This window comes from Gymnogyps californianus, chromosome 8 (assembly GCF_018139145.2).
Source record: "Gymnogyps californianus isolate 813 chromosome 8, ASM1813914v2, whole genome shotgun sequence".
NCBI lineage: Eukaryota > Metazoa > Chordata > Aves > Accipitriformes > Cathartidae > Gymnogyps > Gymnogyps californianus.
The window spans coordinates 35,506,870-35,633,719 of NC_059478.1; the positions used below are offsets into that span (position 1 = coordinate 35,506,870).

A 126,850-nucleotide genomic window follows, 5' to 3' on the forward strand; every position below is an offset into this window, starting at 1 on the left:
GCCAGCCACGATCGGAGTTGAATGTCTGCAGAGTGGAGCCTTTCTCTGAAATTCAATAGCACGCTCCCTCTGAGCCTTGCTTGCAGCTATTTCCTCCTGTAAGTCTTCTAATGTTGCCCCTGTTTTCCTTCCCTTCCTGCATAAGACTGTTATCACTGATTTATTAAAAGAGAGAGGCTAAATTGACTTTCTTCCTTTTTCTTTCTTTTTTCTTTCCCTACGTGGAAAGATACTTTCAGTCCACAATTGAATTTACTTTAGCAGAAATGTTGGAAAAGGAAAAAGAACAGAATCACCCACAGTCTCTCCTTTGGTTTCTCCTTAACAGCTCATAATAACTAAGAGCAAAAATGGATTTGAAGTCTCATCCTATATTCAGAAGAGTATATTCACACAAAACTGGTGGATGTTTTTGAACGTGATGGGGAAGCTGGCTGGCCAGCCAGGCCTTGGCTGTGGATGACGTGACCAACCTGTTCACCCACATTCCCTGCCCCACTCCCCGAACACTCGCTTGTCTGTATGTATGGATAAAAACATACGTGGCCGTGAAGTCAAATCCTGTTCGCCAGACATCAGTGTCATACGCTGCCATGCAGGTGTCACACAGATAGATACAGTCAGAAATGAATTGGTCTTGTTTTAGAGGTACCCAGGGCTTTTTGCCTCATACTCTCACTGAAAGCAAGGCGGCAAAAGACTCATTGCTTTGACTCTCAAGAATTTTCTAGTCTCCAGCCTTCAAGGCCAATTCAAGCACACTTGTTCTTGTGCAAGGGTCTTCCTTAGACGTATGTGGCTCTCCTTTGCTGGAGAGTATGGGGAAAGTGCTGTGCCCTTCCATAAGGGAGGCTGAATGGGACTGATGTGTCCGCAGTACGTCACTAGAGAAATCCCCAACTTGAGTTTCAGCAGCTGGATGACAGGAGCAGTCAAGGCCCAGCGAGGGCTTCAGTACGCAGAGGTGCTCAGGGCTGCAGCACGTGGTGTGGCAGCGGCTCTTGCCAGCCATGTCCTGGTGGCCCTCGCTGCCCTTTTGCAGCCTACTTGGCAGTGGGCCATGTGAATGGGCTGTCTGTTTCCTGCTGTCGTACACTCTTTATATTCATTCTAGTCCCTCCTTGTATCTCTACCAATTTAAGTTAATTTTTTCTAGACATGGATAAGCAAACTTGGGTATTTGTTTCCAATGAAGTATTGTAACGTCTTCTGCAAAGACATTAATACATCTTCCCATTTTGATATCTTCAGGGGAAAAAAGCAAATTTTATAGGTGACATACATAGAGTTTTAAGGAAGATGGATGCTGATTTTCAGGCAAAGAATAAGCAGATTACATTTCATCAGAACTTCTTTTTGAATTGGGAAATTGTGAGAATACGAAAAATAGCAGTCACTACTGATGTAAGAGCTTACATAACTTTAATTCTCATGTCACAAGTGTGGTATTATGGCTATAGACAAAAAGTCTTGACTAGAATAAAAACTACAAAGTAGAGACATTAGGAGTTATACATCTGACTAAGCAAAGAAATAAATGAGGAAAAACTCACACAGTTTCATACAAGATAGCACTAAGATGATACCCACAAAGATGCCTTTAATAGAAAGGTGAGCAGCATATTTAAACACTAAAAGCTGGATGAAGAGGGCACAGCTTGTATATGCAGATATAATCTTTCTACATTTTTAAAAAAATATCTAAATTATTAATAGTGTGTCCTGGTTTCGGCTGGGAGAGAGTTAATTTTCTTCTTAGTAGCAGGTACAGTGCTATGGTTTGGATTTAGTGTGAGAATACTGTTGATAACACGCTGATGTTTTAGTTGTTGCTAAGTAGCGCTTATCTTAAGCCAAGGATTTTTCACTTTCCCATGCTCTGCCAGCAAGCAGGTGTGCAAGGAGCTGGGAGGGAGCACGGCCAGGGCAGCTGACCCGAACTAGCCAAAGGGGTATTCCATACCATGGAACGCCATGCCCAGTATATAAACTGGGGGAGTTGGCTGGGAGGGGTGGATCGCTGCTGGGGCATCGGTCAGCGGGTGGTGAGCAATTGCATTGTGCATCACTGGTTTTTTTTCCTTTTTTTTCCTTTTTTCCCCCTCTTTTTTTTTTATATATTCCTTTTCATTACTATTATTATTATTATAATCATATTTCATTATTACTATTGTTAGTATTATATTTTACTTTAGTTATTAAACTGTTCTTATCTCAACCCACAAGTTTTACCTTCTTTCCTGATTCTCCTCCCCATCCCACTGGGAGTGCGGGGGGGAGTGAGGGAGTGGCTGCGTGGTGCTTAGCTGCTGGCTGGGGTTAAACCACCACATAGTGCTGTGTTTCTAATTGAAAAGTTGTACTGAAAATTAAGATGACTGAGGGCTTTGCAGTTCCCTAATTATTTCAGTGACCCAGACTGAAAATGGACACAATGTAAATCATCTAAACAGCACACATAATTAATTAAAAGAGAAGAAAGAAAACAAAAGTGGGCATCTGACCAGTGCTAGGAGAATATCAGTGAGGAAAAAGTTTTTGGCTGAAGGAAATGTGAGGGTTGTTTCGTGGTTGGTTTTTTATTTATTTACAACAATATGCTCAGCTTTGTTCCATTTCGTATGCATAGTCCCTATTATCAAATCTGTTTCAGCAGAGAAAATGTAACATGAAATTCTAGCCTATTGGAACGAACTGGAAAACTCCCAATGCCTTCCTAAGGTCGGAGGAGAGGAGTACCTTCTGTACCTTCAGCACTTGTAGAATCACAAATCATGCTAAGTGCTTCAGAAAAGGCTTCTGTTTCACAGAACAAGTGTTTTATGGGATTTGAAGAAAAAAGTGGTACTACCATCAACAAGATGGGGTTTGAAGGAGGGTATGGTATCAGGAAAAGAAATAGTAGCTGAAGAGTTTGGTCTCCAGCCTCCTCTTGTGATCAGTCACCTGTGCTGTGCCAGCATTCAGGCTAGCACTGTGCCCCGAGAGAGCCGGATCGCAGCAAGGGGAGTTGTCAGTGATGAGTTGCCTTGGCTGGGTCGCAGGGGCGGGTTGAGGGTGTCCGCTTCGGAGACTCCAAGTGGGATGGGCGTTTGGGCACTCTGGGGGGTGGCTGGCTGGGTCTCTCATGGAACTGCTCTCCGCTTTCGTCGCTTCTGGAGTGATGAAAGACCTCTGGGAGAACCAGAAGGGGATGATGGAAACTGTGATTGGTTTGGTGACTGATATATTTGTGATTTCTAAGCTTGATAGTACAACTCACTGCAAAGAGCCAACATATTAGCATATTATTGTTGTTGATTATGCTGATAATAAAGAAAAAAGGAACAGAAAAATCATGACTTATCTGTGATGTATGACGAAGAAATCAGTGAAGTGAATTGTCTGCTGCTTTGAATATAATTAATATTTTCTGAACCCTCTGGCAAATGTTACCATTATTACTCATTTCAGCCTTGTAATGCTCTCATTCAGACCTCTAAGTTCTTTATTTTCAGGATTTCTCAGTAACTTTCTAGCACTACCAGATCGCTTAAACTTTGCAATTTCTTGCAGTTTTCTGAATGAAATATCAAGAGTATGAACAATTTTATGTTTGATACCTTGTCAGACAACACAGGCTGGTCCTACAGTACTTACTACATGTTGCTTTTCTTCCTGTTGGAATTTTGACTCAGGCCATTGACAATGACAGTGCATCGGGGAACTAAGACCTCCCTGAAATAAGAAGTCTTAAATGAAGTGTTACATCGAAAACTTGTTTGGTAGAAAAATTAAATCCATAATTAATCTATACTGAAAAACATAAAATGAAAAGCTGATTTATACTACTAGTTATTATACAGAAGCAAATTCTGGAGTTTTTTACAGTAGCATTTTAACTACCTCTTTTCTTCATATATCTACTTGACACTTTTAGAAAAAGCTGTCAGAAAACTATTGTTTGCTTCTAAGAATTAAAGTTGCCTTCAGTGATTTAAAATTGTTTGATTTTAGTGAAGACTTTCAAGGCCTTGAAGAACATGTATATATGGGGCAGCTGCCCTGTAGTGCTAGGCATGTTAACACACAGCAGTCCTGTGGAACTTGTAACAGGAGAGCATGTTTTAAATGAAGGGTTATATAGCATTCTTTTAAAGAATGAACTGCATAGAATTCAGTAGTATCCATCATTTTAGGAGCTGGTTTCCTTATGGAAACAGAATGATTCTTGTCATGCTTGATATAAGCCAGTGAGCCTGATATAAACCAAAGCTTCTATGAATCACAAAGCTTTTTCTCATAGTCTTAGCAGTGCTTTCTACCCTGTTTTTTGGGGGTTTGGTTTTTTGGGGCTTGGTTTTTGGTTTGTTTTTTTTTTTAGCATGTGTATAGATATATGCATTTGAAGTTTTGCAGGTCCAAGATGATCAACAGAGTTGACTTCATAATTACAGTCAGATCTTTCAAATATGGTGTTTGGGAATTCTTATTTTAAATGCACTATCAACAAAAAATCGAGTGGATTCTAAAGGCCATTTGAAACTAGTTTTTATGTTATAACTCTTTCAAATCACTTGCCCGATAATTGCCACTTGCTACTTGTTCTTACTGTTTTTTTAACACTGTTAATGGAAAAGTAAAGCACATTGAAGATAATACTTGCACATTTTAGGATAAAACTAAACCGATGAGATAAAAATATTTTCAGAGAGATATGGCATTTTTTGGTTGTGTTTTTTTTAAGCATATTTTTAATTACTTTGTGAGGGTAAAAAAGGAAAGTGGCTATATCTGATCATGTGTAGGCCCATTGCAGAGGAAAAAGCTTCTGAGATGAAAAAATAAATTCTTCTATCTTGTCCTTTGAAAAAAATTGCTGCCTCTCCTATTCTTTCAAGATACTTGAATTTTTGAAGTTTGTTGAGCTATTTTGTTCCATCTTTAAATCAGAGTTTTGTGAGCCATACAGCAATTTTCTCTGCCTCTGTCTTTTAAATAGGTAAGGAGAACATCTTCTCTCGTGATGACTGAGAAACAGGGATTAGTGGTTTTACTGCGTGAAAGATCCATTAATTGAGAAGAGATTAGATTTTATTGTAATTAATTTCCGTAAAACTGCTGTTTTTCTTAGATTAAGGTTTTTCTTTATAAGAGAATAAACTGCAGATAATGATAATGAGATGCTTGCATGAAGCTGATAAATAGCAGTTTATATTTATGCTTCTTTCGTAGTTTCTTTAATCTCATTCAAGAAAGAATATATTTTTTAAAAAGCATTCAGGAAACAGGTCATAACATTCTTAAGCTTTTGTGGGGAAAAATGTGTTTGTGTTTCATTTTGTTTTTCTGAATTGTTGAAAAATGGTACATTACAGTTTATTATGAATGCAGTTGTATAGAATTAATTATTAGTTAAGACGTTAATAAATTTCCTTAAGCAGAATCGCAAAAAAAAAAAGCATGTGTATTTCATCCTAGTTCTTTTGCTTTCAAAAAAATCCACCTGTTCCCACTGCCTTTGCAGGACAGTCTTTATAGCTTTTCAAGTTGCAGAGCATTTCTATGTGTGGTCTGATGAGCTTCGAAAATTTAGTGTTCTTACATGTGAGACTGAATAGACAACCTGAAATTTCTTGATTTTTGACTGTGATATGGATCTTTTAGAGTGTATAGTCTGAATGTATAGCATGTGACATATGGTGAGCAATAACCTCTAATACTCAGCTATGGAGAATTGTATTTCTTTCACTAGTTTAAATGGGGAAAAGTACTAAACACTGGTGTTTCTATGAGGAAGTAGGACGACTTTCTATATCACTTACAGGGATTAAGGAATTTTATAAAGCGGCAATGTGTATGGTGACTCAACCTCCCAAAGTTGGGAAGTTGGCTTTCTGTTGACTCTATTTGACTTAAATTTTGTTCCCAAGGATCTCAAGTAGCAATCCTCTTATGGTAAGTAACCATCAGAACAAAAGAAAAGCTTTATGAAAATTAGGAAGGAATAAAATATAGGTAAGAAAAGTGTAATTACCAAAGCTGGAATTAGTCCAGGGTAGGAACTAATAATACTGAAATTAATAAAGGGTTTAATTACCATTAGTCCACAGGGCATGAAATTTTACTCCTTTGAATTGTGCCACAGGTCATTTAATTCTGTACTGGTGTTTTCTGAAATGATTGCAAAGAACAGTATAAATCCCAGGGGATTTTTTTTACAGGTTTTTCAGCATTTTTGTTTGTTTTCTTTTTAATTACAAAGGGTAAATAATGGAGCAGACTATGGACACATGCAAACCCACTTCTTATCAAAATACGTTTAAGTTCATACTTTCCCATGGCCATTCTTCCAGCAAATATTCTATAAGCAGCTGTTTCTGTAGTGGACTAACTTCATACTAATTTTTCTCACAAAATCTTAGCAATGCACCATAATTCAGGTTCAAGTACCTTTCTTATTCCAGTATTGATCTTTTCTTAAATACAGATTGTTCATCTATCTAAATCACATTCTAGTTTGGGTTTGAGTTTTTTTTTCCTGAAGAGGACAGTTCCAATAGATAACCAATTAATCCCACCAACCTAATTTATCATGACAATTGGGTCTTACCATAGCTTTTGAGGAAGGCAAAGTAATTAAATCACTTTGGTTTATCCTCTCCACTTTTTTCTTTCTAATTTTTAAAACAATTTTCTATTGAATAAGAAATTACAGATATTTTTGTGAACTGCAATAATGGAAACACTTTTGTTTACATAAGCAAAAGAAAAAACATTTTAAAAATGTTTTTGCTGTTGTAATTGCTATTTTGAGTACAGTTCTATCACTTCCCTATTTGTACACTTTCTAGCTGTTCTATTATACTGTTATTGTTCTGGGTTTCTATTAAAATGAAACATGGGGTTTGTTTTATGTGTATGCCTACAGTAGAGGAGAATAATGCAAAGCTAAGTGCTTTGTAATGCCTATGGGAAGAATGTTTTTCTGAGTAGTTTTTGAAGTACATGTCACTGTTCAATTGTTCATTATCTTCAAATGGCTTGAAAAGCTACAAATAATTTGCTATTCCAAGGGCATTTATTTTTATTGTGTCAAGGTTTGAAATACACAGTTGCAAATGCTGCTTCCTATGCTTGAATACAAAGATGCCGTGCAGCTTGATAGGTAATTTCATTTTTCTTGTGAAGTACGTATTCTGTGACCAATGCTCTTACAGTTTCCGTCTGTTTTGATCTTGTACACTCAAATGAGCTATTTGGGAAGGTTTCTGGATCTAAAGAGGCAGTGCAGGTTCGTGTCAACGGTCGTGCCGCATCCCTTCTCTAGCCTGTGCTTGGATTCTGGCACTACTGGCAAGGCAGAGAGGTTGGGAGGCCGTGAGGTGTTTGTGCTGCCTTCCCCGTGGCTGGTTCCTGCAGCTGGCTCATCTCCAGCAGGGACATCTGCCCTGCTGCATCCCGGGGCTGCTCCGTCAGGAGGGGAGGGACAGGACAGGCTGCCTCAGCTGGGCGTCCCAGGCAGGGGAACACAGCTGGAGGCTGCCTGCCGCTGTGTGCTTCACATCCTTTCCCCGTGGCCCCTTCAGCAGCCCTGCTGAAGTTACCGCTTTCCCTCTTGTCATTGCTCTGCCTCTTTTCCTTGCTGCTTCCCAGGTGTGAAGGTTTGCTGAAGTCAGCAGTTGCTGCAGCTGCAGATGATCCTAAAGTCAGGTAGAACATAGTGCAAGGTGACTGACTTTGAGTAGCAATGGCCGAAGCCGCTGTCAAGATCCAAGTGCAGACTTTCCGAGACCAGACAAGCTGATTGCATGTGATGTGCTATGGTGGTGGGAGCCGATACAGTCATAAAGATTTGGAGAGAGGAGATAACATGGCAATCACAAAAAAACCCTGATCTGAGAGAGAACTGGGAGCACTTCTGGTGTGATGGGCCATTCTCCTACTGGACTTGCTTTGAAGCAGAGCTTTGGGACTCTTCCCACCTTAAATAAAAAGTGACACATGCAAAATTTTTTGAAGTTGAGGAAACAATAAAAGTCATTTCCTCCCAAATTTGTTTGAAATGGACCAACAGATTTGAAGTTGAAAAGGCAGTAGCCTTATTTCCAGAGGAAAATTAGGGGCAATGTTAAAATAAACATTTGTTTATCACAGGAGATTTTGAGTGCCAATCAAGAACCCAGGTCCAGCCACGGTGTTGTGTATGAAATCTGACTGGGGATCTGTAAGGAATTTAAATGAAGACATTTAAAATCAAAGTTCACAGAGTAAATTTGAGTGGCATGTGGCATCCTTCAATTTTAGCTGTGTGGCTCTGTGTTCTGCAGTGGACTATGCTGTTGAACTGAAATAAAACTTTTAGATTTTGTGGTTTATTAGCTTGTAAATGGATTGCTTCTTTTTTCATACCTGTCGGTGTTCTGTTTTTACTTTTTCAGAAGTTTATGTACACTGTATTATGCAGATGTTTTCATTGCGTCAGCTGACTGTAATTAAGATACAACTTTTATGTTGTACCCACAAACTTGGCATCTGGTCAAGCTGAATTACAAAATTACTATACTCTTTTCTCTGTTTTAAGCTTTACCCTTAAGCCAAAATCAGCCAACAGAAAGCCTGTCATTGGCACTGCCAAATGAATAACCAGCTGCACTCTGGTTTCATTGTTGTTCATTTCAACATCTCAGTCTTGTTGAGAAGATGAAAAACCAGTATTTGTTCTGACAGTATTCGTGTGCTCATCTCATTGGGATTACTAGAGGCAGATTAGGTGCTAATAAAATTTAAACAAGAAAATAAAACATTTGAGTGTTTTATTTACCGCCAAAATATCAATGTATTACATGATAAAAAAGTCACAGAGATCCATGAATGGAGCATTATCTGACCAATTATTTTTTTTTTTATCTTACATTTCGGATAAGTAATGGCTTAAACAGTATGAATTATGTCGACTAATATTTTGCATGAATATACAGTTGCTTTTTCGCTGGCATCCTGTGAAAAAGGATCCTGACGAGCTTTATTTTGCTTTACTTGGACTAATTTTGTGCATTTTTTTCATAAATGTAGCTCAAAACCTTGTAAGTAAGTGGTTTAGAAAATGGGAGTTGAAGGTTTAGCCCTTGACTTTGTGGTAGTATGTTTTAGAACAGCCTAATTTATCTATAATCATGTTAAAATAACCTCTAAAAATGTCAATATCTGTTCCAGATTTAGAGACTGCTTGACATGTATAAAATCGGCTTATTGAGTGTTCTCTCAATTCAAGAGTAGTGAGTTGAAGTATTTTTATTCCGCTGAAAAATAGTAAGATACAATTGTGTAAACTGTTTCTTGTGTGAGTTAGAGGCACTCATACAAACTGTGTATGCAAGGAAGATCTGCAGAACTTGACATCTAGATTAGAAGAAGTTAGGGAACAGACTGTGGTGAAATTTCCCAGGCGTTTATTTTACTGCAGAAAAATTAATGGCATTTCTGCTAAGTCCCTTATCTGAGTTTTCAACAGACTAAGGTAATATAAGAGAAGCAGGAACGACAGGTAAACAAACTGTCTGGTTTTGGGTTACTTTTGTTCTAGTTTTGTAACCAATTAAGTTTACATATCCTTTTCTTTATTCATATGGTTGACAAGACAGTGAATATACTCCAGCAGTAACTGTGGAAAGCTAAGGAACTCTGTTGATTTCAGAGAAATCAGGTATAATACAACGGGGCATTTGTCAGGGAGAATCAGAACCAAATGACACTGACTGATTCACTTCAGCGACTCGCAGTCCAAACTGAGCAAGGGACCAAAACATGGAGTACAAACGTTGTCATTTTGTACTTTGTCTGATGAACACGTTCATACGTGTAGGTTATACACAGCTAATTTTCATCATTAAAGAAAGCAACAGTTGTGGATGGTCTTGGCATGTTTTCTTTTGTCCCAGTGTAGGGGAACAGATGATGTGTTGAGATTGCTTTTTGTGATTGCGCTGGCAAATCTCACTTTTTCATGTTCTGTAGAAAGCTAGAATAAGAAATGCATTCTGCAGACTGCAGATATCCCTCAGGAAAAACTGTATTTAATGGACTTCAATCTTGATAATAATTCTAAAGAAATAGTCCCCAAAATGTTGATAGTTTCAGAAAACTGTTTTTTCCCCTTTTCCTTCAGTATGCTGTTTGGAGATGACAACCAAAAGGAAAATTATCGGCCGCTTGGTGCCCTGCCGGTGTTTTCGTGGTGAAGAAGAAATCGTCTCAGTGTTAGATTACTCTCACTGTGGCCTACAGCAGGTGCCAAAGGAGGTTTTTAGCTTTGAACGGACATTAGAGGAGCTTTACCTAGATGCCAATCAAATTGAAGAGCTACCTAAGGTAATGAGTGTTCTGCCCGTAATACAGATGTCAAAGTTGTGTTCTTAAATGTGTATTCAACATGTGCTTCAACTCTGAAATAGGGCTTGCTCTTGACCAGGAGACCTGTTTGCTGTGGGAAGAGTCGTGGCTGTTAACTCGAGAGATTCAATTACATTTTTACAAATTTTTTTTCTGCCCTCTCTGAAGAGCCCAAACAGCTGAGCCACTGTTCTTGCAGATGGTACTGTGTCGGGAGGAGTAGGGCCACCTACTTCTCCTTGCTTCATAGCACAAGAACAGGGGACAGCCAATGAAGTCTTAAGTTGGGACATGAACAATTGTTCAAGAGAAGTACTTCCTGCACAAGAAGTAATTAGTATGGCATTTGATACCTTGACCAGGAGTACGCTAATATATGAGGCAGGTGATCTCACATTTGGATCCTCTGTAGCACTGCTTTTAAAAGCAAGCTCTTTGTCAGGATAAGCCATTTACCCTTGTGGGAGAAATGCCAGTGCTATCTGACTAATATTTTTGTAACTGCAAATGAGGTCCTGCAGTGAGATTACTGAAGTTATCCTTCCTGTGTAAAACTTCTTTAATAGAATCTTTAAATCTCTTCTTCTGTTGATTCGTGTTTACGCTAAGGAATTAAAAGTTACTGTAACTTAAGTGTTCTGGAAACAAGAGAGGGCAAGGTAGTGGAAAAACCAATTAATAGTAGGTGCTAGCTACATAATGAAGCATGAAGTAATGTAATCCATTCCTTAATTGAATTTTTCTCAACAATAATGAAAGATACTTGCAAGTCTTTAATTAAACATTGTTCCACTGTAATCCATTCTTCGTCATCTCTCAACATATTTCTCACTTACACTGCATAGACACTTTATATAAATTCTATTTACAAATGTAGAAAATGTACTTTTTCCATTACATGGAGTTCCTTTATTCAGATATGATGGTTCATTGCTTAAGATTGCTCACTCCATCAAGAAATTCTTTACAGATGGTAACACAGGGTAGCTACAATCTTTTAAGTGTCACAGAAAAATGATATGGAGAACTGCCTTATCTCTCCTGCTACTAGAAAGGACAGCAGAGAACCAGATATTTTTTCTGTCCCCATAAATATGAAATGGGTTGTGATGGAGGCCATTTTACTGCTAATGAATACCTTCAGGACTATTTCTCTTTTAATAATAATGTTTTGTTAACCTTGTATATTTTAATTATGCTACTGAAGAATCATACTGAAGAATATATAAAGTGTCTAATTTAGCTAGGGATTTTTGGTATATTTGTTTTGGGTCTCTTGAAAGTATGCATCACCATGGTATTAAAACTAAATTGCAGTGCATAATGGAAGACAAATATATCAGGGCATAGAACAAGAGCAATATGCCATAATTCTGTATGGAAAAACTGAGGGCCAAAGGTAAGGGGCCCAAAATTACGAAATTGGGATGAAGGTGATAGTTGTTAGTGTCAGTCACAATTGAAATGTGCGTGCTAATGAAACCTTTGCATTGTATTGTGGTATCATCTATTTTGCATTTGTTATTTGTGAAACAAAACAGCAGATAAATACATACCTTGGAGAGATTTAAATTTATAGGACTCTATTTTTGCACCTCTTTTTTCTCGTTTTTCTTTGTTATAAATAATATTTTGAAGCAAATACTATGTATTGAAGAAATCTTTTTAATCGGTCTTAAGTTTGAGTAAATGCATCATTTAACATAGTCTTGGCCTTGTGTAAGAGAAGATTAATGGCAGTGTTAATTTGCTTTCTTTATACCATTCATAATTTTTTGTCTTAAGCCTTTATTAATCGTTACTATAAATTAAACAGTCCAAATAATTTCTTTATCAAATTTTCTGCTTCAAATATTTTTTGCTGCATGTCTCCGAACTTTTTTTCACTATTGAATTAATATTCTAGGAGAGAAAATGCCATTTTTTTCTTAAAATGGCACTATAGTACTTAACATTAACTTTTGTGTTACATGTTATGATCTACCATAGGCAGAACTTTCCTCTGTCGGTAAATGTGGATTCAAATAACTACTTCCGGAGGAAATTTGTTTTGTCAGTTATCTGTTATTTACCAAATGTTATGTGCCTCTGAAGTGACAATATTCTTTTGAAATTTTCTATCATCAGAATGCATGATCATGTTTAAAAATTTAATGAAAAAAGCACAGGTAAAAACTCTGTGAAGTCCTTATCTACCGTAGTTATTTTCACTGCTACATGATACTCTAGAACCAATAAATTATTTTGCTTTAAACTAATGTATTGAACTCATTCTGCCTGGGTTTTTTTAAATTTTTTACCTTATATTTTATGTATCATAATTATGCTTTTTTCCTGCTGTCTTCATTAGAAATGGATTTCTAGTTCCTAATTTCTAATATTTTTCTTTTCTTTTAAGGATTTACAGGATTGTTATATAATTCTTATTCTCTGTTTTCCCCTAAATCTAGCCAAATCTCTTATTTTATTTGCCTTTGACTTCATTATCATGAGCTGCTGCTGCAAGTGTGTCCCTATTTGTATGAGTCTAATCAATGACTAATAAAAAAGAATATCAATTTTGATGAAGGTGGAGTCACTGGCAATCAGTATCCAGAAAAACATGAATGAGATGAAAATTCTCCCCAGCGGCTTTCCCTTATAAATATAAAGTAAAATCTGGACTAATTTGTAATGGATGAAATTAGTTTACTTGTTAATGCCTTAGGAAAAATTTGTCTGTCTCTAACAACAAATTCTAGCAATAGCCACCACTGTGTTTCACCATCTCACGTGTTGGTAAAATAGACACCAGTAATGCTAAATATGCTACTGAAGTTAGAGGCTACATCTTAATGGTTAATTGTCTCACCGAGAACAAACAATACAACCAATATATAAACGGTGTTGAGGTAATCACTAATGTATAGCTCACATAGATGGGAAGGTATTATAAATTAACTGTATTGTTCCTTTGCATTGCATTTGCTATATCAGTTATAGTTTCCGTTAAAGGCATTGAATCCTTTTTCTAAATCTGCCAATAAGAAATCATGTTTCTGTTCTGCAAAGCTAGAAAGTGTTATTTCTTTGTAATCCTGACATCAAATTCCCCCAATACGTTAGCCAATCTATTTCACAGTTATGCCTATTGAAAGTAAAGAGCAGAAATTTCATATTGTTCTCTAGTGGCCCTGGAAGCCAACCACCTCTATTGCTGCGTAGGCAAGAACTTGAGATACGCAGAATAATAGCCCATTGTTATAACTCAAATCACAGCACTATTAGCACCCCTTGGTTTCCAGTCTGAAAGGAATAAAAGTAGTATATGGACATACAGTATGATGATTACAACAAAATCATGATGGCAAGGCCATAAAGCACTAGAAATTGAGAAAGACACCTTTTGAAAATCCAGTGGATAAAAAAAAGTGGGCAATTTTCGGCCTACATATACCTGTATTCACACTCATATATCATAGAATATCATCATAAAATAACTCCAGAGGGAATATTTTTTATTATGCTTCTTCATTCACCAGTTCAAAAGCCTTGTATCTGTTCAGATATTGTCAGAACATTAAGTTCCAAGCCTTCCTTGGCTTTTAAAATAAGAAATCTCCAGGGGAATGGCTGGGAGCATGCACTGGGAATTTAATTTTCCAGGTACGATAGCATGGTATAGTTTGTATATGTACCAAAATTCTGCAGGTTCCTTATGCTGAACATTACTATGGTCTACAGCTGTTGTCACGCAGCGACGTGGCTAGGAATTTCAAGAGCAAACCCTAGAGCCTATTAGTTACATTGCTTTCCAGTCTCGTCCAAAATGATGTGCTTCCTTAAAAAAGAGAAAAAGTAGGTGCTCTCAGATGCATTGCAAAGGAATTCCTCATTCTCTGGAGAGATATTTCCCTTTATTAACATTGTCTGCAAGCAGAAATGTGTAATCCAGTTTGGCTTCCAGGGTGTACAGTAATTGTTCCGGCTGTTTCAATAGATTAGATGATTGGGAAGCGCAGGCCCCAGCATGGACATGGTTTTCCTTGTTGCTCCTGCGGGGCTGCTGGGCTGTAGTGGTGCATTGTGCTTCTCTGCCTACCGTTGGCGTTAGCTGGTGAGCGGTGGGGAGGGGGCTGTTGTACAATCTTGAGAATTAACAAGTACGTGTCACGTAAGAGGAAATCTGAAAAAACTGTGAACACAAAGGCGTTTTGAAAAGTGTCTTTCAGTAAAAAGACCCTTTTGTATTTGGTGCCAATTGATAGTGATTGTGGTGTGGTGCTTCTCATTCTGGGCATTTTTTATTCATGGGATACCCTCTCAGTTTTCTGAGAATAGATTATGTTGAAGGAAAAGTGGGATTTTTCTAAAGCATTATGATAGAAAGTTACAGCAGAAAAATGCGGTTTCAAAATGATCTAAAATTTACTTCACGTGAAGTACCAGGTTGGCATTTGCACGCCATTTGTCTGTTAATTTTCTCCTCTCTGGATACTTGGCTGAGTTTTTTATCTAGGCGATCAAATTATTATGCCTTCTCAAATAGCCTGTAGATGAGTATATAGACTTTATTCTGATACAGAATTCTGAAAGAAAGACTAAATCTGGTGTAAACATAGCACTAATATTTGAAGAACCCTTGTGAGATGCCTGCAAAGAGAAGTTCTTCTCTGGAACCCACTGAATTTTCTGGTGCCATTTGATGAATTCATATTTGCAGAAAGTCCTACGGGGTTTGGTAACTTTTAACTCTTGAAAAGAGTGATGTTTTTAGAGCCTGCAGCCACAAAGTGGGTAATGTGAAGCGGGTCTTTCCTGCACCCTGATGTGATGGGTAATGCAGGAGTGGCTGGTACCGGGGGTTGGAGGCCGGCTGCCATGATGCTGTGGAGCCTGGCAATAAATAAGCCAAGCAATTATATTGCATTCTCCTCTTATACCTGCTAAGATGCTGGGCTTGAAGAAGTTACGAGCTACTCAATCTAAAAAATGTACCTGTTTGTTCTTCATATACAGCACCTCTGACCTTGCAGTGCCGTGTACCTAAATGTGAAATCGTTTTTCATGACTGCTTTCTCCTAGTATGGTTGTTCTATTAATTTTTACATGTGTAAGGTGTTGTATGAGATAGTGATATTTCGTGAAGAAAGCAACCATGTTAAATGGGTTCTTTCAACATGATGTATTGACTACTTCAGGTTGAAAGGAGGATTTGTTTTTGCAATGGAAATTCTGACATTTTATAAAATTTGAATTTTAATTAAAAATTAGAATTGAGTCCTGAATTTGGGGGGGATTTGAAGAACATATCATTTTGATAATGTCAAAGCATTTTGTTTCTTGATATTTTAAATATTCTAAATATTTTAAAATCTATCATGAAATTAAATTGTAAAATCAAACATTTTAATTTACCACAAGCCACAAAATATTTCAATTGATATGACACATATGAAATGTCATGTACCTACAAAATGTTGATTGCAATGAGTATGCAGTTTTTGACAGAAGGCTCTTTTTGAACATTCCTGCTACCAATCAACTGTTTTGGTTATTCCTGTCAACTGTGTATAAGCTGTGTTTATGATACTGAGCAGCCTGTAAGAATGTCTTCTCAAATAATGGCTTTTCAAAATATTTTTTGATTATTGAATTCTTATTTAGCAAATGTAGTTTTGTGGTATTTGTTGCTTCTGTGTATAAATAATGATCCCAAACTGATCTTTTTCCTGAAACACTGTAAAGTATCTTTTTATGTTACAGCAACTGTTCAACTGTCAAGCTTTACGCAAACTGAGTATACCAGACAATGACCTTTCAAGTCTGCCAACCACTATTGCTAGCTTAGTTAATCTCAAAGAACTTGATATCAGTAAAAATGGTAAGAGATCAAAAGTATAAGTATTTTAAAGAATTGTAATGAATATGCACAATAATGAAGTTTTAATTCCTAATGATTAACAAACTCGTGTTCTAGAAAACTTGCTCTTTTTCTAGATTATGTACTGTTCTCCTGTCTGGCACTTTTGAGAAGTCTGGGTAGATATCTACTTCATTTGCTTTTCTCTAAAAAAAAAAAATAGGGTTTGCTTTAGCATAGTATACCATGATAACTTGTAACCAATAAACATTGGAAATAGGAGTGGGAGACCATTTTTCAGTGCACTTATGAACCATTCCACTTTCCAAAGTGGCTTAGTACTTACGGGGCTCTTGTGTGATGTATTTAAGCATATAAGGCTGCAGGTAAACAACTACTGGGATTTATATAGCCAGTGACTAATTTGCTGATGTGCCTTTCCAAGTTACGCAATTACATATTTATGTGCCTAAAAACCTCTGAATGTCTGAACTTAAGTGTCTTTGTATTGAAAATGAGGCTTAGGCACTCTTGAAAATTTTGAAAAATTTCTTATCAGTATAGGCCTAGAGACTCTCAGGATTATATGTGTGTTCTCCCAAGAAGAGAGGGAGGCAAAGAAGAAAAAGATAAGCAGTTCGGAAAGAAATGAAAGGCACGAATATCAGTACAAATGATGTCACTATTTAACTCTAGAAGATTATATAAATCAAGCATTAGCATAATAGTTTTAGTACAAGGCATATTATCTATTCTGGTGTATTTGTTTAGTGCTTAAGTATCACCTTTTAGACTATAATACTAAAATGTATGTATTCTTCCTGTTATAGCTTAAGTCTGATCTGAAAATGCCGAATGAACTCATTTATGAACAAAACAAGTTATCAGTTTTTTATGTGTGTATAATAGTTCTTTCAATATTTTTTTAGGAATTCAAGATTTTCCAGAAAACATTAAATGTTGTAAGTGTTTAACAATTATTGAAGCCAGTGTCAATCCAGTCTCTAAGTAAGTATCAGTAGCTTGTGTTTGTATACTGCAAGTGCAAAAAAATTACACAAAGTGAACTAAAATTTAAAGGCATTGTATCAAGTTCATTTGCAGGATTAATCTAAATTTCTTTTTAATTGTTTTAAATCCAGGGTTGATGTATCTATGAAAAGATCTGTGTACTATGTAACAAATGTGGTATCTTTCCACATAGTAAAGAAAGTGTTGGCAAAGCAGTCCATATGATGCAGACTTTTAAACACAGGGGCTGGTGCTTTATGTGTTTGGGAAGTAAGCCATGCTGCATCCTCACATACCGTAATCTCTTGGTTGGGACTTTGGCAACCCTTATTCCTTCCAAAAACTTGCAATAATAGTAACAAAAAATCTGTGTTGTAATCCCATGATTTATAAAATGGAGTGAAGGAGATGAAAGGATGAAATTTTACTATTTCAGTTTTAATTAAAAAAAAAAAAAAGAGATAGAAAGAAAGAAAGAAAGAAAACACCTTTGGCTTAAAACCCTCAACTAGGAAGGGAGAAAAGGCTGATGTAACTTAAACGTGCCAGGCATTTGCATTACATGTGGTTATAGCAACGTGGAGAAGATGAGAATGGGCAACAATGTTGTCTGTGACAATGAAGTTCTTGAGAATTTGGGTAGAAAAAGAAGGTGAGAGAGAAAGTCATCTTTCTCTTTCTAAATATACATTGTTATTATTTCCATAGCAACTTCGGTGTGAGCATTAAGCTTTTAACTGTTTTTTTAGGCTGCCAGATGGCTTCACACAACTTCTAAATTTGACCCAGCTCTATCTAAATGATGCCTTTTTGGAGTTTCTTCCAGCTAACTTTGGAAGGTAAGAGTTAGTCATCGAAGCACATTGCTCTTTCATATGAACCCAGCCGAGGCTTTAAGAGACCATTTTAAAGCTGTATTCCTTTTAAAAACAAAGAAAAACAAAAAACCAAAGAGATTTTGGCTTTTCAGCCCTATTTTGATGAATGATTGTTGTTAGAGAGAATGTTGTGTCAGCAAGAATTTTATGATGAAGTGATGCAGTTTGGTGGTTTAGAGAAAAGGTGAGAAGAAATAGAAACTGAAGAAGAGCCTGTCCTTGATCAAATGTGTTATTAAATTGTGGCAAGGGCAGAAAATAACAATATGGTCTACACCTATTGAAAAATGAACAGAAAGAAAAAGTGGTATGAGTCAGAAGGGAAGAAAGAAATGACTAAGTGTGGTGGAGTAACCAAAGGAAAAATGTGAAAGCCAGAACAAGAGAGAAGATTGAAAAGACAGCAGACCAGAAAGAATATAGAATGAGAGTAAAAATAAATGCAGCAGAAACTGAGCCAACAAGTGTTAGATAAGGACAAAGCAGGGGGGGTGGAAATCAAAGTTAGCACAATTTGCCATGGCCATTTAAGAGGGCAGTAGAAGCCAGTGGATCCTTACACTGTGCAGGTCTGGCAGAAATGTCAAGTTTATTCCACCTCGGTTACACTGGTGAGGGAGTAGTCAGCCTTTCTGCCCTCGGATTGTCCAGTTGGGCAAATAGCTCAGAAGAGAAAGGATTAACAGAGAAAATATATAGTGGTATTACAGAATTCACCTAGTATTAGTTTTTTCCTGGTCCATCCAGCGACCCGTATGTGTGTTTTATTGTTCAACTGTGAACACCAACTCAGCACTCCAAAATTAATACTGAGGTGACATAATTTGTGTTGGAAATGACTTTGGTATGCTCAGGCATTGAGAAATAGAAAGTGCTGCTTTATCAGCATTCACTTGATGGGCCTGTCACTGACCCAGAGCTGAGTCTGGGCTTTATGCTAGAATACCTTTTAGAAAATCCTAGTGGAAGGAGGAGGAAGAAAAATTGTCATTGTTTGCATTTGATGAGTGTTTGGAATATCAGAGTAAATCCTAAGACAGCCTGCTTCTGCAGTTTGGAATCAGACATTATGTTCAAATGTCAAGGAAAAATAAATATATGAAATACCCTGCAATTTATCAGTTGTGTAGTGTTTATATTCATTATGCTCTTCTAAAGCCTTGCTGGTACTTTGTCTAATAATCTCTGTCGCCTAAGGACATGTCTAGTATTCGAAGTCTTTTAGCAGAAAGCACTAACTTTTTTTTTTTTTTACAAATGCATATTTTATCTAAATGAAATGATGCTAGTTCCTTTATTATTATTCTGCTCCTATATTATCTATTTGGTATCTTGCGTTTACAAATCCTGGTCATGTTTCTGAAGCTTCCCATATTAGCATACAGACATTACTCTTTTTTTTTAACTAGCCACACATAGCTCTTTACCTGTATCTCCCTTATTGCTCTTCTCCAAATTTTAGTGCTTTCTTTACATCTTCTGGTACAGTAATATTCAGTTAGTCTGTTATACTCTCGTTTAGCCATGTGAATAAAGCCAGGATCGGAGTCTACCTGAGCATCATGTAAACATCTCTCCACATTTCTCATATAAAGTTGTTCTTTTTAGTCCTGGTTAAGCACAACTGTGGGACTTGAAATGTTTTCTGCTTTATTTGGTAGGAAAAAGATAAAATCATAGTTTTCTAGAAGAGCATAATATTGAGAAGCCTGAGGTTCCATGAAACATGAAACTGGTGGTGTGCTGGACAGAGAACTATTGAAAGCTTTGTTTTATTTTTTTTTTAAACTTTTCTCAGAGACACATGTTTACACTTGTGGCACTAAAGGACCCGGACTGTAGAGATAGAGTAATATGACAAGCAGTATTAATGAAATCGTTGAAACTCACCATAAAGTTCCTCAATAAACTTTCTTGACATTTAGAAACTATGTTATCAGCCTAAAAGCTTTAATAGTATGACATCTCCGTTTAGAAATGATACAATTACAAATGAGTTATGCAGAACCGCTCGGTTTCACATAGGCCTTGAGCAATCCTGGGCATGGTCAGCTCATGCATTGAATGTACCTCCAAAAAATAGTTGATTTGATACTCCAGATTTTCTGTGAGTGGGGTTGTGCAATTTGAGATGAAGAGGAAAGGACCTTATTCATCCTTCTGGTTTTATATCCTCTTCCTTTTCCTCACCACACTGATTGTAATTTGGGATTAAAGAACCAGTAAAAGGGTGATGTGAATCAAAATCCTTTCATGTTTATCAAATTATCTTCCTGTTGGTAATGAGACAATACTGCCCCAAATTCTGGAACTCTAATACATTAGTTTCTTCATCTCTTATCTGACGTGTCCTCCTTCCTTCCTTCCCATTATTCTACTTCATGAAATATATTGCTGTGGCTTAAATAATATTGCCAGTTAGAGTTTGCACACTGATATGGAATGATACGGAATTGTGAAGTACTGTTGTGTATACGTTCTAATTCATGCCAACACTTAAGCACATGTCCTACTTCTGTTTAAAATACAGTAAGTTAAATGGAGATCTGTTCTGTAGTATTGGTCTGCTTGTGTGGAGTTGTAGAATTCAGTGCTCAAAAAATGCAAAAGAAAATTGTGAACTAAATAGCAGTTGCTTTTTATCCTTTAATAGATCTGGAAATGTTTGAGAGCAATTAACTTTTACTATGTTTGCCTTGTTTGAATAATTAATAAAAGTAGTTTAGAATTACTGTGAAAACCTGATATATGTCGAAGTTTTTCAGAAGAGTTCAGATAAGGCCAGATATGTCCTTATCTGAAGCTGTCTGTCCTTACATGAAGCTATTTCGTTCTGAATACATTTTGTGCCATATTCAGCCCCACAATAACTGGACATCTTACTATTGTGCATTAAGCAGACTCTTTTTTTGTTGAAATAAGTAGTTTCAAATCATTCTTATGGATTCCTGAACTAATTAATTGAATGAACTAATTATTTTCTATCATATTTCTAGACTTGTCAAATTGAGAATTTTGGAGTTAAGAGAAAATCACTTGAAAACTCTACCAAAGTAAGTGATTGAATATTTACATAAGTGTCTTTCACCTGAAATTTCCAAAAGTGCAAAATATTTTTATTGTTAGCAATACCATGGTGTCATTTCTGTTAAGAGTTATTTTTTCCATGGTTTAAAGAAATTCTGCTGAAGGTTTTTAGCAAAAAGTGAACATACAATGGAAGATGGAGACTGGTACATTAGCTGACTGTAACTCAATATCCAAAATCTATAACATGACATTTTAAAATATGAGATGTAAACAAAATTGGAAAGCAACTTATGAGATAACCCTTGTCAGTGAGTACGTGACAGTATTTTCCTCATCAAGAAGTAATCTGATGTATTGAACACATACTCAATGTAACCTCAGTAGAACAATCTCCCCATATGATCTGTACAGAAGTTAAATGTATTTGGTGGTTTACAATACTATTTAGAAACCCGTATCATCAGAATATTGAAGAAATGTCAATTTGGTAGTGTTTCTCGGTACTATTCATGAAAAAAGTAGGTTGCTATAATTTGACCAACATTTAAATGATGTTTTGAAAGGGAAACAGTAAAGAAATGAAAAATAAATCTACACACTTCCCATGCTAAATATAGGACATTGCACTGCGTGAAGCAAGGAATATGTTTTTGTATTCAGACCAGCAGTATATAATTGTTTTCTGTAACAGAGATTCTAACCAATGAAAAAATATCCATGGATTTGGGGATTGTTAGAAACAGGGGTTGTATGTCCCCATATAAGTGAGACTTACAGTGGTGGCAATAGACTGTATCTATTAAACGTTGCTAATACTGAATTGCGTATTATTTAGCTCATTTAAAAAGGGCACCCTTTTCAGCCAGCATGCATTTATCAAAATCTCCTATAATGGGATATAGTGACATATTCACTTCTTCCTGTGGGCTTTTATCCACAGCACTTTCCTTTTTTAAAGGAAAGCTATTTTTTGTGTTAAAGGCAATATTCTTTCTATCAGTTGAAAACACTTTTTTGTATAAACTTTCTACTTCCTCTGTTCTGAGTTACATTTACTATTTTGAAAAACAAAAACAAGCTTCAATCTGCTACCAAAGTGTTTATCTGCATTTAAAAATGAGACCTGTTCAGGACAGCAGATTTGCAGCCTTTGAGGTCTTAATCATCTGAAAGGCTATATACATGCTGAAGTATAGAGATGTTATCTGGACTACCTCTTAAACAGTCTCTTTTAGAAGGGATTGCATAGTCCTTGCATGCAGAAGGTGCTTGTTGAAATAAATGGATGTGTGTGTGCAAGGATTGAAGAATCAGAATTCCACAGAATAATTTTGATCAAACAGAATATTTTTATATTTCCGGTCTAAATCTAATCCCACTAAAGATGATAACAAATTTGTTACTGAATTCAGTGGGAGCAAAATTGGTTTTGTGTGTCATTGTTACTAATAATTTTTTTTTTTTTTTTCCTGTGATACATGGTGTTTAACAGGCAAATTTTGTCAAGTTTGGCAAGTGTTGGGAAGATTCATACCTAAGCGTGGTAGCCTGTGGTTTCAGTAGCGCTTAAGTTTGTTAAGGTGGCTGAGTGTGACTTTTCCCACTGTATGATTCTGAAAGTAAGGAGGTTCTTTGATTCTTGTAACCAAGGGAAACTTTATTTGTAGGCGTGTTTGTTCTCTGCTCTTTGCTATGGCAGAAGGCTTTGCTATATACTACTGAGAGGAACTGGAAATAAAAGGTTTTGCTTATGCAAATGCTATCTTTAAAGCTGCTAGATGAAAGGGACAGCTGTGTTTTATCAAGTAAAGTAAGAGGAAGAAAGTTGACAAGGTCATTTTTGCATCAACTGGGACAAAAATGGAAGATCTGTGCATTTCTGGGCTTCTTCTGTCCTCTAGAGCAGTTTTCTCTGCAAACAAAAAAGGGTGCACAGTGTGATGGACAGACAGGAGTTAACCCATATTACGGAGTGTTAATTTAGAGGATATATGTCCTGCTTCCTAGTTAGGGTGAATTTGACCTCTTTTATAAAAAGACAGTAACCAGTAGTCTAAAGCAGCACCTCTTTGCATACTGGAGTGGGCCTGGGAAGATCCGGGCTGAGTGTGGGAGGTTGGAGGAGGAGAGTAGTGAGGCCATGGGCAAATGCAGACACAGTAATGTGGCAGGTAGAGCTAAAGCAGTATCGGTATGTCAATATGTCGTTTAGGCTTTACAGGGAAACAGGAAAACATTAAATACCAGAGTGTTTTATTTTCTCAGCCAATAAGAGAAGGAAAATTGTGACAAGAAAACTGTGTCTACAATAGAACCATCTGCAGTTAGGAAAACAAATGCAGTAATATAAATCAGAATATATTTTACAATCTAGTTGCAAAACAGATGATGCAGATCTTTCGGATATATACTTAAAGGCTTTCTTTCTTATCCTACGATTTATTAGATATATCGTGAATAAGATAACCTGATTATGTTGGTAGTTTGTCCAGTAGTTCTAATGTAAGAAAAGACATGAAAAGGAAGGCAAATAAATAATTTTAATGTTGTCATTTGGCTTTTAAATAGATGTGAAATGTACTGTAAGACTATTTTAAGCAACTTCTGCTCAGTACTATTACCATGTTAAGTGCAACTTAAATGATGTTATCAAAAAGCAGATCATATTCTTTCATCTGTTCTGTGCTGTAAAATATATGTATAAAGAATTTTTAAAGGAAACATTTAGCATTTTGACATAAACAGGAATTAAATGTGCTTTGTGTTTACCATAGCTCTAATTTTGCTATATTTCATACTAAATCAAGTCAAGATTGCTGTAAAATGTATCCATAGTAACTGAATGCAAAATGTTCTAAAATCATTTACAAAAATATCAGATTAAGTAAATACTAACTATAGTTGGCTGAAAGGTAGCTCTCTAACCAGAGCCTAGCACTCCAAAGTATCCCTCTTTAATACATCTTGCATTAAAAAATGAGAGCTTCCCTTTGTTGAATTTGTTGACATCATTTTAAGGCATCTAAAAAATGTCCAAACATATCACTGTATTCCCAGACGCTTTCCTGATAGAAAATTAGTGAAGCATTGTTCATAAAATATTTTGAAGATTATTCTGATTTCTTTTGACAAGCATACCAAACATTTAAAATAACACTGTCTTGCTGTATCACACTGGGCTGGAGACATACGTTGCTGTTCAAATGAAAATGTTGCAGGATGTTCCTATTTTCTGTCAGCAGTACTTTCTCTTCAGAAAATCCTACTAGACTTACAAGTATTTTTAACATACTGAAAATATTTGTATGTTTAGTCTATAGATCTTCACAATACTGTTTTATAAAATCAGTAATTTATTTTCTCTCTTATATGGTTTGATTAAAGATTATTATTGATACTGGTTTCCAGGATCTTTTAAGCATTTAGAAATATTTGGAAATCTCTGGCTAATATTGCAAATAATTTCTAATATTTTATTAAAGCTTTAATTTATGCAACAAAAATAGAAAAATCTGGTTTTTTTCTCTTGAATTTCTGTTAAATGTTTCAGAGCATTTGTGAGATTCTGACCAAGTTTCTTACGTTTGAACAATGTTACCACCTAGATCAGGTTGTCTTTTGGCTTGAAGAACCAACTAAGATAATTTTTATTATTCTGTTTGGGTAAAAGTGTACTTGATCTTTACTCACTGTAATAACATGTCATATTACTGTGTAATAGCTCAGGATGGTGTTTTATAGACCACGGCTCCCGATAGCTCCATAGCGTTCTGTAATACTGGCCTTCTAAATATGTATTCGAAGCCACAGGCAAAGCTTTCCAATTGCCAGTGATGTTTTCAGTCATTTTGCACCCAAACTGAAGCAATTAAAATCAGTGGACAGATTCCCGTTAGCTTCAATGGGTTTTGAATGAGGCACTTTGTGCTTCAGTGTTTAATTATTCTGTGTTTGAGTAATTTCTCAGAGTGGAGACATGTAATTCCCAGTTTTCTATCCTGCTGAATAAGGCTGCAGTTCAACCTGGATGGGAAGATACGGGAAAAGAGGAGGCTGCCAAGGGAGGAACCACTTAGAGAACTGCAGTAGGAGACTGACAAGTCCCACAGGTCCCACCAAGGGCCCGTCTTACCCTCAGTCCTGTTTCTGGCAGTGATCAACACTTACCTGGCAGGATCTGAGTAACTTGGTATCTGTAAACCTGTTTTCATTAACATCCTTTTCTGTGTCGTTATAAACAAACTAACCAGCATGTGCCCCAGCCCAGAGCCTGGCTTTTGGCAGCTCCTCCTCCTCCACCCACTCTTGAAAAATTGGTATTTTTTCCAATCTTTGGTCATTTATTTATCCATGTGAAGACCCTCTCTGATCACATAGCTGCTTAGGTTAAGAACTTCCAGTGAAGGATCTTTGCACGTATCTCTTGGAAAGGAGGATAGACTTTATTGTCCAGCTCTTTTGTAGTCTTGACTCTTTCAAAAGACTCCAGAAGTATTTTGAGTCATCCCTACTCATCACAAAAACTGTGTCAAATTTCCCCAGTGTGATATATTTGTCTGCATATCCCCTTATTCTATTCTTTAAAAGAGTTTCTGTTAATTTGTCTGGTACAGTTGTCAAAGTCACTGGTCTGTAGTTTCCTAGGCTTATCCTGGAATGATATAAAATTGTTGGGACATTAGTTACACACTTCCCAGTCATCTAGCACTGAAGCACTCTGTGAGAGGTTTTGTGTGTCATACATGCACGTTGTCTGAGCTCTTAACTGTGGGTAAGCTTTACAGCATGGGAGCCTGCCCAAACTCTGAAGACAAATGCAGAAAATTAATTTACTTTTTCTGCTCTGACCTTTTTTTCCAAGCATCCCTTTTATATCTTTTCCATAGACTCTGACAGGCTTCCTGCTCCTGAGGGGCCTGAAGAAAGATTTATTATTATTTTTTATGCCTTTTTTCAATTATTTCTGAAGATATTTTCTGGCCTTTTATAGTTAACCATTCTGTTCTATTTTCCTTAGACATATTTTCATCGTTTTTAAAGGATGTCTTCTAAGTCTCCTATATTTTCTTCTTTGCCATGTTGGCTTTGGATTTTCTCGAGTCCTTTTGACAGGTGATTTTGTATTGCTTTAAGTGTCTTGATCTCCCAGCAGCGATTTTGCTTGCTTAGCTGATGTGGAGGACTTCTCACTGTGATTATTTTCCTCATACCTGTCCAGAGCCATCCTGAGAAAGGCTGGAGCTACTAAACTCAGAGGCCAGACATTACTCCTGAAGGTCTCCTCATGTGGGTCCCGACCTTTCCCCCGAAGTGGGTCCATTACTCGCTGTTTGATGATGAGAGGGACAGACTGGCAGACTGTCTGCCATAGCATATTGCAGTCCTGGGGCTGGACATCCACATTGCATCTTTAATGACAGTGAAGTCCATGCTGGTCAGTGGCCTCGACGTGTGCCGAGCACATGTAGGAGGCTGACTGCTGAGGAGCACCGTGCAACTCCTGTCGTGGCTTCACCAGATAGGAAACAGCTGGGAGAGCACCGGTGACACGCTTAAGTGTGCACATGTATAGATGGCACAAGGCAAACTTGAACCAAAAAGAAATCATCCTGAGCATAAAATCAGGAATGTAGATGTACCCAGTGAGCACCTCCACCTTTCCTTCCTCTTCCTCAACAGTACCAGGTCTGCTTGTTTGTCAGAGTTGTTCAGTATTATCCATGTGGGTTGTTTAGTATTATCTGTGTGGGTGTTGTCAATGAATGTCAGTGAATGTGTCAGCATCTCTGGGTTCGGTGCTATAACAACCTGTGATTACAGCTGCACTTCTCATCTGTTGTGTCTAGTGAAACAGAAAACACTCTGCTTAAAGTTTTTTCTCAAGTTTATAAGAAGAAAATACATTTAAGTTAGTTGCACATTTCAGTTATGTATCAGAGCACATATATATTTACATACATATATAGGTATGTATACATACAAATGGTTAGTGAAGAGATGTAATAACACACCCGGTTTCTGGTGGTGCTGTGTCTATACCAGCTCACAGTACAAGGATTAGCATGCATACCTCCCCCTGCAACAATCCTTTACTGTCCCCCACCGATTTGGAGGCACCCACCCCGATCAGGGCAGCGGTAGCTGTGTGGAAGTGCTTCTGCTGTTCCCCGGCGCCACGTGGGGATGGTGTGGTGGGTGCACCCCTCCTCCCCCAAAATGCCTCTGCCTAGCACATGGCTGCTGTCAGGAGCTAGCGTTTCTGCCTGCACTGTTCTGGTTCCTCAAGCTGTCACAGGCCTAAAATTTAAGAAGAGGGAGGAGGCTGTTATTGAGAGCATAGCTACTTACCAAATATATTTGGCTATTTTAAAATCAAGATGGTGAACCAGGAGTTAATGAGTTTTCTGATAAATGTTATGAGGTGTATAAGTGTGTGTGCACGTGTGTGTGTATGCACCTGGCTTGGTCAATTAGGTGTTCACATTATTGTCTCAGTATTCCCATTTCAGTCCAGATAGATAAACAGTTTTCATACCACTGTTACCCTCTTCTCTGTTTCCCACTCTCTTAATTATAGCTTCAGCTTATATGGCTTTGTCTCACCTCTGATACAAACAAATTGGAGTGCTGTTTTCCTGTACGATTGCACAATGAGGCATTTTTTTACCTAGTGGTTAAATCATTATTAGGCTAGCAGTGTCTGTGTTGATGTTTTTGAAGCCATTTACCAAATACCTTTTGTGTTGGAGCTGCGAACTCCAAGGCCTATAATTCATTATAAGGCTACCCTTTATGAATGGCTATAAATATTGGACACTCCTGTAAGAACCACAAAATGGTCTGACAGAGACTTTCTAATTTGTATGATTAATCCAACCACTCTGATGCACAGGATATTTAATAATTTTCTTTGAGGAGTTATGTAAATGATACAAAGTACCACTATGTTTTCCCACTGTTTGGTAAGTGGATTTTACTGAATGTGTGAGAGTTCAGGCACTAAGCACTTCTGTTTGTGTTAACATATACTGGTATAGAGAGTAAACTTTTTCCAACCATTAGTAGTTTCTGGAAAGTTATTTCAAACTAGTTGAATGGAAGTTCACAGTGGATACAAATACAGAAGTCATGTTTGTTCCGCCTACACTGTAGGAAACAACTTTTACATTATGATGAGTCAACCTTAAATCGTGCAGCAGCATCTGTGTTCTGCAGTCAGCCTTTGGGTTTGATTGCTTCAGTTCTGACTGCAGTTCGAGGCCTGGTGCCCTTTTTCTGGATGTTTAGTTGTAATAAATGTACTGTTAGATAGTGGATCTTCCAAATACAGTCTGATATTCTCCCACAATAAGTGAAAACCAAAAGTTGGTGTTTAAATTGGATGTAAATCCAGAATATTGAAAAGGATATAATTGCTATTGCCCTTCTACCAAAGGGCAGATGGTTAAATCCTAGCATTGTTTTCCCAGGGGTTTTTTTTTTCCCCTTCTAAGTGATAAGGCAATTGTATCAGGCAGACTTCACATTAGTACAGGCTGTATTTTCATTTCCATCTTGACTGTTTTCCAGGAGTTTGAGTATAACTTGGTTTGTGTATTAGTAATAAAGAGCCATCAAAGACCCGTGCCGTTGCATTGGTGTTCAAAGGGACCAGGATGTTCAGGCTGATGAAAGATCCTCATAGGAGAGAAGAGGGAATCAGTAAAGCCAAAAATATCTTATAGCATAATTACACCAGCATATTTAGGAAGCAGAGATATGTAGAGGCTATATATAACTATGCATTTTATGTGTGTGTATATTTATGTACACAGGCAGATAGAGATATATAATACATATGTGTGTATATATATACACTTATATGTACATACACATATATATGCTATATACACATACATGATATATCTGTATCTGTAGTCAGCCCTTTCATAGTCTGGGAACCAACCTTGCAAAAACAAACCAAAAAAGGAGCAGTAGGTAGGAGGACAGCCCGCGTGCCAGTGCTGGAAGAGGGGATGGGGAATGTGCAGCGTATCAGGGGTCAAGGAAGTGAGGGGGGCATGAGGATCAAGGTTTAGATTATATTGGCTGCTGAGGACTGACACCCCATGAGTGATGTGACTGCTGGTGTCAGAGAGCCTTCCTTGGCCTGCCCTAGGAAAAGTGCATTCTGACTTTCTGCTCTTAAAAACTAGTCTGGCCTAGAAGAGCTAGTCCACAATGTAACCCGACCCCAGATCTAAATTACCAATTTTCCTAATTTTTTTGGCCAAGCATTCTAGGAACCGTGGTACATACACAAAGCTCAGAGATGGTTCCCCTCGCTGATGTTCATCACCTTGCTTGTTTGCATGCTGAGGATCTGTGGTTGTGTCAGGACAGCGCAGAGTTATTACAGTAATTGAAGTAAATCACCAATTCTTCAAACAAATCTAGTAGCTAAATTTACAATTTAGTTGGGAAAGGAATGTTCTGAGCACATTTCAAATGTAACAACAAAAGCTTTTAATCTAACAATTGTATTTAAGCCTGGTCTGGTTACTACTCCTATGGAAGCTCGTTCATTTGCATTGAATTTTATATTTTCTGAGATTAGGCTCTGTCATAAATATTCATTGCTCTTCATAGCAACAAATGTCAGCAGACCTGCCACTCCTAAACTGAATGTTTTGGGACATTAACATCCTGTTGAATTCCTGAGAGCAATCAAGAATATTTCATGTCTCAGGAAAGAATCTGGAAACTACCCCTGTGCTGTTGCTTGCACCAGGCAACCAGGCAACCTGCCTATATTTTTTCAAAAATCTTTGAATAAATTAAAGTAGTTAATATGATCTTTGCTCTTAGAGCTGTTTGGGCTGAGGAAAACACCTTTTCAGGCTTTTGTGGGATTTCTTTCAGTAGAGATTTGCAAAATTGAAAAATTGTAGAAACCACATTTGTAAATGGTGAGTCACTAGTGCCCGAGAAACTGTAGGTGCTGGTAATTGATGAGAAAATACTTGTATTTGTTATACTCATCCTAATGACTCACTGTTTCCCAACTGAAGCTGTGGCTTCTCATCTCTTCTTTGGTTTTCTTGACAGTAGGTATTACAGCTATTGTTTTTCTGCAATACCATGCTGTTAGGAAATAATGTACAATGGAGACATTACCAAAGGGGTGGGTCCCTAGCAGCTAATTTAGGGAAAAACAGGATTTCTCTTGGTCTTCAGCTATTGCTCAGAATGAATCTGCTTTGTGAAGAGTAAAAATTGTAGATCAAGTTCTCAAGTACAGCCTCTAAAATTGGAAGAAGTATGTAATTCTGAAGATGAGAGCAGTTACAAACTGGGTGAAATTTAATAGTACAGTGTGCAAGGTCATGTACTGAGGGACTAATAGGAATTTATATTATAAATTAGGAGTTCTTCAATCAGAAATCATATTGGGAAAAAAAGACAAGAGTGTATTAGTAGGATGTAAAATGTCTATGAGTCATCGATCTAACAGAGCCATGACAATGCCAAATGTTCTTTGTCAAAGTATTTTCACTAGAGGCAAAGAAGTGTTTGTGACATTGTATAAAAAAATGAGGGAGACCTCATTTGGAAAAGCTCCAAATGAAACGAGGATGGGGAAGAGCTAAAGAAGGTCCTAATCTGATAGGAAAAATAATGAATGTAGAGTGTATTATAAGGAAGGGCCCTAAAAATAACGTCTTACTTAATCTAAGAAAACAGAAGTTGAGGGGAGATACATTAGTGTTTGTCTCTACACACACAGTCAAGGTAGGCAACTTGGAAGAGAACTATTTCTTCTGCCTGGACAAGGGACAGAGTTGTGTGTGCTTAGCAGAGTAACAAATAAGGATAAGCTGGCCATGAGAGGTAGGAATGAGAAGTTTCCAAAGTATCAGTCTCATCAGCACCTTCTCCCCCTTCCTTTTAAGATTGCAAAACATCGCTCCACATTTTGCTGAAAGACCAAAGCAGCACTTTTGGCTTGGGGGTGGGTCTCCTCCGTGCAGACTAGCGGAGGTAGGAGGTGGGGGAAGCGCCTGGGCTGGTCCCTGTCCCACAGCTGCCGGAGGAACTGGCTGTGGGTGTCCTGACAGGCAGGACGCGCTGGGATGTGCATTCGGTCTGCCCTGGCTGGCCAGTCTGACCTCCTCCTGTCACAAACTTTTAGTTTTCACCAGAAAATTGTGGAAAGATTAAACTTAAATGTCACATGTTGCAGTCCTGACAGTTCGAACTTGTTGGTGTATTGCAACATCAAATCTGCTCTCTGCATAAGGCAAATTTTAGTGGTTATTAGGTAAACTGGCTGAAATCAACCAGAAATGGTAAGTTTTTATCACAAATTATGTAACTACATTGTAAGATTCTTTGTGTTGATCAGCACTTTGATATTCCTTTGAAGATGTTTGCATGCATTGTTCTATTGTTCTTTATTGTTTTAAATCAGTACATTTCTGAAAGATACTTATTTTCCAATTATCTCTGTCCCCTCAGTTTACGATTGTTTTAGTGCAATCTTCCTGCATTGCCAAAGTATTACATACCTGTAATTTTACTCCTGCTTTGAGTAAGGAATGAAAGGACTTTATGGATATGATGATGATGATAGGGTGTTGTTTTTTTTTTTTTCCTTTTGTTAAAATTAACCATTTTATATTGATGTGTTTTCAGTCTTAAAATGTAAACCAGTGTTTTTTATTCTTGACTGCACATTTTTAGGCTTTGATTGTAATAAAATATAACTACGTGAAAATAGAGTCAATATGTTTTAGCCACACAGTCTTATTTCTGAGAATTGCTGCTAATTATGTTTGCTGTCAAAATTCAGACTCTACTTGAAGAATCATTGTTTAGACTTACCTATTGTAGGCAATATACTGTCAAGTCGGTAATCTTCTGTTTTGCTTTTTTCTGCAAATGTCTCAAGTTGTAACAAATCTCTGGATTTTAACTGCCACTATTTACTTTACAACAGTACTTCTGTGCATTCTAGTTCCACAAAAGAGTGGTTCTCAAAAATTCTATGAAAAATAAACCTTCCTATTTTGTATAATATTTTACTATCAATGCTTGAATATCTCCCTTGATAAAGGGCAATGTATATGTTTTCTTCCAATAATTCGAAAGCACAGAAGGTCAGTCTCATCTAAAATTTTCCACGAAAAATATTTCAAAGAGAAATGGAAACAAGAAGGGTGCTATCTATTTGGTTTTTCCTTCTGGATAATGAATGAGGGTGTGAAAACAATGTTTTTGTGCATATATAATGAAAGTATCTCTTTTGGCTTCACAATTAAATATATAGTGTAACAAAAATTTGGGAGAGGACAGAGAATCCCATTTTTCACCCAGAAGAGTTTACTCTTATGAAATTTCATAAAATGGAATTTTTTCTGTCCTTTGAATTCCAAGTGTACTTTTATTTTTTCTGTAAATATAATGTGAAAAATTGACATTTTTCTCTAACATTCTTTCTTTCCATTTCTTTCTTTCCCCCAAAATTTGGAGATAGAACTGTGGAAAGTAGAAGCTCTATAATGTGGTGGTGGAGAGTATACAGGTTCCTTTTTTTTACCCCCTGGGTTATTTATTTATTTATTTATTTAATTTTACAAACTGATTAAAGAAAAAAAATTATGAGTCATGGGTTCTTATTTCTTTTATTCCTAAGCCAATCACCTACCTGAAAAATAAGCCAGAATATTAAATGCTGCACTGGGAATGCCAAACTTTTAATTACTTCCATTACCAAGCTACCATGTAGATCTGCGCCAAATTAATGTGCCAGTTATCCGCAACTACAAAATGTCTAGCAAACAAATCAGTCGGAAACGAGGCAAAGTGGTGGAGGCTGTCCTGTTCCTGTTGTAATGATCATAAATACATATTTGTTGAAATTACTTGGAACTCTTATTTATGGTGGTTATTTCTTAAAAGTGGTGAGACTGTGTATAAGGAGACTCAAAGGATCAAGGTTTCTAAGCAGCATCATAAAAACTGTATAAAAAGCACATAGTAATTTGTTTTTAAAACAATATAAAGTGAAGTCTCAGGGGTGATGAGGAGGGGGTGTTGCCCTCTATGTCAATGACCAGCTGGAGTGCATAGAGCTCCTCCTGGGGATGGATGAGGAGCCGACTGAGAGCTTATGGGTCAGGATTAAAGGGAGGGCAGGGACAGGTGACATTATAGTGGGGGTCTGCTACAGGCCCCCCGACCAGGAAGACTGAGCGGATGAGGCCCTCTATAGACAGATAGGAGCAGCCTCATGTTCACAAGCCTTGGTCCTCATGGGGGACTTCAGCCACCCCGATATCTGTTGGAGGGACAACACAGCAGGGCATAAGCAATCCAGGAGGTTCCTGGAATGTGTTGATGACAACTTCCTTCTCCAAATGATAGAGGAGCCAATGAGGAGAGGTGCTGTGCTGGACCTTGTTCTCACCAACAAGGAGGGCCTCGTGGGGAATGTGAAGCTCAAGGGCAGCCTTGGCTGCAGTGCCCGTGAAATGGTGGAGTTCAAGATCCTTAGCGCAGCGAGGAGGGCACACAGCAAGCTCACTACCCTGGACTTCAGGAGAGCAGACTTTGGCCTCTTCAGGGATATGCTTGGTAGAGTACCATGGGATACAGCCCTGGAGGGAAGAGGAGCCCAAGAAAGCTGGTTAATATTCAAGGATCACCTCCTCCAAGCTCAGGAGTGATGCATCCCAACAAAAAGGAAGTCAGGGGAAAACGCCAGGAGGCCTGCATGGATGAACAAGGAGCTCCTGGCCAAACTCAAACACAAAAAGGAAGCCTACAGAGGGTGGAAGCAAGGACAGGTAGCCTGGGAGGAATACAGAGAAATTGTCGGAGCAGCCAGGGATCAGGTTAGGAAAGCCAAAGCCCTGATGGAATTGTATCTGCCCAGGGACGTCAAGGGCAACAAGAAAAGCTTCTATAGGTACATCGGTGGTAAAAGGAAGACTAGAGAAAGTGTGGGCCCTCTCCAGAAGGAAACGGGAGACCAGGTTACCTGGGACGTGGAGAAGGCTGAGGTACTCAGCGACTTTTTTGCCTCAGTCTTCACTGGCAAGTGCTCCAGCCACAGCACCGGAGTCACAGAAGGCAAAGACAGGGACTGGGAGAATGAAGAACCACCCACTGTAGGAGAAGATCAGGTTCAAGACCATCTAAGGCACCTGAAGGAGCACAAGTCCATGGGACCTGATGAGATGCATCCACGGGTCCTGAGGGAACTGGTGGATGAAGTGGCTAAGCCACTGTCCATCATATTTGAGAAGTTGTGGCAGTCCGGGGAAGTTCCCCCTGGCTGGAAAAGGGGAAACATAACCCCCACTTTTAAAAAGGGGAAAAAGGAAGACCCGGGGAACTACAGGCCAGTCAGTCTCACCTCTGTGCCCGGCAAGATCGTGGAGTAGATCCTCCTGGAAACTATACTAAGGCACATGGAAAAGAGGTGATTGGTGACAGCCAGCATGGCTTCGCTAAGGGCAAATCGTGCCTGACAAATTTGGTGGCCTTCTATGATGGGGTTACAGCGTTGGTGGATAAGGGAAGAGCAACTGACATCATCTACCTGAACTTGTGCAAAGCATTTGACACTGTCCCGCACGACATCCTTGTCTCTAAGTTGGAGAGGCATGGATTTGACGGATGGACCACTCGGTGGATAAGGAATTGGCTGGATGGTTGCACTCAAAGAGTTGCGGTCAACAGCTCGATGTCCGAGTGGAGAGCAGTGACGAGTGGCGTTCCTCAGGGGTCGGTATTGGGACCGGCGCTGCTTAACACCTTTGTCAGCGACATGGACAGTAGGATTGAGTGCACCCTCAGCAAGTCTGCCAGTGACACCAAGGTGTGTGGTGCGGTCGACACGCTGGAGGGAAGGGATGCCATCCAGAGGGACTGTGACAGGCTTGAGAGGTGGGCCCATGAGAACCTCATGAAGTTCAGCAAGGCCAAGTGCAAGGTCCTGCACATGGGTCGGGGCAATCCCAAGCACAAATACAGGCTGGGCCATGAGTGGATTGACAGCAGCCCTGAGGAGAAGGACTTGGAGGTGTTGGTTGACGAGAAGCTCAACATGACCCAGCAACGTGCGCTCGCAGCCCAGAAAGCCAACCACATCCTGGGCTGCATCAAAAGCAGCATGGCCAGCAGGTCGAGGGAGGGGATTCTGCCTCTCTACTCCGCTCTGGTGAGAGCCCACCTGCAGTACTGCGTTCAGCTCTGGGGCCCCCAACATAAGAAGGACGTGGACCTGTTGGAGCGGGTCCAGAGGAGGCCACGAAGACGATCAGAGGGCTGGAGCACCTCTCCTATGAAGACAGGCTGAGGGAGTTGGGGTTGTTCAGCCTGGAGAAGAGGCGGCTCCGGGGAGACCTTACAGCAGCCTTCCAGTACCTAAAGGGGCCTACAGGAAAGCCGGAGAGGGACTTCTTACAAGGGCAGGTAGTGACAGGACAAGGGGTAATGGCTTTAAACTGAAAGAGGGGAGGTTTAGATTGGCTGTAAGGAAGAAGTTCTTCACTGTGAGGGCGGTGAGGCACTGGCACAGGTTGCCCAGAGAGGCTGTGGATGCCCCATCCCTGGCAGTGTTCAAGGCCGGGTTGGAGGGGGCTTTGAGCAGCCTGGTGTAGTGGAAGGTGTCCCTGCCCATGGCAGGGGGGTTGGAACCAGATGATCTTGAAGGTCCCTTCCAACCCAAACCGTTCTGTGATTCTATGAAGTAGACTAGATTCTTCCTTGGTAGAATACATACAAAATAATAGTAGATGTTTTGCAGAGGTTAAGTTTGCACATTGGAAGTATCTAAACCTGTAGATAGTTACACCTCTTATGCCCTTCTACAGCTAAGACTTTATTCCAAATTGAGAAAGTAAGCAGAATAATACAGATGAATCACTTCTTGTATAGATACAGTGTGTGTATTGAATGCTGACATTCCTCTTAAATAATCATTTTAGTATAAAAAATGGAATATCAAAATATCGTTTGAAACACTGTCAGGTAAAGTTATTTTGTCCTTGTTCCCTATTTCAATACCACTTTGCTTTGACTTTTTGAGATAAGTATAAACATTTCTCAGCTTTTGCAGTGTTGAAAGACTGTAGATATGACCTTGCTTGTTTTTTAGTTTCATCTCAGCAGGAATGAGCCAATAAAGATTCAGAAAGATATTCAGACATTGAAAACGTCACAATCCGTTACCTTTCTGCAAATGTGAAATTTACTGAATAAAAGTGATTATTATTCTATTAACCTGATAATGTAGTCGTAAAAAGCATTCTTGTGACTTCAGAACATCAGTCCCATTGACTTCCATAACATTTATATTCCTAACATCCATTCCAAAATCCTGTTTTAGGAAGTAGATTTGCAAAAATCACAGGTTGTCTTAAGTGTGTTGAAGTCAGTGGAACAGACAATTTATATCAGCTGAGAATCTGTCCAGAGGCATCTAAATATAGGTTTAAAAGCTTAGCTTTAGACTGCTATTTTTTGAAATGCTGTTCTACTTTCTTCCTAGTTTATTATAAAGTTGTAAACTGTTTCCCACACTTCGAGATTACAAATATTTTCATCATTCATGATGACCTGTTTTCTTCAAATAGTAACTCTGGCTGAGTTTAATAAATCATATTCCAGAAGACTTACTACTTTGGCACTACATTATTAAAATGTTGCCAATATTTTAATAAGCAACTACTACTATGTATCTGCCCTTTAGGCTTTTTAAACTAAATATATTTGATGCTCAGAGAAGACGGAGAAAAATGTATTGTATTGTTTTCTTATTGTAAGAATGCTTTTCCAACATATATAGTGGGTCAAACTTGTCTGAAAAATTGCCTTAATTATTCTTGTCTAAAGGCAGTAGTGGCATTTTTTTTTTGCCATATCTGCACTAAGGGACACTCTGGGAGAAGATATAGCTAGAACTCCTTGTATTGCAGTGAACATACACCAGTACTGCTTCTGCCATCTAGGATAATCCTGATATTACTTAAACTGTAATTAGTGGTTCTTATCTGGTGGTGTTCATGCTGTATAATTTTAATGTGTCAAATGGGCAAAGGGAAGACATAACAGAAATTAGAGCCTTGTATATAGGCCTGTTTCATACACCAATTTTTTTTGTATTTATTTATCAGTTATTTCCTTCTTTAAAACTTCCATTTAACAGATGCAAAAGTGATTTCTTTTTTCAGAAGAGTTTATATCTGATTGGTAGGGCTAAATTTCACCTAAAGACTTCATAGCACAAAGTGGTAGGAGGGGAGAACATTTATAACCATGGAGAATCACCCTAGCCCACCTTAAACTCATTTTGTTCTTAATTATACCAGAACCCTGAGCTCCTCCCAGAACAACTGGGAGCTAAACACACACAGAGTTCACTCTGACTGTTATTAATGAGATGTAATTTGGTTATGCTTAGACTTTGTGCTCTGCTTTCTCAGGTGTGGTTGTTTTATGGTATGCAAGGAAATTGCTCATTATACTCAGAACACCTTAAGTCAGTATCCTGTTAATTTTACTTGATTAAAAAAAAAAATTTACAGAGTAAAAACACCTGCACACAATTCAAAATGCAAGAGGAATTAGAGAGAAGATGACCGCTGGAATGCAGTGAGAACAGGATGGGTTTTTTTACCTGCCATGACCATCGGAGACCTTTTCTTTTTCCCAGCTGGAATAGGAGACTACTAGAAGCACATGTTTCTCAGCTGCAGTACTGATGCAGCGTTGACTTGCAGGTAACACACACCTCCTCCGAGTGTCTGTATGCACTGCACTGTATGTCACTCTCCTGTGTTATCTTTGAGTAATGGCTCAACCTGATGCCCTGGGACAGTGTGTTTCTGTCATTTAATAGGTTGTTGGATTAAGGATGGATGGTTCTGCGCTAAACACATGTAGAATGACATTGTTAGTTGTTGCCATCCTTAGCCGTATCAAAGTGTAGAAACTGTACCTGCAGGTGCTGTGGGCTGTGAACTTCAGCAGTGGCCATTTGTCCCTCCACATGAGAGGGAAGGGATATCCTGTGACCTGTGTTCTTGCAGCACATCGGAAGTTCCCTAAAGGCCAGCAAGCAGACAGCGCCTAACCTATGATCAGCTCTGTGGTGTGCAAAAGGTTACCTCGTGCTACCGTCTCCCTCAAGCCTTGAAAAATTCACTGTACTGCAAGGCACTTTATTTATGTAGTCAGGAAAATAAAAATAATCATGCAAAACTTGATGACTCTCAACTGCTTATATTCTTACACATATAAAATGTGATTGACAATTACTTTTGAAAAACTGCCGAATACATATGTCTGAATAAATTACAATGGTCATTAGTTCTTCATCACAGCTACATTTTCCTGTAGCTGGTCATTGAGTTCTTTTATGAACTATTACTCTTTGTATTTCCTGTTGAAATACATTTATAGATGATATTCACCAGTTACATCCAGTATTTATGCCTTGTAGCCATCTTTTTAGCACGTATGGCTTTTCCATGCTTCTCCCATTTCAGTGTCTCCAGTGGACTGGTTCTGTTAAAGCTCACAAGCTCTGTGTTGCAGCTTGCTTCCTGTCATTGGATTGTGAAACAATCTTGCCCATATTTGTCATACTTCCTAATGTAATATCATCTCTCTGCCTACCTTTAACGGTTCTCTAAGAACTGAATAAGATCGCGTTATGGCCCTGCAGTTGCTTTGTTTTTTCCTTTTAAAGCTATGTCTCTTAGATAGAAGTCCTACACTGGCCTCCTCTTTGGCACCCGTTCCCCAGAGTGCAGTGGGTATCAGTTGGGGTTAATTTGCTTGTGATGTTCTCCCTAGCCCTGTTGGCAAACAGCCACTGCAGCCAAACACATTATTAATAGTGCGGTAAAGCGACTATCTTGGAGAGCCTCTCAGTAGAGATCTTCCAGATCTTATAAACTATACTTCTACAGTTAAAACTCCTGGAGATCACCTATGAAGAAATCAACAGATTTCAGATATACAGATATTTCATGTGTGACAGCAGGGGTTGTCCTTCTGCTTTTTCATTTTCTGAGGTGCTCCTTGCCATCTCTGACTGCTTCCATCCTTCTTCCTCAATTCATATGTAGATAGTTATTGAGTCATGACATTTTTCATCTCAAATTCATCCTTGTCTTTTTCTAGCACATCCTCATTTTATTTCTCTGGCCTTCCCTTTAGAAATAATCCTGGTTTTGATATGTGTTCACGCTGTCTTTAGGCCATATTTCAGTAGCAATAGGAATCAAAAGGACTACTAAATAAGAAACCCGTATTGAGAGTAAAATTCTTTTGGTTTTGGGTTAGCTGATTCAGTTAACTTTTAGTCATCAGATATTCATTAACACTGTTTGAACTTGGTTCATCCCTGTTAATTATTCAGCATCTTAAGTTAGGTCTTCTTCCTGCTCTCTGGCAAAGTAAATGGGAAAACAGGGCCAAAACTGCATTTTCAGTCTTGCAGGCTAAAACTAGGTCTCTCTTTAGCTTACGTTCATTCATTCCATGCAAAACTAGTACATAAGAGTATAAAGCATGTGCTGAATTCTTTAGAGATTTGAATAATCTGAATAATTTGAATAATATAATATTGTATATCCTGATGAAACATAGGTTATTTTTAGTCAACTTTTAGTAGTGGGCAACTTAGAGCCTGCTTCTCCTCAGTCTTCAAGATGGTGGAGACCCAGATGCCAAATACTAGTCATTTTGTATTAATTTAATAATATAGTCAAGTTGATCAGTACTGCAGTGTTTACAAATCAGTAGTTTACTTTCCACTGTATTATTACACTGTAAACAAAATATAAGTTGTCAAATAAATTATTTACCAAATACCAAATCTTTTAAGCAAAACCAGTGAGGTGACCTGTGTGGCAGTGAATGATACAGTCGATCTTGCTCAGTTTCAGTGGTTTTAAATTTAGATAACTGCAATAGGTCCTGGGTTCATAATTGTTAGACAGGTGTATTTGTCCCAGAACGTGGAGCACTTTTTATTGTCATTATGTCACCTGTGTTACTGATACATTGTGTTTCTTTGTCCAAATGCAGACATCTTATAGCAAAATCATTGATCTCATCAGAGCCACATACAGTTTACTAGATGTGAATTTGGCTCCAAGGTTTAGTGACTATTAGGGTATATTTACCTTGTGACTCTAATGTGCCGAAGCTCATACGTCCCTCAAGGAATGTTAATTCTGAAATTCACTGACAGAATAGCTGTATGTTTGCTGTTACTTGTATTTTGAATGTTTTTAACTAGATATACTTGGAAATCTTGCAAACATTAATTTCTCATGTTCAAGTTGTCCATTGAAATCTGCGTGTTAAGATAGATACAAGGTTAAAGAACACACATTACTTTCTGGAAAAGGGACAGTAGTCTAGTTGAGGCCATTTAATCCTGCAAGTGGGCACATATTTTCTTGTATCTTCTGGATAGCATTCCTCCAGATTTTTCTGAGATAAACATCATGAAATAGAAAATACCAAATGTTAAGTGGTAATTTTCAGCTTTCTATGTCAAAGGATCCTTCAAGTAGTGATTCGTAAGCCAAATGTGACATTTCAGGGTCATGCTGTGAATGTATACATTAGGGATTATATAGCTCCAATGTTCGGGGAAACAGTCTTAAGATCCTGTATAGAAGTACCACATGTATCCTTTCCTTGTAGTCACACCGCTGACATGATCCCAGCCCATTTTCCTGCTGTTACAGAGCAGTAGGTGCTAGTTGCTTACTCTGCAAGTAAGTCCTGTTCAGCAGGCTATTCTGACAGAGTAGCTGCTGCTCCAAAATGCAGCACGTTCCCAAAGTGTGGTAAGCAAGAACCTACAAACAGGGATCCACAAAGAATATCTAATTACGTGCCATGGGGCATACCGTAAGAAAATTTGTGCACCAAGTAAGGCAGACTTTCATGTAATTAAGCTTGTTTTTAACCATGCGAAGCCAGTTATCAGGAAGAAGGTAGAGGAATCTCAGAAAGCAGATGCAAGATAAAAACAGAAAAAAAGGAGTTTAAAAAAAAAAAGGGGGATAAAAAATTTATTCGTAAACTCTTGATATTGCCAGGAGCTTTGCGCTGGCTAATGAGATTTTCTCTGCATTCTGTTTGTTTATGTAATCAGTGAAGCAGAAGTGGATCTGAACTGAAATTTAGAATGCCCTTCCCCAATGATTTGAAAGCTGTGTTGGGAAAGAAATTTGTGTGTGAACAAAGGTCAAAACTGTGAAGATTTCACCTTTCTCTACAATCGGTTGAGAAAACCTTTCCAGTTGTAGAGTGATTCATAACTGGGTCCTGAACTAAGGGATTAGTTTTGGAGATCTGATCCATTTCCACCGTAAACAAAACTGATGGGAATTTAGGATCCTATGTGGAAGGCAATAGTTTAAGTCAGTAGTGTGTTTTTAAAATCCTTACATTTTGCACGCAAACATTTTTTCCTGAAATCGGGTGTCCGTGTGTTTTTATTATGACTGAATCGTGAAAGAGCTTGATTTCCAGTTTCTGTACATAGGACTCTTGTCTTTGTGGTGCTTTTTGGTTTAGGCCCTTGATACAGAATTAGGTAAAGTCTCACAAGTCTTCAGTGCCATAGATGCATTGGTTGTGTTTAGACACCTTCTGCACCAGCAGTTCCATCTTTTGGGCATTGAAATTGATTTTTCTCATCTTAGCGTTTGAAGATGGAGAGTGCCCTTGCCAATCGCCTGAGAGTGTACAGTGGCTCGAACAGCAGAGGATGTGGAGTCAGCAGATTTTCGGGCACCAGAAATGGCAGCGTCAGGAGCATCAGCACGAGTAGACTGTGTTGAGGTAGTTCTCCCGAACTGTATTATGAAACCAAACAATTCTGGTATACACAGGCTGGTGGAGGCTGCCTCTTAGTCCAGAATGTTTAATCCAGACGAATATGTTGGGTGGTTTTCCCATATGCTTAACCCAAGTAACGTTGTGTACAGCCCTGCATTTTGCACAGCAGTATTTCTGATCGCCATGCAGCCAAGGCAGCAGTATGCCTTGTGGATTGTCTGCTCCTAACTTCTCTTTGGGTTAATAACGAGACCGTATAGAAGTAACAAAGAAGCATGCTTCCATGACTGACTGAGAGCTTCTGGAGTTATTTAGTCTTCAGAGACTTAATTGCTTTAGGCAATGGTCTCTGCTATATTCTCTGATTTGTGGATTGATACTGCAGATTGTAAAATCCTTAAGTTCTTCAATATAATTAAAAGTTGAAATGGATATTATTTTTGATAGATAAAGATGAAATAGACAAGATGTACATTATTTTAGATATTTTCTCTGTTATATTTCATTCTGTGTGTAACAACATTTTGTATCCTCAAAATCCGTTTTTAAACATACTCTGTTATTTTGAAGCCTGGATAATATATAGATTCAATACTTTATGACAGATTAATTTATACTTTTGGTCCTTTGCTTTACACCATACATTCTATATTCTAGAAATTATATAAATTATCTTGAGATTCACTGAAAACTGAGTTTTCTTTGTAATCCATTAAGTGATGTGTAAGTAAATAGCTCTTTGTGATTGTATCATGTAACGCTTTCACCCTGGTTAAGATGTAACTACTCTGCAACAGGTAAACTGTTAACATTAAGTATTAATTTTACAATGTAACTTCCGAACTGATTCATTAATGAATTTAAAGTTACATTGCAAGGTTTAAAATACTAGAACTGGAAGAGACTCCTGAATGTGACATTTTAACAACTTTGAAATAAAGGTTACTGTGTACAACAAAAGTGTGAGAAAATATTATTTGAAATTAATGCAGCAGATAATCCAGTAATGGCAACATATTTGCCTTTATTTGCTTTTTATTTCTTCAGAAAATAATGGTATCCATTTATCATAAACTCAAATAAAAATATAATTCTGTATGTTGTTGCACAAGGAAATAGAGTATGTAACTTTTAACTTTCTCAGTCCTGTCTTTGTAGACGTTTGACATACAAGAAGCATGCATTAATTGTGTAGCAGTATTACATTGCCTCTTTCATTGTGTTTATTGCTGTGTAAATGTAGTTGTGTCTCTGACACAATTGCTTTTCACTCATGAATTTTTACCTGTTAGAGATACTTTTGTTATTTATGAATACAATTCTTCATATGTGGGAGTAATTCGGATGTGATTAGAAGTTTGTGGTTGAAGGTTTGGATAAACGTTCATGTAATCACCATCTCCTATCTGTCAGAAAGCTGACCAGGATTTTGATGAGAATACTATGATTTCATTAAAATAATTTATGGCAGTTGACTCACTTGTTTTGCCAGAAACTGTAAATGCAAGGCATTTTCCTGTTTATTTGAAGTGTTTACAGTGTGTAGATAAGTATCTTCTAAATAAGGCAGCAAAAACAAACATGCAAGAACATGAAAAAGTTACATTAGGCAATATATGTGATTACCATGAATTATAATTAATACCACTGAATTGTATAATTTGAGTTGTAATTTATGGAGTGTGAATGTCTTAAAACTATTGTGAGCAATGTTAGTTTATCACCAAGTATTCAGCAATCTCTCTAAGCTACTCTCTATGTTGGTTTTCATGCATTTGTAGTTTTTGGAGAACCATGTTCCATTATTGTGTTTAAAAATAATGAAAAAGAAGATTCACCTTATTCTGAACCTACCGTGAGGGCCGCTTCCATAGCCGAGCATCAGATCTTTTCCGTGTAACTCCTGCAGTTACTTATGAATGGACGAATAGATCCAAATGCGATATGGATAAAGATTTATGTGAAAATTTTGGCTGCAAGTTTTATTAGCACATTAATTATATTACATTACATCATTTAAGCAATGAATATTTAACTGAGCATTACTCATAATTGCACCTTTCCTGTTCCACCTTTATAAAATGACCCCACATAAAAAATATAATGAATCTTTTCATAAGAAAAATATAAGTAATTACATGAAAGAGATAAAAATATCACAAGCTAATGAAAAATCTCATATAATATTCCATTGGGTACATTTGGCACTGTGCTTTATCTTTTGATATAGTACCAGCTAACTGAAATTAATCTGCCCCCATATAAATGTTACAGTCTCTGAAACTATGTATCTGACTGTAGAAATTACACAAAGTAATGTTTAAAAGTTGCCTTTTATGATGAATTTACAGTAGTACAAACCAAACCTTTTAAAGAAAACATTTTCTTCGAAGGTAGAATAGAGTATGGAAATACACAAATTTTTACCGACTCGATTGTAACTTAGATTACCATTCATTTAATCTTTGAAGAGTTTCAGAGTTTCACATTTCAAAATATATAATTCTGTATATGTATAAACAGTAATTATATATGTAAATAACAGAGAAATACTGCTGTTCCATTTCCAGTTCCAGTTAGCAGGTATTTTCAGTCTGTGGCTGGAGTTTTTTGAGCACTTTAATGTGAGCATGGGGAGTCATAATCACTAGAAGCTTTTGTCGACTTTAGTGCAGAATGATAAAGTCACAACTAATACTGCCTGTGAGAGAAAACTGTGTGCAATCTATTAAAAATGTATGTCACGTTCCCTGGTTTTTTACTTGTGAAGGCATTGCACTACGTAATGCTTGTGAGTGTGTATACAGTTAATACTGTAACTGAAAAACTTGTAACATCTGCAAGTGTAAAGAACTATAAACTTGCAATGCTCACATGCTGAAATGTGTTTCCTGTGGTGTAAAACCTGTGTGTGGTACTGAGGAGTGAGACCTGCCCTCGGGATTTGTTATGGGAACTTTGGTAGTATTTAAATGCTTTTCATGACTTCTTCGTTCAGGCTGAGAGTGTGTGCACCACCTGACTGTGTAACGAGTGGCTAGTCTTCAAAGGGGTCCAACTGGTTTGTTTTAAGCAAAAATACTTTGATTTCCAAAAGAGCAACTGGTAAATTGTGGGATAAGTAAGTGTAGTCATTTTTAGAAAACTCTTGAGTCCAGTCTTGCAAACACTTACTGGCAGGGAGTGCACACATTAGTGTAAAGAATTCTCCTAAAGTTAATGAGAGTCTGTATGGTAATAAGAGTGTCCATAGTCATCAAGTTTGCAATTACAAATGTAATTACTTACTCCATTGAGTTCAATTAATTTTGAAATTTGATATTTACAACTTGTATCTAAATGTCAGAAGTCTAAACTAGATTAATAACAAGTCAATTAAGACACAGTGGTGAAAGTTTTAGGAGGAGTAAGTTAGACAAAACATAAACATTTTTAGGGATGTGTGTGTTATTTAAAGAGAAAGGGAGTGTAAATGAGCTGACTTGAGAGTGTTGCAGCTTTGTTTATTAAACTTAGCTTTTGTCTGGATGTGTAAAATTTCAGTCAGCTTTTGCAAGACATTTCCAAAAAGAAGTACAGTGCAGTTACAGCAGCAGAGGGACTAAAAATGGTTTTCACTATTATTTTAATGGAGATTATAATGTAAAATGGAGTCATTTGGGGGAGGGTGTGAAACATTCACTTTGTCCAGGTGACTTCATTATCTTTCTTCAGCATCCTCATCTGTTGTGCTGGTGGAATGCTTATTGCTTCTTGAATGGCTCCCAGCCTTCAGATACTCTTGCAGACTAAGGACTTACTATTAAAAGATAAAATATTTTCATTATTCCTTCTGGTTTTATAGCAAGAATGATTCAAAGTAATGAATACTGTAAGAACAAAAATGCAGTAAGAAGCAGGTTGGGAATTGGGGAGCATGAGTTAAGATTTATATTACTAAAATGGGTGTCTGTGTAGCGTATATAGAAAGTCAGTTTCTGTTTAAGAATCTGTGTGCTCAGTCTGGACTGATCATGGATATATTGATAAATATTGCTTTGGAACAGTGCCAGATTCAACTCTTCCATGCTCTAGGCTTAAACTACAACATCTTGTTTTGTACCTTGTAGTCAAAAATTTGTTGCTACTTTTTCACTTAATTTTAATTTAGGTGCTAACCCCTTTGGAGCTGTGTGGGCAGCTACCATACTTTTTGCTTGTTTGCTAAAATGAATCTGTCACTTTCTTGTCTAAAAGATATCTGTGAACATTGATCAAATAGGTTGGAAAATATATTGGAAAAGAGTGGGACAGGAAAAAGAAAAGTATAAAGAAACCATGTGCAACAGTGAATTTGAGTGAGTATGAAATAGGTGAGCTATCAGAAAGCATTAAAAAGCAAAGTTATCATGAGTTAATCTGCGTTAGGGTGACTGTCAGCATAGAAAGATGAAATTATTCTGACAGTAAACTGTGGAAACTGTGTTTCTAGATATTTCAAAACCACCAAATGATCAGTAGAAATAACATATTTGCTGGGTTTCAGAGACTTGTTAAGAAACTGAGATTGGACAAAAAAAGAACAGTAATGAACAAGTAGAAAGATGAACACTCAGGAGAATGTTTTAGAAAGCCATAAAGGTTAAAACAGACATACAGTAACACAGAAGGCACTGAAGAAGTCAATAATACAGGAATATGTCCTGCAGTGCTATTACCAGTCGTTACACAGCACTGGTAACATCAGTTTCAAAGGACTTTGGGACTTGGCACTGCACTTCCCAAAACTGTTGTGTAAATTCATTGGTATTTATTACATTATCTAGCTTAAATTTTCTGTGTTTGAAAATACTGCAGATTATGTTAGATGAAAGATAACAGCCTAAATATGAAAGACAGCAGGTTCTGTTAACAGGAATTATTCATTTGGTTTAGTGGTGAACTATTTGCCTAAGAGGCGTAGATATATTTTAACAACTTCTCTGTACAGAACATTAATTTCAGTAAAGTGCAGAAGCACATCTGATGCCTGATCTTAATTTGTGATCTTAAGATTCATTCCTTGAAGGTATGCTGAAAGTGAAGAAATACAGTAGGTCGGTCAAAGTGTCTGTTTAATTGAAGAAATCTAATAAAGTATATAACTTCTTAAACTTGAGAGCGGAATATTTGTTTATCTAAATGTTTTTTGATTTTACTAACATGTCTAGCAAAAAATGCTTCACTCTTCTAAAGAATGGCATTTATATTTCTGTGAATTTCTTTTCCTATTTTAGAAAGCTAGAAGTAAAATTTGCTTGTAATAAGTATGCAGCAGTGTTCTCTATCTAGCCCCATGACAACCTCATTTTTCCATAATTTAAATGTTAAGACAGGTCTATGTTTTTTAGCCATAGCATCTTTGATAATCAGTTTTACTTCTGATACAAATTGCAGAGATAAAATGGTTGATATTTTAGATCACATCAATTAAGACCATGCTAATTTTTTTGTTAGGATCAACTCTGATTACCTTAGAAGGCCTCTGAACTGACTGTTGCAGTTAATGCCAAATTACTTAATTATTTTTATCCTCTTTTTTTACTACCACCACCATCAAAATCCAGTGTTTCGAGCATATTGGTCTACCAGGGCTTAAAGAGAAATTCTGCAGTAGAGGTAATACCCTGTTCCAGTTTTCTTCACGGAAACAAAGGCAGTAATTGATTTATTAAATTTGAACTTGATCCAGAGCAGGGTAGCCGGAGTGCCTTTTGGAAGGGGTCCTGGCTCAGGCTGTCTCCCGGATCTGCCCAGGAATTGCTTGGGGTAGAGCTAACCAGTAGGAGCCACAACCGTGTGAGGAACCGTTTCCCGTTCAGACAGCAGTCGGGATGGCGGAGGGCCAGCATCCAGGGCCACTCTCTGGCATGTTACACCACTCGCATAGCAGTAGCGCTTAGGTCCCTGGAAGGCTTACTGTCTGAAATGCCTTGTTTAGTGCAGAATTTTCATTAAAAGGCCTGGAAGAATATAATCATAGTAATTCAATTTTTTCAAGATGAATGAAATCTTTATGGAATATTTATAAAGCCATTTGGTTTAAATTTAGTAACCTTTTAAAATATAAAATAAGGGTATTGAGTGCACTATTTGAAATCATTTACTAACTTTAAAATGTCAACCATTATAAAAAATCAAGATCGATATATTCAGATGAAGAAATCGTTCTTATTCTCCAATGTCATAGTAATTTAGAATACAACTTCCTAATCTTAATTTCATACAAATATGAAATTCTAACATTTTGGAAAGGCCTGAAGTAGCAAATGGTACGCATGTATCATGTAGTAAATTAGCTTTAAAAAAATCTTTTTTTTTTCCAATATGAGCAAAGCTATACACTACACAACTGCAGAACATCCATTCCCGTTAAGGAAATCACAGCCCTGCCATCCTTCTAACATGCTCAGGCCTTCAACTCCTGTTCACAAGTTGCGCAGCAGTTTTCCTCTCATTTTGAAAAGATCTTTGCTGCTTTGGGCTTACTTCTTTGAGTCAGTGCTTCTGCTGTCATATATTCTAAGTATAGTTTTTAAAACTCTGTGTATTTCTAAAAAGTTTGCCCATAGTCAAAATTGGTAGATTTTAAATGCTTTTAACAGTCAGTCCACATATGCTGTGATCTGTGCCTTTATCAGTTTAAGCTATACTTGAGATAACCAGTTTTTCTCACAGCACAAATTCAGAGGTAAACCTGGGAGATTTATCCCATTGACTTTAGTAAATGAAGAATTTAATCACATAATTTTTAGCAATTTCTCACTTCTACTCTTATTTCACTGTTTCAGTCACCTGAGCCCAAGGAGTATAAGTGCCTTTTTTGCTGTTATATAGTGATCAGTCACAGACATAAATCCAGGTTATTCCTCATTTAAAGCCCTTTACTGCATAAAGCATGGCTGATACTAACTTTTGGTTCACTTTCGTACGATACGTTCTTATTTGACTCTTTCTTTTATACTGCTGTGAAGAAGGATAAGCTGCTTTGGTTGATTTTGCTGTCATTTGCACCCAGTCTTTTGCAGCAGAGGCCGTGTGAAGCCTTTCTTGCTCTCAGAGGAGCTGCTGCCCGAAAAGGGGCTCTCAGGGAGACGCCCACCAGCAAAGTATGACACATTGCTCCCATCCACATGCAGTGTCGTGGATCACACCATCTGCCTGCCATGCTCCTGTGCCGTGAACGGCACAGAGAGAGGAGTACTTGCCTAGATGTGCTTTGCAGCACATCAAAGGCTTGAATCTCAGGCTGGTCATTTAATGGAAAATCTCTATTCTGTTGTTTATCTGCTTACAATGATAGAGTTTTCATAAGCTACTGGCAGACAGCAAGTGTCACTAAATACCACCGCTTATTGGTGTGACAGTTTGTTTGCTTATTCCTGAAATGGAGGCCGTGTTTCAGGTCACCTGTACTACAACCCAAGGAGGAGAGGACCCCAACAGCTCAGTGCATTCTGTTAGACCAACACAAGTACTCAAAGCAAGCCTCATCTGAGCTTAACTCGTTTAGCGTGCTGATCCTTGAAACAAAAGTGCTTTTGCATCGTGACTGTAGTTAGGTACAGTTTGAGGGAGGTAACAACCACACTTTGTACTTTTGCTATGAAGAGCCAAAACACTTTCTAGTGGTTTATAAAGAAGTTGATAACAAATCTATAAATCTGTATCAAAAATGTCACAATTTGTATTACTTTCAATTGCTTATAAATATAACATGGGTCATTTTCCTTGAGCAACTGCGCAAAATTATACGAAGACTTTATGTTTATTTTTATACTAAAATAATTGTTGCTAGCTTTTTAGTTCAAGAACTTTAGCTAATGTCTTAAGGATGGAGTATATTGTTCTCATTTGCATCAGCATCAAACCGATGTAGTTCTTTTTGCAATAACAGTATCATTTGAGCTTTATTGTTATCTAAACAAAATTTGGCTAACATTTTGCAAGTGAAAATTTCATCTTAGATATTTCTTCATCTGTTACAGGTCAATGCACAAACTGACTCAACTGGAGAGACTTGATCTGGGCAATAATGAATTCTCTGAACTGGTAAGAAATGCACCATTTTTTAATAGAAAGCCTGTGTGTTTTGGATGCTCTGTGCATGGGGCATTAAACTTGTACTTGAAAGGCATTATTGTATTGTGGCCACATGCTATGGTCACATTTCCTTGTAGAATAGGAGATTTATCACAGTTCATGAGGTGAATGTTGATAATAGAATGTGCTTCATCTACATCAGGCTTCTGCAGTTCAGATCAAGGTCACAGATGATTCTTACTCTGAGCTGGTTGCTACTGCTGGAATACTTCAATGTGGGATGAATTGATGATCTCAGTATAAATACTTGTGTCAATTATGTATTAATTTCTTAATATCTATCATTATATCTTGCAAATATTAGAAGTTGCTATTAGCAGAAGTAAATTTTGGACTCCAAAAGCAGTTTCTGCCCCTAACACACCTCTAAGATGAGAATTAGGTTCCCTGAGATTTACTAGCTTTCGGGAATTTTCTCTAGTATCAGTATAGAAAATAATCAAGTTGCTGTTCCCGTTAGGTATGTTTCTACCACATCTGTAGGAATTGACACTTCTCAGAAACAGTATGAGGGTGCTTAAACTGTATTTTAAAATGTGCCTATTTTTAGGGAGCGCTCACTGACTTCATCCTGCAGGAACTGTAAATATGTTAAGAGAAGCAAAACTTAGAAAAACTGCTGCCTCATCCTTTTTGAGACCTATCACTGCCAGGGCTATTCGATAGGACAACAAATTAGTACTGTGGCACTCACTATGGCGCTCGTGGTGAAACAGATGTCTGCATGTGCCTTATCCACCAACAGCCTGTCCAGTGACCGTTAAACTCTGTGAGCTGAACCACCTTTCCTCCAGAGTCATACAAGAACAGTCTGCAAAAATAGTGCTGCTGAATCAGGGATTACCATTTTATGAGGGTGATATTTCCTGTAGCTTTAATTAAAACTAGGATAATTTCACTTTAAACAGATTTTGAAATGTCATCTCGTAGTAGAAAGCTGTAGCAAAGAGTCTACATCTGGTTTATAGACAGTGCACTATCTTCTACCATTATGGCTATAACCCTGTTAATGTTTACTAATTTATACTGCTAGGTAGGACAAAATAGATGGTTTTAACTCAGATTTTTAATTAAAACTAGAAATCTTTTGCATAGATAAATAGAATAAAATTTTCAGATGTGGTATTTGGAATTTTGATCGTAAGAAATATATATATGCTTCCTGAATTCAGAGTGTGTCTTTTTTGGGGGTGAGTTGGGGGTGCTTTACTTTTGTAGTCTTTCTTTTAAATGGCTTCAACATCATTCTACGTTTTTGCATTGTAGCATACTGTCCCCTAAGAATGATAAATCAGGAGTCTGGTGGCCCCATACTGCTATTAGGACCAGACTCCCTGAGTTGACTTGTTTTTCAGGAAGCTGGTCCAAAAATGTATGAACTAAAATCAAATGCCAGAAGCAAAATGGGCCTAGAGGCAAGGGAACAGCACGAATCTGCAGAAATGTCATAGGAAAAGTGGTACTAGTCTAAATCAAGATCACCTGGAAAAAAGGATCGAAAGGTCCTGTTTTCATGGATTCTGAAAATCTGATTTGGGTTTCAATAGAAGCTTCCTTTTTATTGGAGAAAAATACTGCCTAGAACTGTGGTGGTGTGGAAGAGCTTAATTTCTTTGACAGTCCATCCCTGGACCATTGAAGTCCCTCCCTTTGCACTGGAAGGCTCTGTGCTCTTCATACAGACAAACTGGAGTAATAGGCATGGGGTTAAGAGTAAAGGTAGTTGCACAAATGAAGTAATTCTGTTCATTCATTTTCTGGAAACAAGATTATACAAATCATGAGATAGGTATATGTTCCTAAAATAGAAATTGTCCCTTCCTAAATAGCAGCCATATTCAAGTGGCTTAATGTAATCAAGGAAGGGAATAGGTAATCTGTGTCACGGGTCTCTGGAAAAACTGAAGCATTAAATCACAAGGTATGGGTCCAGGGTTTGAAATCTCCCCATCTTTGAAGTGTCAAAAAATGGCACTGGACAAATGATAAAGAGCAATTGTAGTACCTCTGCCTGAAAGGAGGGGGAAGGCTGGTGTAGTTCTTTCCAGAGTTTCAGGAGTCTGCTGTCAGCAGCAAGGCTTTAGAAGAAATTTTGAAAGAAAGTAGTTAAAGGTAGGGAGAAAAGGAAAAGGAAAAAGGATGAAATGTAATATACTTTTATCAAAGATTAATGCCAGTCTTCAATTCAGACTTGATACCAGGAAGCATTTCTTTACCAAGAGAGTGGTCAAACACTGGAACAGGCTTCCTAGAGAGGTGGTCGGTGCCCCAAGCCTGTCAGTGTTCAAGAGGAATTTGGACAATGCCCTTAATAATATCCTTTAAGTTTTGGTCAGCCCTGAATTGGTCAGGCAGTTGGACTGGATGATCGTTGTAGGTCCCTTCCAACTGACATAGTCTAGTCTAGTCTATTCTATTCTATTCTATTCTATTCTATTCTAATTGTGGCAATCTACATGGAAAATGAAAATATTCTCCAAAAATGCATCAGCAAAAGCATTTCTAACAGAGACAAATAAGTTTTTAATACCTCTTATCAAAACATTAGCGAGATCTCGTCTGGATTATGGTATACCATAATGCTATACCATAATCCATAGTGTACCATAATAACGGTATACCATAATCCATGCTCAGGAAGTTTGAAATCAAACTGTAATATGTACAACATAGGAGTAGTCTGTTGCCTTTGAGAATGGTGTCTGTCTAATGAGAGGAATTTAAAAGAAAATTAATGTTGAGAGGGGAAATTATGATTATCTATAATAACCTTAGTCAGTGAACACTCTGGAGGAATAAAGAGACATTAATCATCACAGGAACAAATAGTATAAAATGACCATTAATTAATTTAGCCTGGAAATTAGAAGTGGTTTTAACCGTTGAAGGACAACACAATTTCAATAAAATTAGCCAAGGCAAAATAAACTATCTTTAAAATATTGACTGATCATTTTTTAATAGAAACACATTATGTGACAACACGGACAACTGGGGGATTGAGCTCTCCAGATTAGCAGGTTCTTTCTTACCTGATGATGCATCGGGAGCTTCTCCCATAAGGTGCCATGTGACCTGGGCAACTGGAAAATCATATTTCTTATGGGAATTACAACATTCCAAAGAACTTAGACCACAGGAGATAATCAGAGATCTCTCTTAAGGTCCTGTGACAGATACATTTGTTTCTAGCTGTGTTGAAATAACTCCAGTGAAATAGTGCTACCGACTTTTAAAATGCTAGAATCTGATTTAGTCAGAACCAAGTGAAATATTTAATATCAGTTTCTGGCAGACTTTGAAAAAAATCAGTACAACTTTACAGAGCTAAGGCAAATTGAAAGTCTTGTTTTACCTGTGAAAATAGTGTTTAATGAAAAAGAATAATACTGCGTAGGCTGAAACATGGAAATATTTGTGACCTGATAATTCTTGACTTTCACAGCTGTAATGAATGAGAAGTGATTTGGGGAATTGCCTTGTTCAGTTTCTCTCACTAATATCCTATAGTGTTGAAAAGAATAGAACATGTTAGATTAAAGTTTAATATTGTAATTTTAAGGATTTAGCATTGCGTACTGCTATTTTAACTACTGAATATGACAATTGCAGACATTAAATCGTACATAAATGCAGTATATCCAGGAAAGTGTTCAGCAATATGACTCTGTTAAGCTATTTTAAAGATGATAAATCATGCAAAAAGCAGAGTTTCGCATGTGCTGCAAGATGAGATTTGGTCTTTCTTTTCAGTGCATTGTTTCTGAAGCTCCACAGTTCTCATTTCTCTTATTTGCCTTGTTCATAAATTGCGTACTGCCAATAGACTGTTTAGAACAAGAACTTCTAAGAAGTTCTTCTTTGTATTCATTTCTTTTCCAAAGGGTTCTTAAATTTTACAAGTTTTGCAAAAGAGCAACAGTGGTTAAATTAAATGAAATGAGCAGATTGTTCATGTCATTAACTATCTGAAAGTCTGATGGGGGCTATAAAAAGAAAAAAAAGGAAGGTGAAGAGGGAATCTTTTTTTTTTTTAAAATATTGTTTTATATTTAACTAAAAAAAATACTGATTTATTTAACTGTCCATAATATTATATTCTTTTCCTCAGCCTGAGGTTCTCGAACAAATACAGAATCTAAAGGAATTGTGGATGGACAATAATTCTCTGCAAATACTACCTGGGGTATGAACATTTATTTTATGTAATTATTATGTGATATAGTGGACTATTTACCTTGCAGTAAATAAATGCATGTGCATTTTCTTGAATGGGTACACATTCCTAGTTCATATAGTCATTAATTATTATCAAGAGATAAAAGTCTCAGCATAGCCATTCATATGGAAAACCTTTGTGTTATTACATGATAGTGTCTAAATGGGGATGTGCCTGTTTTATTTAAGCCTTGTTGTCATGATTTAACCCCAGCCGGCAACTCAGCACCACGCAGCCACTTCCCCTCCCCTCTCCCAGTGGGGTGGGGAGGAGGAAAAAAAAGGGTAAAACTTGGGGGTTGAGATAAGAACAGTTTAATAACTGAAGTAAAATAAAATATACTACTAACTACTACTAATAATATAATTATAATAGTTGTAATGAAAAGGAATATAACAAAAAAGAAGAGAAATAGCACCCAAGAAAAGACAAGTGATGCACAATGCAATTGCTCACCACCCGCTGACCGATGCCCCAGCAGCGATCCGCCCCTCCCGGCCAACTCCCCCCAGTTTATATACTGAGCATGACATTCCATGGTATGGAATAGCCCTTTGGCTAGTTGGGGTCAGCTGCCCTGGCCGTGCTCCCTCCCAGCTCCTTGCACCCCTGCTTGCTGGCAGAGCATGGGAAACTGAAAATCCTTACCTTAAGATAAGCGCTACTTAGCAACAACTAAACCATCAGCGTGTTATCAACAGTATTCTCACACTAAATCCAAACCATAGCACTGTACCAGCTACTAAGAAGAAAATTAACTCTGTCCCAGCCAAAACCAGGACACTTGTGTAGTTTTCATTGTGAGGGGAAATTGTTTCCTATTGTCTTCTTGGTCACCATACATTAACTAGGTTTTATAAAAACCCACATGAAGTTTTAAAAAGGAAGAGGAAATATTAAGTAATCTAAATAAACTTAAAAATAACAGATGGTATGTACAGATTCAACTATACTAAAAGCAATTGTGAGGCAGTGGAATGAAGCTATGTTTCTCTAGAAAGCACTCCATTTAGAAATGGAACAAAAAATATTTTACAATCTAAACATTAGGGTCATGGCTATATCTTAGTGCTGTTTCTGAGTTGTTGCTACCCCACAGTAGAACTTTGATTTTCAATTTTTATTGCCATAAATTATTTGAGATTATCACTCTCAAATACCTACACTGATTATGACTGGAGAAAGGGATCCCGGTCATTAGCATTTTATCACACAGGTAACAGATCATCTGTTTCACACAATAATGCTCTTCATTGCTGCAGGGAAAATGTAGAACCAGATCTAGCACAAACGTGTCTAGGTGTTGGAAGAAGAAGCAGTACTTCCTCTTTCAGCTTTGAACATTTGTTAATCAAAATTCAATTTTTTGCGTTGAGCAATGACTGTTTTTTTGTCTTAAATAGATTACATTCTGTCGTGGTTTAACCCCAGCCGGCAGCTAAGCACCACGCAGCCGCTCGCCCACTGCCCCCCCACCCCTGGGATGGGGGAGAGAATCAGGAAAAAAAACCTCGTGAGCTGAGATGAAGACAGTTTAATAGGACAGAAAGGAATGAAAAACAATGATAATGATAATAATAATAATATGACAATAGCAATACTAAAAGAATTAAACTATACAAAGCAAGTGGTGCACAATGCAATTGCTCACCACTCGTTGACCGATGCCCAGTTAGTTCCCGAGCCGCGATCCCCCCTCCCAGTTAACTCCCCCCAGTTTATATACTGGGCATGATGTCATATGGTATGGAATATCCCTTTGGCCAGTTTGGGTCAGCTGTCCTGGCGGTGTCCCCTCCCAGCTTCTTGTGCCCCTCCAGCCTTCTTGCTGGCTGGGCACGAGAAGCTGAAAAATCCTTGACTTAGTATAAACACTACTTAGCAACAACTAAAAACATCAGTGTGTTATCAACATTATTTTCCTACTAAATCCAAAACACAGCACTATACCAGCTACTAGGAAGAAAATTAACTCTGTCCTAGCCGAAACCAGGACACATTCATTTTTTATTTTGTGTTAAGCAGGGTGTTTGCACAGAAAATGATCATTTTCAGTCACTGTCCAAATACCCACATTTTGAGTGCTCTGTTAGTGAAAAGAAAAGCTGATGTTGAAACCACTTCTTGATACTGAAACCAGCTGGAGATCAAGAACAGAAATATTGCAGTATTGTTGCTGCAGTGTAACTGAGTAGAAGAAATATCAGATATACAAGAGAGTGTAGGCACAAACATTTAACTATTATTCTGTTTCTTTTCTGTTGACAATGAAATTGGTTAATATATCCAGTGCTAAACTGTGTTCCCAACACAGTCCTGCTGAGCTGTCATAATCCCTGGAGAGGGTATTTAGAGTTGAAGATGTTCATTAGATCGTGGAACTGAATCCCAAGGAGCTGAATAATTCATGTTTCCTGAATCTGATCCTAGTAGGCCCCAGATGATGTTTTATGAAAGCCTTCTTCAAAACAAGAGGTTTAAAACAGTTAATATTAGCTTTAAAATTTGACTTTTAAAAATAGAAAGGAAATACTAACTGGTAATTGATTTTAAGATTTAGAGATTTGCCAGGTTTCCAATATTGATAATTCAGTTTTTAAAAAAAGTAGTTTGTGCTAGAAACAAAGATTGTATTCAATTGTTAATATGGGTAGAATGGCAAAGGTTGGGGTGAAGGGAGATTTTCCCTTTACACAACAACTCAGATGTGATTAAAGATAACGTGAAACTGCCTCCTTAGAAGCAGAGGGCAGATCTCAGCAAGGTAAGAGATGAAAAGCAAGCTATATTCATATTGTTTTGAAAGTACCTGGAGATGAAGCTGTCTGAAACTATTTGCCTTTTTCAAGCGTACAGTAAATAACCACTAATAGTATATGTAAATAACTAAAATACCCACTCCCATGAACTTTTATAGAATCCGTACACTTCACAAGCGATTCCCATGGCTTTCCCCAAATCCATAAAGGAAGTTCCCTCATAGGCCATGAATGTTTATTCATCTGGTTTGAAACAAAGTTTGATATGCCTCATTTAACTTCTTTGTAACAATGAGGTAATTCCTGTGGATCACAAAGTATTCCTGTGGATGCACACTATTGCAACCACATGGTAGCTCCCCATAATGGTGTTGTGCTGCCTTGTCTCACTCCTGCTGTGTAATCCTCCAGTCTGTGTCAGAGCTCTGCCACTGGGTCATAGATCCAGCTCGTTTACTCTAGACCCAGCTCTTCCACTTGTAGGTTTTCGTTTAAGGAAAATTGTTTGTTGATTTTCTTGGTGAAATTTCACGTCTAGAATGAAGTGACCATCTTGTGATAATGGATCAAGAAGCAGGTTGCTTCTACAGGCTTCAAACACTTAGATGCTACACAGATTTTCAAAGAAATTAGGGAAGAATTCATGTCATGTTGCTCGTTGATGTTATAGCTGCGGTTAAACACTGTATTCACAAAAGTGTACTATTGGGGTTAACCGCTCATAATTGAACTATGGATATCTGAAGTCCAATTCTAGATTTTATAAAATTCAGAGAATCAGTTTGACGCAGAAAAGCTTTACCTGCATGTCTAGCCTCAGTGATCTTAAGGACTGCCGAGTAGATGTGAATTGTGAGTAAATGTCCCTTGGATCTGTGTCCACATGAAGAAATAATACAGCTGTATGACTAAGAACTCAAACTTTCAGCAGATTTAATGAATCTGGAACACATTAATTAGTTTGGTACGTATCATTCCGTTTGGTACAGTTCCTTTTGCACTGATCTGAACAGGAAGGCTGTTAGCCCACCACTGATACTGCTTCAGTGAAACAACTCTTGTAAAAAAGGATGCTGACATAACTGAATATAAGCCTGTATTGCTATTGTTTGTCTTTAATTAAACTTAGAAACCGGCATGCAGTGTATATCTGTTCAAGTAACACTTTGTAACATGCTATTAAGTCTATAGGGAAGTTAAAACAGCTCGTGTACCTGGATGTGTCAAAAAACAGGATAGAAACTGTTGATTTGGACATATCAGGATGTGAAGGACTTGAAGATCTCCTGTTGTCATCCAATATGTTGCAGCAACTGCCAGACTCCATAGGTGAGAAAAGCTCAGGATTTCTTGTAAACTTTTACAGCTGAGGATTTCATTTATATCTTTTTTTGGTAATTATGAGACTTTATAATAGCTGGAACAAGAACTGCCATTAAATTCCAAAGGAGTTTGAAACATCTGTGTTTGGACAGTCCATGAAGACTATTTTGTGAAGTCAGGGAAAAAATCCATCGTTAGAAGGTATTGATTATTCTGATTTGCTATTTTAAAGAAAATGAGCAGAGAAAGATATAATTGATCTGATCTAAATTTGAAAGTAAGTATCATAGTGATTATGTTAACAGTGTGAAACTCTTGAAGGAAATACCTCCTTTTAGTTACAGTAGTGCAATTCCATATGAGAGCGTTAAACAAAGATATAGTTCAAATTATTAATTTTCTTTTTTACTATATTGCATGCATAGAAGTTCTGAATTATTTAGAATATATAGAAATTCTGGAAGCTAAGTGGTTGTAGGTATATCACTCTGTACATCTGGATATTTCATTTCAGTCTTGATCCCTCATATTTGCTTTGGAAACACTTGAGGTCTTTCCTGTCTTCTTTTGCTTCCAGCCAATGAGCCCACGATATCATCATCATCTTTCTCACTTTCCTAAGTGCATCCCTTTGAACATGGAACTGTTGAATTCCCCAATTTTAAATCAACTTAGTCAAGATTCCAAACTGTATTGCTAATTAATAATACTGTGCTACATGAATGTTACTAGATGTCTTTTACAGCTATTTTCTATTTTGGTCTTCTACATCTCACCATAAATTCTAGAATTTTTGCTTTATGTGGTTTTCTGATATGCATATGCAGATTGATTTTTAGAGGACATTTAGCTCCTGTACAAAAGGAATAAATGTTTACATTTTGAATTATACATTCTTGCAATTAGATATATTCAGTTCTCATTTCCAAATTCCTATTACTGAATGGTAATAGATTTAACAGAAGTAAAGCAAAAAGAGTAATTTTAATACTGCATTTTCAGATTAGAGCTTGCTGAAATTCATTTTGGTGGAACTTTTAAAAGAAAATTTTGTTGAAACCTAGATGTTTCTTGGAACATGTTGATTTTGAACAAGTTTTCAACAAAAATGTTCTGCAATTGAAATGAGTAGTGTTTCTGGTATCCCTTTTAATTATAGCTTTCTTTTGCTTCAGCTTTCATGTTATGGCACATTCGGTTTAACATTTTTCTCTATATTAGTGATTAATTTATATTATTCCCAACATTAATTACAAATAATAATTTAAAAAATGCTATTTCAGTATATCCAGAATTCTTCCAGGGAAAAAACAGATTTTGAAATGCCAATAACTTCCAGAAGGTGGAAATCTGTTTCAGGCTCTGTTTCTAGCACTGTAATGCAATATTTTTCTCACTTTTTCTGTCTTTTTTATTGTTTTCTGCTGTTACGCACTGGTAAAGCAGAAGTTTCATTCCCTTCTTGGTAAATGTTACCCAGTTATGAATTTGCTTACACTTAGATATATAATAATTCTTTTAATAATAAGAATTAACAGCATATACAAATGCATTCAGGATTGATTCTGGTTTTCAGTCTGATTCTGGTTTTCTGTCTATACCTACATATTGTGAAGCTGTATAAATGTAGCATTTACTTTAGATAATTCGCCTCATGTCCTGTTATGACCTGAGCACCTTTTAATCAAGGCAACAGGACTTGAATTCGATTGAAACATTAATAGATAAGTAGAAATAGTACTCTTCCTACACAGATAGGATACTATTCTTGGGGTTTTTTTACAGTTTTTTTCAAGACTCCAGAAATACACTTAGTATTTCACTTGCAGTTCAGCTTAACATTTAATCAGTGCTTCATTTTGATGAAACATATTTTCAATGGGACAAGAATGTGTCTGTGTACTGTCCTATATACAGATGTTTTCTAAAATCTAGATCAAAGTTATTCAGTGTTAGAAAACGTTCTTTGTTTAAGGATATGGGAGATTACAGAAAGTAAAAAAGATTAATGTGAAATATTTTTGTGTTACTTCTTCCTTACCTGTTTTGTAGGACTGTTGAAAAGGCTTACAACTTTAAAAGTAGATGACAATCAGCTTACAATTCTGCCAAATGCAATTGGAAAGTGAGTATAAGTCTTATGATTTTCAACATTAAGTAAAATGTGTTTTCCCTTCTGCTTGCGAAATGTGGGTTTTTTAAAATAAAAAATAAGACAAAGATGTACTGAATTATAAAATAATTTTGAAATGTGTGCCTAACACTCAGCTTTTAACATTTAAATTTGGAGCAACACGGTGACTTCTGTGGACTTATACTGGCGTAAGTGATAAGATGATGAAATGTATCATATTTTCCAAGAAAAAGAACAAAGGTATTTTTCGGTATGAATCACTTGCAATTTAGATGATTAGAGCAGCAAAAGTAGAAGAAATGGAAGTATTTGGGGGAATATGTCTGTTTCCATAGCAACAGCCAGTACTTGATGCTGAAAAGAAAATGGCTGTAAACCTCATATGTATGAAGATTTCTTAAAATATTGAAGTCGCATAAATGAAAAAGTTATGAAAATTTCATAGGTGTATACATCAAAATGTGAAAGTATCATATAAGTAATCTTATTATGAAAAGCACTAATGATGCTTTTTAGCTATCATTTTGTCAGATATTACATTATCACTGGTGCAAAATTCTGTCTTGTACTGCTGTGTGTCTTGAGCTTATTGCTAAATGAAATCTGCAATTTATTGTAAAATTCAAGGCAGATGCAGGCATCTCTCCAAGTATGGAAATAGGTGATTCTTTATATTGTTTCACAGTACGCATATCCCTTTCTAGCAGAACATATTTTTAACGTTGATATTTTTGTAGGATGCCTCTTCCGCTACATATTTGACTTCTGAAATGCTATATAAACTGATATTTGGAAAAAAAATCAGAATACATGGTCCCTGGCTGCCTTCTACAGCTATAGCACTAGTGTTTTCATCATCCCCCTTGCACCAGCAGTAGGATTCATGCAGCAGAAACCGAGTTCAGCCTAAGTGTAATGATCGTCTGGTGTGACTGAACACATGGTTATACCGTTCATACCAATTCTGCGCTGTCAGCATGAAACCTTGGGAATGGGGCATCTGTGAGCAGAGTTGCACCCAGACTCTGTTCCTTTGCTCTCAGTGCAAAAACCATTCTCTCTTCCGCAGGTTGTAGCTTAACAAACTATTTCATTAGAAGTAGTTTTCTTAAGCCAGGGCTGTTCTGAGGCTTCCAAAATTAAAGCCTTGAAGGCTTCATTTAGTCTTGTCCAGAAATATGATGGTACAGTGAGGTCTCTAGAATAGAAATAATCTCTAACCTGCCCAGCCAGTGCTTTACTGCTCCTGCACCCATCTTATAGTAATAATTGCACTAGTAATTTAGTTGTTGGTATGCCATTTAGGGGAAAAAAAAAATCCAAATTTGTGAACTATTACAACTGTAACAACTGAAAGCTCAGGTTTGGCTTACCATGCTGTACTTCTTGCAGTGTCTTCAGATTTATGTGATATTTGTGGAGAGTATTAAAAGTTGGTTATATGAATCACAAAAGGGCAAATCTTTGCTACACAAATCATTGTGTAGCAATAAATTCTGATAGGCAGTGAAAGCTTGTAAGGCTCAAAGCTGTACTGGACGCTCTGCAAAAAGGTTGATATGATGTCCAACATTATCTTTAACAATTTTGGGGGTCAATTTTTAAAACCTTTTAAAACCTTTCTTATTTATTGAATTGCTCAAATTGAAGGAGACCCCCTCTTCTTCTGTAACCTAATATCTGTTCAGTATTGTTTGTCATGGAGCCTTGATTACATTTTTAAAGATGCATACTGCTGCTCTAAACGGTGTATATGCAGAGCAGTAAGCTAATCACCTAATATTATCACATTATTTTTGAGTGATTGGTTGTGCTTTTTAAATGAAGTACTTTCTCTCATTTAATGAGGACAGTGTCTCCCACATCAAAATGAACTTCCTTTCTCTGACTCATCCGTTTGGATAGTTTCCTACTGGGTCTCTTTCTCCTGAATGATAGTCGTAGTACCCACTGCAGAGTGTATTACTGTCACACAAAGATTAGCAATGTGGAGGAGGGAACTCTCCCTCCAGCAACCAATTTCATGATGAGACACAGAGCACTTCAGCACTGTCTGAGTCGATGTTGCTAATAGTGAACCACCACCCTCATTTTTGGCAGTCTTGTTCAAAGGGCAAGCCTGCAAGTGGCATTTCGAGTTTGACCCTGCAAGATACTATGCACAGTAGACCCAGCTTAATGAGTCATTCCACATAAAATCAGTGGATTCACGTTGATTAAGTACTTTACCACATTGGACCCAAAGACTGGAGTTTTTGTCTGTAGGACCTGAGTGAATGCCCATGCTTCCCCTTTGTGGGTAGGAAGGTGTCACGAGGGAAGTCATGACCATAGGTAATGGTGCAGTAGGTCAAGAGCCGGGGTATTGTGTTAGATGAGTGTTTGGTGTATTGTGTTAGATGAGTGTTTGGTGTATGTGTCTAGTCTATCCCATATCTGACAGTACCAGGTGCTGCAAATGAAAGTGTAAACTTGTATTCCTGGGTCTGCAAAATTCCTTTTGCTGGATGTTGGACAAATAGCGGGTGTAGCTAACTCTTAGGGTTTAGGCTGCTTTGGCAGTTATCTGGGTGCTGTGGCTGTTGGGAGAAAAGGGCTGTGACTGTATGAAATGGGGCTGAGATGGGTTGGGACTACTCTTTTATTCATGGCAGTCTTCATTCTCCATGAATCTCTCTCTACTAATCTGTCTAAAAATATTCCTCATCTACCTTAGGACATGTACTGTGAACTGCCTCATTTCAATGGGTGCCAAACTGAACAGCAGGTGCATATCTGATTTTTGTCTGCCTTTCTTTAAACCTATCAAGAATGATCTGAATTTAGCCCAAGAAGACAGTAAGGTTAATGATATTGTAGCTAAATTAGCATTGTCAGAATTATAGCTGTTATTGTCAATTTACTTTCATGCACAGTCCATCATGAAGGAAAAATCACTTTCTGAAGTGCATATTTTTTTAACCATGGTAGTTACAGAGATAAAATATAGTTTCACACTGACTTTGTTGTTTTTATTGTGGCCATCTTCATTTATATGCTGATGATGTCATCAGGAAGGAAGGAAGCTGAGAAAGTCTGTGCCAGACAATACCTTTCAAATAAAATTCTATTGTCTGATAAAGTCATTCTTCACTGTCAGGGAAACTTCCACAGTTACAGTTCAGAGTATCAGATTTTCTGATTGCCAGTGGAAACAGTAGTTCTCAATTAGCTTATCTATTTTCAAGCTTTTCTGGTTGTGTTATCATCAATAAAAGGAAGAATGTGTGCATCTTGCAATTTAACAAGCTTTCCAGTTGGACTTCCCTCTGTCAAGCACATATTCTGTATGAAGTAGGTAAACATGACTGAATTTTGCCTTTACTGAAATTGTTTTGTATCTAGTTTGAAATAAATTGTGGTGGATACAAAGCTTGTATTAAAGAAAAGCTATAACCAAAACTTGCAGAGCTTTTGGATATATTCCATGCATCTCTTTCACTGATCACTGTATGACTCACTTTGGCTTTTCAGTCTACTGAAATACAGCAATTAGAGGAAAGTTCTGAGAACTCCATGTTAGGAATAGCTATTTCTGGTTTCATGTTGCATAAAATTTGAAGGCTGAAAGACCTTTTTTTAATTAAGAAACTGGAATAAAGTGAAGTTACAATGAAGGTCCAGTCCTGCAGCTGTGACTCATATAAATACTAAGGAGCAAAGTTTGTAGCAGAGGTAAACTTTTTATCAGATCTAGCAAAACATTTGGAAAAAAAACAGACAATCTTCTGGGCACCTAGTCCCTTTATCAGCGGACAGGGAGATGACAAACATTGAGGAAGAAGTAATTGCTTGCCATTTAACCTTACTCTTAATTAAAGCACTTGAGAGAAAAAGGTAATATGTGTGGAGCAGAAAAGGGGCAGCAGAGGCAGGGAATGATGGCATTTGTAATGGGTCACAAAACTTTTATTCTTTGAGCTGAATGAGCAGTGCAGTACAGCATTCATTTTAAGAATTTTTATATCCAGCCTGATTTTTTAAGAGATTCAGTAGATATTTCTTCAGAATATTTTTATATATATGTGTGTGTGTGTGCATAATATATATGTAATATGTACATATTTTCCTATATCTATATATATAACATGCATTACACATATATATTCCTGTTTGTAAGTGTTATTTGCATTAGCAAAGGTCAAATTATTGATTCTTAATCACCAAAGTAAGATTGATGTTAAGTGTTGCCTGATACCACCTGCTGTCTTCAGGGGAAAGCAAACGCTCAAAAGAGTCCTGAGGGTTGTGTGGCTGGCTAGGACAGGGTTGTGAAGAGCACAACAATGCCTCTGAAGGCCATTTCGTACCGGAGCAGCGGTGGGTGGGGAGGTTCACGTGCTGCCTGTCAGCACTCTGCATTGGGTCAGCTCTTTTGGCGTTTCCTTGGCTTTCGTTCTGCATAGGTGCCAGCTGCTGTCAGAGAAGGTGGTGGCTTTTACAATGTGCGCCCCTTTCATTTAGGACTCGGTACAAAACCTCCAACTCATTTCACAACCGCTTCGTGGATAATAAAATGCAGGGATAGACTGAATGCCAATTCCAGGCACTAGAAGGCTGTGCTTTCTCTATACGTACTGCTCTCTGGTACTGTGAGCTGTGGCTAACCCAGACTTCAGTTCAACAGGGGAGTTCTTGTCAGCTGTCTCTCTTTCATCCTCCCTCCTGAAAACATGATTACGTGGAGGAAAGGTCAAGTCTCTTTCTTTTCACAAATTGACAGAATACAACAGTCTAGGAAAAGGGATACAAGACAGAAATTGAGTTTATTTCTTTTTTTTTAAAGAGAGAACTTGAGTGTCAGAAGATTACTTACTTTGGTCTGCTTTGTTTCGGTCCTTGCCATACAGATATCCTTTCAAGATCACTTTTTAGCCAGCTTTCTCAACAGGTGAAAGACAAGCACTTTTACAAAAGCTGTGTCTGACTACAACAGGCTGAGATTACTTTGCTGAGTTTGGATCCAAGTTCATCTTTTTTCACTACTGATCTGTATTAGAAATGGTGTCAAGTGCATCAGTTGGAATGTACCCTGGAGGCAATTTGTGCTTCCCTTCCCTTTGCTCTCACCAGCGGTATTTCTTTACCTGTTGTCTGTCTTTGTATGTTAAGATTATAAACTTTTTGGTTTGAGTCTTCAGCTTAGTATGAAATGCCCTGGTCACGGTCTGTTTGAAGTACTTGGAATACTTCCTCACTACAAAAAGAAAGAATGATAATGTGGGGAATCTAAGTGGTCTTTCTTAAACTGCTTTACTGGATAAGATTGATAAAGTGTCCCTCATAGTTCCTAAAATCATATTATTATAGACTTCTCCTAGGGAAATCTGCAATAAAGGTTCCCTCTTCAGGGCACGGTGTCTGTAGTAGTGTGATGCTTTAAACTTTCAAAGCATTAGATTGTTGATTTTTGTTATCTAGTCCTTGTATAGCATCTAACAAGTGTATTTACAATTTCAGTTTATCTTTATTAGAAGAATTTGACTGCAGCTGTAATGAGTTGGAGTCCTTACCTTCTACCATCGGCTACCTTCATAACCTGAGGACGTTGGCTGTGGATGAGAATTTCCTTCCTGAACTGCCCAGAGAAGTGAGAAGCTGATTCTGTTTCTAAATTACAGATTGAAATGTTTTGTGGTAGGCCCAAGATTTCATCCCTACTCAGACAAAATATCTGTTAAAGCAATTGTTTCTGCATGATGTGGAAGACCAAATCTTTCTTACATACTCAACAGTAAAATAGTAAAACCAGTAAATTAGTAAATTCATGTAAAGGTGAGAGTATCACTCAGAAGAGTAGTGCAGGTAACCCTAGGCATTTCCCTGATATTACTGACAAAGGGAGGGCATTATTTTCTGACTAGATTCTGTATTTTCTGCTTTTTGTCACTTACGGTAAAAACACAATTTGGCCACCTCCCAACATAAAAAGTTAGTGATAATAAATTTTATCAGAGTAGGTATCCTAACATCTTTGGTTTTTTCATTCCTATAGATTGGAAGCTGTAAAAACGTAACAGTGATGTCTCTGCGCTCTAACAAGCTAGAATTTCTTCCTGATGAAATTGGTCAGATGCAGAAGCTGAGAGTGTTAAATCTGAGCGATAACAGGTATAGTTCACATAATTTTTCTAACCCATTATAAGAATTTATTTTTAAAAAATTTTAAACTATTCTTTTTAGGTATTTGTAAAAATACATTTATATAAAATAGATTTTAAAATATAAAAATTACATGTAGAATTACTTTATTTAAACTATTTAAACGATTAGGAAAAAATCTTGATTTATTTTTTTTAATCTTTATGGTTTGGTCTTAGTTCCACTGACATCCAAAGAAAAACTTGAATGGGGCCAAGATCTGGGTCTCAGTGTGTTTTAATAGATTAAAACCCATTTACTTCTTTTATCTCCTGCTGTTTCCATGTGACAGTGTGATATTTGGCTTTAAAATTGTATATAACTTCGTAATACTAAATGATGAAAAAATTGTGACAAGCTGATATATAGGAAATCATTAAATGCAAGCACACTAGCATGTTATCCTGCCTCTGCTGAAAACAAAAGAAAATTTTTTATTTCCTTCAGCAAAGGTTTTATCAAAACCCCAGGTTCTTCTGTTCTTATGCACAAGACTATTCCTCTGAGAAACAGAATGCTTAAAATGAGCCTTTCTTGATGCCTATCCCATGCTGCCATAGGCATCAGAAAAGACTGACTTTTCCTTGAGATGTATACATGCGTATGTTCCAAGAATATGTTAATTTTCCGTATAACCACAGAAGTTTGCTCAGTAGTGCAACATATGGTGTGTGAATACCATTTTGTTTCCAGTAATTATCATCCATACTCAGTAAAAATTAGAGGAAGGACTTTCCACATCTGTGTCTGATTTACTGTCAGCGGTTTCATTGTTGAAATTAAGGTTGAGCGTAAAATACAAAATGAAGTAATGTAGAAATCCCTGTAATATATTTGTTTAAAATTATTTGCTTAATTCTGTTAGATGATTTTCCGCATTGCAATAGTGTATCATAAAATACATTACGTATGGACCAGAACGTAAAGTTAAACTTAACTCTAGTTTGTGTTGAAACTGTCCAAGTCCCAGAATCAAATCTTGGGTCTCTTGATTTTGGGTTTCAGATTCCAGTGCTTTCCCAGGGACAGGGAGTACTCTCCCATCAGTATGTCACCGCAGCAGTGTATGTGTGTGCTTTTATCTGTACAGCCAGAGTCTGAAACTGTATTTCAGGCAACACTTTAAAATCACTCAAGCTGGCATTCTTGCCAACAAAGGCAGTCTAGCTTCCCTTCGCTGTTCCTGCATTCGTATACCCTGTCCTGTCCTAGTGTGGTTTTGTTCAGGTGTATGGTGATCTTGAATACGTACGTGATATAGATGAAAGCAGCCTATCAGAAATGTGGTGAATTTTCAGATGGACGTTTCCAGTGGCTGGTCCACCTTGTTGCTGCACAGCCAGCTGTAGTGGCATGCAGGAGGAGGCACAGAGTGGGCATAGGAGTGGGGAGGCAACAGGGCAGCGCTGGTTCAGGGCTTCTTGGGAGTTCAAGGAGTTACAACTGCAGGGTGCCTTCCCTGGCACATTAAATAATCTGAGCTGGATCACTCTGCCCCCTTTTCAAACCTGTAATTGTGCCATGAGTTTGCGTTGAGGAAGCAAAAAACTAGCGGGGGGTTTTGGTTTGTTTTTTTTTTTTTCCTTTTTTTTGCCAAGTTACTTTTCAGCCAGCTCAGCTGCTGATTTCAGGCACATGACTTCATGTGTAATTACTGATTATGAGCACTGTTGCTGAGGTGAGAGAGGGAGGAGGTGGCTCACTGCTGGGAGGAGGCAGTGGAGGTGGTAAGAGCAGGCAAGGTTTCCCGACCAAGCTGACCTGACAGCTGGATGCCACCAAAACAGCAGTCCTGCCCCACCTTCCTTTTTCCCCAGCTGCCCAGGTATAACAGAGAATTGGGATTTCCATTATGGAGGAAGGTAATTACGGGACCAGCATCCCCGCGATGTGATGTTCCTTGGGGTGGAATGTGTCAGCTGCTGTCCTTCCCACTCCCCCTTCAGTGCTGGCTGGTAGCCTTGCATCTGCCCTTATGCTTGCTCAGGGCTCACTGGACAAGTCACTGAGCTGATTTATCTCACTGAAAATGGAAGAAGCTATCATTCTTCTTGTTGTGTTCATTTTATGACACTCCCGCCGGTCCATTTGCTCACCGCGGAGTCTGGCAAACCCCAAAGCCAGCTAAAGGTAAACAGTGGCTGTGCCCGAAAGCAGGTGTGAGGAGGGCAGGAGAACAGGACCTTTGCCTGTTGGGGTGGGAAGCTGTTCTCCCAAGTCAACCTGAAAAACTGTCCAGCAGGTTGTGAGCATTGTAGAACTAGTGGGAGAGCACGGTCTGGACTAGGAGAGAGAGGAACTGACTCAGACCGTAGACCTTCAACCTTTAAACCTGGTTGAATTGTCTCATGTACTTTTCTTGAGGGATTTGGGGAGTAAATTTTTCCTCCTTTGTTGATATCAATTCCGGCTGAGGTTAAATGTTGCCCTGCTGAGACATTGTGATAATGCTTTTGTTATGGAACTTCCCACCTTAATGAAACTAAAAAGTTCCAACGTTTTGGCACCAAAGAGTTTGGACAAAGTTCAGATACCATCTTAATGTTGGATTTTTTTTTTTTCCCCTACTTTTCTGTTTTCCCATTTTCGCATTCATATTAACATTAAGGCAATATCAGTTCTTTCTTTGAATGAGTCCACATGTACATGCTAATAAGGAGCATACTTGGGCTCCGGTTGTTGCTAGGAACCTTTCGATGTTACCTCAACAGTTTTGCCCCTCTACTCTTCCTGCTTCAGATACAGCAGAGGAGGTAGAGCACACCAGCTCTTTTCCTGGATACCCCTTTGAGACATTGGAAGAAGAGACACAGACATGCAAGCAGAGCAGAAAGGCGATTGTAGAACCAAGGGCTCAGTGCATGTGCTTCAGCCTACGGTGATGGGCTCCTGGGTCCTGGGATGTGCGTCAGCCTTTTCCCTGTCAGCCTGTTATGAGACCTGCTGAGCCCTGGTCTCTGTGGGCTCCACTGCTGAGGCAGACCCCTTCACACCAAACACTGCTGATGCAGCCTTTTTGGCATGAAGGCTCCAACCTTTGCACAAATCTTCTGAGGAGCAACTGTTACTCCCTGTACTATATAACAAATGGGGATGGACTGTACATATGATAGCATATTCTTTCAGAATTTATCTGGTCAATCCTTTATGACTTTCTCCTGCTGACACCAGAGAGGATTTCATGTCCATTCAGGCAGGTGTCCAGTTACTCATGCGTCTTTGCACGTTATTTTTCTTGCAGAGGGAACACGCTCTGTCACCGTGACTGTCAATCCATGCTGATCACCATGGATGTATAGTTTTACAAAGGGAACGCAGTCTTCCATTGGGAATCTGTCCACTGCAGGTTCATCCCAGTGAATGATACCTCAGGGTCATCTCCTTCTACTTTGTCACATGCCAAATTTCACCTCCCGTGTCTACAACTCTGACTGTAGATGGTGCACTTGTGTATCCATTAACCTCTTACGTCATTGCCTTTACCCCAGTGACTTTCTCTGCTAGTAGCCGGGCTACTCAAGTGTTTATTGAGAGATACCCTTTTGCCACCAAAAATGTTCATTCTGGACATGTTCCTCATGGCATGGGGAGTGCACTCTGGCTCAAGGCATGTAGGGTACAAGGCTTTGAACTTGCCTTGCCAGAGTGCATGGAAAATTTGCAGTCTGCTCTCTGAATGGTCACACACACATGGAGTGATGGACAACTGTGGTGTAGCATGTAAAGAGGAAAAGAGGAGCTCTCCCTCCCTCGCATTATCTGGAGCTTGTCTGAGTATGAAAGTCAGAAATATTTTGGGAGATTTGGTCTAAAATCCTGATTGGATGTCTTTCAGGAAGGAGGCAAACCTGACATAGACCTCTTTGCCACTCAGGCTAATGGGAATCTCAAATTTTTGCGAGTTGACACATTTTGCTCAAAGATGGGTCAGTGTTTGGAGTCCTTCTCTAGTGCATTTTTAATACTATGGTGTCAGCTACTACAGACTTTTGCTCTTGTTCCATGTCTTCTGAAGGCCCTCATCGCTGTAAGATGGACCTTGCTGATCTTAATTGACCAGAAGCTATTTTAGTTCCAGGACTTTCTTCCAATATTCATGTTAGAATTCCATTTTAACCAGGGAATTAGACTCTAGCTTTTCTTTCCCATGCCATACACTCTAAGACTATATCTATACTTCTCATCTCCATAGCTGGGAGTCCTCTCTCCTTTTATCTTCACAGATCCAAACGTTTTCAACTCTGTTACAGGCTCTTCATCCCTGGGAAATGCAGTATTCAGTTGTCTCTACGCAATAAAAGGCAATGATGGGTTGAATCCTAACTTGCTATCAGATTGCTAAGGTGGAGTCTAACAAGGGCTAGCGTGCAACTGACCACAGCTTAGGTGGCTTCACCCGCTGCAGGCAGGAAAGTTTTGACTCCAGATACTTGCGATGCAGCTACCTGGAGATTCATCCTTGCCTTTGCCAGGCATAACACTGTCTCCAGTGCTTCAAGAACCGATACTACTTTTGATAAAGTAGTTGTGCAATTACTACTTGCATGAAAGATATGGAGACCTCCACCATGTAATGTGTCATTGGGGGTAGCTGCTTGGATTCAGTCGCTGTTAAGAGTACACATGGGATTCATTCAAAGAAAAAAAGATGTCTTACCAGTAACCGGTGTTCTTCACAATGTGTAGTCCACATATACATTTGTCTTCCATCTGCTTCTCCTCTCTCCTCAGAGTCCTTCCAGGTATGAGTCCTGTGATTGAGAGGTAGAATTGTTAGAATGTACATTTGGGCTACACTTCTCAAAGAGCATCGGTTACTGGTAAGTAACCTTTCTTTTAGTTTTAGATTGTTCTTAAAGAAGAGCTGAAAGAATCATCGTCTTTCTGTATTTGCACTGCTTCTGCTTCTGTCCTGGGGTCAGAACTCAATTACTGCTCTGAATCTCACCCACAGAAGTTAGATGAAAAAGGGTCCTAAGATTACATGATCCATTCAAAAAAAGACTGTTCCCTGGTGTACCTTTTCTTTTTCTGGTTAGATATTTAATTATACAATATTGCTCATTGCCAAAGAGGTAATTACTTCTGGCCATGTATATCCACACGTGGTTTTGTGAACAGTATGTTGATGGGTTAATATGAATCATGTTCTTTTAAACTTTCCCACTCTGAAAACCCTATTATTATCAATGTGCTGAGAGTTACCTTGGAGAACTGTCACAAATAGCAACTAACTCTGGGCTTGACCGACTGACTGGTAATGCTGCTTGTTATGATTAACTTTCAACATGTTTTGACATGAATTTTTCATATTTTGGTTATTATTTGAAAATTCTTTCTGAATGTCATCAAAGTATAAGATATGCATCAATGAATCTAGAAAGTATTCCCCTAGGTGTTTGGTAAGCTCTTCATACATTATATTACTCAAACTAATGATCAGTGGAAACTCTTCCCATACTTACTTAGGGCATAACAAAAACAAGATTTAGTACCTGGTACAAATATGTAGTGGGTTATTTTACAAAACTATGAGAAAAACAATTATTATCAAGAAAGAAAAGTTAAAATTATGTCTGTCAGGAGGCTTACAATAAAAGCAAAGACCACCTTCACCCCATAAGACCCCTCAAATATCGACATTTGGTATTTTTTATATTTAAACAGTATCAATGACATTTTCTTTGCTTTTCTTGTGTTCCATGAATAATATCCATTAGCTAACTCTTAAAGTGTTTAGCCCTTAAGAACTTAACAAATTATGCAAAAGATGTAATCTAGGATTAATAATGGAAGGAATTATTCTAAAGTCCTCATTCCAGAATGGTGTAGCACACTGACATGTAGCTTCTTTGAGGTTGTGAAGTCATACGGTACAATGGTTTAATGTTTAGGAGTGTCATTTCAAAAAGTGGGCTGGTTTTGGTTTAGTTTGTTTTTATTCACCTGAGGAACTTCAGGGGAAATTTCTTCTCCTTTTTTCTCATAAGAAAACATTTTCTATGTGAAAATTAAACACTATAAAAAGAACATATGCATTTCATCCTTTTCCACACTATTACTTGAATAGTTACTTTCCTGAAAAATCAGGTGGTGCTTCAGAGTTTACCTTCAAAGAAAGATTTTTATTAATAACTTTTAAACTTTCACATTTACCAATGGCATACATGATTTTACCTGTAACTTAACCTAATTAATATGAATACAGATAGTCTCTGTAGCACTAAGAGATTTCTTTAATTTGGCTATCACCTTTTCAGCTCTTTTTACAAACCAGTTTAAGAGATTGCAAACTGAAGTTGTTAGTGATTAAAAAATTGCACAGGAATGAAGCTGTTGCTCATGCAAGAAAGCATGCACAGCGGGTGGCTGCCAAGTGTTAGAACTAGTGTGATTGTTCTGAAGATTCAGAGATATTTTCCCACAGACTTCATGTTTCTGGATGCCATTCAGCTGATGCCTGAAGGAATGGGTGCAGCGTCTATGGCTATATTTCTGTTAGCCCTATTCCCCGTCCTGACTGCTGGGCTACCGTTGCTCTGAAACAGTCAAACAGCACCTTCCAGTAGAGAAATGGCCTCATGCAAAGGTTATTTATTCAGGCTGAGTAAAATACCATCCATAGTAAGAATAAGTCATTTTGGTACAGCATAGTTTGCCTTTCAATTGTAAGTTAATTTAATTTGGCCATCTTCTTAATTAACTATCTATGCACCAATTAAAGCTTCATCTAGTATTGTGAATATATTTTCCCTTAGATTTATAAAAACAATTACATATGTAATTTTCTAAACTATCTAGTTTCAACATTTAAGCATAAAAGAAAAGCTCTCTGTCGAATAGCACAGCCCTAAGCTTTACATTTCTTTGTACTGATATCTGATTGCAGTCATGTATTAGATCAATGGAAGCAGTGCAGATTAATCACTTTTTTCAATTACTGATGAACAGTTTTCTCTTCAGAGGAGGCTAGATCCTTTACTGAGCATGATGTGAGTTAGTTCTTTGAAATCAGCAGAGTTATGCTGATTTATACCAAATAGGATCTGGACGATAGTATGTAGAAAGTAATCAACCTACATCCATGCATAACTAATATTTGAGATCCTTTGTAGCTGTAGTGTACCATTATTTTGACTGATGAAGCTAGAAAAACATGTATGTATTTACCTTTCATGGTTGAACTAATACAGTGTAAGTGACAGTTATCATGGGCCTTGTTTTGAAGGTGGATATAATGCAAAATGACTTGGTCATTCAGTTGTTCATGAAAGTCGGAGTGCTTGCATGTGCATTGTTAGTACAGATGAAGGAGAAATGTTCCTACAGTACACAATTTAAAAAGCAGTCTTAAACTTGCAAAAACAAATTGCAATTAGAAAAAGAGGCTGAGGCTTACCCTGGTTGAAAATTTTCAAAAAACAGTAATGATTTTGGGTGCCTCCATTCTTTGATCTCTAATTTGAGATTTTTTTCTTTTAAAGAGTCCTTAAAATCAGACCTTTTCAGATGTTTAAAAACAGGTGTCCAGGCTTATTGGCACAGAAGAATTAAAAATAAAGAATTCTGTGTTTTGTTTGAATATGGAAATGAAAAACCAGCTTGGAGATCCCCTTGCCACACGTCATTTCTGAAGCACGCTTACCAATTTTGCTTCTCCCTTCTACATACTTCTCAACTTGAGTGCATTGGAAACATCACCAGTAATTCTCTGCAGACAAAGGTTTCTGTAGAGTTTTGAAACTTACGTTGCAGGTACTGAATCCTAAAGTGTAAAGAAATAAAGGTAACACTTGACAAGCAAAAGTTCTTCTCTTTTTATACAGAAAAAAAGCTCTGAATAAAACGTCTGGATAAACACTATTTAAGAATTTTTATTTTAACTATTAAAGCTTAAACTTGTAACCTTAATTTATAAAGAATGTCACATACTGCACTATTCCACACTGCAGTATTCATTTGATGATAAGACAGGAATGAAAACTAAATTTCAGGTAGTTTAGGCACTCCTTACTTTCTTATGGCATTAATTCTAGGTTTAAACATGCACACATGTAAAACCGCTCTAATCTATACAGGCATTTAATTGGAGATTATGTCATAGCACACTATGTATGTGTATTCATTTATGTCAGTTTATTTCACTTTTATAGCTAAGTCATTTTTAGTATAAGGTATTCTTACTAAAATCTTTAAAATGCATTACTTGCAGTAAGTACACACTGCTTTCTGAAATAACACAATTTTTAATGGTAATGACTTTGTGGCAAAAATACATCTAAAGTAATTCCATAATGGATACACTTTCAAAGCGCTGCATAGAGGCAGTGGTACAAAAGCTTGTGAGGTGCTTATCTCCCAGAAATACAGATAGATTTTTAATATGGAGAACACTGTAGGAGTATTGTTGGTTATTTGCTGGTAGAGGGGCAAAGGATTCTCCTGATGATGCCGTGCAGGTAGAATACCTGCCAGTGGATTGCCGTCTTTATCTGAGGTGTGAGAGAACGTATCTGTAAGAGCCTTTCTTTCCACAGTATGGGATTGTCTGACTCTCTCAGAAAAGGGCTGTTCCTCTTTTCTTTTTGTTAAACCACATTTAGCTTTTGTCTTTGTAGGCAGTCCTTTGGTCAGTCCATTTCTTCCTGCAGTCCTCCAGCTCCTTAACCTTCTGTAACACAAAGATGGGAGAATATCAGTATGTGGTTAGGACAGCCCTCTTGTGTTGGTACAGACTGAAAAGTAAAAATAGTATGTTCAGAATTGGGTAGTGGGAAAAACATGAATGAAGTTTCTGCAAGTATCTAGTCATCATTTCCCCATTCCCACATTCAGATCACTTTTGGGAAATGTGTTTACATGTATAATTAAAATGCTAATTTTTTTACTGTTTCATTTAATTTTGTCATTTAGGTTCACTATGAATATTTATATTATTTTAATCTTTTTCCTAACATTTCTGCAAAAGTGAATTTTCAATAATCTTAGAGTATTTCTGTTCCAAAACTTAAATGTCCAATAAAAGGATTTCTGTTAGCTACACTGAAAGCGGTTAGGTCTTTCCTGTAAGTCTCTCTGGGACCAAGATTTTTTTCTGTTTTCTGTGTTATAAGCTGTAACTTTGGTTCCATTATAGCCAAGGCAAAGTATCGGTATCTCTTTAGTACCTTTAGGGTATGATGTCAGTAGTTTTAGATTCCAGATGTCACTCTTAATGTGGAATGCCCGTAATAAAATATTATATTTTAGTAAAAAGTGAGAGAAAATAAAGATATGAAATTATAGCAAATTCAGTATGATCAAGATAAACATGCTACGTACAAATCTTGAAAAGAAATTATTGTGAAAATGAAGGATTCATGGTGTTCCAATATTATCATTTACAGACTGAAGAATTTACCATTCACTTTTACTAAACTTAAAGAACTTGCAGCTTTGTGGCTTTCTGACAACCAGGTAATGACTTTCAATATTCATATTTTCTTCAGTAACTAGGGGTCTTAGCAAGGGCCATAAATGAAACCTATAACTTAATACATGATTGTAGTAGAATTTTGCAAGTGTTTGTTCCCAGTCCAGCTTTATACTTTCATATCAAGGTATAGATTCTTCTGGCTGTCATTTATTAACTTGGAAAGATCACCTTTACGGGATTTATTACTTGCATCTAGCTAAGCTTCCATATCCTTACAGAAGTAGTAAATAAAGGCCAAAAGTATCAAGAGAATATTTTGTAAACAGAAATTCAAGAGGTAAGATTTTGTTATCAAACTTGTTATTAGTTTGTCCCATCCTTTACTCCATCTATACCTGTATTCTTGTCTTCCTTTTCCCTTTTCCTGTCCATGCTTCCATTCCTGCATATTTTAAAAGTCAGTGGGAGTTTAAACATGTAAAAGATGCACAAGAACTCTTAGTCTTGTTTTGGAGAAAACTCTCATTTAAGTTCCTTTTAAATTTAAGTATGCCTTTCTTTGTTCCAAGGGGTTTGGTTTCACTACTATATATTCTTTAGGATTCTATTTTAAAACAAATTATGTAACATGAACACTGAAAAATGTAACAGTTCAACCAGCATCTGAGCACTAAAATAAGTCTCGATCCTTTCCAGGATTGGTGGATAGAATAATTTTGCACTTTCCATAATTTAACTCTAAATGGAGAAAGCTCAATTTGTACAATGTTAGAAATGTTCGACATACCTAACAGTTTTTAATAATCTCAATAAATTCTCATAATCTCATCTTTCTCACTTTGCAATAATGCCCATGGCCAGATATTACACCTCTTTAACTGAAGTTGATGAGGATAATTCTTCAGGGGGCAATTATCTTGCTACTGGAAATTACTCCATCCTTTTATCCCTATGAAAAAGCCAGGTCCTTCAGCTGCCTGTGTGCAGGAGATCGTGTGCGTACGCCTGTGCTGAGCACTGCTGGTTGCAGGACCGCTCAGAGCAGAGCCCGTGCCTGTCCACAGGGCACGGCCCAGCAGACGGGGTCGTTTCTTTGTCAAGATGTCAGATAGAATTCCTGCTGACTCCTGGCCAGTGCGTACCATTCAGCCGTGCCCTCAAATCATAGCAAAGCCAAATGCAATGCAGTTAATAGATTTACAGTGGTACGTGCTTATTGCACTGCTCCTTAAATGTACTTTTTACTTTTATAGCTAAGCAAAAAATTTTAAAGCTGAAGGGAGAGGAGACTAAGTGGGAGGGATAGTAGAAAATGATGAGTAAATTTTAATGTGTTAAATTAGGATTCTCGTTTTTTTCACTCTGATTTCCATTAAAAAAATAACATTGCATGACTCCTCAGCCCAGCCACAGAACATACACTTCCTTTTAAATATACAATATTTTTTCAGCTCTTTGACTTTTCTATGGTATAGCATAGATTAATTTCTATTCTGTGAACTATGACAGTCACTCCTAGATGCTACATTAGAGCAAAGCAATAGTAAAAAATAATCAATTGAAGTAAAACACAACAGTAACATCTGAATATTCAGAGTGCCTCCATGTAAATTGTCCGGTATCTTGCACCAGGTTTACCCTCAGATGAACTAATAACTGTCGTGAATTTACTCCTCGTTAGCCCTAGCTTAAAATAGATCACAGCCATAATGTGAGTGTTTTAACTGTGTAGTTGCAGCTCTGTTCCGCTGATCCTTTAGCTTCCTCACTGGTATGACTCTGAACATGCAGTCAGTATTTCTGATACTTAGTGTTCTTCTGTTGATCCTGGTAGGAATTAGAGGAATTACGGAAGTGAGGAATGGGAGAGGAGGCATTTCTACCAGATTAATACTTGTTTTAGTCCATAGAGAAGTTTATTTTCATACAGAATTTTAGTTAATCTTGTATTTTCTATTTATCAAATGCTAAAATCCCGTCTCAGTTAACACACATGCTCTGAGTTAACAGTTCTTTGTTTTGCCTTTCCTGTGCAGTCCAAGGCTCTCATTCCACTGCAAACTGAGGCTCACCCAGAAACAAAGCAGAGAGTACTGACTAACTACATGTTTCCCCAGCAACCCCGCAGTGATGAAGGTAAAACGCCATCAGCAGTTCCTCCAAAGGCAGGAACAGTGCTTGTTTAGATAGTGGAGAAAAAAAACAGAGGGAGGGAGAGGAAGGGGTTTCGGATGTGGTTCTGTGTGTGTCTCTTCTGACACATAAAGCCAGTGGTGCACACATAACAGTCTATATTTTGTCATACACAAAGGAATCCTGTTTACAAATCCATTATTCTCAGGCCATCAGATTTACATTTTCTTAAACACTTTTTTATTTTCAGAAGAATAGCTTTGTATAAACAATTTGAATGTGGGAACTGAGTGTGCATGGGACAGAAATTCTAGGATATGCCTTGCTGCTGTGTGGACAGGCTGTTGGCCAGAGCCAGCTCAACCTGCAGAGACACTGGACCCGTCTGAGAGAGCTGAGGGGTGGGCCAGCTCCTAGACATGTGAGGTTCAGAGCTCTGAGCCTGACAGAATTGAGGGTTTGGGTCCTCACATAGCTACGTTCAGTTAGAGAGTTTTCATACTCCCCCTCTGCTCCAGATCTGCCCCGAAACCCTGTTGCTTCCCATCATTCTCATTTCAGTTTTAATATTAAACGCTGTTTGTAATGGTTTATCAGTTACTACTCTCATAGCCCCCCTCAACAGTTTTAAAACAATAACCCAAGATTACAGGATCAACTAAGAACATGTCTTTTTAGATCATTTCCAATCTTCTGCTGGGTGCGCTAATTACTTGTTCTTGTGCATTGCTGTTTGCAATTTAACTGTAGATTTCCAGTCAGACAGTGATAGTTTTAACCCTACTTTGTGGGAGGAGCAGAGACAGCAACGTATGACTGTTGCCTTTGAATTTGAAGAAAAAAAGGAAGAGGAGGAGAATGCAGGGAAAGTTAAGGTAAGTTCTGTTTGATTTATTCTGGTATTCACATATTACGGACAGGGTCCAATTTACAGATCTTGAATTGAACTATTTTTGTGTTCTAAATACCCAGAAAATACTCATCACTGTGTTTCAAGTACAGCAGTTGAGGAAGAATAGCATATCTGTTCTCCCTGAAATACATATTACCAGTTTCTGCTTTTGCTATTGTTGTCTAGACAGCAAAACTTTGATTTAGTAAGGCAGTTCAGACCCATAACCCTAACGTCAGGTTTCTACTGTGACAGGTGTTTTGTCACGAAGACAAAGTTAACACAAAATGTTGGGAGACTTAGAATTAATGTCCAACCACCTAGTTCTTTAGAAATATTTAGATCACATAGGGGATTCGATATTCCTCTCAAAGTGGAAGTCAACGAGAGCTTTGCGGCTTCATGGAGTTACGCAGGAATATGCAGTGGAGAGGGTATCTTTCATCAGTTTTGTAACCTACCAATGGAGAGGGTATCTTTCATCAGTTTTGTAACCTACCAAAAATGAAGATCAAAACATTAATATCCTCCCCCAGTTATCTGAAATTAATGTAATTCCAGAGTTTTCAATTGAGCCCTTAATTGGTTACATTGTTAGAAAGATACTGTCAGGACCATCTATGTTTACGTGGCATGAAAATTTCTGTTTCTTGAGTAATATAAAGGAATTACCCCAGATCAAACACTTAAACACTGCAAATTTTTAACTGTGGTAGGATACCCAATGTAAAATGTATTGCCAGAGACAAAAATCATATGAGGAGATTTACCTCATATTTTACTTTTAAAATTAACAATACTATTATTAATAGCTATTTAACATTCCATTTAGATCTTCTTGGAAATTTTGGATTTTTCTTTTTAATATTTTTCCCAATTAGGAATTCTCATCTAACTCTTGTAACGAGAGATAAGGGACTATGCTGCTTTAGTAAAACAGAAAATGAAGTCAAAAAGCAACCTTTGCCTCACAACAAATGGATTAAACTGAAACTTTACCCCAGATGAATTGCAGGTTTGTGGGTCATATATGGAAAACGGAGCATCTGGGAGAGTTTTGTATTGTTCCACCACTTCTAATCAGAATTTTATCTGTGGGTAATATGGCTGTCCAAATGTGCAAAACAATTGAAATATTAACAGAGAAATAGATACCAGTTTCTAAGATCATAAAATTTAGTTGTATTATAAGTTATTTGCAAGCATTATTTTAAATATTGAAATGTAATATATGAATTATATCACTTAGCCATTTTGTTTTTAATATATTTCAGAACACTATGAATGACTGAAACAAATGTTTCCTTTGAGTAAACTGTTCTTATAGAAAAAATAAATCCTTCATCCACTGAATGCTGTTCCTGTACTTCAGTTCAAATGCTGCCATCTGCTGTATGGAAAACAGGGAGGCAAACACAGCAGAGGCACAGTACCACGTTTTCAGGTTTCCTAGAAACAGCACTTAACAAAAATAGCTGGCCTGTGCCCATGCTGTGAGCAGATGTCTCAGCCTGGTGCGATCCCAGGCCCCAGCCCTCCGTACCAGAGCTGTTCAGGATGCAATGGATGCTCTGGTTGCAGTGCTGCTTACCTGGGCTGTTTGCTCATCCCTGGCAGCTGCTGCCAGAGTTGTGGACTGCGGAGCAGAGTTTGCATTCCCAGAGGGGTGCATTGGTCAGCTGCAGTCTCAGCCCAGTTGCAGCAGAACAGGAGAAGGGCAGCCCGCGGCCAGTCGTGCTGCCAGCGGATGAGTGGTTTGGACCGTGTGGGTGATCCATGTCCCACAGGGCTGCACCTCTCCGTAACGTTTTGGCTTGGCCATCCGAAGGTCAAGACAGTCTTTATCCTTTGTATCACTGCTCCTTAGTTGTGGAAGAGTCCAACACTAAAATATATTTCCTGGCGTTCTTACCTACCTGTTCTCCCTCTCATCCATAGAGAGTGAGTATAAACCAATGTTGTAGTACATGACTGTTTCTGCGTGAGATTCCTCTATTCCCATATACGTTCCAGTGTTCCTCTCCTCCATAATGATCCTAACGTCTTCTCATCAGACCAAAACACTGAATTTTGCAGCTGATGCTATAGTTATTGCTTCTATAGAGAAGAATTGTTAAATGAAAAGCTAAGCAGGGAGCTAGGAGCTCATCAGATATTTCCTCCCGTCTGTGTACCTTAAGGAGAGCATCTCCCCTCTCTTGTATCTCACTGTGTGTACACCAGATACCCATAAATACCTGTAGATTGTAAAAACTGAAATTAGAGAAATAATACTGTTCAAACCCAGGAAATCTTGCCAGGCTGTGAAAGGAAAAGATTTCCCACTGAAGGTGTGTGTGGGTTTTTTCGCTGTCATGGAAAACAGCCTTTTCGCCCAAGCCATGAAAAACTGAGCTCAAATTCAATTACTGTTAATAAGATAGAAATGCTTATTTGCATCCTTCTGTGGTATGTCCATGCCCTTTCCCAGTAATGCCAATTCATCTCTATATATGAATGACCGTAAAAGTGTTGTAAAGAGTTATTTGGCTGAACTGTTCACCAGCCCGTGTTCAGATGCATGCACGTGAACCAGAAGCTAATTGCTGGAACCTTTTGAGAACTTAGTGCGTGTCACTCCGTCCCTGTGTCGCAATAGGTCTCAGGGAGGTTTTAACATGTACGTTTTTAGCAGTTTCACCAGACCTTTATGGGATGAATTTGAAGGTTAAATTATCAATAGGCAGTAACCACGAACATCGGTAGTGTTTTATAAAAGCATACATAGTTTTCACTTTTTATCTGTCATAGTTAAAACTGAACTCTCAGCCAACTGTATGTTAAAATAGATTTGGTAATTGAAATTGTTCAATAACTTCTTCCATCAAGAATTTTGAACTTCGAAAATTCTCTTTTCAGGGTCATGCTACTTTTGGTGTAGCATTAAACATACAAGAATTGTATCGACAGGGAGCACAGATTTCCTCTGTAATGATAAGTTGAGATCAGTGAAGAAAATATCTGCCTTCTAGTGGATATCACCTACCACAGCTGCCAGTTTTTTTACTGTTTAATATTAATACTCACAGTGATATGAAACTCTTGCTGAAATCCCTGTCTATGACTTGTCTATCTCATGAAAGCCTTTCAGTTAATTTTTCCTTGACTAGTACTTACTGAGGATTTGCTTTATGACTTGACTTTTAGCTATGTTTGCCTGTAGACCTTACACTTAAACCATGGTCTGAATTTTGTGAAAAAGCAAATGCCTAATTAGGCCACATGTAAATACGATTTCTTTCAACCGTAAATCAACCAGAACTTTAGTAATGCTTTACAGACTTAATTTATTTTTTCTGTTGAAATTCTTTATTAACATAGTCATAGTCATACATTTTAACGTTTTATGTTAAAGTCATGTCAGAATATATTATCCGTAATGTTTATTCTATTGTGGTTCAGAATTGTATGCTAGTATTTCATATAGTTTTATTTTCCAAATTGATTATACTTTGGCTTCTAAAATATTCCTATCAACAGACCATACTCATTTGAATCCAAAATTACGTTGTTCCTACTTGTTAGGAATTTAAAATCCAACAGCTATAATAGTGAGCTACTAAAAGTAAGCTCTCTTTGCTTACCTCATGTACACAATGAGGTAGAAGCTTCTTTGCAGTAAATGCTTCAAATACTTATCACATGGTAAATGTGGAGTAATTTCAAATTTCACAGCCTCATAATTGGGAACAGGTATCCTGACATGCACAGCTTGCACTGGGAGCTGTAATTTTACTCCATTGAAAGATTTTATTGCATTTCCACCCCAAATTCAGGCCCAAAGAGAGTGGCAGGCTCAGCCAGCACCTTCTGTGTTTCAGCTGAATGCGTTTGGTGGCTGTTAACGTGCACTCAGCAGTGGGCTTGCCGCTCCGCAGGGCGTGCTTTCTGGTCCACCTTGTGAATCCCAAGTTTGGTGCTTAAGCCACAACCATCTTTCACAGCTCGGACAAAGGCGGTGGAGATAAGGCAGGTTTGCAGCGTGAAGGACGGAGCGGGGAGGGCAGGAGATGCTCTGTGGAGGAGATGGCCCTGTGCTGAGAGGGAAGCATCTGCTGCAGGCTAGGCTCAAGGGACAGACCTACAAGCTGCCCACACTCTCTGCAGAGCCCGAGCAGCCCTGCCGAGGTCGTGCTTTGTTTGGATGCACACTTCAGTTTCCTCAGCATCTCTTCTCATAATGCGGTGTGATGTTCAGCAGACAAAATATGTCTGTAACACAGTGGGGGAGGTATAAGGAGAGGTCAGCATCATGTATGTCATCTTTCCTGCTTGGACCGTTCCTGACGTCTCCTCAGAGGAATTTGCTGATAGTGTAATGTTTTGCCAGATGACGGGGGGTGATGTCATCCGTGAGCCTTCTCAGCCACTCTTCCCCTTTCACTCAGCCCTGAGATTTTGTAGAATTGTCTTCAAATTAGGATTGCTTTGGACTTGGGAAATACAATGTTTCTCTACTTCTGAGTGATACAAATTATAAACTTAAAATGTGGAGTTTTCTAGAAAATCTGTAGGTCTGTCAGTCAGTCAAAGTACTAGTCAGTGTGACTTGGGGTGACTTTTCTGTAGTGGTTTGAGTCTGTTTTCCTGTATTCTCTCTATAAGAAAAGAGTACGGTACACTTGAGTGCATGTACTTACATTATACATCTCAAAGAGCAAATAGCTCCCAGTAGATCAGATTCTGTTCTCAGCTGCCATAGATAATTCAGATTAATTCAGTACACTGAACATAGCTAAATTAATTCTGCATTTACACCAGTATTGTTTTGAAAAAGTGTGATTTAATATGTCAGTACTCTCAAGCAAAGGGTAGAATTAAAATACAATACTCTCACAGGGTAAAAAATAGGCTTATAGGGAACCATTCCCATCCATTATTTTATGTCACTGAAATTCTGTTATAGGTTGACATAGTGTAACTGAGAGCAAATTTCAGTCCAAAATTCCATGAAGATAGCTATATGTAACACATTGCCTCAAATAGATTAATTAAAAATTTGAGGAATTTGCCCTTAGCCATAGTACTGTAACCATGGTTTTAGTTTGCATGCTGTTTTTATTTTGTATTTGTGCTTTAATTCTTTTTATGAATGTTCAGGTTGAAATAAATCTAAAACGTTATCCCACTCCATACCCGGAGGATTTAAAGAATATGGTAAAATCAGTTCAAAATCTGGTGGGCAAAACAAGCCATGGAGTACGGCCTGAGAACTCAACACCAACTGCGAACAGTGAACAAACTGTGAAAGAAAAGTATGAGCACAAGTGGCCCATGGCACCAAAGGAGATTTCAGTGGAGGTAATGTAAAAGGATCGTTGTTCCTCTCGAGAGTTCGAGATGGGGTTTTAACATAACTCCATCAAATTATATTCTGCATCTGCTGTGAACTTCATGCCTAATAGTTTCTAGTTTCATTCCGTAAAGTTAATTTAGTTTTATGTTGAGTTGCTGTTTTTCCCAATACTACTGAGTTTATCAGACTGAATTTTTGGTTTTAAATCTACCTAGATCTGAATTTTGGTATTGATATATACAAGCACTCTCCTAAATTTTAATGATATGAGACTTGCATATTAGCAGGAGAAAGGACCTGATCATGATTTACATCTCAGACTTAAGTAAGTGTATTTCTGCGTCAAATGTGTTAATGACAAATCAATTTGTTCCGTCTGACCCTACTATGCCATTAGGTTCTGCTTCTTCTATTCACATTACATGTAGTAGATGTAGTAGATATGTAGTAGATAGCCAATTAACCTTGTCAAAGTTAATGAAGTCAGCAGGAGTGCTTCTTCGACTGCAGGGAACTTTAGATCAGGCACCCCCTGAACAGCGACTTAGAGTGAGTTGCAGAATCTAGCCCTTAATATGTTTGCCAGAAGTGGATCAGTATGCATAGTAACAAGTCTTCTATTCTAACATGAATACAGTCACTGAAAGGTAAATTCCTAAATACTGCAGTCTTGTGCAAAGCTGTTACAAATAGCTGAAGCTTGATCTCAGAGGGCATCTACTCATTAACATTCACACTAATGACTGACTTTGTGCAGGCACAATTTGTAAATAAGGGAAATCTCTTACCCTGGCAGTATGTACTGATAGTTTATAAGCTTGGACAGGTCTACAAGAATACCAGCATTCTTGAAAATCTTTATGAAGTTGTAATGTTCAAAAGAAATAAATGAGGAAAAAAAATTATCACATTATCTTTTCACTCCTTTGTTGTTTAAACTTTATGATAAATTCATTGTCCTTGAAATATCCCTGTCTTTGGCTAGTTGTGCATGCATGAATTTTTCTTCCTCAATTTTCCATATCCTTAACACAGATTGGCTGTTCTTACCTATTCAACAGTCACTGTAGCTGCTCTGTCAGTACTGTGTGTTTTATGTAGTTAAACATTTTCATTTCTTAAAAAAAAACCGACAAAAGTTTTCTCTTAAGATGGCTTCAGAAGACTTTTTTCAAATCTAGGCACAGTTGCAATTAGTACTTCAAACTAAAATATTTAAGTTAAGTCATTCATGTTTTTATCTAAATCTGAAATCTTAAATTCCACCATTATTCCTTTTTACTCATTAAATTCTTCCTTACTGTGTAAGTCTGGCCTTTGAACCAACTTAGGTCTTGTGGCATGAGTATTGACATGTTCTCCTGTTGTTGCTGAATACATACAATTTATTTTGTATCATCTAGCTTTTGAACTTGAATATTCTTAATAGCTTTCTGTGGGTTTTAATTAACCCTATTGTGAACACACAAGTATTATCTATCTGGAATTTGAATCAATGTTGTTTGACAAAGAGATTAGGTGTTTGGTCTTGTGGCTGCGTCTGGTGACACAGGCTTCAGAAGTAGGTGGCTGTACTGGTTTAGTTGCTGTTAAACTAAATGTTAAGTTGTGAAACTAAAATGTTAACATCCCAGTTAACTGAGCCACAGCAGAGAGTCCTGTGAGTATGCAGAGCCCAGTGAAGCCTCCATTACGGAGGTGTAAGGAAAGAGTAAATGGCAGCAACACCATAAAATACTGCAGTTATTCTGAAATGCTTGTGTGACCACATACTGTGTTCTAACACAGAAAAAGATGAAGACAAATTTCATTCTTACGTTTCATTCTTTGATAAAAACGCATTCACTTCTGCAACAAAAAAATCACATCTAGTTTTTCTGTGAATGTACATGAACTGTTAATTGCATGAGTATCACAAAAAGCATTCTATAAAAATAGTTGAATTGCTGAAGACCTGGCAGTAGTTCCTGAAGCGCAATTAAATAATGTGATTGCAATTTCCTAGTTAATTTTCTACCACGAGCAACTGATGTGAGGGCGTGACTATTTCCATCATATCAGTGAAGAAGTATTTTTCATCTTCTATTATTATAATAGTGAAGATGGTGGAACTTTCTCAGATTTTAATTTCCCTAGTACATAGTCAAGACTAGTAACACAACTATCTCGTCAACTAAAGAAAAGAAAAAAAGTGTTCTTGTCATTCATACAAATAATGACACCGGGAAGATTTTATGGCTGTAAAGCAGGATGTTGTATACATTTTCCTCTCTTTGGCTTCCTGCATGAAGATGAGGAAGAGATATGGGAAACTGTAGAAAAAGTGTGAATGATTCTGTGAATAATATTAGCATGATTTCAGTTGTAACACATTAAATAAAACATAATTAAGCTCCATTTGCTTTTCAGATAATTAGGAGACATGATCTCAAGCCTCCAGTTAAAATACAGTTTGAAAATGCAGGTGTGTTCTGATACAGATTTAGACTGAAGTCGGTTTCTAATAACAGGGTAATTTAATTTCAGGTGCAATGCTCACTTTTTCATCCTCAAAGGCCAGACAAGCTGGTTTCTTTTCTGATCTCTTTTGGGTTTTCTTGCAATTAATTTACACATGTCTCTTCACGAAACTGTTTCTAAATAATTAAAAGGAGCATCTGAAATGAGTAACAAGCTACATTTCAAATCCCCTGTATCATCCTCCACCTTCAGTTATAATAAGCAAACAATTTCTTAATTAATCATCAATTAAAATAAACCTCTTCATTGTCCTAAGTAATTTTGAAAGGTGAGCATTTTGGACAAAAAGAAGTCTGGGATAACTTAGTGCATTGTGTAGCCTTTCCATGAGAAACAATGAGAAATACCACAAATCAGCAATTAAGATCTTTATAGTTAATATCTTGATATGTATGGATTGACAAAAAACCTGGAAATACTTCTATATAACTCTCAGCTTTGGATTAAAAAAACCTATTTTCTAGTCCAACCTACAGCATTCCATCCTTTGTGTTAATTCCTAGCAGGTTCATTAATGCTGTGTAAAAAGGAGAGATTGTTATTCTTTGCAGATGCAGGTGCTAGTGCTAACAGCTAGAAAAATACCGCCTCAGCTGTATTGGATCTTCTGAGACCTTCATCTCATCTCAGTCAAAATAAGACCTCCATCCTTTTAACTTCAGACTTTGTTACTGTGTGCGTTTGGGCTGTAGGGTTTTTTTGGGCTGGGTGGAGGTAGAGAAGAGTGTTCTTTTTGTTTTTTTTTTTTTTTTTAGTGAAAGTTTCAGAAACTGTCTTAAAAGATCATCTTGCCTTTCCAGGAAGACTTACACACTTTTATTTCCCCCAGGATGCCTGGCTTCAGTTGATTCAGTTGATGTGTCTGTTGTGGGAGCTGTTTCCCACTAATGAGATGCACAATGACAGTCTCTCCTGATTGGGAGAGGAATATATGCTAAAGATTTTTGGTTTGTGTCTGCTTTAAGCCCATACCTTGATAAGCTCTTTGCAACAGAATTACCTGTATTTTACCAGGAGTCAGAAATACCTTCATTACAGAGTTTTTGGTTGCTCCATGGCACAAAAGATCTTTACTGAGGTTATGACCTTGGTACCTTCTTGTCAAAAGAGAAAGGAGGTAATGATTTACTCATCTGGGGGTCTGACTCACAAGAGACCGTTCTTCAGATAGGATGTCAAATGTCTTAAAGTTCATCTTGAGTTACTTTGACTTCTGCCTGACCTTATCTAAGTGTCTGGATTGGAGGGGCATTATTCAGGGCTGCCTCCAAGATAAAGCCTACCTTCCATAAAATCGGTCCAAGACATCACTTGACCCCCTGAGGCTACTGCTCTCTCTGTCCCCACCTGCATGAGGGCTCAGGAGGTGCAGTATTACATGTCTGGACACGGCACTCTGTACAAACTCGTATACACAGGGCATGTAGACCTGGTTTATGTTTGATGGACCATGAAGTGGTTTTTTTGCAAAAGGCCTGAGACTCTATTGGCAGCAACCTTGGTGAGATGTATGCAATTGGGTGCATTTCCATCTAGATAGAGCGCCACAGAAGCTTGTTTCCTCCAGAGATGGGAGACCACAGAGTGCAATTCATGTATCAGGGTGTTGTAACTCAGGGCAGTACTGAGACTTCTGTCCTCACACTGAAGACCACATACAGAGCTGGACAAGAGCCTCTCCATGGTTTATAACTGGGGATGATGTTAGAAGGTCTCCCAGCCTCTGCAGTACATGACTGATGACTGGTCAGGTAAGCATCTGCAATTTATCTTTGCAGAATTCTGACCATGTCAGCTAACAGGCTTAGCCATATGAGATTAAACTACTGGAAATGGAAATTTTCATTCTAAAATACATCTTTGTAGACTGGCGATCTCTAACTTGGATTTCTTTGGTGATAGGTAGTTCTGGTCCGTTCTTGGATGCGTCCCCTTGGCTGTATTTCTGATCACCTGAATAGGCAAGGTTAACGTGTGCATTCCTCCAACTGCTTGCCGGTCCACCGGACTGCAAGGCAAAGAGACACATGGCAGAAACAATCATTATGCCCTACCTGCAGATGACAACTTTTTTCTAGGATCTACTATGTCTTTCCATGTGGACTCCCAAAAACTACCTCTGCCCCAGCCTGTTCGTCATGTACTTATGTCTCCTTTTGAAGCTCTATCATATGTCTGAGATTGCCTGCTGGAGCTGAAAAGGTGAGAGCTCATTGCATCAGTGCCGTAACATTGTGCTGGCTGCTGTATCACCTCTGCAGGTAGGAAGTGTGTCAGGGTTCCTTCTTTCTCCCACTTTCAGATTCCATATCCACATTCAGAAGTTTTCCTTCCACTGGTTCAGTTATATCTTGTATTAACATCCTGTTTGGGACAACCTTCAGATCTAACGGCTACTGAAACTGGCCTTTCTGGAAGCTGATGCTGCAGCCAGAAGAGTGGGAGAGATTTAGGAGCAGGTGGAAGATCCTCCACTCTACTTTCTTCTGGGATAATCCCAGGTTTTGGGGTGACTCAGTGCATTCCTGGATTGGTGACTGAATTTTATTTAGATCAGTCTGATAATTGCTAGTTTAGACAGCAAAATACCCAGAACAGCGACTGCCTTTCACATGCTGAGCTTCAGATAGAATTTGTTTTGTGATTTTGTCAGAAGAGTATTTAGTGGGACTTGGACACTATTGACATACAGGGCTGAGAGGTGGAAGTACTGCCATTTTCTGTGCAGAGACTGTAACGTGGCTAAGTGGCTCAGCGAGGCTTTGTTACAAAACCACAGCACTAACTGGGATTCTCAGGAAAGAAGCCTATGCCTCAGTTAGTCTTGCTTGTATCTAGGGATATTCTGATAGCTATCTGCTTGCATTTGTTCCTACACGTTCTGTGATCTCCTTCATTCTTTCATTAAAGTTTTAGTAAAATCTGGACCGAGGAACATTTGCCTTAATCCATTTATTTCTTTGCTTCTCCATTTCTTTATAGCCAGCTTGTCATTCTTCAGCTTGACCAAGCCTTCTCCAGTTTAGAAGTGCTGCCAAGCCTCTATGTATATTTAATTGTTCCTCTGGAAGAGATCCACCATTAATGGTCCCGCATTCCTCTGCCTTGTGCGTGCCGTGTCTGCCCAGAGCCCCGCTCTGCTCTATTCGGAGGCTTTATATTCTTTGCAAGCAGACTCTAAGAGTTGGGCTATTTTAAAAATTCCATCTCTCTGGATTATAATTTAATGTTCTTGTGTTGTCAGCATGAATAATTGGTGATATTTCTCTTTCCCAGTTATTTTAATGGTTTTTACCATGTATTTTCTCTTGGGAAACAGCTCCCCATATTTTTCTGTCCTCTACGTATATCTTTCTCTGGTTAGTCCTGAGGAATAAGTTCTGACACAACACAATTGCATTTATCTCTTCCCTTGGTCCTATTAATAATACTTTTTTTTTTTCCTATTAGTGACCTTTTTGTTCTTGAGCTTATAAGAAAAAAGGTCCTCTTAGAGTGGAATTAAATGGAATATGATTTTGGTTTTTTACAACATATTTCACTTTCATGGCATATTCACAAATGCCAGAGTAGTTCTTTCAAAAGTGTATTGGTTTTTATTGGGATAGCTGGACTAGGGGCCAAAAAGAAAAAAAAAAAGAATATAATATAGAAACTTCATAAAATCATGCACCTGAAATAAAAACCTATGTTCATCATTATGTCAAAAATGGAACTGCTGGTTCTTCCTATCTTACAGCAAGTAGTTTTATTTTAAGCTTATAACTTTTGGCAGTTTCATGGCACAATATCGGGATTCTAGGTTCAAGATAGAGAAAATAAAGAACTCCAAAGGAGTCACCTGTCTGATACAGACAAGGAAATCCCAGACAGGAAGGAGAAAGAAGAGCATACAAAAAGCTCAGAGGTACAACAAGAAACTTAACATGCACCATGCTTCAAAGGTGGAGAATTTCACTCTGCAAGTGCTATGCACTTTTTTATTTCTCAAAAAAATGGTTTTGCATAAGTTTGTTACACTGCACTAGAAAATGATTGTGCTGCACTGGGAAAATGCTGTTGCACTATTGTTAGCTTTAAGTTGTATGTACGTCACTACTGTTATGTAAGAAATACCATACACAACACAGGATCTCTGCATGTGAAAGTAGTTTAAAGTCTTGAATATATTACATCATGTAAGAATCAGTATGTAGCTGTATTTGCTTAAATGTTAGCACTGAGGGGGTTAATTAAATGGGCTGTGAAGATACCTGTTCTTTGCTGTTTTGGTATGGTACTACCTCCAGTAGAACACCAAATACAGAAGGATTAAAATATCTGTTGTGTAAATATAATTATATTCTTCAAGGATAAAGGACATGGCAAATGCTTCTACAAATCTCTGTTTCCACTGTTACTACAAAAAGTAGTTAATGGAGAGTAAACATCTGAAAGTTTTCTCCTTATGAGTAAAAGCAAGTAAATTTAAAAAATATTGTAGCATTTTACATTTTAATAATGTGCTTTTGGTTTTGGTACTCCATTTTAAATTGTTTCTCTAAATACTACATCTCTTTCCTTTATTGACTTCACTCTGCAAAATCACTGGAGTACCTTTAATAACAAAATGTCAGGGTACAGAGATCCTCATAGTGTCTCCGTTAGTGTAAGTTCCCTCCTAAATATATTTCTCCTAACCATTTCCTTCCTCATTTATACTACTAATTATTGATTTTCTCCTAATATCTCTCCAAAACTTCCTCTTTTTTACTAGATACTCTCCTCCTCCAACTTCCATCTCTTTACGAAATCACAGCTCATCCTCTCACTTCCGAGATGGTGCATGTTTCTCATACCCCTCCCCACAAGGATCTTGACTGGCATTGGCACGACATTCCAGTGTTGCCGTGCCCATCTCCACCAGTTCCCTTCCCATTACATTTCCCTGAGTCCGTGCACCAACACCCACAAAGTGGGTTTCCCATCTTGCTCGTTCTTCTGGCTCCCTTTCCTTAAGTCCCCTCCTGAGGGCAGGGTTGTCAGTGTCATTCCTCCAGTAAGTGTCATCCCCTACCCTGTCTCCCCAAGACACCTATCTTCAGGTCAGCGTCTTTCTCATTTCTGAACTTTCTTCCAGGGATAAGAAATGCCACGGATTCCCTGTTTGTGGCTTCATTCCCTTCTAGCTATCCTGTGAGCCTAACTGAAATGTCCTAATTTAAAATGTCTCTTTCTAAGACTACATCTCACTTTCTTTCCACTTTTTAACTCCTGTTATTTTCAGTATATATCCTGTTGCCGGCTAGAACAGCAAAACTGTTGTGCAGGGCAGTCTTTGAAGGTCAAGATTTGCTGAACTTTCAATGAGAAGTTTACGAAATCTGAATCATTTTAATTTAGCAAAAAACTCTTTAGAGATACAGTAATTTTAATTAAATATAGCTATAGGGACAGTTGAATCTATGGAAGGACTTGTGCCATGAATAAATGAATGAGGAATACTTACTCCTGGAATAAGAAGTAATTGTTTATTGTAAATTTTTATTTATTTCTACTGGTAGCTTGCATTTTTGTGACCTTTACTTCATGAAACATGTTTACATGGCCTTGATGTATCTTGCAAGTTCCATCTGTTTTGTGCACATTTTCAGAATGAACATATCACCATAATTTTTACAAGTATTTATGTAGGACTAATTAGAATTTTCAGCTGACAAATCAGCATGATTAGACACTACCCGTATGGTGGGGTTCTGGTGTGTTGTCACATGCACGAAAAGAAGGCTGTGAAATGTTTGTTCGTTGCAGTTTGAAGTGGATTCTGTTTCCTATGTTTACTCTACATTATTATATTCCTCAGGATGCCTTTGGACATCCTGCCAGTGAGATGAGGATAGGGGAACTTCGTCCTTCCATGCCAGAGACTCCGTTGTACCCACCCAAACTTGTTCTTCTGGGTAAAGAGAAGAAAGGTACTAATTTGACTTACAACCTTTTAGATGAAAGCATATGTAATGTACACAGATAGACACATTACTTAAGATGTTCTACACTTCACTCTGGTTTGAAAACATACTACATGCACGTTTGTCCACATGTATATATATCTCCATAGTATCAATTTAAAAATGTGTTTTTCTGGAGTTTAGTTTTCAAGTACCACCTCCTGAAAAGGTTTGCTGTGTTTTGTTTCAGAATCGACAGATGAGTCTGAAGCAGATAAGATCCATTGTCTGAATAACAGCGTTTCCTCAGGCACTTACTCAGACTATTCCCCTTCCCAGGCTTCCTCAGGGTCCTCCAACGCGCATGTTAAAATGGGGTCCTTGCAGACAACGGCTAAAGAAGCAGTGAATAACTCTTTGTGGGGGAACAGGTGTGATCATCTTTCTTAACACAGCTTCATGCCTTTTGTCTTATGTTGTCATATGCGTTCAAAGTGATTGTATGCTATCTGTTAAGGCATTCAATTAAAAAATACAACATTTTTACCCCAGTTTCGCAGAGGTGTACATAGCTATTCAAAGCCCAGGCTGTGCAGAGTTGGCCACCCATTCATACTCTATAAATGTCAGTAATTCTACAGCTGGTTTTTCAACTATGTGCTATAACCATGCATTAAAAGCGCCTAGTAATTGAGCTGCAATTATTCTGCTCTGTGTGGTCCTGAGCTGCAGCTGGCTGTAGTTTAGCATAGATAGCAGAGTGTATGTCTCTCATATTATTGCTGTCCTGAGCCTCACTCTGCCCTGAACCTCCAAGAACAACACAGTTCTTTGAAAGTTGTAATTTGCACTGGCCATCAGCAACCTGAAAACACTCTCGTACCATACCAGGAACACCCTGCCCTGTCTATTCCTGCCATAAATCACCTAACGTAGTTCCATCCACAGGCTCTTCCCCATTAAAGAGAGGCTGGAGCCTGCTCACTGGAGATGCATAAAATCTTGGTGGTGAGAACATGCACAAACTGAATCTGGTACTTCTGTTTAAAAAAAAAAAAAAAAGTAAGTGTAAAAAATCTTCCCTTGCACTCATAGAAGTTTATTTTTAAAGCCAGAAAATATGTCCAGCTGGATTTATATGAACGTGGCATTGAGCCACCCAGGACTTTAGACTGACGACTTAGTTTCTCTGTGTACATACTTACAGAATCTGTACGCCAGTGCAAAAAACTGCTGGAGCCATTCATGCCAAACCAGTGGCACAAGGTGCACATCTCATAGTACGACCCCAAAGCCAGAGTATAGATGGGAGAATATTAAATTGCTTTATAATTGCGTCTTTCTGATGACTGCTTATGTGCTCTAATAGAGGGCATTTTATCTTGTTTCGTTTTGTTTCGGTTTTGCAGGCTGGCACAGTCATTTCCACAGCCCCTTGAAACAAAGCCATTGCTGAGCCAGCGGGAATCCGCTCCGGCGGGGAACCTGCCACAGCGCACCGACAGGCGCCCGCTGAGCGACACCTTCGCCGACAGCTGGAACGACAGCTCGCACTACGATAACACAGGGTTCGTTGCGGAGGAGAGCACGGTGGAGAATCCTAGTGCTAACCCCCTCCTGAGCACGAAATCTAGAAGCACATCTGCACACGGACGCAGGCCCTTGATTAGACAAGACAGGATAGTTGGCATTCCCCTGGAGCTGGAGCAGCCGACGCTCAGAAACACACACGAATCTGAAGTGCCTCCTCCCAATCCTTGGCAAAATTGGACCAGAACCCCTAGTCCTTTTGAAGACAGGACAGCTTTTCCTTCCAAACTGGAAAGCACCCCCACCACCAGCCCTTTGCCTGAGCGGAAAGATCATGTCAAAGAGTCTCCTGAAATGACTAGCACTTTCACTCCAGGAATAGCATGGGAATATCACGATTCAAATGCTAACAGAAGCCTCACAAACGTCTTTTCCCATATCCACTGTCGCCCAGATCCTTCCAAAAGCGTTATTTCGATCAGCAAGAGTACAGAACGGCTTTCTCCGATGATGAGGGATTTAAAAACTAACAAATTTAAGAAGTCGCAAAGTATCGATGAGATAGACATTGGTACATACAAAGTGTATAATATACCCTTAGAAAACTATGCATCTGGTAATGATACTGTAGGAACCCACGAGAGGGTGGACAAGCTCCTGGGCCCGGAGCACGGCATGCTGAGCATGTCCCGCAGCCAGTCGGTCCCCATGCTGGACGATGAGCTGCTGACCTACGGCAGCGTCAAGGTGCAGCCGCAGCAGAAGTCGTCCGTCACGAAGAAAGTCTACCAGTTCGACCAAAGCTTCAACCCGCAGGGAGCAGTGGAGGTCACAGCGGAGAAGAGGCTACCGCCGCCTTTCCAGCTCAACCCCGAGTACATTCCCCAGCAGAGTAAAAACCTGCCCCAGGATCTGGTCAGCCCGAGGGCCTACCGCGGCTACCCCCCCGTGGAGCACATGTTCTCCTTCTCCCAGCCTTCGGTGAACGAGGAGGTGGTCGGTGGCCCCTTTGCGAGCCAAGGGTCTCGGCCGGGGTTCTTGAGGAGAGCGGATTCGTTGGCCAGCTCCACCGAGATGTCCATGTTCAGGAGGGTCAGTGAGCCCCATGAGCTGCCCCCGAGCGATAGGTATGGCAGGCCTCCGTACCGAGGAGCTGTGGAGCGCCAAAGCAGTATCTCGGTCTCTGAGTCTCAGTTCCTCAAGAGGAACGGCAGGTACGAAGACGAGCATCCTTCCTACCAAGAAGTGAAAGCCCAGACTGGAAGCTTTCCAGTTAAAAACCTTACACAAAGGAGGCCGTTGTCTGCAAGAAGCTACAGTACAGAGAGTTACGGCACATCCCAAACCAGGCCGGTTTCAGCGAGGCCTACAATGGCAGCTCTGCTGGAAAAGATACCATCAGACTATAACTTGGGTAACTATGGCGACAAGCCTTCCGATAACAGTGATATAAAGACAAGGCCTACCCCTGTGAAGGGAAATGAGAGCTGTGCTAAAATGCCCGCTGACTGGAGACAACAGCTACTTAGACATATAGAAGCTAGAAGGTTAGACAGGGTATGTTTGGCATTTCTCTGCAATTAATGCCTTTAGTTGTGTGTTTCGGTGTGTCAAACTATTTGCACGTACAGTGGTAACCACCAGAATTCCCAATAATGAAATTCCTGCTTTGGTGTCAGAGGAACCGGCCTGCAGAGGGGTCTGGGGGTGCTCAAAAGCAGCTGGAGTGAGGGGTTCCCGGGTAAATGAGTGATAAAGAATCTCTGCACAAGTAATGCAGCACAGTGCACATTACTAACGTAGTAACTGCTGCAGCACTGTCTGAAATATTAAAAAACATAAAAGTCTCTCCTTATCAACAGATGCGAATGTGCTGCTGAAGCCCACCACTTCAGTAATGGTTTGAGAGCTTTAAAAGATGCTGGATACATCTTTGCAGTAAAAGGCAATAAAGAAAAACATCACAGATAAAAAGTAAAATAATGTATTTTAGCTTTCATATCACTGTTAGTGGAGGGGATTCAAAGGTATCTCTTAACTCTGAAAAATATCACTGGATATACACTGCCACTGTTTTTAACAAGCAATATGATTATTACTCCTTTTAGCTGTAGGAAGTTATGCTTATTTGCCTTCTATACAAAACAGTGCAAGTACTATAGTGCATGATTTCAGTCATGATCTTGGCTATTTAATGACCTACTTCATGGATCGGATTTACTTCATAATCAGAAGTGGTTGTGAAAAATTACTGTCGTGAAATGCGTAAGTTAGTTTCAAAATGTGTCCATATACCTATTTTATGCTAGATACTCGTGAGTTTGGTGTTAATATATTCATTACCTTCCAGTTGCTCGGATGTGATGCATATTAAAATATCATTAAGGATCAAATGGGTAAACTTTAAAAACTGGCTTGAAGGCTGAAGCTTTTTCCTTACTTCAGCTATTTTCCTTGTGTTGTGTAAAACTGATTGGAAGATACCTAATACCTAGGCAAAATAGTGCACCCCAAGTAGAGACGTTTCTGGTGGAAATAAACACTTCCCGGATGATGTTTGTTTAAGAAATATCTTTACACTTAGTTTACAATGTGTATTTGCTTAAGAAATACTTTAACTCATGGAAAGCTGACACTGGTGATTTCATCTAGTTAAATTGAGTTCATAGTAATCCCTGCAGGTGCCAGCGAGCTAGTTTCTAGTTGTTTGCAACACACGATAAGCAAAGCTCTAAGAAGCTGGGCTGTCTGGTGGAGATTTTGCTGATGAGAACGCCTGGGCACTGCGATGCAGCAGCTGCTCCAGGAGAAGACGCTGCCCATCTGCCCACGGCCGGCGAGAGGCCGGTCTGTGCAGGACCTGCGTACCTGCTGTGCTGGGCCCAACCAAAGCTGGTCCCTTGTGGGCAGCTGCTAGCCAGGGAGCAGTCGCAAAGCTCGTAAGGTGGTGCAGAGCCTTCTTGTGTAGGGTTTGTTCCTCTGCCTTTGGTGCTTTTATGCTAGATACACGTTTTCTGGCCCGTCCATGGTTGCGCAGACGTACCAAAATTTGGCCGTATTTGCAAAATAAAGACTTGTACCATGTTATATACTGCAATTTTCAAACTACAGATAACAACATATTTCATCTGCTGTCAGCGTTGAAGTCTTTTATGGTATCCATTTTATGTATAACTAGCAATGTATTTGCTTCTGTGTGACCCAGTGCATGCATCAAGAAGCTATTTATTTCTTGGTACTGTTTGTTTGCTTAAACTAAAACTTTGTGAAATTAACCATATATGTGTGATACTTAATTCAATGAGCATGTGTGTTCATATCCTGTCACGTGGTTGTTTCCTCTACTCAGACCGCTGCTTACAAACACAACACAGTTAGCCTTGGCATGCTGCACTCTGGAGGTTTTTCAGCAATGCATGCCGGCAGAAGCATGACTTTAAACTTGCAGACTAAATCTAAATTTGAAAACCAAATGCTTCAAGAGCTACCTCTACCGAAAGTAAGTATGGGATAGCCAGCATATACCAGCATTACAAAATAAATTAATAATACTCCTTGCTTTTTCCTGGTTTAGCTTTTGCCTATTATTCATGCTTATACTATACACAATCCAAAAAGCAAAGATGATAGTAATACAGTTTTCCTACTCAATAATCTTGCTTTTTGGATTAAGTAGCTCACATGGCTGTCATTACTGCTTTCTGCTCTCGTGTTACAGACTGATGCGATCATTTTCTCAATGACCTAATCTGTGCACAGAAATGGAGAACGTCTTTTGTTTTGTGACTGTTTGATCTTAGAATAATCAATTTAGAAATGTTTAACATGCATTTAAATAGGCTCCAAGAGACAGGGATTTTAATATTTGAACATTAATTGGGTATGCTGTAATAGTTGATGAGTTTTGAGTACATGCCTACCACACCTAAACTAATTTTAAACTTTTGTTGAGTAATGCCTATAGAAAGAAAATAATTGTCTCATTTTTTTACTGTTTATTTTACAGCTATTAATGGTATATTGCTGATAAGTACATACATACAAAATTATATACAAACAAATGCTTGATGGGAAAAGCACATATGACAAGCCAGAGAGGGACATTGCTGAAGTATTTTCAGAGTAGCAGAGAGGAGATGCTGAGACCTTACTCTGTGTCACGTATGGCCGCACCGGAGCCACAGCAGCAGCCAGTTGCAGACACTTGCAAGCGGTCGCACTGTTGGGATTGTGTGTAATGGCAGGGGGGCTACTGCAGTGCTAGAAGTGACGAGCATCGTGAAGTGTCTTACTGCATTAGCATCAGTAGCTGTTGGTACAAATTAGCAACATCTCAGTGAGTAATTAAAGGGTAACAGAGCACAGATCCGGGTGCTGAAATGTGATCATCTGTGCTGTTAATTGCTGGGCTGGCCCCAGGCATGGTTTGGCCCAGGCCAGCTGGCACCCTCCCCGGCAGTCCCTGGCCGGGGCTCCGGAGTCAGCACTGGCCAGAAATTCCCAAAGGAGGGTTCCAATGCCCGATTTAAGAGTTTAGATCCAAGCCTGTTTAGAAGAATAAGATAGTTTAATGGCAGTAACATCACCAGATTGTGCTGGTTGGCTGGAGGACAGGCCTTAGCACTGCTTAGCTTACTAATACAGGCATACGCATCGTACACTGGATTCCCAGGCAAAGCTGTGATAGGTTAACAGTGTGCACGCACACACACACACACATACACACACACACATCATGGTCAGGTTTCTCCTGCTGTAACTTACTTTCCATACACTGTTAACTTCATTTACACCTCCCATTCAGCTGTCCCGGGATTTAAACAAGTCCTGATGTTAGTGTGTGCTTCTCTGTTGTTCGGTTGATGACATCTAGGTCAAATCTTAACCGTAGATATGTGTGTGTGTTTGGACACAGACAGCTTTCCAGTGTTGGTCATACTGTTTTTTTCTTTCAAAGAATTTGTTTGTCTGCTTGGGTATATACTAGTTCTTGTCACAAGTCCTTGAAAGAAGTCCATTTGACATCAACTCCAAATAATGGTACTATTTTTCTACACACATTTAGGAATAAGGTATTATATATCACTTTAAGAATTTTAGGCTGTAGATGAATATGTATACTGATATATGGATGTCTGAGGAAATTCATGAAACTGTTTAGAGTGATGTGTTTTGGGGTGTGGTCTTACGTGAATTATTCTGCTTTATATTTCACCAGCATTTCATTGCTACATACCCATATAAAATGTGATGCTGAACTGCATGAAGGGGGTGTATTCTCTTACTGTACTGTTTGGAAAGCAGTGAAAAATTATTGTTGAACAAATAATATGAATGTTTAGTGTTGTTTAATTTTATTCCTTCACATGTTCTAAAGAATTTGCATTTCTTAATGAATCCAGGCCACAGCAGCTTAATATTTACCTCTTCTTCTTCGTCCTTCTTGTGGCCTAGATTCAAGAGAGTAATGAGTGAGGTCTAATTGTCCAGTGGAAGATCAGGAAATCAAGTATAGCAGTTACTTATTTTGAGAAAGTTTATTACATTGATTCTACTCCACGTATAAAATGTTTGAACTGCTGCTTTTCATTTTTTACCTAGACTTAATAGATAGGTAGTTTGTTTGCAGTCTGTCCGAGCTCTGTAAATGAATAATATTGCAAGTAGGCAAATTCATTTTACTGCAGAAAATGAAAAGAAAAGCCTGTGATCACAGAATTTTCCTATTTATTGAGAAAGCAGAAAGCACCCTCTATATTTTTTCTTTTTCCATTTTGAGTGCGAGCTCACCTCTGCAGATTAGTCAGTCGCTCATAAAAACAGCACAGCGTTGTCTGCAGTGACAGAAGAAACACTTCTCAGAAGAATGCTTTCAATTTTTGGTGTCCATCTCACAGTTCTTTTAAAAGTTTATGGTTTGGTGCACTTCATTCTCAGAAGTGTGCAGTACCACCTCCCTTTAGGAATAATCAGCATATTCACGTGTATCTCTTAGGAGGAAAAACAGAAGTTCCCTGAGGAAGCTGCCTTGGTAATCCTCTCTGTCTCTGCACGGTGAGGGCACCTAGCATGTTTTATAAATTCATCTCACGGGGAAGTGAGCAGATTTCCAGCACAGCCTTGGGCACCTCGGTCTGTGGGTGACTCTGGAAGGGATGACTCGCATCACAAAGATGATGGCCTTTCTTTTTCATTGTTTTTTACTACTCCTCAGAGCAGAAATTTTTGCAATTGTACTTTTTCATTTTAGAAGCTGTTTACTGCCCTGGTCTCAGATGAAGTAACCCCCGTTTGGATGAGGGTTACGTGGGGACATGCAGCAAACAGGGCAGAATGGCTGATTCCTGAGTTTACGTAGGCACAAAGAGCCCTACCTGGGCCCAAACTGGGACCCAAATTCTGATCTATGGACAAACAGGGCTCAGTGTGTCCTGGGCTGGGGAGCCTTGGGCAGGGGCTAACCCCTGGCAGCGTGTTCAGGCAGGCTGCTCACAGTCCTGGACACGTGTCCGGACAAAAAGGTTTAGCTGCGTTGTGAGGGACTTAGCGCCATATTGTCAGGTTTCGTGCATGTCCGTACGCCAGCGTACAGCTCTGGGCCCAAATTTGCCAGCGTTCGAGAGCGTTGTGCTATCTGAGAGAGCAGCAGCTCTGCTGCATGAGGCGCTGGGACCAGTGTCTGTTGAGCTGTGAGGGATAACCTATGGAAAAAGTGCTGACGTTGGTCTTCTTTTTCCATTTTTAACGCATGTAAAGAAAGCTCTACAGGGAGGTCTCGTAGTTTCAACAGGGAAAATGTTTTTCTAGTGGTTTTTAATATAAGGAAAATCACATCTTTCCTGATTTTTCCAGAAGACTTCTTGAATGATGAGAGCATTATAATGGAACTTTTCTTTGATTGTAAATAATTAGGGTTGAATTTTTTTACTTAACCTCTGAGGAGTATGATTTAAATCACAATTTACTTCTATTTACTTTTAAAGGATTTTTAAGCTTGCATTAAAAAAAATTCTTAATTGACCAGTTACCGGCTTTAATATTTCAAAGCAACAGTTTCATTTGTTCTTCAGTCATCTAAAGAAGCATTTCGTGATTTTTTTTTTTTAATCTAAGCTGAAGAAGAAATTGCTTGAATGACAGAGGGGAAGAATAGACTTTCTTTTTTTTTTTTTTCTTTGCAGATTACCATTAATGAGAACTGAATAAGCAGTTAACTGAATGAGCACTACATAATGCTAAGTGCTGTCAGTGGTAGTACAGTGTTGGCATTTTGGAAATTCTGACACAAAAAGCCATACCCATGTTAGCAAAATTTCCAGCTATGGTAAAGAAATACTGAGACAGATAACAGAAAATCAGGATGGGACAGAAAAAGTACACGTGTCCTCAAAAGTACTGAAAACAGGAGTAAAATAACCAAGGGGAAAAGTGACAAAGAAGAAACACGTATAAAAGGAGAGAAAAGTGGAAAATAATAACAAAAGTATCAAGCTCATTTAGGAAACTTTAAATGTGTGTTATGTCCATTCATATTCAGGAAAGCATTTGATTGCTGGTTAATATTGTACACATGATATCCTGTTAACTTAGAGCAAAACCAGCCATAGCCTAGAGAGAGGTCTGTGAGAAGCACACCACACACAGTGATACACAGAGCATAGTGCGAGGTAGGAGTAGTCACAAGTTCAATATTGCCATTAAGGAATATTTTCTGCAGAAAATATAAGCATATCATTTATCTTGGTGGCAGACACTTAATGCAAAAGTTTTTGATGCTTGAATGACCAGTAAGGAAGTTTTAACTCACATGATTAATGGCAGACTGCACGTTTAAATATGGAACTTTGCCAAAATTTGTTTCTCTGAAAATAATGAGTTACGTTAAATTAATTTTCTCTTTTCTCTCATCATTCATTATTCTCATTATTTCTCTTATATATCTTTCAAGATCTCCTGCTTGCAGAGAGTCCCACAGCAATATGATTACACGTTAATGAAATACCGTAGAAATTTAAAAGGATTTCCATTTTAGCAATAGCGTGTTGCAGTTTAACTGGGTTGATTACTGAAATGAATATGAAGAGAGAATTTTCTGTCATGGTGTGACAGTGACTAAAGGCTGCCCTACCGTTTCTGCAACAGACCCCGTCGCAGCAGAGCAGCATTCTGGACAATGGGCAGGAGGAGGTGTCTGTGAGCAGCCAGTGGAACCCCTACCCGCTGGGGCGGCGGGACGTGCCGCCGGACACCGTCACGAAGAAGGTAAGCAGCACGAGCAAAGCTGCCGACATACCTGCGGTTGTCTTCTTTTCCCAGGGAATCACTGGAAGGAGGAGAACAGGTTAATGAGGACAGGTTTGGGAAACACATGTTTTTGTTTCAAAGTTTAAAGCAGTAATCATTATGAATTAAGGATGGTGTTTTCATGCCTGCTACCTCTTTTTGCATTTGTTTATGCAGATGCTAGTAGTTACATCTGTAGTGTGTGAAATGGGCACAGTGGGCTTGGCAGGTATGTTCATGTATACTCTGTATGACATGTATACTCTGCATGTTTCAGAGTATCAGACAGCTGTCAGCTCCCTCTTGTCCTGAAAAGTCTTCATTCAGATTTTTCATTTCAATTACATTCTTCAGTTCATGACAAAAAATAAATGTGTTGAGATGGAGGCCAGCCCAGTGTCTGGACAGTCACAGACATTTTGGCAGAGACATCCTAGGCACACATCGTTTGCTGATAAACTCACTAGAAAGGGTTCTAATTTCTAGTACCTTGTGGCGGTAGATACTAAATTCCAGTGCTTGGATCTGGCCTGTTTCTATGAAAACGCTGGCTGCTCTCTCCCAGCCCCGACTTGGCTCTGCTCATCAACTGAGAAACTGCCATTTCTAGATGCTGTAATCATAAAGCTGGAGAATGGAGGATCTTGACAAACTAAACTGTGTTTGCAAACACCTTTAGAAGGTGGAGCCACACATTTAAGCAGTGATAATTACATCGATTGTTATCTATACGGAGATCGGTCCTGCTCATTCCTGAAGTAAAGTCTTACGAGTGAATAAAACCGGTGTGAAAGCCATAATGTGCACACTGATAACTTCTGTAGCGTAATTAACTGTCAGCACTGATGAGGCAAATACCTCCTTACTGGCTTCACATCTTTTTATCCCAGACAGTTTCAGAAGCAGTAGCCCTTACCTTCGTACAAAAGTAGCGACAAGAGATACAGGTGTACAAGAGAATTGCTTGAAGATGGGAGACGACAGCCATTGCACCTAGAGCTGCCCAGAGACTCCTTCCCAGGCACAGGAGGGTGAGGAGGAGGGCGCCCTGACATTGTTTGATGGAGTTGGCTCTGTCAGCCAAGTTATTCGAAGGGTTTCTTTGTCCTCTGATATGCAGGAAACTAGGATAAGACATTTAAGAGGAGTCACTGCTTATCTTCACTGGCGTATTGGGATAAAACCTGCGTTTATCCATTCACACATTCTAACACAGTCTGTGTCTTGCATTTGTGCATCATCAGTGTTACTATAATAAGAAACTGCAGATTCTGTTTCGTTCTGAATATTTCACTATCTCGCTGCTCAGATGTGGTAAGTACAAACATTGCATAATCGTACTGAAATCTGCTTAACTCAGTGGAGCAATCCATTGTTGCATCCGTTGTCAGCTACTTTAATTACACTGTAAATATTGGACACTGAGCTGAAAATAATTAACTTTTGTGGCAGAAGTTAAATAAAGTAAAGAATACAAATGAAATTGGGGAAGCAGTCTGCATAATAGAGATTTTTTTCTGCAGAATAAATAATTCCCATTTCCAAGAAAGGCAGCTTATCCAGCTCCAGCAAGAGCCACAGCGTGAATACACAAGAAGTAGTGATATGATCTCTTCAAAGTCTATTAACAGGAGTGAGAAAATGAATTCTCAAAATTGTTTACCCACCATCCTCAGGAGGTGGTTTGCAATGTGCTGTTGTGACAATGCTAATCTCTTCTCCATTGAAAGTGACCTTGAGTGTCTTGGTTTCCCAGCATCTGGGGATTAAAATACAGCAATTATTTGAAGTCAGACTCAGAAAATTGAAGTTCAACATAACAAACAATTAAATGATGTAAATACCAATTGTAGTATATGTTTTGTTTTTCCACTAACGTAACAGTACTAGGGTGAATGGGCTCCTGCAGAGCAGAGGCACTACACGGTAGAGCTGTACTTGGGAAATCACTGGAAGAAGAGCTGGGACTTGTTCTTCCAAGGGGAAGAGTGTGTACTATAGACGGATGGACTGTGTACTCAGGCTGATGTAGTACGTATATAGACACAGTAATACGTGTTCCTAAATTATCCACACATAGAGGGCTACTATACATGTAATGATGGCTATTTATGTATGTTAGGTAAGGTGGGAATACTACACAGTAATCACTGCATAGTTATGTGGGGTGGGAGTGGTTGTTTCTGTCCTTTTTGCTGTTCAGCATACAGATTAAATGCCAGTTTTATTTTAAGTATGATCATTTATGTGATCATCCCATAATTTATGGGCTATTTCTCATACGGAAAAGTTGGATATTTGAATCTTCAAACTGAATAATCCACTGATTTATTAAAAGACGACAGTATTTATGCTTCCTGGAAGATGACTTTTTCTGTCATGTCAACAAGAGAGAAGTCAGCTGCATGCCTAATTAAATCAGTTGTATTCTGAGTTAGCTGCTCCTCCATAAAAAGGAAAGGGGTAGAAGTGTGGCAGGGGATCACCAAAAGGGAACTTGGAAATCACTCCTTATTAAAAAGAGAGGTTGAAGAGTGAGAATGAAGGTGGAAAATGAACAGACATCAGGCCGGCCAACCTGGGTGCAAGGTGACGACCCTCTGAGAGGATGAGCTACGCAGGTTTGGGGATGCGTAGGACTGTGTTAGTTGGGCTCTTCTGCTGCAGGGTTGCAGCAGCCCACACGAAGGCTGAAGCCATGCAAGCTCTTGGAGACCCCTGCGTGGGCTGTAATGGTCTCGGTGGATGTGGAAGGAGCATATGCTATGGAACTGGAGCAAGGCAGCTGCCTCAAAACTGGGACATTTAAAAGTGTCCGAGCCACCATTTCTCTCCCTTTCTGACTTTGGAGTATTTCTGTTAGCCACAACTGAGAGGCTGGAGGCTCTTTCTGCTTCATTTCCAGCATCTGCTGTTCCATACAGAGGTCTTTTAACCTGATAAAGAAGATCTGAGGTTTTTCAGTGAAGAAGCACAATTTTTTTTGTATTTGAAATAGACATCTTCCTCTGAGGCAGACAGTGCACCCGCTGTGGACTGCTGTGGTGGATATGGGATTATATCTGGGGCAAATGGCAGAATTTATGAGATTCTGCTTTTTTGGGATCCTCTTGTGATGAGGATGACACAACAGGAAGTACAGAACCATGCTGCACGCGGTCACCTGCTCACCTTGCATCTCCACGGGGCAGGGTGGCACGGGTTCAGCAATCCATTGCAGGCACGGCTTGTTGCCGCTCGGGAGTTAATGAATAGCTAAAAAGTCTGTCTTGAGCATTTTCCTTCCTTTCTGATCTTGGTTGAACTGAAGATCTCTCTGACCTGTAAAGTGGGATGTTTGCAGTACAGACTGACTTCACCAGGCTATTCTTGGAGTAAGTTTGTCAGTGTCTGTTAAGCACTTTCATGTACGCAGGTGAGCTGTGTTTTAGGAAGAGTTTGGGGATTGAAGATTTGGGCGCAAGGAGTAAGAGATTTCTCTGTCATTACTCACCTTGAGACTATCCCTCTTGTACTAAAATGAAGAACTGTCAGACATGTATTCTACCTAGTCCCTTTCTTCAAATGTTGTCAGCAAAAAACTAAGAGCAGATCAGTTTTGCTTGCAGTTGCTGCGTGTCTTGCTGGGATTCGGTGTTCAGTGGCACGAGTAGCTCCAACTGCGTCTGTATTAATGATGCGTCCTGCAGACAAATCTTGGAGTTCTGTTAAGATGTATTTTTGCTATGGCAACAAACAAACAGTTCTAGTGCCCTGGCTGCTGTAACTTACGAGGCCAGATGATTGGCCAATGGGTAAGAAATGTTTTGATCTTTTGCTGTATTAAATTTAATCTTGTCTAAAATACAGTCTCACAATTGGTGACTCTTCCACTCAGGATCATAAAGGTTCGGTAGTACTGAGGATTAGACCTTCATGACGAGGTGTGATTGTGTCATTGGCTGGTGTAAGCTTAATGTGAAACGTCGTTCAAGTAGGTCTGTTTTGTCCACAGAGACTTGCAGATATTGAGACATGCAATCATAATGCTCTTTCACATTCAGGCTGTTCAAATAATAGCACTGGTTGATGGGTGCATATAATCTGAAAACTCTCAGTAGCAACGGTGTGATATTTCTTGGAGGTAATAATAATTTGATCATACAACAGAGCATGAATTTTGCTCGTTCCCTTTTGGCTAAGTTGCATGTGGTTATTTATAAGCAACAGCATCTGAATCTTGTAAATATACAAAGCATAAAATTGTCTCAACTGAATTTGTTTTGCAAAGATTTGCCTCAAATATTTATGTAATTCATGTGCCTAAATAGAGACTGTGTCTTGAAGAGTAAGCAAGTATGCAACTTTACCATGTCAAGAACAGAATGCAGAAAGCAAACCTCACCTGTTAGATCACAGCTGCAAATGTGCAAGGCAATGGGGATGGAGGGGAGGAAAGAATGACAGCAGTCATCCATTTTTTTCTGAAAATATCAAAAGGCCAAGTCAATGTAAATGCAGTATTTCACTTATATTTACAAAATATTAGAGCTTCAAATCAGTAGATATTATCATAGAAATTTGATAATTTGATTAGTTACATTTTGTAAAAGCCACATTTGTTCCTAGGACAAGGCATAGGATTTAATTGATTATGCTTTCCATACACAGTGCACAATACTGGCCAGTATCTGTGTTGGTGTTATAAATCTTCTTCCAAACTATCCTCAGAAAAAAAAACCATTCCAGGATCTTCAGAGTGTGCTGTGATGAATAATCCACCCTACTTCAATTTATTAAATGTTTTCAGTTCACAAAACATTCTGAGCAGAAGCATATATCATGACACGAGGAAAAAAAATATTTTCTGTTTATAAAACATACTGTATACGGCTAATTTCCCTTAAACCTCCTAGGGTCACTAAATGCAATGGGCGTATCCTTGCTGCTTTTAATCACGTTTTTTTCCAACTGTGGTCAAAAGGCAAACCTCTGATATGACTTAAGAGGTTTGCTTTTACTTGACTCTGTAAGTTGTAATAATTGCTTCTTTTCAGCTTCCTGAATTTCTGGCCTAACGGGTTACGTTACCCACAGGCAGGTAGCCACATCCAGACTTTAATGGGATCACAAAGCCTACAGCATCGGAGCCGCGAGCAGCAGTACGAAGGAAACATGAACAAAGTCACCATTCAGCAGTTTCAGCCACCACTGCCTATTCAGATTCCCTCCTCGCAGAGCTCTCGAGCACCGCAGACAGGGCGATGTTTAATCCAAACCAAGGGTCAGAGAAGTACGGATGCCTACCAGGAGCAGGTGAGAAAGCGTGTCTATAAAATAACACTTTGACGAAAACTTTCGGGTTTTTTCTGCCCTATATACAGCAGGAAAAGGGAGCCTAGGGCAATAACAGAGGGCGGCTGAGCCAGGCAGCATGGAGGCAGGCAAGCAGGTCTGTCCTCGTCCCCAGCACCAGGGACTGATAGCATTTTTTTCTTGGATTGACCAAGCGACACAATTTGGCATTGAAGTTCCTGAACAGAGCTGACATCACTGAGTCATACCAAATTAATTTGCAATTTCTGCCAATTCCCCGGTAACCTAGTTCAGCGCTAACAGTGCAGCATATTTGGCAAGACGCTGATCTTCTCCGATGTGTATTGGCTGCTCCAGTTTAGCCCTACGAAAGGCCAGCTGTAGCTCCAGTGCCCCCAGTCTAACAAAATGGGTGCTGCCGAGTGTCTTCATTAAGTGGTCCTATCCCCATTATATTTGGCCTTAATGATTGCAATAACTGTTTGAGGCACCTGGCTTGCAGAATAAGGTTCAGAATCATTAGTAAACCTTTCTCTTGTGTAAAGCGTTGGTCAACCCACGCAAGTAGCTGCCTGTATTAAGTCCCTGAGTATTGCATTGAGATTCAGAAGCAATTGCTTCTGTGGCTCAAGTACATGCTCAGGCTGGCTCAATGGGTAGTCATTAAGCTACACTGAAGTCATTTTTATTTTATATTCAATTACCCAATGCCATTTAGAGTCACCCTGGCTAAAAGATAAGATTCAGCACTATTTCCTGGAGTAATTCACTTGTAAAAGTGCTTGGTGCTCAGTGCAGGCTATGGGGGCTGTGGCCCTGATACTGACAATGGTCTGAAGATCTCTCAGCTTCAGAGCACTTCTTCCTTGGGTTTGTCCCAAGCATAGCACCCGGGGATGCTGCACGTGTGACACCACCTGGAAAAACCAAAGTGCACAAGATGAAGCCTCACTGACAGATTCATCCCAATGTTTAAGTGAAAAATTTGGCCAGTGTGAACTGCTCTTTCACAAGTCTAAAGGGTTTTTGTTTTCTCCTTGAAAACAAAATTTTAAACTATGTGCAAAAATACATGCAGCACTGTGAATATTCTGGTATCATTGCAGCATGCTGAAATCATGAAAATACTTTCAGTTTATAGCTATTCTACTGACTTTTACTATATTGTGCGATACAGCTTTTGAGGGGGTCAGCTGGTCTCGTTAATGGTGAAATGGGATATATGCGAAGAAGATGCCATTGATTAGATAGGCTTTAATGTTGGCATTGACTTATCTTGTCATATCTTTTTAACCTAGTTTTGTGTGAGGATAGAGAAGAATCCTGGCCTTGGTTTTAGTATCAGTGGTGGAATAAGTGGACAAGGAAATCCATTCAAACCTTCTGATAAGGTAAGTTATAAATTTCTCTCTAAACGGTCCTTATTTTAGTGTACCATATAGTGGAGACATAGATAACATGAGTGAAATTTTTATGCACTTCTGTTGTGATAATTGAAAGAATTTTTCCCATACTTGGCTTTTTTTTGTTAGGGGAGTGTTGTTCGCTTTTTTTCCCCTGGTTAATGAAGACGAGAGAATCAAAACAGAAATCACATGGGTGTCTGCCTTATATTCCACGTCTAAGATAATTTTTGAGACTGTTTTCTGGAGAATCGTCTCTCTCACTTTTTTCTTTTAAGAGTCAATATAGGCCCTGATTAAACTTTCACTAAAGTCATCAGAGGGAATACTAAACCAGTAATGGCATCGCTAGGTAGCTGAAGTGCCAGGGTTTATAGCAGCTGTATCAAATAAAATCGGCCTGGCCTGCAAACTGGTCTGGAGATCATTGGTGCCTTACGACCACCACGGCAAGCAGTCTTCTGTTCTGTACTGCGAATTAAAAATGTCACCATTATGGTACATGATGGTCAGGGAGACTCAGTATTCATTCTGGGAATTACACGTTGAAGAGGTTGATAAATCTCTTTACAGTAAAAGGAAGCCTAGTAAAAATACAACATCAGGTGATTATCAGCTACACAGGGCTTTAGGATTAGGAAATGGACTCTTAGACCTGTGAATTTATCTGTTCTGTGTGGTAAAACTGACTGGAGTTTGTTGAAAAACAAGTACTATGGCTACCTCTCTGTTAAACATATTCTTATAGTTTATATTCTTTGATAATACTGGATTCAGTTTTAAGAGGCAGTCATAACTTCCACAGATATTGAGAATGTTTGGCAAATGATGAAATTAAAACTGTCTTTTCATCTCTTCTCAAAAATTTGAGATCTGCGTGCAAACTAAAAAAATATTTTCCCCACCACTCTGAATTACAACAGAAAGCTAATTGGAAATGTAAAATATGCTTAGAAATATCAGTCTAACACAATCTTAATTCCTTTCAATCTTCTCATTGATAATCCCTGTTTTGAACTTCAGGAACAGTTCCATTTAATGTACATAACTATCAGGCATTTTAACAACTATCCCTTAAAACATATTCATTTTTGGTGTCCTTCTTTGAGACTGCACACTAGAACTACACTTTATAACATCATGGTCTTTTTTTCCACAGTTTAATGTATGATGTTAGAATTAAGCTATACTTCCACTATCTATCACTTGCCTGAAATTATTAAAGAAGAGTCTATATCGCGCTATGAATGTGTCTGCACCAGTAATACATGCAGTGCAATAACAGCTGTAGATAGACTTAATTTTACCGATAACAGAAATGCCAAATTGTGTACTGAGGGAGTGATAGGGTGGTTATATTGAAGGAATTAATAGTTGAAAGGTTTTTTATGTGTTCTTACTCTGAAACATTGCTTCCCACACCGTTAAATCAGATTTATTATCTTTTAAATATCACAGAAGCGGTAAGAGGGTGATACTGTCTCCCATCATACATGCCAGTCGTTTGTGATGGTTTCAAGTCACACATACGGTCGTACTCTGTCTGTAAGATGAAATCAGTGGGGATGGCAGTGAGCACCCTTCTGCACAGTGATACACCTCTGCCCTGACACGCTGATGCTGCTGTGATGAAAGGACAGGAAAAGCAGTAAAACGCACAGAAGCAATCAGTCGTTTTGAATGGCAGACTTGTGTCACAAGTTAATGGCACGTGGATGAAATAGAAGCAGCCCATCGCTCTGCGCCCGAGGAGCTCAGGTTTTTATAAGGTTAACAGAAATACTGGACAGTACCTTGCTCCAGAAGGCTATAAAATCCCTCAAGGACGCATGATGATACCAAGCAGGAAAGTTCTCTGGTGTCTCTGGGAGCATCGTAAATGGCTCAAATCTAGCCTCTGCTCAGTTCTGGAGTCTGCTTCAAGGTATTCACCCTCGGCAGCGGGGTGAGCACGGCAGAGAAAGTGAGACTGAGGGTACAGCAGTACAGGGCTGCATGAGCTGTATGGGAAATACTTCAAATGTGTTCGTCATCTAGGAACTCAGTCTTTGATTCTGGGTTTTATTAACATATTTTACTGAAATTCTGAAAACAAATCTAAAAATACCCTTTATTACTTGATAATTTTTCCCCTTTCAAAGTCATTCACTGCTCAGACACTGGATTAAGTGACAGTCCTACAGACCATTGTACTGAATATCCCAAGGGCTGAATATCAAGACTGCTTTTTAGAAATTTTTTTAAAGTTTTTTTTTTCCCTAGAGGAAGTAAACAAAGATTACTGTATGGATTATTATTCTAATAAATGAATGCTTGCTCCATTTTAATTATCCTCCTGATAACCCTGTTACTCTTGCCCCGTTCATACTGGACATTATTTTGTGACGTGGAATCTTAGTTTCAAATGACCCACAGTTATATTTGTATCAGGTGATAACTAGCTGAAGGTCACGGAGGGCTGCTACAAACCTGTACTAGTGTTTGATTACAAACAGATTTTAAAAAGTCTTTAGTGTTTAGACCATTGCCAGAGTATATAAAGCCCCCAGACACCAGTTAGGGAGACACCTGTATTTTGGGAACTAGTTCTTGGTGATAGCATCCTAACCTCTGTTACTTCTGACTTATAGGGTATCTTTGTTACTAGGGTTCAGCCTGACGGACCAGCATCCAGCCTGCTCCAGCCTGGCGATAAGATCCTCCAGGTATGGACGGATTTAACTGCTTTGTAACTGAACTGAGTCTTTGCTTCTTAGAAGTACAATGATACTGGTTTCGGTACAAGTTAACTGCTAGTTTTGTTATTATGGTACTTTAATATTGATTTATAACAGTGTTACTCGCAGTGCTTTTGAAAGCTGGTCTCAGAAGGAAGGAATAAAGCCGTTTGAAAACAAACTGAGGATGTGGAAAAGAGGCACTGGGGTGTGCTGTCCGACAGCCCCCCTGCCACTGGCGGGGAGCTGAATTGAACCCGGGGAGCTCAGTGAGAGCAGAGGGACCATAGCACAGCAAGGAGCCGGACTGGCCCTCGTTTTGCCTGGCAGCTTCTGCTCTCTCCCCAGGGATACTGAATAAGGCACATGGATGCCAGGGCCAGCCTTCTGGGAGGGAACGGCACTGCAGGAAAGGGTTAATGCTTACAATCTGTCACAGGAATGATCCAGGTGACACAATTTAAACTCTAAAATAAAAATAATCCTTACATCATATCCGGCTTTTCCACACTAACAGCGCAAGAAGGTGCAGGGAGAAAGGAGCTTTACAGGCAGTTTCACAAGCATAAGCGTATGACAAAGCAAGACATGTTTATAATTTTCACCTTTGCAGCTGATGTGACACTGGCGTAAGAAGCTATATAGGCACTTTTTTTGACAGAATTGTGGCTGGCAATATTTTTGCCTGTCCTTTGCGGCCTCAGCATTTTTGCATGCACTCGCATGAAAAACAGCCGCTACTGGATCCACCACTGGACCCTGGAAGCCTCTGCGTAACTTACAGAGAAATCTCAGCTTTTTGTATTCTTTTTTGTTTCTGTAACAAATATTTTCTGTATTCCAGTGACCTTTTTAAATATAGAAAGACAGGCTATTCCTGAACACACCTTTCAAAAATTCCTCATTCACAGAAAATAACGGCTGTCCATGTAGAACAGGGTTTTCTACCATGTCCTGCAAGGTTGTTTCTTTTTTTTAAGCCTGGGAAATGTGTTACCACTGGCAGCAAATAGTATTACTTTTGAGAGAGTCATTATAATTGTCTGAAAGGCTTCTAACAGGTTTTAAAGCCATTCACACTGATCAAGGGTAAGAGGTTAACTGTGTTTTAATTGGTTATATGAAGGAAGTCAGCAAACCAAGGATGTTTCAAACATCTTTGGTAGCCTCTCTCCTCCTGCCTCCCTCTCTCCTTCACTCCCCCCTGCCCCTCCTACCCAGCATGGGCACTGCAGTAGTTACCAGCTCTGAAGTCTATAATAGGCAACTCATGTTTAATTGCTAGTATGTTCAAAAAACAGTGAAATAAAGAAAACAGCGAAGCTAAATGAAGTACAAAATTAGCTAGAGATACTTAGAATAATCAAGGCGCTATATTGAAAGCTGAGCTTAGTGACAGAAACAAAAATAGGTAAAATATGTTAAAAAGTAACAGCAAAATAAGGTGAGAAGGTTGCCTGTGGGGGAAGCAGTGGGCATATGCCGTGGGAGTCGTCTGAATGGAGTCGTGCGAGGGCTGTATTGTTCTGTGCAGGGACAGGTCTGTTGCGTGTGTGTACCTAGCATGTCTTCATCAAAGATGTACACTTTCAACCTGCATTTATTTTATAGCTATTGTTATGTCAAATGGTTTCTCCTGATGGGCACAGGCCATCAGGAGCTGGGATTTCTCATGTTTCAGCATGTGTTCCTGAAGTAGGAGCATTTATGTGTATTTATATAATCACATTTAAGGTACTGCTGCATTTTTTGGGGGTAGCAAATTTCACTCTCTTAATTTATTCATCGCTTGCGTTGATGAAGTTTGACTTCGCACTCGGTCATTCTCGTAGGATTGTGGATCGGTCTCAGCAGAGTTTCTCATGTTTGTCACTGTCAGTACATCATTTCAAATTCTCTGGCAAGAACATTTTCCCTTATTTGCAGTTACTTCTACCCATGCGTAATACCTGTTACCAGGTGTTGATTTATATTGTGGCAAGTAAAAGGGCGGTCATTAATCTCACGAAGCAATTAACAGAGAAAAAACCATAACTGTGATGAAGGATATTTTACTTCTCAAATATAAGCAATGCCTTTAGCTAAAAGTATCCAGCTCCCTAGGCAGTAAGAACTTGAAATTATTAATACTCACTGGCATCACTTCACCTCCACCACCATTTTCCACTATTAGCATCACCCCTGTTTGCATTTATCTGATGAGACAGTCCCCTGCCAGAGACTGGGGCTCTATAACACCAGTTGCTGTGTAGAAGGAGGTTCCTCTTCACCCATAATCTCTCTTCTTTGGCATCTGTAGCTATCTGCGCCACTTGTTGTCTTCCACACATGCACTGGGTGTGACACCAGCTTCTGCTGGGACTCCGAGGGAGGAACCATCTTCCTGTGTTTCCTCAGTCTCAGCCCACTCCGTCCTCACGCTCTCTGCCCCGTGATCTGCTTTTAGCATCATCTAAATCTTTGTGCTCCCGGCTCTCCCTCCCGTCATGTCTGTCTGACACTTTCCCCCCAGCGTTACTGGCTGGCGCCTTTACGTATTACCACGGCAGGTAACCCCAGTGTCACCGTTACTGGAGCACCTCGGTCTCTGTGCCCCTGCTGTGCTCCCATGCAGTGAATTCAGTTTACTCAAGACGATACACAGGAAGATATTACCAGACCAAGGCTCCAAGGGGAAATGTTTTAAACATTTCCATGGAAGAATTTGCTTAGCAGGATGTTTTCAGGAGAAGCAGTAATGTTTCTGTCACGCATTTATGTGTCTCCCCAAGCGGTTTTGGTAAAAGAGGGAGGGGAGATTTAAAAATTAAAAGGCTTGACATTCCCTGGGTGGACTTACCCAGCTCGCGGAGAAACTGTCATTCTTAAACACGGTTTTGCCCGATGCCTGTTTTTGATAGAAGGGTGTGTGTGTGTCTTCTGCAGTGAACAAATTCTGGTCCTTACAAGTCCAGAAGCCCACGGCCCCACTGGGATCCTGGGGGGAGCAAAATTGTTGTATCTTTCCTTTCTGTATCATAAGCTCTTAAGTTATTTATTTGATAAGTAAGAATGATTTTTCTGTTATAAAATTAGCAGCAGTTTTAGTAGATGACTTATAAGGAGGAACACAGTTGTACGGCTGCTAAGTCTGTCAGCAAGGAGAGAGCAGCTCCATCAGCCGTGTTGTACAATTTTGCTGCCATATGTTAAAGGCTGCCCTTCAGTTCTAAGAAATCTTGTTTTGGTGGCTCCATGATTCAGCTAAAACCCATTCTTTCTGTCTAATAATTAGAACTAAATAATAACTCAATGTGTAAATATATATACGGATTTCATAGCATATTTTGTGGGGAACGTGAGCCCACAGCAGGAATGAAAGAAGTAGATTCCAATTATCATTTATTTATATGTTAAATAACAAATCCCTCTGGTTGTGGCCTGCTTAGATATTTTTGGATGTGTATCTCCTACAGCCCTCTTCCACTGAGAAACTTTTCTTGTAGAGAAGAGGTTTCTCTGCTAGCTAGAGCTGAACTTGCACAACGTTTTCCTGTACCCCTCACTGCGCAGCTCGAAAATGAGAAGGGCAGTAGGCAGAGCTGGCCTGCTCTCAGGTTTGTTTGCAGGTTCTTTTATTTTATTTTTTTTTCCGAATGAGCAATACAGATCCCAGTGAGCTGTCTGGTGAATAAACTGAAACTTCTTCATTTTCCCTCTGAATTACATCAGAGTCTGAGCTGACCTCAAACTGAATGCCAAATGCCTGCCTAATTTTGGCACATCATAAGCGAATGTCTTTGAAACTTTTCCGGCCTGAAATTTGTATTCCTGTTTCTCAGAGCAAATGTATTTTATGGCATTAAGCTGAATAAAAGTGAGCTACTTTTCACTGTTGCTGGGATGCTGCCTTTTCTCTCTGCTCTGCGCCTGCCCGCTGCCATTCCTGTGCAGTTGTCCGCGCTAGAGCTCGCAGCAGCTGATGCCTTTGAACAGAAACCTTCAAATGCCAAGAAAGCACCGTCGCACTCATGGGCTTCCTGCTTCTGTAGAGATGTGTGCGCTGCACTTCTTTTAATTATCATTCTGGGCTGGGCATCCTTTAATACAGCGAGAGGGCATGGGGTGTCCTTTCTGCAAGAGCCTGGTCCAGGGGGAGGATCTTAACTTCTGCGAGGAGACGACCAGCAGTGGGCACGGGTGAGCTGGGGAGACGTGAGCACCCTGGGGGGCTCTGGCAGCCACTTCGTGCTGCTTGTCCAATACCTCAGCCGTGCTGACTGCTGGTAAGGGGTGGCTCTTGAAGTCTGTCTTCCATATATAATGTGGCGTAGTATGGTTTTGTTGTGGCCAAGAAGATTTCCATGTATAATGGTCTGGATCTTAGAATCATAGAATGGTTTGGGTTGGAAGGGACCTTCAAGATCATCTGGTTCCAACCCCCCTGCCATGGGCAGGGACACCTTCCACTACACCAGGCTGCTCAAAGCCCCATCCAACCCGGCCTTGAACACTGCCAGGGATGGGGCATCCACAGCCTCTCTGGGCAACCTGTGCCAGTGCCTCACCACCCTCACAGTGAAGAACTTCTTCCTTACAGCCAATCTAAATCTCCCCTCTTTCCGTTTAAAGCCATTAGCCCTTGTCCTGTCACTACCTGCCCTTGTACAAAGTCCCTCTCCGGCTTTCCTGTAGGCCCCTTTAGGTACTGGAAGGCTGCTGGAAGGTCTCCCCGGAGCCTTCTCTTCTCCAGGCTGAACAACCCCAACTCCCTCAGCCTGTCTTCATAGGAGAGGTGCTCCAGCCCTCTGATCGTCTTCGTGTCCTCCTCTGGACCCGCTCCAACAGGTCCACGTCCTTCTTATGTTGGGGGCCCCAGAGCTGAACGCAGTACTGCAGGTGGGCTCTCACCAGAGCGGAGTAGAGGGGCAGAATCCCCTCCCTCGACCTGCTGGCCACGCTGCTTTTGATGCAGCCCAGGATGTGGTTGGCTTTCTGGGCTGCGAGCGCACGTTGCTGGGTCATGTTGAGCTTCTCGTCAACCAACACCCCCAAGTGCTTCTCCGCAGGGCTGCTCTCAATCCACTCATCGCCCAGCCTGTATTTGTGCTTGGGATTGCCCCAACCCATGTGCAGGACCTCGCACTTACGGATATGTGCAACAGATGTCTGGTAGTTCTTCTCCGGGGCTATAATTTCACAGCAGTGGTACTTTATTAACCAAAGCACGAAGGCTTCGCTAACCTATTTTTAAATGTTAGTTAAAAAATATATATATGTATTTTGTTAAAGAAGTGCAGCGTGTTTTTAGGATTGCTATAAGCTAGAGAGACCAGATTCTGCCAGGGACAGCCCTACAGCCTGTCTCTCGATTACCTTCTCAGCCCCGGCGGCCTCCATAACCCCTGCGTAGCGCCAGTCCCAGCTGTACACCCGCACCTTCCCGGACGTGGTCTCGCTGTGCCTTTAGCAATGGGCTCCACGGGTGAAGGACAGCGGAGGCTCCTGCTGGTGTCTTTGGGGAGGGAAGGGGGAGCTTTGGACCCGCTGAGCATTTACCCAGCTGTGCGCAGGCCCTGCAGTAGGGCCACGGTTGTCTGAGGAGTGAGCTGGCTCCTGGGGAGTAGTCTTGAGGCTTTCACGGGTGGCTAAATGGCAGGTGTCTGCAGCGAGCCTCATCTTTGTTGGGTACCTGATCACCTTCACGGGCTGGCTTTATTCTGCAGAACGGTGGATCTTCTACTTTGGCTTATAGATCACACTCAGTAAACCGTTGGTAATTATGTTTAAAATTTGACTATTTTAAATAGCGTTGCAACAGACACGTTCTAGAAAGATTTAAGTAGCACAAAAGCGGAACAGTTTATTCAGTAAGTTTTTCCCTTTTTGTATATGCAGTATGCCTGCATCTGATCTGAGCCGGAGCCTCCTTTGTAGTCAGCAATGCATTCTGACAGCATTAACTTTCTTTGGTCTTCACAACGTTTGGAAGTCTTACATCCCAGAGTTATTGTTTCTTCAGAAAATATGCGGAATATCATAGAGTCGCAGAATAATTTCAGTTGGAAAGGACCCCCGGAGGCCATCTAGTCCTGCCCCTGCTCGAAGCAGGGGGGTGCAGTACCTGTCCAACGGAGGAAGAGAGAAATGTGTTCTCTCAGCGGTACAGTCAGACGCCTCTTTGCGGGAAACCGTTACATGACGATGATTTATTTTAGCCTTGTTTTTAATTTTCGTATATCCCTTTGCTCCCCCAAAACGAAGACGCTAAATAGAATCTCATTTGATTTCTCTTCTTCTTGTTTTTGTGTTACAGGCAAATGGACACAGTTTTGTACATATGGAACATGAGAAAGCTGTATTACTACTGAAGAGTTTCCAGAATACAGTAGACCTAGTTATTCAACGTGAGCTTACTGTCTAAATATTTTTTTATAAATAGTAAATATGTCTAGCCAGATCTAATGTTCAAACAGATTTATACATAGGAAACAAATTTTTGCCAATTGCTGGACCAATGGCAAACAGTAGTGCCAAATGTATCATAGTATATGTTAGTACCAATCATCTTGAAAAAAAATATATTAACTATATAAATATATTGTTCATGTGGCTATGTATTAGTTTTAATTGTCAGCCTCTGGCTGTGCATTGGTGCGTTTTTTTAATCAAGTTACTTCTTAAAGTCAATTTCATATGATTTCAAAACACAGAAGCACATACAAATTCTTTAGGAATTCTGCTGTCCATCAGAAACACTGCCTCAAAGTTGTATATGCCTTTATAAAGATAAAATATATTAACCTGTACTTCCCATGAAATATTTCTATCATGTCACATACAAAAAATATAGAGAAAAAATATTTTCATAAACACCTCAAAGAAAGTATATATTAAATTAAATTTAATAATGTTCATTTATTTTCAATGCAAAGATATTATATGCCTTATGAAAATACCTGTACATATGCAGTGTGTATAGCTGGCTCCATATTAATTAGTCAAAATGTCACTATACAGGGTGAGATACTTAATAAATTATACTGTCAACTCTGGGACCTAGATATAAATAACCTACATGAGAAGTGGTTAACTTCCTTTTGTTTGACACCGTTAGTTGATTCCATGTGAACACACTCAATGGACGAACAGTGAGTTTAGACAGGTATGGTTCATAAACAGAAGGAGGTTGCGATGGGTGGCAGTAAAACTTCCTTTGTTGCTGCTAATTTTATTATTTAACTTTTTAATTTCAAATTATAGGCCCTTCACTTACATTCCCCACTCCCCCAGTCTTACCTTGTTCTGTATTTTCACTCCGGTCCAGGCCGTGCTAGCCCCTGCTCGCTATATTCACTATCGGTGAGGCTTTAACCTTTAAACAATCCTTTATTTGAGTCATAGTCTCTTTAAAATGCACGGGAGCAGATTTCGTCTAAGATGCGATGCATCGCAGGGGGAGCAGCGAGCGACACCGAGCGAGCCCGGGGAAAAGCTTTCCCGCGGAGGTGCGCAGTGTGAAAACCCTTCAGCTCAAAGTCCTGGTGCTGTTCCCAACAGAGAATACCGGCAGCACAGGACTTCGCAAAACTGCCGTTGGCTCAGCAGTTCGGGTGTCCGTCGTGTTTGTAACTGACAGCAAGACGGAAAAACGTAAGAGAACCTCCCACCAGAGTTTTTTCAGGGGATCCGGTTTCCATTGACCTGAACGACACCGGTGGCAATGGACCGCAGGGAGAGCCGGAACCTGCTCCGGCAGGGCCAGCTCGCTCACACCTTTTCCAGCTGGATTAGAAACACCCTGGAAAAGCCAAGTCAGAGAGGAGCGTAGCTGTAGCACAAGGGCATGGCCAGGAACATTTTGCTTTTCTGCTTGCAAGAGCCTCTAGAAATTCTTAAACCTTTCCTCTCTTCCCGTCAAGCGCACGCTGGCTGAGGTAATTACACTTCAAATTAAACTAAACTTCAAAAGACGACACTGCCGTTCGGTATAATGCCCTGTCTGCTATACGGACCTAGTATTCCTCCCACAGAGGTATAAATACCGTTTGTGGAGCCCTGCTGCAGTCCTGTGTACAGTAAGCGGAAGGCCTGAGCTACGAAAGGTGCCGTCAGCGTTCCCGTTAGCCGATGTGTCCCTGACATCACGGAAACGCACCAGTACCGGGCGTTCCTGCCCAGGCAAGCGCAGGTGTGCGAGGGCTTTACGCCAGGCTCGAGGCAGACCGGACCAAATCGTGGGAGAGAAGTCTGCGGAGGGCAGCAAACGCCTAGCAGTCGCTTCAGCTTCGGGCGCTGGGAGAGGGTGGTGTTACAAAGACCGCCTGTGCACATAGGAGAGATCAAGTACCCCGTATATAAAAATTAAATTACAAATCAGTCAGTAAGTAGGTACGGTAGGAACTATCCCCTAATGTTATTATGAAGCACCAGCTTTTTAATTGTTTGGATTTTTTTTTCCTTTTTTTTTTTTGCCGGTTTTTTTTTGGCCTATACGGCAGCTGTGGAGAAGTGGCGCCCAGGCGGGCTGTGGCACTGAAGCCAGCGTGCTGGGGCACGGCAGCGCTGCCGCCCTGGGCTCGGCTCCACTGAGGGACAGCGTCTTCCGCAGTCGTTTGGGAAGTGACGCTTCCACGTTTGCGTGTAAGTTGTTTGCATCTCCCTTCTCCTCCTCAATCAACAGGAACGATTCAGTTTAGTAGTATAAATATTAATGAAACATAAATTCCCAGCTGACCGAGCAGGTTCCCTCATCACGTGAATTTTACCTTATCCAAGCAAGCATTCCTACTGGAAGAGCTTCTGTACCGCCGGAGTGGCAACGCACCACCAGATGCCACAGTGAGCCGTAGCTGGTGCGAATCCTAAAATTTACAATTTGAATAAATGATTTGATGATATTCAGAACATAAATTTAAATAATTAGTACTTTTCAGTAAATTAAAATCTTGATACCACAAGCTGAAAAAGCTTGCTGCATTCACAAGATTTGGTTTTGGATCGTTATTTGCTCCATTGTTTCAGCTTTCAGTTTTCTATCATCACGTGGATGTAATTTCATAACGTGCCACCAAATCACACAGGCTCTGGCAGAGCCCATCTAAAACCTTCCTAACATTCGTGGCATTTCAGAGGCCTAAATTCCCATTCTCAAGTCCTCATTGCCCTTTAAAAAAAGAAATGAGGGTTTATTCAGCGTCACGTTCAGAAAACTGTAGACACCTACGTAGCTTTTAGTTAATTACGTTGAATGGGAATTAGGTCCCTTTACAGACGTTTATGCACCTAAATTCCTCTGTGGAGCTGCCTTTGTCTTTTCATGCGGAAAATCACTCTTCCGAATGCGACCACCCACGCGCCCACGCGGCGAAGCAGCGTACACCGGCGCGTCTGCTCTCACACACCCCGTAGGCATTTCGTGACAGCACAGCTCCCCAGCTCAGAAATCCTTCCTGGGACTCTGCTTCCGGCAGGAAAAGGCAGTAAATGACTACGGCAGCTTTGAATCATGCTGTAACGCTGTCTGATGTCATCGGACAGAACACGATGCACCCATCCGCCACCCCGCCCCGCAAGCAAAACGACAAGGCAGGCTCCTGAGATGCGGCAGCATTAAATAGCGATATTACGTACGTAGCCCCAAAAGCGGGTAGGGAGTTGCAGATATAGGAAGGATGACGAGGGCTCTGCCTTAGGACCAAGGTAACAACGTACAGGTAAAAATTGGTAAAATGAAAAAAGCAGGTGAGCTTTAGTGCTTGTTAATACCATGTTTTGTGCTCGGTTGTTTTCCCGCATGCTGAGTGTGTTAGATCTAAAGCACAGTGGCGTAATCAGCTGGGGCTGCGTGCAGAGCTGTGTTTCAAGATTGCCGAGTGCTTTCATTAATGGATTATAATGAAAAGGAAATTACAAGAAAATCAAGTTAGTGCAGTGGAACGTCACATTTAAGTCCTTAACGTAGCCAAAACTCCCACCGACTCCAGAAAGGGGCTTGGGGGAGAGTTTGGACTCCCAGCTGAAACACAGAGTAGCGAAGCTGTGACACCAACCCCCACTGCCCAAAAAATACCAAATATTTTCTTTTTGGCATTATTTTTATTCAGATTGGCTGAAATGATGTTTAGCTAGCACTAGTATTATGAGCAATTAAAATTACTTTAATGGGACTACTTAGGATTCTTACTTTAGTCCTTCAAATAACTTGCACCTTTTGTCTTCCCTGGAAGGTCTCCTGTGACCTCACAGACAGAGTCATGTGCAACCCGGTTTGCAGGCTGGGCACCAGGTTATGCGTGTGCTTTGCACATAATTGTGGTATTTTCCTTCTTTTACTCAATATGATTACATGGCAAGTGCTGGAGGCAGGTGACAGTCCACCCTGAGGTGAATTCCACGTGTGGGTTCACTTTCACGTGCGTGAATGAACTCTGATCCAGGCAAGCAGAGTCTCAAAACGCAGACGGTTTCCTTTCTTGGGGCTGCTCAGCACTCCCCAGCACACCGCCTGCTCTCCCACACCGACTATACGAGCACTCCAACTCAGTGTCTTTCCAAAGCCACTAACGGCAATTTTCATACCGACTGCAGCAGGCGGTGTTAGAAATACCACGGGGAAGGGCAGCACGCGGCCGGCAGCGCTCCCCCGCCGGGTTTTCGCTGTAGTGCTGCGGCGCGCGCTCCCATGGCACTTGGTCTGTTAGCTGGGAACGCGCAGTGTTTTAGATTTTTTTCTGTGCAATAAACATTCACTTAACTAACGATCCTCAGGGAACGGCTAGGTTAAGAAAGGAAGCCTGCGATGTAATTCCCTTATCCTCATTTTGCAGCAAGTTGGAAGGAGCTCGGTGGTCGGAGCTCCCGTTCCGGTGCTACTCCTCGTAGCCCGTAACCCACTGCGGGGCCTCCTCTGCCGAGGATGCAGTGTGCCGAAAACCCAGTGGCCAGGCTGGCAGGAACTCGTTTGCTTTTCTGCAGTCTTGTTACAAGGCAGCTCTTAAGGGGAAAAAAGAAAGAAGAAAAAAAAAAGGGAAAAAAAAGAAAAAAAGCTGCTTCCAAAATGCTTTTCTTGAGAGAAGAGCTCAGACCAGACCCCAGGAAGCCTGCAGGACTCTCCAGACTTAATAATTTACCCATTTCCCCATTCACAGCCAGCAGTTTGTATCTGGGTGTTGATAAACCATGATATTTAGAAGCCAGTTGTTCATCATAGCGATCATTTAACATCTTCCAAATCTGTTCTGATGTTTTCCAAGGTATTTTTTAACATGTCCGTGTCTGCATCGATGTTTCATGGCACTACGCTAGCTCCTGGGGTGGGGACAGGGTGTGCCAGGCAGGGACGGCAGTGCCAGGCCAGCGTCTGGGCGCGGGTACCGGGGCAGGACAAAGCTGAGCGTGTAAGCGACAGCCGAGAGCCGAGCCGAGGGGCAAGTTCCCAAGGCTGAGTGCGGTGCACGCGCGGGACAGCAAACGCACCGATCTCCCGGGGTTCGTTAGGAACGCTCGGCCTGAAAAGACTGCTGAGTGGGGCTTTTATAGGGCGGCCTTTTTCTGAACAGGACTGAAAAGACCTTGGGAACGCTGCTGTAACAGACGTATTTTTAGCTCATATAGGAACACCTGAAAAGTGAAATCACTAACGTTACAGAACGCCACTAATCTTCATCAGCCAAAAATCCAACTAAAAATTACAGCATGAGATATTGGTTTGCTGTTGCTAGTAAGCACTTTGAATGTAAAGACGTTCCTTGGTTAAACCTCTCTGGCTTGTAATATAGCATTCAATCACCTGATGCAATCAGAACAACGCTTATTTATAGATATGTGTGTATATATGTATATATCTGACAGAGATATATGCAACAGTAAATGCAAAGACAGTATTAAACGAAACCCCATCCATTTCAGTCTGCTCACGTGCAGGATCCGGTCTCCAAGAGAAGACCGGGGGTGAACACCAGGGTGCTGGGTGTCAGGGTTAGTTATCCCGGGGCACTAACCGCTCACAGGAGGCAGGTCGGAGCCTGGGGTCTGTGCTGCCCGGCCTCAACGGCAGCTAAGCTCGCGGGCACGCGGGGTTCTGCGGTCCAGCGCAGCGCAGCCAGGCAAGCCCTGTAAAAGAGAAATGGGATTTGGCGCACGTATCCACTTCCCAAACCTCCTCCGCAGGCACAGGAGGTGATGAGCCTCAGTCGTGGGCTGTGGCGTCACCACCTGCCTTAGCACTGGGTCTAACTGGTGGGATTTCACATTTAGGCTGTCCAAATGAGACTAAAATTTTATCTGACGTTTGAGCTCCCTGCCCACGGGCTAGCGAGTACCGACTGCCCATCCGGCCTCAGCGCTCTTCCCCCAGCCTTCAAAAATGTAATAGTTAAGATGTACCATTTCATGTTCAGGCCATCAGATGTAAGGATTTATGTCACTTGTCAGTCTTGCCAGCGTGAGTGGAGTACAACGTAACGATACAACTTTCAGGCCAGTAGTTTGGATAGGATATGAACTAATTGGTGGTTTGGTTTGGTTTTGAACCCCTGCGGCGTGGGTATGTGTGATGGCGGGCATCGAGCCACGTGTGCGGCACAGCAGTGGCACCCCGAGGCCAGGCAGGGACGCCCGCGCTCTGCCCCGCGGCGGGCGCGCGCCTCGGCTAACGGCAGCTTTCACAGAAAAGCGAATTTCAAGAGACAGGATTTGCGAATCACAAGAGTTTCCATAGTTTCTCTTAAAAAAAAAAAAAGGAAAAAAAAAAAAAAAAGCAACGAGCTTTTTGGCAATCCTCTTCCTGGACAATTCCAGCAAATGTCCTGGAAGCGAATGACGGCATTGCATTGCCTAAGAATTCCCACGGCCCCCGTAAGGCGTTTTCCGCGGCCCCCCACCCCAGGCGCAGCCCCGCAGCGCAGGAGGCGTCCCCCCCGTCCCCTGGGGCCGCCTCTGTCTCTTGGCTGGCACGGGGGGCTTTGCCCCCAGCCCCCGGGCAGAACAAACGCTCCCGTCAGTTCAGTTTTCTACTTGTGAGTACTGTACCCAGTTCAGAACCAACAGCTTACTTTATTAAAAAATTTTACCATTTTATAAAAGACATGTTTAATTATGATGGAGATGGCTGTATTGTAATTAATATTTTGAGATAATTGTGATTTTGAGCTTAAATTATATACAGAAAATGGTCATTTTTGTATGTGTTAAAAGATTGCTATATTACAAATGACTAACTGTACTTTTCAGTTTAATTACAGTATTAATGTAAATAAAGCTGAATGAAGAAATATTTACTACTTTATTAACCTAGATTGTGAATGTACTTAATGTTTTTTGCAGTATAAAGACTTACTGAACTTGAAAGCTGCTTCATTTTATGTGCAAAACGGTACTTCAAAATTATATTTTAAATCTATTGATTCAGTGCAATCAATTATATTGTTAGTTAATTTGCACACGCAGGTTGTATCCTTCCCGTTTTATTTCATGTATGACACTTACCCGTAAGGTGCATATTGTGTTTAGAATGCATTTTGCAGATGCTTCTGTACATAAAACAAACACAGGGACTAAAACAATGCTGTGCAGTGTATAGCAGAGCCATTTTTCGGCTTTGGTGTACCCAACTTTTTCAGTATTTAAAAAAGTGTTTTGAATAACATTACAAAGTCTCTTTATTGTATAAATAATAAAAACGTCACCTTATTGTAATTCATTTTTGTCATCTTTTACTGTTGGAAAGGATCCGAGTTTTCAAAAACCGCTGTTCCACAAGTTAGGGGAACAATACCGACCCCTCCCTTCGAAACCGGTGCCGGTACCCGGTACCGACCCCTTTCCCATCAGTCGTTCCCGTTACAGCCGCAGGAACGTTTGCTGCGCCTACAGCAAACCAAGCGGTGTTTGAGGGAAAGACTCATTTTAACCACCAGACACGTCAGAGAGAGACCTGGAAATTGAGCGACTCCCCTCGTCCAGCCGTAGCTACTGGTGAGACATCCCGTATGGAAACGGAGCGACTGCAAGCTTGCGAAGAAAAGCTTAGCATTTGCTGCTTTTTGGGTACAGATGCCGTACGAAAGCCGGGAAAACAAACGAGAGGGTCGGGGGGGGGGCGAGCAGCGGCAGTTCCATCATCCCAGTTGCTACAGAACAGCGCTCGACTTCTTCGCGCTCAGACAGCCCATCGCTCTTTCTGCCCCAAGACGCTGGCACGTATTTTTAACGGGCAGCGCCCTACCCCTTCCCCGGCCCCCGCCCTCTCCTCCGCCGCCCCCCAGCCCCTCTCTCTCCAGAGCAGGTCAATACCAGGCATCAGGTCTGCGGTGCCTCCAGCCGCGCTGGCCAGTCCTGGTCCTTCCGGAAGCGGGGCTCAGGGTCCAGTCAGGTGCGCGCGAGGCACCTCAGCCATCCTCCCCCTCGCTGAGAGGTGCTCGCTAAATCGGAAGACCCTGAGGAGGAGTTAAGCGTATTTTACGTTAATTCTGGACGCATGCAAAACCTGGGAAGTTTAATGTCGAACCGTATCAAATTTTGCTGTGTTTCAGAAAGGACAGGTGGAGAAAGGAAAATGCTTTCATTACACCTATAGTTCCCTTGTGAACACATCCCATAGGAAGGATATCCATTCGATGGCAGCCTTCGCGCAGAGGCTGAATGGAAGAGCGAGGCGTAGTTCTGTTCTTAAAGCTTAGCACAGATGTCTTT

General features: G+C 39.4%; 1 protein-coding gene across 1 annotated transcript; it reads left to right on the top strand.

Annotated features, from left to right (window-relative positions):
* Positions 1 to 10,152: 10,152 nt before the first annotated feature.
* LRRC7 (leucine rich repeat containing 7) lies at positions 10,153 to 118,580 on the top strand. The gene is made up of 25 exons (XM_050900856.1): positions 10,153 to 10,350; positions 16,117 to 16,234; positions 17,143 to 17,221; positions 17,974 to 18,063; positions 21,099 to 21,155; positions 49,998 to 50,061; positions 54,224 to 54,298; positions 58,275 to 58,419; positions 60,466 to 60,538; positions 66,047 to 66,176; positions 66,582 to 66,697; positions 76,114 to 76,183; positions 78,179 to 78,278; positions 79,026 to 79,150; positions 84,307 to 84,507; positions 90,825 to 90,929; positions 92,865 to 92,976; positions 93,200 to 93,380; positions 94,359 to 96,036; positions 97,829 to 97,978; positions 102,622 to 102,741; positions 107,839 to 108,057; positions 109,356 to 109,448; positions 112,091 to 112,165; positions 118,473 to 118,580. Exons 1-25 carry the CDS (start codon positions 10,162 to 10,164, stop codon positions 118,578 to 118,580), a joined length of 4,473 nt encoding a protein of 1,490 aa, XP_050756813.1. The 5' UTR covers positions 10,153 to 10,161.
* The last annotated feature ends 8,270 nt before the right edge of the window (positions 118,581 to 126,850 follow it).

Bases quoted from the DNA above. Each gene is read 5' to 3' on its own strand.
- LRRC7 (XM_050900856.1), top strand. From the start codon at position 10,162: ATGACAACCAAAAGGAAAATTATCGGCCGCTTGGTGCCCTGCCGGTGT. The intron at 18,064-21,098 runs GTAAGAGTTAGT...TCATATTTCTAG, and splicing joins CTTCCAGCTAACTTTGGAAG to ACTTGTCAAATTGAGAATTT. The intron at 79,151-84,306 runs GTAAGTTCTGTT...ATGAATGTTCAG, and splicing joins AGAATGCAGGGAAAGTTAAG to GTTGAAATAAATCTAAAACG.